This window comes from Phyllobates terribilis, unplaced genomic scaffold, assembly GCF_046119375.1.
Source record: "Phyllobates terribilis strain yellow unplaced genomic scaffold, ASM4611937v1 Scaffold_8__6_contigs__length_399053987, whole genome shotgun sequence".
Classification (NCBI taxonomy): domain Eukaryota; kingdom Metazoa; phylum Chordata; class Amphibia; order Anura; family Dendrobatidae; genus Phyllobates; species Phyllobates terribilis.
In genome coordinates, this window is record NW_027362768.1 from 279,133,890 (window position 1) to 279,278,068 (window position 144,179).

Below are 144,179 nucleotides of genomic sequence, written 5' to 3' on the forward strand. Positions count from 1 at the left end.
CTTACCATCACGCCCATTCCAGCTGAAGCCAATGTCTTCTGCAATAAAAGTAAAATAATAAAGCAACATCATCCTTACCTTTCCATGGTTCCCACGACAGCTTCAGCTCTGCTACATTGACATGACCGGCTGGATCTCAGCCGAAAGCTGCCATCCAGCTTGCCATGCCGCAGACACTGAGAAGCGCAGGCATGCTTGCGCTCCTCAGTGTCTGGCTGTGACGGCATCCAGATGAGCCGAGGTCATGTCCAATGAACTCGGCTCAGCTCATGCACGTCACTGACAGCGTGGGAAAATTCTCCTGCGCTCAGCTCTTCAGCAGGAGAATTCTCCCATGCTGGGATGGCATTGAGATGACAGGCTGGATGGCAGCTGAGCGCTGCCATCCAGCATGCCATCCTTCATAGACACTGCAGAGCGCAGGCATGCTTGCACTCTGCAGTGTCTCTGAAGGATGACAAGCTGGATGGCAGCGCTCAGCTGTGATCCAGCCTGTCATCTCAATGCCATCCCAGCGCGGGATAATTCCCCTGCTCAAGCGCTGAGCGCAGGAGAATTTTCCCACGCTGTCAGTGACGTGCATGAGGTGAGCTGAGTTCATTGGACATGACCTCGGCTCATCTTTATGCCGTCACAGCGAGACACTGAGGAGCGCAAGCATGCCTGCGCTTCTCAGTGTCTGTGGCATGGCAAGCTGGATGGCAGCTTTCGGCTGCGATCCAGCCTGTCATGTGAATGTAGCAGAGCTGGAGCCGTCGTGAGAACCATGGAAAGGTAAGGATGAGGTTGCTTTATTATTTTACTTTTATTGCAGGAGATCGTTGGCTTCAGCTGGAATGGGCGTGATGGTAAGTATGGTTTAATTTAGTACATTAAAGAATTGTGTGTTTATTTCAATTAAAGGACTTTATTCTGGGTGTTTGTGGTTTTTTTTTAACTATGACTATGGGGTTAGTAATGGGGGTGTCTTATAGACGCCTCTCCATTACTAACCTGGGCTTGATGTCAGCTGGCATTATAAGCTGACATCAACCCCAGCCCTATTACCCCACTGCCACCGCTACAGGGCAGTGGGAAGAGCGAGGCTAAGTGCCAGTATTGGCACATCCTATGGATGCGCCATTTCTGGGGCGGCTGACGGCTGGTGTTTCTAGCCTGGGAGGGGGCCAATATTCATGGCACCCTTCCTGGGCTATTAATATCAGCCCCCAGCTGTCTGCCTAGCCTTTGCTAGCTATTAAAATAGGGGGGACCCCACATCATTTTTTGGGGGGGTCCCCCATTTTAATAGCTAGTAAAGGCTAGGTATTCAGCTGGGGGCTGATATTAGTAGCCTGGGAAGCTCCGTGGGTATTACCCCCTTCCCAGGCATCAAACATCTGCCCCAGCCGTCTGCTTAACCTCCGCTAGAGACTAAAATTACGGGGAACCCCACGCCAATTTTTTTTTTTTATAAATCCTTTATTTTAACACTAAATGACAAGTACAGTAATCAACACTATCAGTGTACTTCTTATATATGTGACTGACATGTTTCTATCTATCTAATCTATGTGTGATGCTCTATTCTTTCTGTTGTAAATTGTCGGGTACAGATGCTGAATTGCCGGCCGGCTTTTTTAAAGAGACGGTGGATGAAAACACTATTATTTTTTTTAATAAATCCTTTAACACTAAATGACAAGTACAGTAAGCTGAGCGCTGCCACCCAGCTTGTCATCCTTCAGAGACACTGCAGAGCGCAGGCATTATGGGAACTTCCGATTCCGGTATTCGATATTGTAAAAGTATCGGAACTCAGTATTGGAACTCCGATACCACGAATATCGGTCGATACCCGATATTTCAGTATCGGAATGCTCAACACTAGTCCTGAGGTATCAGCAGTAAATTGCACCTAAGTACATATCATACTCACATTCAAATTAATGTGGTTTGTCTTACATTACGTTACTTACAGGACATATGAGAAGGAATAAAGACAATAAAATACCATGGCTCTGTGATGGAAAATCACATGTATGACAGTCTAGTGGCGTCCAACAACACTTTGCATGTACAGTATATCGGCACATTGTGACCGACTAGGAGTGCAGTATATATCTAGATATGAGACAATGGGTTATGGACCTGATGCATATGGCCATTTAGTAGTAATTAGGTTATATGGCAATGTGTCATCCAACACTGAAATCGTAGTGTTGTGTTGCAACATCGCGTCTAAGCAATTCCTATGGCGCCACATTGCGACCTCCTGCAACACAGAATCACAAATATTTTCAATTGCGCTGGATTTTTTGTCGCTGGTCGCAAGTCACCGTAGATCTCAGTGCAAGTTACATGCAACTGATGTGCGATTTGGCCATAATTTTCTTTACAGAAAATTAGTCACGCAACAGCAAGTCACAGACAAGTTGCACAGATGGTTTTGGTCTCGTGATTTTGCTGAGAATTTCTGTGGTACAACACATCGCGGTGTAGCCCTATGTAGTGCCGGCGTCCCTGCCCTCTGCTAGGCAGGGACGCTGCTCCCCTCACCGCTCTGCCCCGTGCCCGGCGTCCCTCTCCCGCTCTGCTGTCAGCGCGCGCTCCTTCCCGGCGTCCTCCTCCCTCTCTGCTCTCAGCGCGCGCTCCTTCCCGGCCCCTGTGCTTAGGGCGCGCGCGCTCCCCTCCTCTTAAAGGGGCCGCGCGCGCCGTCCTAAGGAGTCCCCGGCCAATGGCCGGAGGACTTCATCATATATAAGGCACCTCCTCCAAAATGGAGGTGCCCGAGCAATGTTGTTTGCACCTGTGTCTCACCTGTGCTTCAGCCCTCAGGTCCCGTTGCCAGTTACCTGCCAGTTACCTGTCAGATTCCTGCCTGATTACTTGCTACCTGTCTGCTAGTCTGAGGTCCGACGGTCTGCCTTACTACTCCTGTCAGTCTGTCTAAGGACCAGCCTGCCCGCTCACCTGGGAGCGCACCCCAGCTACCTGCCTGCTTGCCTGAGGTCCGACGGTCTGCCTTACTACTCCGGTCAGTCTGTCTATGGACCAGCTTGCCCGCTCACCTGGGAGCGCTTCTCCGTTACCTGCCTGCTTGCCAGCCCGGAGGCTCCGCTGTCACGTGCTGTGACCACCAGCTACTCCACACTCTTGCCCGCTCACCTGGGAGCGCTTCTCCGCTACCTGCCTGCTTGCCTGCCCGGAGGCTCCGCTGTCACGTGCTGTGACCACCAGCTACTCCAGACTCTTGCCCGCTCACCTGGGAGCGCTTCTCCGCTACCTGCCTGCTTGCCTGCCCGGAGGCTCCGCTGTCACGTGCTGTGACCACCAGCTATTCCTGAGACTCTTGCCCGCTCACCTGGGAGCGCTTCTCCGTTACCTGCCTGCTTGCCTACCTGGAGGCTCCGCCGTCACGTGCTGTGACCACCTGCTATTCCAGAGACTCTCGCTTGCTCACCTGGGAGCACACATTCTTCATCTGCCTTGCTAGCCTACCTGGAGGTTCAGCCATCACAGGTCGTACCTACCCCTTTATCCAGAGACTGCCCTGATCACTTGCCGTGTCCTCCTGCCCGTACACCCAGAGACTGTCCTGGTCACCTCCTGTGACTACCTGCCTGGTCGCCACCCGCTCCCTTACAAGGACCGCCCCCTTGTATTGTAGCCCAGAGGTTCCGCCTCCCAGACCCGTTACAGTTTGCTCGGGCCATGGAACCCGGTGGCACCCAAGCTCCCTCGCTCTCGGACCTCTGTCTTGAACTGTCCCGTCAGAGGTCCCAACAGGAGTCCATCCTGGGTCACCTGCGGAATGTCAATACTCGCCTGAACACTCTGTCTGATCCACCAACAACCTCCGCCAGTGCCATATCTTGCAATCCGGCACCTCCGCTGCTCACTAATACCATGGTATCCTACCCCGGACCCCGGCTTTCTGCACCTCCTCGCTTCGGAGGCGACTCCGTCCAGGCTCGGGGCTTCTTAAATCAGTGCACCCTGCACTTTGAACTTTTGTCCCACCAGTTTAACTCCGACCGGGCCAAAATTGCCTTCATCATGTCCCATCTCACCGGGGAGGCCCTGGCCTGGCTAAATCCTCTATGGGAGAGAGGAGACCCCCTGGTGTCCAACTTGCCTGCTTTTCTCACGGCTTTCCGGAAAGTCTTCGACGAACCCGGACGGAAGACCTCATCTGCATCATCGTTGCTACGCCTCCGTCAGGAGAGTCTCACCGTGGGCCAATATGCCATACGGTTCCGTACCCTTGCCTCGGAGCTGGCCTGGGATAACGACGCTCTGGTTTCCGTCTTCTGGGAGGGTCTGTCCGGCCGTATTAAAGATGAACTTGCCGGTCGGGACATTCCTACCACTCTCGATGACTTAATAACTCTTGCCACCCGGATTGACCTACGGTTCCAGGAGCGTGCCAGAGAGGTCACCCGTGAGAGGAGGTTACCACGTCTAGCTCCTACTTTTCAGAAACCCGTCACTCCTTCTGTCTCTAACCAGGTACACCCTCCTGAGCCTATGCAGGTCGACCAGACCAAGATGGTCAAGACCCGTCAGGACTTACGCCGTGCCGAGGGGACCTGCTTCTACTGTGGCAGTAAGGAGCACCGGATCCGTGCCTGCCCGGAGAGGTCGGGAAACGCCTGTGTCTAGGTTCGCTCAGAGAGGTCCACCTAGACAAGAATAAATCCTCTCCATCCCTGCTGTTGTCAGTTTCAATCGTCTACGGGGAGAACCGTTATTTCGAACTAGCCCAACTGGACTCTGGAGCAGCCGGGAATCTTATTTCACAGTCCCTGGTAGAGAAATACCGCATCCCCACCAAACCTCTGGCTGTACTCTTGTCTGTTGCTGCCGTGGATGGGGGGCTCTTACCACGCCCCATCCAACTCATCACCGAATCCATTACTCTGCAGGTGGGAATGCTGCATTCTGAAAGTATCTCCTTTCATGTTCTGCCTGGACTCTCTCACGCCCTCTTGCTAGGTCTGCCTTGGCTCCAGAAACATGCACCCGTGCTTGACTGGCAAACCGGAGAAGTCCTTCGCTGGGGACAAGACTGTCATAAGACCTGCCTGGTTCCCGTCCATCCCATCCGTCCCTCTCCTACCCCAGCTAATCTACCTGGACTTCCAATTCCTTATTGGTCTTATGCTGATGTCTTTAATAAAAAGGAGGCAGAGACATTACCCCCTCATAGACCATACGACTGTCCCATCGACCTGTTACCCGGTACTACTCCTCCCCGTGGGCGTATTTATCCTTTATCCGCTGCTGAGACCCGGTCGATGTCCGAATATATTGAGGAGAATCTGGCCAGGGGATTCATCCGGAAATCTACCTCCCCGGCGGGAGCAGGCTTCTTTTTCGTCAAAAAGAAGGACGGCTCTCTCCGTCCCTGTATAGACTATAGAGGCCTAAACCAGATCACGGTGAAGAATAAGTACCCCCTTCCGCTCATTCCAGAATTATTTGATCGTCTGAGGGGGGCTAGAATCTTCACCAAACTAGACCTCCGTGGGGCGTACAACCTGGTTCGTATCCGTCAAGGGGATGAATGGAAGACGGCATTCAACACCCGGGACGGCCACTATGAATACCTGGTAATGCCCTTTGGTCTCTGTAACGCTCCTGCCGTCTTTCAAGAGTTGGTCAATGACATCTTCCGGGACCTTCTCTACTCCTGCGTAGTGGTGTACCTGGACGACATCTTGGTCTTCTCTCCGGATCTCCAGACTCACCGGAGGGACGTTCGTCAGGTCCTGCTCAGGCTCAGGCAGAATCACCTCTTCGCTAAATACGAGAAGTGCCTCTTTGAGCAGACCTCGCTTCCGTTTTTGGGCTACATTATTTCTCAGACCGGCCTACGAATGGATCCAGAGAAACTGTCTGCCATCGAGAAATGGCCCCGACCGGAGGGGTTGAAGGCCATTCAGCGGTTCCTGGGCTTCGCCAACTACTACCGCCTCTTCATACCACACTTCTCTTCCCGGACTGCCCCAATTTCCGCGCTCACCCGTAAGGGTACTAATCCCAAAGAGTGGCCGCCCGAAGCAGAAGAAGCCTTTCTTTCCTTAAAACAGGCCTTCTCTTCCGCCCCGGTGCTGCATCGCCCGGACGGCAACAAGCAGTTCTTCCTGGAAGTGGACGCCTCCTCCTCTGGAGCTGGAGCGGTACTTACTCAAAAATCTTCTTCCGGGAGGATGGTAACTTGCGGCTTCTTCTCTAAACTCTTCTCCTCCTCTGAGCGCAATTATTCCATAGGAGATCGAGAGTTATTGGCCATCAAACTGGCATTGGAGGAGTGGCGTTACCTGCTTGAGGGGGCTCTTCACCCGGTAATAATTTACACTGACCACAAGAACTTGGCTTACCTCCAGCATGCCCAGAGACTTAACCCGCGCCAAGCCCGGTGGTCCTTGTTTTTTGCTCGTTTTGATTTTGTCCTTCATTTTCGCCCGGCTGACAAAAACGTCAAGGCGGACGCCTTGTCTCGATCCTTTCTGGTATCTGATCTCGAGGAAGATCCGAAACACATCATCGATCCCGCCAGAGTAATGCAGGTGGCTCCCGTGAGTCTATATCGTCTCCCTCCCGGAAAGACGTTCGTATCAGTACCTGATCGGGAGAAGATCCTTCACTGGGGTCACTCGTCTAAACTGGCTGGCCACGCTGGTCAGAAGAAGACCCTCCAGCTTATTTCCCGGCACTACTGGTGGCCTACCCTGCACAAGGATGTAATAGACTTTGTTTCTGCCTGTGTGTCCTGCGCCCGCAACAAGGTTCCGAGACATCTGCCAGCCGGTCGCCTCCTTCCGCTCCCAGTACCTGCTGCCCCCTGGCAGCATATTGCAATGGACTTCATAACTGACCTCCCACTCTCTGCCGGTTGTACGGTCATTTGGGTGGTCGCTGACCGCTTCTCCAAGATGGCTCATTTCGTTCCCCTGCCAGGCCTCCCGTCTGCACCCGAGCTAGCTAGAGACTTTATTCGTCACATCTTCCGTCTTCATGGCCTGCCCCTCCACATCGTGTCGGATCGTGGGGTACAGTTCACCTCACGCTTCTGGAGAGCCACTTGTAAACTACTAGACGTCACCCTGGACTTCTCTTCCGCTTACCACCCACAGTCCAATGGTCAAGTGGAGCGGATCAATCAGAACCTGACCAGTTACCTCCGGCACTTCGTTAATGCCCACCATTCTGACTGGGTGGATCTCCTACCATGGGCCGAGTTCTCTTACAATAATCACGAGAGCGAATCCTCCTCCAAATCCCCGTTTTTTGTAGTCTTTGGTCAGCATCCTCGGATTCCTTTTCCTGTCTCCACCTCGGTGGACAACCCGGCTGCGGAATCTCTCGTTAGCAAATTTTCCTCCATTTGGGAGAGTACCCGATCCGCACTCCTTCAGTCGTCCGAGCGGATGAAAAGACACGCTGACAAAAAACGCCTGGATCCTCCTCAATTTCGTCCAGGAGATAAGGTCTGGCTCTCATCTAAATATGTTCGACTCAAGATACCCTCTTACAAGTTAGGGCCTCGGTTCATCGGACCTCTGGAGGTCACCAGTCAGATCAACCCGGTGGCCTATAAATTGAAACTCCCGGCCAACTTACGGATCCCTAACTCTTTCCATGTATCTCTCCTCAAACCTGTGGTACTTAACTCTTTTTCCAAGTCTACAGGTACGCCTCCTGCTCCGGTTTCTGCTGAGGACGAGTTTGAGGTAGAGAACATTCTTGCCACCAAAAGGGTAAGAGGAAAGACCTTTTTTCTGGTAGATTGGAAGGGGTTTGGTCCTGAGGAGAGAACGTGGGAGCCCCGGGAGAACATCCATGCCCCTCTCATCCTAGCTAAATTTCTGTCTGGCCTAAAAAAGGGGGGGCCTAAAGGGGGGGGTACTGTAGTGCCGGCGTCCCTGCCCTCTGCTAGGCAGGGACGCTGCTCCCCTCACCGCTCTGCCCCGTGCCCGGCGTCCCTCTCCCGCTCTGCTGTCAGCGCGCGCTCCTTCCCGGCGTCCTCCTCCCGTTCTGCTCTCAGCGCGCGCTCCTTCCCGGCCCCTGTGCTTAGGGCGCGCGCGCGCGCTCCCCTCCTCTTAAAGGGGCCGCGCGCGCCGTCCTAAGGAGTCCCCGGCCAATGGCCGGAGGACTTCATATATAAGGCACCTCCTCCAAAATGGAGGTGCCCGAGCAATGTTGTTTGCACCTGTGTCTCACCTGTGCTTCAGCCCTCAGGTCCCGTTGCCAGTTACCTGCCAGTTACCTGTCAGATTCCTGCCTGATTACTTGCTACCTGTCTGCTAGTCTGAGGTCCGACGGTCTGCCTTACTACTCCTGTCAGTCTGTCTAAGGACCAGCCTGCCCGCTCACCTGGGAGCGCACCCCAGCTACCTGCCTGCTTGCCTGAGGTCCGACGGTCTGCCTTACTACTCCGGTCAGTCTGTCTATGGACCAGCTTGCCCGCTCACCTGGGAGCGCTTCTCCGTTACCTGCCTGCTTGCCAGCCCGGAGGCTCCGCTGTCACGTGCTGTGACCACCAGCTACTCCACACTCTTGCCCGCTCACCTGGGAGCGCTTCTCCGCTACCTGCCTGCTTGCCTGCCCGGAGGCTCCGCTGTCACGTGCTGTGACCACCAGCTACTCCAGACTCTTGCCCGCTCACCTGGGAGCGCTTCTCCGCTACCTGCCTGCTTGCCTGCCCGGAGGCTCCGCTGTCACGTGCTGTGACCACCAGCTATTCCTGAGACTCTTGCCCGCTCACCTGGGAGCGCTTCTCCGTTACCTGCCTGCTTGCCTACCTGAAGGCTCCGCCGTCACGTGCTGTGACCACCTGCTATTCCAGAGACTCTCGCTTGCTCACCTGGGAGCACACATTCTTCATCTGCCTTGCTAGCCTACCTGGAGGTTCAGCCATCACAGGTCGTACCTACCCCTTTATCCAGAGACTGCCCTGATCACTTGCCGTGTCCTCCTGCCCGTACACCCAGAGACTGTCCTGGTCACCTCCTGTGACTACCTGCCTGGTCGCCACCCGCTCCCTTACAAGGACCGCCCCCTTGTATTGTAGCCCAGAGGTTCCGCCTCCCAGACCCGTTACACCCTACATTTAGGCTGTGTGCACACGTGGTAGATTTGGTGTAAATTTGGTAGCAAAACCTGCTGCCAGCAAAGTGAATGAGGAACCTAAAGGGTTATGCACACGTTGAGTATTTTTGACTTGCAGATTTGGTGCTGAAAATAATCTGCAGCGTGTCAATTCTCCTTGCGTTTTTCACTCATTGAATACACTGAAAAAAAGCGGCAAAAACACAACATTTTCGAGGCTTCATTTTCCTGCCAAGAGATGCAGAACTGGTGCAGAAATTTCTGCACACAAAAAATCTTAGTTACTTACCAGTAATTTGATTTTACAGAGCCCATGACAGCACCATCTGAGAGGGGGTATCCGCCCACCAAGGACAGGAAACTTACTGAATAAAAAGGCGGTACCTCTCCTCTTCATCAGTTTTGTTTCAGAGCATGAGAGGGCCTCCGGACAGTATGTTAGTACACAACTACCACCAATAAAACATTTCTCACTATACACCCATATATAGTGCACACCACAAGTGATAAAAGGGAGGGAATATAAAGGGTGCTGTCATGGGTTGTGTAAAATTCCGTTACCGGTAAGTAACTAAGATTTTTTTCCCCTTCTCCCATCTCTCATGACAGCACCACCTGAGAGATTTATATAAAACAGACACTTTAGGGAGGGATCACCGCTTGTAACACCTTTCTCCGAAAGGACAGATCAGCAGATGAAGATAGATCAAGCTGGTAATGGTTATAGAAGGTAGAAGGAGATGACCATGTTGCTGCCTTACATACAGGTGCATCTCACTAAATTAGAATATCATCAAAAAGCTAATGGCGTCCTTGATCCATCTAGCTATAGTTCCCCTTGTAACTTTAAGCCCCTTTCTAGCTCCCTGGAAGGAGATAAATAAGGCATCACTTCTTCTCCAAGGCCTTGTTACCTCCAAATACTGAACCAAAACCCGTTTAACATCTAGAGTAAGAAGCTTCTGTTCCTCTAAATTTCTAAGGTTAGGATAGAATGAGGGGAGAATGATCTCTTGTGTTCTGTGGAATTTGGATGCCACCTTCGGGAGATAGGCCAGGTGTAGACTTAACATAACTCTATCCATAGTGACCTGTGTAAAAGGATGATTTACTGACAGTGCATGTACATTGGGTACAGAAAGTATTCAGACCCCTTTAAACTTTAAACGTTTCACTCTTTGTTTCATTGCAGCCATTTGGTAAATTCTAAAAAGTTCATTTTTTCTCATTAAAGTACACTCTGCACCCCATCTTGACTGGAAAAAAAACAGAAATGTAGAAATTTTTGCAAATTTATTAAAAAAGAAAAACGAAACTATCACATGGTCATAAGTATTCAGACCCTTTGCTCAGACACTCATATTTAAGTCACATGCTGTCCATTTCCTTGTTATACTCCTTGAGATGGTTCTACTCCTTCATTGGAGTCCAGCTGTGTTTAATTAAACTGATAGGACTTGATTTGGAAATGCACACACCTGTCTATATAAGACCTCACAGATCACAGTGCATGTCAGACTAAATGAGAATCATGAGCTCAAAAGGAACTGCCCAAGGAGCTCAGAGACAGAATTGTGGCAAGGCACAGATCTGGCCAAGGTTACAAAAGAATTTATGCTTACTCAAGATTCCTAAGAGCACAGTGGCCTCCATAATCTTTAAATGGAAGAAGTTTGGGACCACCAGAAGCCTTCCTAGACCTGGCCATCCAGCCAAACTGAGCAATCGTGGGAGAAGAGCCTTGGTGAGCGAGGTAAAGAAGAACCCCGAGATCACTGTGGCTGAGCTCCAGAGATGCAGTAGGGATTTGGGAGAAAATTCCACAAAGTCAACTATCACTGCAGCCCTCCACCAGTTGGGCCTTTATGGCAGAGTGGCTCGACGGAAGCCCCTCCTCAGTGCAAGACATATGAAAGCTTGCATAGAGTTTGCTCAAAAACACATGAAGGACTCCCAGACTATGAGAAATAAGATTCTCTGGTCTAATTAGACGAAGATAGAACTTTTTGGTGATAATTCTAAACGGTATGTATGGAGAAAACCAGGCACTGTTCATCACCTGCCCAATACAATCCCAACAGTGAAACATGGTGGTGGCAGCAACATGCTATGGGGGTGTTTTTCAGCTGCATGGCAGGACGACTGGTTGCAATTGAAGGAAACATGAATGCAGCCAAGTACAGAGATATCATGGATGAAAACCTCTTCCAGAGTGCTCTGGACCTCAGACTTGGCCGAAGGTTCACCTTCCAACAAGACAATAACCCTAAGCACACAGCTAAAATAGGAGTGGCTTCAGAACAAACCATTCTTGACTGGCTAAGCCAGAGCCCTGAAATAAACCCAATTGAGCATCTCTGGAGAGATCTGAAAATGGCTGACCACCAACGTTCACCATCCAACCTGACGGAACTGGAGAGGATCTGCAAGGAAGAATGGCAGAGGATCCCCAAATCTAGGTGTGAAAAACTTGTTGCATCATTCCCAAGAAAACTCATGACTGTACTAGCTCAAAAGGGGGCTTCTACTCAATACTGAGCAAAGGGTTTGAATACTTATGACCATGTGATATTTAGGTTTTTCTTTTTTAATAAATTTGCAAAACTTTCTACATTTCTGCTTTTTTTCAGTCAAGATGGGGTGCAGAATGTACTTTAATGAGAAAAAAACTGTTTAGAACTTACCAAATGGCTGCAATGAAACAAAGAGTGAAAAATTTAAAGGGGTCTGAATACTTTCCGTACCAACTATAAGTCACTAACCCTACGGGCTGATGTTAGCGCTATCAGTATGACTGCTTTCAAAGTGAGAGTTTTTTTCTGTCATGCTTTCTAAGGGTTCAAAGAGAGACTTAGTCAGGGCTTCTAGGACCAGGTTTAGATCCCAGGGAGGCATTCTTGGGGTAGCAATAGGTCTGGATCTAACGCATGCCTTTATAAGTGATGACCCATCTATCTGCTGCCAAATGATAGTTATATAGCGCTCCAAGAGCACCTTAAGGGTACTGGTAGCTAACCCCATATCTAAGCCCCTTTGAAGAAATTCCAGGATAGCTCTAATAGGAATTTTGCCCAAGTCCTACCATACTGTAGATCTTAGTAGTCACAGGCTTCCTGCTTTTGAGCAGAGTAGTGACTAGACCCGAGGAAAACCCTTCCTGGATTAGTAATGACCTTTCAAACTCCAGGCCCGACCTCTGAGGGTGAAAGACTGGACCCTGCTTGAGGAGTTCTGGAGCGTCTGGAAGGACCCATGGATCCGACGGGAACATCCTCTTTATCCAGGTGACCCATGGTCTCTTGGGCCATAATGGGGCGATTGGTATGACTCTCGCTTGTTCCGCTCGGATCTTCCTCAAGATTGTTGGAATCAACATTAGAGGGGGAAACGCATAGGCTAGGCGAAAGTTCCAGGGAATTTGTAGTGCATCCACTGAACAGGGTCTTTCCTTTGGATTTAAAGAACAGAAGACCCTTGTTTTCCAGTTCCGTTGGTTTGCAAAAAGGTCTATTTCTGGTTGACCCCATCGATCCACAATTTTCTGGAATACTGTTGGATTCAGCTCCCACTCCCCCTGTCTTGGTATTTTCCGACTCAGGAAATCGGCTCTTTCGTTTTCCTCGCCTCTTATATGCAGAGCCGAGAGCGTAAATTGATGTTGCTCTGCAAACCGTAGAATCTGCTCTGTTAGTAACATGAGAGGTCCAGATCTTGTGCCCCCGTGGTGATTGACATAGGCGACTGTTGTCCGGTTGTCTGACATAATTCAGATGTGTTGTCCTCGTAGTTGCGAACTGAACTCCATCACTGCATTTTTTACCGCCAACAGCGCCTTCATGTTGGAGGAGAGACCCTTCTCGCTGTCCGACCAGACTCCTTGTATTGCAAGATCTCGCAGATGTGCTCCTCAGCCATCTGCGCTTGCATCCGTCGTGATTATGTCCCTGATCTGGTACGACCAAGCAACTCCTTGTGGATTCAGCCACCATCTGATTGAGCTGATGACTGAACTGGAAAGTGGCATCTTTCCATCCAAGTGTCCCCTGAGCTGTTTCTCTGCTGCTAAGATCTCTTGCTGTAGGTGTCTGGAGTTTATCTGAGCCTACTGCAGTGCTGAGATATCATTGTACCTATAAGAGACATCGCTTTCCTTAGGGTCATGGATGGATTCCTGACCACTTCTGAGACCAGGATGGTAATTTTGACTTTCTTGTCCTACGGAAGTAGATAAGGCTGTCCCGCTGAGTCCAGCTTAAGCCCTAAAAAAGACTGAACCTTCTGAGGCTCCAGCTTTGACTTCTTATTTATTTTATTTTTATTTACTTTAATCACTTATATAGCGCCATTAATGCCACAGCGCTTTACAGACATTATGCAGTATCCATCCAAGACTGACCAAACTGGCTCTGATCCTTGTCAATGCAAGTTCGCAATGCTCCCTTGATCTGCCTACTACCAGAAAGTTGTCCAGGTAAGGTATAATTAGGGTATCCTGCTCTCTCAAATGTGCCGTGACCTCCAGAGTGATCTTCGTAAAAATCCTCGGAGCCATAAAGAGGCCAAAGGGCAGAGCTGTGAACTGAAAATGCTTTACATGTTTGTTGATATACACTGCTACCCTCAGATACTGCTGGTGTTCTGTATGGATTGGAACGTGGTAGTAGGCATCATTCAGGTCGAGGACACTCATATAACACCCCGGGAACAACACCTTTATGGCCCATCTTATAGATTCCATCTTGAAGGGTCTGTAGATTAGAGAGTTGTTTAGGCCCTTCAAGTTGATTATGGTTCTGAATGAGCCGTCCGGCTTCTTTATCAGAAACAGTGGGGAATAGAATCCTTTCCCCCGTTTTATTAATGGTGTCTCTACCAGAACCTTCTTTTCCACTAGGCCAAGAACCTCCTGCTCCAAGGCTGTCTGTTTTCTGGGACTCCTGGGGGCCAAGATTCTGAATGTCTGCCGGGGAATGGCTCCTAATTCCAGTCTCAGTCCTGTCTTTATAATCCCTAATATCCAGGCGCAGGATGTAATTTTCTCCGCCTTCCTCCTGCCTGGGAAGGCCTGTCACTTCGGAGTTTTTCTATTCTCGGAGGAAGGACCCCGAACATGAAGCCTCCACTCCTTGGCTTCTTGTCCTTCCATCTGCCCTGGTCTCTGGAAAATGTACCTCTGCTATACTTCCTTTTACGAAAGGACGTCTTGTACTGAGGCACTGACACACTAGGAGACCCATGCTTCTTATCTGCGGCCTTGTCTAGTATGTCATCCCGAGCCTTGCCAAAAAGAAACTCCCCTTCACACAGGACCAAAAAGAGTTTCAACTTAGACTGTACGTCACCTGCCCAGCTTTTGAGCCATAGAGCCCTGCGAGCTGCATTGGACAAATTTGCTGACCTGGCTGCCAGCCTTACTGAATCTGCTGACGCATCCGCGAGGAAGGCAGCCGCCCCCTGCATTAGCGGAAGACCGCCTAGGATTTTTTCTCTTGGAACATCCTTTTTAATCTGGTCTTCTAGCTGCTGCAACCAGACCATCACTGACCTGGCAGTGCAAGTGGCTGCGACTGCCGGTTTTAATGCTCCCGCTGAGGAACCCAGGTCTGCTTTAGGAAGGTCTCCGCTTATCAAGAGGATCCTTGAGAGCTGGGTGGGTTTGTTTTTAGAGGTTTTTGATACCGCCACGTCAATTTTGGGGGTTTTATCCCACTTGGCTGCATCCTCTTCCTCAAACGGGTATCTTCTTTTTGAACTTGATGGTAACTGCCCTTTCCTATCAGGCTTCTTCCATTCTCTGTCAATGAGTGACTTGATCCTTTCATTATCCGGAAATGTGCGCTTCTTCTTCTGATCCAGACCCCCGAACATGATGTCTTGAACAGTCCTAGGGGTCTTGGTATCAGCTATTACCATCGTTGTTCTGATGGCTTTAATCAGTTTGTCCATGTCTTCTGCTGCACATAACACATCTGCATCTCTGGGGGCTATGGGCATAAAAGGGGACAAACTTACGGTGTGGCCCGCATGCTCCCCTGACCTCAACCCCATTGAGAACCTCTGGAGCATCATCAAAAGGCGTGTCTATGATGGCGGGAGGCAGTTCACATCTAAGCAACAGCTCTGGGAGGGTATTCTGTCCTCATGAAAAACAATTAAAACAGAAACCATCCAAAACCTGACAAATTCAATGGACGAGAGAGTTCAGAAGCTCCTTTCGAACAAGGGGTCCTATGTGCAAATGTAACATCACCTAGAATAAAGTTTTGCGTTGAAAACTGTTTGATTTCAGTTTGTAATCACCTGCTAATGCTTATAATTTCAAAATGACCATTTTTTTGTTCTTTATTAAAATGAAAAGGTTGAAAACTCTGCTGTGCATAATAATTTGGAACATGCATTTTGAGTGCAGTTTGAGTTTTTTATTTTTTTAAAAAAATATACTGTTATCATAGGCAGTTTGTACAAAAACCTTTCAATTGTACTCTAATAGTTATTTGACTGGAAAATTACAATGACTGCAATTCATATAGGTAATTTAGGAAAATCTGAGAAAATATTATTTGCATAATAATCTGGAACACAGTGTAAATCCATGGCAAAACTAGGTGTTTCCTCTGATATAATTGTTTGGATACAACCTGGGCAAAGCTTCTTAGTGTAAGTGCTGGGAAGGTTAACCCTACACAGTGCACACACCCTGTTACTGCTCTTGGCGATAGACTTTTGGACTTCTCCTAGCAGAAAAGATATAGAAAAAAGGGACACATTTACTACGGTGAACTTCAGGCCCGGCGTCAGCACCCAGGCAAGTGCTGGGGCCCTGAGCAGGTGGGGGGGTCCACTCGGCGTCAAGCACCCCGGGCGCTATGGGACCTGTAAGTGGAGGAGAGCGGTGTCAGCGCCTGCCCCTTCCCTTCCCCCCGCTTGCTCAGGGCCTCGGCACAATACTTATCTCTCCCCGTGCCTCCGCAACAGGTCCTGTATCTTCCGCGGCTGCTGCACTGTGACGTCTCAGGTCAGAGGGCGTGATGACGTCTTTCCACCGCGCCCTCTGCTGAGCAGTCACAGCGCAGAGCGGGAAGACGGCGACACAGCTGAGGAGTCCAGAGCAGCGGCAGCAGGTGAGGAGAGGTATTCGATTTTTTTTTTTATGTATGGAGGCATGGGGCATTATATGGGGCAACTGCTTGGGGCATTATATGGGGGCCCAGGAGGCATGGGGCATTATATGGGGCACCTGTATGGGGCATTATATGGGGGCCCAGGAGGCATGGGGAACTATATTGCGGCACCTGCATGGGGCATTATATGGGGGCCCAGGAGGCATGGGGCATTAGATAAGGACCCAGAAGTCATGGGGCATTATATGGGTGCCCAGGAGATATGGGGCATTATATGGGGGCCCTGCCTGCATGGGGCATTATATGGGCACCAGTATTCTGCATGGAGCGTTATATGGGGGCCAGTATCCTGTATGGAGCATTATAAGGGGGCCATTATTCTGTATGGAGCGTTATATGGGGGCCAGTATTCTGTATGGAGCATTATATGGGGTCCATTATTCTGTATGGAGCAATATATGGGGCCCATAATACTGTATGAAGGACTATGTGGTGCCCATAATACTGTATGGAGGACTCTACTGTCCGGTCTGCACTGTACGCTGCGAGGATTCGCCGGTTTCTGAGCTTTTGTAGAATTTACAATAGATATCACTCATGTAATGTAAGAAGTGAAATCTTTGCATTATACTATACCTATATTTCTCTGCGGTATCCGTGCATCATGAATCGTGGTATTTGTTAAAAGTTTTCACAAAAACCTGGAGCCGGCCCTGGTGAACATGGAGATCACGCACCACTCTGCCGTTCAATCTAGGGTACCGGAGATGGAGGCTGGATCCGTTCCCATGATCGCTCCCGTCTGGAGGTGGTGGACTCTCGCCCTGCCCTGCTCCTCTGGCTGGTCTTGCTGGCGCTCGTCTGGCTGCCACTACTGCATCCTTGATGACGGCGCTGCTGTTGCTGCTCAGGCTGCTTTGGCGGCTGCTCAGGTGACTGAGGCTAGTCCATGGTGGAGAAGATTGCAGACACCGCCATCTTGCAGCCCTCCCTCTCTTAAATAGCTGAGGGATGCCATCCAACTCCAATCCGGCCCCTCCCGCAGAAATCCGGGCAGACACGGCTGCTTTATTGATTACTTTTTTTCTTTTACTAACACTTACTGCCGTGTTCAGGCTGCAGGGCGCGTCACTTCCTGAGCCATGCCCTGCATGTGAGCAGTCCCAGTGGCCAGGTATACCGGCACGCTACGCCAGCAGGGTGCGCCGGAACTCTCGACACACGCCCTGCATGTGCACAGCCCAGAAGTCCTGCTTGCCAGCGCGCTCAGCCATGGGGCACACCGCAGCACCCCACGTGTGTGCAGCCCCGGCAGCAGGCCTTGAGAGGTTCCCATGAAGGACAGGAAACCAAACTGATGCGGAGGAGAGGTACCGCCTTTTTATTCAGTAGGTTTCCTGTCGTTGGTGGGCGGATACCCTCTCTCAGGTGGTGCTGTCATGGGAGAAGGGGAAAATACTCAATGTGTGCTCATACCCTTACTGTTAGCACCTGGCATTCTCAGCCAGGTCATGAGGAAAACTGCCCAATGCATTCCCAGCCTAGGGTAGGGTCACTTTCACACAGCAAGATTTTAGTCAGTATTTGCCTAATTTCATACTGTACTGCTGTTTTTGTGGTCATCCGTGTAGTGGACAGGTGCAGGATCTGCCTACAGACTAGCCCATATGATTTACACACCTAGATAACGTAACATTGGTCCATTGCACATACATTTCCATGAAGCTCCATTGGTTAGTCAAAACCAAGAATGGATGCAAAACATGGAAGAGGTGCAAACTTTGCATTTTAATTTTTCTATATGTAGGCCCCGCTTTTGATTTTGGCTTAAAGAAGTTGTACAGTACTTTATTTTACCCCCAAATGTATGCCCCCGGGCCCCTAAGGATTTTTGCTAATACCTTACGTTGCTTTTTCTGCCTGAGAGCGGCGCTATCCTTGGTCAATAGCAGGCATCACGTGACCCCGCGCTGATATCACAACAAGTGAGGCGTGACTCAGCGCTGGGGTCCCCGCGGTGGCTGCTGGGTTATTCCCCGCATCACACCCTTCATCCAGCGCGCGCATTCCCAATGAATGGGGAGAGGCAGAGCGCGCGGTGGCTCCCGGGTATGACCGGGAGGGGGTAACCCGACCACAGCCTGGCATCCACCGTGGAACCAGGAAGACAGAGACCCCCGGCTGCTGCCAGCACTTGTTGACTTGTTGTGACATCAGCGGATGTCAGAGCCAGCAGCAGCCGGGGGTCACATGATGCCTGTGAGTGGTCAGTGATAGCGCCGCTCACAGGCAGTATCTGCAACATAAGCTAATTACAAAAATCCTTAGGGGCCCCGGGGAGATACATTGGGGGGTAATATAAAGTATTGGACAACCTCTTTAAAAGTACTGAGGCCAGATACGGACCAGAATATGCAGGTGTGAAAGTGGCTACAGCAGTACAATGACATTCGTTTTACATTTCGGTGTCAATTTTTATTTATACTAAAATAAAAACTGTCATGACTTTACTGTTATCTTAAATGCACTTGCAATATCTGTATTTTTTTCTTAAAAGGGGTGCTCCGAAATTATAAATCCTAAATATCTGTCTATTTAAGGTCATAATCTAATTTCTTTTCTAATATACTGCAATTAAAAATTCCCTACCGTTCTCTCACTGTGATGTCTTTTATTACTTCCTCTTTGATGATACTTCATTTGAGTATCCCAGCATGCACGGAAATTCTCAAATGAGTCAATAGGGGGCAGCATTCACTACTGCAACCTCTACCCCTACCCAGAAACAAGTAGCCACCAGTGACTTCTGTTTCAGGGGCTTGGCGTGACGTGTCTTTAGTAGGATCTTGTAACTGCAATATTCTTGATAATGCACAGTGGCAGTGCGCTCCCTCGCCGGCTCTGATCAGAAGTGACAAGCCAGCAAGAGAGAACACTGTCAAGTGAGCATTTTAAGAAGAGAAAGAGCGAGCAGAGACCAGCCCTGCCCTCACAAGAGACGTCAGCGATCAGGAAGGCGAGGAAGCGCAATGTCACTATTGCACAGTGAAAAGATCCTACTAAGCATATGTCAAAATTGACAACCAACACATGCTCAATATAGCATTTGAAGCTTTCTGCTAATTAGATTTCGGTGCACAGGGGCCAGTGTACTGTGTCTTCTCTGGTCCTTGAATGACCGGTTACTGCTGAAATTTTTAACCAGAGGCTGTTTTTTTTTTTTTTTTTTTCATCCTTGCTTCCAGAAGTTGGAATAAAAACAATCAATCTAGATTTTTTTTTTTTAACGACATTCACCATGCAGTATATTTGACACTTAAACTTTACTAGTCAATTCAATCACTGTAATACGCAATTTAGGTGTAAAAAGTGATTTTGTGCAAATAAAAAAAAAAGTTATCATTTTTGGGGGGTGTTTGCATATTTCGAGAGCCACAATTTTCTAGTTACAAAGCCGAGGGAGAACTTTTTTTTTTTTTATTTGCAGAATGAACTATAGCTCTTATTGGTACATGTGACTTTCTCATCACTTATTTTTGCAAGGTGAGCTGTACAGTTCTGTGACCGCTCTATCCCCGAGACATAGATCATGGTGGGGTAAATATAAATTCATGATGATGTACCTAAATCATTGCGTGTAGGGGTGGGGGGGGATAAAGAAGCCTGGCTAGATTCTAGACTGCAGGCTAAAATAAAAAATATTTAGTGGTTACTTATGAGCATTTTCAAAAAATCAAATAAAAATACGTCCTGCCGCTTCACAGCTGCACCCTGGAATGAAGTCTGCAAGATAACAGATAACAAAACAGCTGATTACTGCTTATCCCATATTGCCACGGGAGGGGTGCAGTAATTTTAAAGAAAATCCCTGTCGGCAGGGTTTTGCTACGTGAACTGAAGACAGCAGGAGATAGGGTCTGCAACACAGACTTCAACAATGTGTCACTTATTAGGATTTGTACTACTGTTTACTTACATTGAAGGTTCTTCACTAGTACATTATCAGTGCCCTGACTAGCTGCCTCCTGCCAAGTTGTCAGACTCCGCCCCCTGCTGATAAGCAGCTCACTGTCAATAGACAACATATATAGAGAAAGCTGTGAATCAGTGGTGTGGGCTGGGGCCGTTTTCTTTGAGCTCTGCTACATACTACATCTAAAAACTCTTGATTGTGTTGTAATTACTGCTCCTAATAAACTAAGGGGTACATCGTTGAACTCAGGGTCACTTTTCCTACATTATTCAGCGCTCAGATGAGGTAGCAAAAACCTGTAAAGTCCCAGGGACTTCCATTGCCATAACCACAGCTACAATTTCAGTAACTTATAAAAAGCATCACAATTCTGATTTTAGATTTGACTTATTTTGGACTTTTACAATCCTCATCTTCTTCTAACCAGTATAGTCCCATCATCATCCAAGCTGTCATTCACCTTTGATGTAAGGGAGAGTTATTCACCAGCTCAGACTTGTCAGGTGATGCCAAAGGCCACAGAAGGCCTTGATACATGAATATATGTAATCTCAGTGTATGCAGTAACACAAGGACACTCGCTATACAGCGATTTTATTCTGATACAGAAGGCTCTTTTTCCGAACAGTTACAAACAGTGCAATAATTTAATTATTATAAAAATAAAACAACAGGCAGCTACAAAGCAACAGTGTAACAGAGGTAAGTGCCGGCCAGGGAGGCATCACTGCTTGTAGGGCAATGATACCGGAGCGCACGGCTAGCACTGATGGCACCTATAGGCCGACCTACAGATAGAAGACTGGTAATGACAATGACATTGCTGAAAGTCCAGCCATGGTCCAAGGTATAACAGGACAACATTGATAAGTCACAAATACAGCTGGCGCTAAATAATAAAGTTTTAATCAAAGTAACAGTCCACCTGAATAAAAAGTTAAAACATGTGCAATATCTTAAATTTTTTTTTAACCATAAAAGTATTTACAAACATTTTCTGAAAAGACGCAGTCAGTTATTAAATGCTGTACTGTTTCATTGGTCTGGGATTAGAGAACCCATATTGGTCTCTTTACTGAAACGGCACCACTCTTGTCCTTTGGACATGTCTGGTATTGCAGCTCGATGCAAGTAAATAGAAATCAGCTACAATGTCTGACACAGCAAACGGAAAAGGTAAAAATGCAGATCCCTGTTTTCTAATCCCCGGAAACCCCTTTAAGGCTATGTGCCCACGTTGCATTTATGAAGCAGAAAATTTCTGCTGCATAAATGCAAGTCCTCTCCCGGAAAAACGCATGCGGAATTCCGCACGCGTTTATCGCGCATTTTTCGCGCGTTTATCACGCGTTTTTCACATGCGGAATTGCCTTGCGTTTTTTATGCATTGGACAAAGGCAATTCCGCTTGCGGAAACGCAAAATTAAATGACATGCTGCGGATTTTTGAACGCGGCATAAACGCTGCGGAAAAATCCGCAGCATGTGCATAGAAGTTGCGGAAACCCATTGGGGATCATGGGGTGCGGGTTACCAAGCATTTTACAAGCGTTTCCGCTGCGGAAATTCCGCATCAAAAACGCTTGTAAAACGCTACGTGGGCACACAGCCTTATGCAAAATTCTGGAATGGAATATGCATGCTTTTTGCAGCTACAGAAGCTGTGCTCACAGAGCAAATCTTCCATGTTTAGCCATAGCCGCGCCTTCACAGTGAGGAACGGTCCTACGCTTTGTGGCTGAACGACACGCAGCTTTTCATTATTCATTTGGCTCCATAACGTATCATTAAATTGGCCTCAACTTTTTCCATAGGCGGCTCTTGCTAGACAGCGATCAGCATAATTTGTTCTGGGACAGCTCTAGTTAAAAAGCAGAAAGTAACGTAAAATGACATGGCAGAAGCAGGCAAAGCCGCGGGGCCAAGGAGTCTGCATCCCAAGACGAGACCATGCTGATCTTTTACCATGCAGCTGATCTGGGACCATTGTTGGTGAAATGTACAGTAATTGCACACAGCCGGGTATATGCAATGTGCACATTTCCTTGTGGCCAAACCACTTGTGAAAGAAGTGGCTTGTATGGCTTCTTCTCAGCTACCAAGCTCCTATAAGGCAAATGGTTTAATATGCTGGAGGAGTATTGGCAATGTCCCTAAGGCTTCCTTCACATGTCCGTGTTTCCAGTAAGGGTGGCACCTGTTTTTTGTTCCGGATACCACACGTACCCATTATAACCTATGCTGTTATGCACATGGACATGTTTCTACACAGTCTGTGTAAAACACACGGAGATATGTACGTTTTTTTTCCAGTAACACGGATGACAAGGGCCAATACAAGACTATGGGTCTGTGAAAAACACGTATGGCACATAGGTTGCATCCATGTACTGTACGTGTTTAACACTGCAAAGCATCAGATAAGCTCTGTAACTTGTTTCCTTAACCATACCGGAAAAACACCCATGGTACACACGGATGACACACTGACTGAAAACACTGATGGCACCAGTACCGGTGTTTCACGTACGTGTTTAAATAGATATGTGAAGGCGGCCTTAGGCCAGTGGTCCCCAACTGTTCAGACCTTGAGAGCCACATTCGGCTTTGAGGGAGGGTCGTGAGCCACATCGAGCTTCTAACCCCCTCACAGATACGACACACAGAGCCCCCATTACTAGTATAATGACAGTCAAAGCTTTTCCACAGAAACCATACCAAGATCCAGAGGTTCCCACAATACCATCATTCAGTATTCTCCCATCAAGCATTCCCATCACACTGTCACATCAAGCTTCAAGCACCTCCTCTGACAGGTAGCATCATCCAGCTCCACCTCACCATACTTAAATCATCTCCAAAACCCCAAAGCCAGAATATGCATATCCAGATCTGCTCTTCTGTGCAGGGCTTCTCACAACAGTCACCATCTGGAGACCATCTCTTCATAGTTGTTTGCTAGACCTGGTGCTAATGCACCAAGCTGGCAGAGAGCCGTGAGCCACAGGTTGGGGACCCCTGCCTTAGACGGTATATTACCTGTTATTCATCTGGTGCCAACGTGCTTCTCAGTCTCTGTGTATAAGGGCTCTTGAAGACGTCTGTGAAACACGGTCCGAGTATGGACCGGCTACAGCTTTCCTGACCTGAGTGTGACAGCCTCATGGAAATATATGAAGCCATCACGCACCGGCGGCCAGTCTGTGCTCGGACTGTGTTTCATGGACGTCTTCATGAGCCCTAAGGGGGATCACAATCTTCTTTCTGCATCTAACTCAGGAATCCAACTGGCCTAAGCCAGTTTTGGGAGTACAGGAGAGAAACTCACGGGGACATGTGAACTTCAGATGTTAGGTCATAGAGGAATGTGGTAGTCCGCAACATTTCCCATAGGCTCTGCTGACACCTACCACTAGATTCACTGCTGACAACTACAAATAGATGTCAGCAAAGTCTATTGAATGAAGCAATACCTTGTGTGATGTAATTTTCATGAATCTGTATGAATGTTACTATATTTATAACTTTCTACACAAATCAAGGCTGACGAACAAAAATATACTCCCAATTATGAAGACATCACTAATCTGTGCATCAATGGAAACAATGATGGAAGTATGGTCCACAGATATTTTTGTAATTTCTGGAGATGGTAATTAGAGGGTTTGCCTGCTTTTTTACAACCCCTTTTTTGTGCATATGAAAACAAGCCCTTGCAAACAGTGACTCTCCCATTGGGAAATCAGCATGTGCATGTATTACTAGGGTGACCAACTGATTCAATAGTAGAAGTAATGAAGGCCGGTAGGACATACGTGAGTAAAGCTTCTTGTGTTCTATGTATACAATGTTCTGATACCAAAAAATAAAAGAATTGCTATTGGAACTTGGGAACATATTTGTGCAAATCATCAACATTTTCTGATAAAATTAAAGATTGGAATTATTCGCATCGGTAGTTCTATTTTTCTAAGCAAAAATATGAAGAAATATCCCAGAATATAAAAGTGATGTTCATTAAGCAGTGCCAACTCATTTTACTTGTTATAGTTTGTGAAGAAGCTATGACTACACGTCTGTTGCTTAGAGCTTCCATGCAGAGTATAAGCCTCATCTGCCAAATAATGACTCTGTGTAATTCCATCTGCTGGGCTTCCAAGTCATGCTGTATTAGGAGACTCCATTACTGTGCACTGTGAGAGTCAGCACAGTGTTGAATTATAGGGAGGCACGTCAAAAATGGATTGAAGTCATCTTCGCTTCCACTTGATCTACCTCTTGGCCCCATCTTCCTTCTCCCGAGTTTTGTCCTTTGGGCTCTTTGTTTTCGCGTCTTGTTTTGGAGATAGGAGCTTAAGGACTTTCATTGGTTTGAATTTTCCTTTCTTCTTCTTATAAGACTGTGTGTGAAAATCTGAAAAATTAAAGTAATAAAAAAAAATGAAAAGACTAAAAATAACTGCTATGCATACAAGGTGAATGTCCTGCCCTTAAAGAAGCCCTTTCACAAAATGTTTCTTGTTGAACTGGACACCGCATGTAATAGTGACTGAAAGCAAAATAAAACATTTTGTTTTGGGGGGGGGTTTTTTGCCTCTCTGTGGAAGATAAATTCGCAATCAAAGTATTTAGCACCAAATGAGTTAAAAAAAAAGTTAAGTCCAAGTGGATGTTATCAGAGTTTTCACTGGGGGCGTGTACTTCTTCCCCATGTATAACGTTGACCAATCATAAGCAGGCAACCACACACAAAAGAAAGAAGAACACGCCCCACAGCAGGTAAGAGCAGATTTCTCAGTGTGTGAGATGTCATGACAGCTCTGATCTCCTGGTCTAACCTTCTGCATAAGTCAGCGTGGGGGAGGGGCAGTACAGTTGTGTTTAGCTGTGTCACATTACAAACCCTTCTATCAGCTCTTCTCCTCTTATAACACTGTCAGCTTTGCTGTACTGTTTCTCACCCAGTCAGTATGTCTGAAGATGTGTCCGTAATCACACCTATATCTGTTGTGCTAAACTTGTAATCACTCTGCAATGAGATCAGAGCAGAGCCTCATTACTGCTCAAACAGGAGGAGCCCATAATAGGCAGGTTGCTCCTTGTGAGATGTAATAACAACCCTGATCTCAATGCAGGAGAAGTACAAGTTGCTTGACCACAGAATACATAAGGGCACGCTCACACGGCCGTTCTCATGCAAGAGAATCGGGCTGATTATGCAAATGACACTTGACTCAAACTCTGTCAGTGTGTGATCAGAGTGTCCGTTCAATATGCTCAGATTCTCTCGCATGTGAGAATCGCAGTACAAATGCTGAGGAGAGGGAGAAAGTAATTTCTCCATCTGCTCCACTATCAGACTGCACTCGGATGACACCCAAGTGCAGTCCGATATTTCACATGCACGTGTCTTTAGGCTGCTCTACATTATTACCCTGTGATCCATGCCCCCTTGTAACGACTATACAAATTAGCATTACACAAAAATGCCCATATCTCTACAGTCTTAGGATGGATTTTTTGAAAAAAACAAAATACTTAGAGAAGTGGGTATAAAATAAGTACAAAAAAATGGACACTTGATTCACCAAATAACAGATATTTTTAAGAGGAAAGTAGGACATGCTTACTTATTAATCACACCTTCTTCAATATAAACAGCTTCTTTCTCATGGAAATACACAAACCTTCCACGAGCTGCTTACCTTTCCTTTGGATCATTGCTTCTATTAACTTGTCCTCCTCTTCCTCCCTATAGAAAAATCACACCAACATCAATTTAACTGAATGACGCTGTGTCCCCATGTTTTCTACTGTTGCCATTAAATAAGAGTAAAATAGTTGCATCCAGGTGATTTACTAAAAAATATTTCCTACTAGAAAACTGTATTTTACATAAATAGAGTGGCATGTAAAAATTTGGGCACCCCTAGTCAAAATTACTGTTACAGTTAACCAAGTTGAAGATTAAATGATCTCTAAAAGACCTAAAGTTAAAGATGACACTTTTCCTTTGTATTATAGGTAAAAAAAATCTATATTGTCCTTTTTTACTTTTTAAAAATTACAAACGGAAAATGGGCCGATGCAAAAATTTGGGCACCCTTGGAGATGTGTGTGATCAGATAACTTTGACCAAGGTTTCAGACCTTAATTAGCCTGTTAAGGTTATGGCTTGTTCACTATCATTAGGAAAGGCCTGCTGATGCAAATTTCCCAGCTTTATAAATACACAGCTTCTTCTAACCTTGTGGCAAAAAACAGCAGCCATGGGCTCTTCTAAACAGCTGTCTAGAACTCTGAAAATGGTGGAGGCCCACAAAGCAGCAGAAGGCTATAAGAAGATAGCGAAGCTTTTTCAAGTTGCCCTCTCCTCAGTTCTAAATGTAATTAAGAAATGGCAGTTACAGGAATAGTGGAGGCCAAGATAAGGTCTGGAAGACTTAGCAAAATTTCAGTGAGAGCTACTCAAAGGACTGATAGAGGGGCAAATCAGAACCCCCGCTTGACTGCAAAAGACCTTCAGATAGATTTAGCAGACTTTGGAGTTGTGGTTCATTGTTCTACTGTTCAGAGACACCTGCACAAAATATGGCCTTCATGGAAGAGTCATCAGAACAAAACCTCTCCTGCGCCCTCACCATAAAATTCACCATCAGAAGTATGTAAAAGAACATCTAAACAAGCCTGATGCATTTTGGAAACAAGTCATGTCGACCGATGAGGTTAAAATACAACTCTTTGGCCAGAATGATCAAAGGTACAGTTGGTACGGAAAGTATATAGACCCCTTTAAATTTTTCACTCTCTTTCATTACAGCCATTTGGGAAATTCTAAAAAGTTCATTTTTTTTTTCTCATTAAAGTACACTCCACCCCATCTTGACTGAAAAAAAAAAAAAAAAGGTAGAAATTTTTACAAATTTATTAAAAAAGAGAAACTGAAATATTACATGATCATAAGTATTCAGGCCCTTTGCTCAGTATTGAGTAGAAGCACCCTTTTGAGCTAGTACAGCCATGAGTCTTCTTGGGAATGATGCAACACGTTTTTCACACCTGGATTTGGGGATCCTCTGCCATTCTTCCTTGCAGACTCTCTCCAGTTCAGTCAGGTTGGATGGTAAACGTTGGTGGACAGCCATTTTCAAGTCTCTCCAGAGATGCTCAATTGGGTTTAGGTCAGGGCTCTGACTGGGCCAGTCAAGAATGGTCACAGAGCTGTTCTGAAGCCACTCCTTTGTTACTTTAGCTGTGTGCTTAGGGTAATTGTATTGTTGGAAGGTGAACTTTCGGCCAAGTCTGAGGTCCAGAGCACTCTGGAAGAGGTTTTCATCCATGATATCTCTGTAATTGGCCGCATTCATAATTCCTTCAATTGCACCCAGTCATCCTGCCCCTGCAGCTGAAAAACACCCCCATAGCATGATGCTGCCACCACCATGTTTCACTGTTGGGATTGTATTGGGCAGGTGATGAGTAGTGCCTGGTTTTCTCAACACATACCGCTTAGAATTATCACCAAAAAGTTCTATCTTCGTCTCATCAGACCAGAGAATCTTATTTCTTATAGTCTGGGAGTCCATGTGTTTTTGAGCAAACTATGCGGGCTTTCATATGTCTTGCACTGAGGAGAGGCTTCCGTCGGGCCACTCTGCCATAAAGGCCCGACTGGTGGAGGGCTGCAGTGATAGTTGACTTTGTGGAACTTTCTCCCATCTCCCTACTGCATCTCTGTAGCTCAGCCACAATGATCTTGGGGTTCTTCTTTACCTCGCTCACCAAGGCTCTTCTCCCACGATTGCTCAGTTTGGCTGGACAGCCGGGTCTAGGAAGACTTCTGGTGGTCCCAAACTTCTTCCATTTAAGGATTATGGAGGCCACTGTGCTCTTAGGAACCTTGAGTAATGCAGAAATTATTTTGTAACCTTGGCCAGATCTGTGCCTTGCCACAATTCTGTCTCTGAGCTCCTTGGGCAGTTCCTTTGAGCTCATGATTCTCATTTGGTCTGACATGCACTGCGAGGTCTTATGTAGACAGGTGTGTGCCTTTCCAAATCAAGTCCTATCAGTTTAATTAAACACAGGTGGACTCCAATGAAGGAGTAGAACCATCTCAAGGAGGATCACAAGGAAATGGACAGCATGTGACTTAAATATGAGTGTCTGAGCAAAGGGTCTGAATACTTATGACCAGGTGATATTTCAGTTTTTCTTTAATAAATTTGCAAAAATTTCTACATTTCTGTTTTTTTTTCCAGTCAAGATGGGGTGCAGAGTGTACTTTAACCCCTTTCCGACCAAGTCAGTAATAGTAAGTAGCTGTGCCCTGGAACTTATGGACCAGCTAAGTACTATTACGCATAATGCGAACGTGCCTGCATACAAGCGGTACGGAGCGATCGCCACCGGGTGTCAGCTGATTGTCACAGCTGACACCTGGTGCTATGTGCAGGAAGCGGTCCCGCACCACTCCCAGCACATTAACCCCCGCAATGCTGCGATCGAAGTCGATCGCAGCATTGCAGGGGCAAGGGGGGAGGCAAGCGTCTGTACTCACCTCCTCTCCGGCCTCCAGCGATATCTGCGGCGGCTCCCGGATGATGTTGTCATGACGACCCGATGTCGTCATGACAACATCCGGGTCACCAGGAGGCAGGAAATTACTTTGGTCATGCGCAGTGCATGACCAAAGTAATGTCTCCCCTGTGTGCAGCGCGTACAGGCGGCATGGCATAGAGAGCTGCTGTTCTCCATGTTATACAGCCGATCAGGCTGCAAAAAGTGAAAGTCCCATAGTGGGACAATGTGTAAAACTAAACAAAAGGGTAGGAAAGTAAAGAAAAAAAAAATAATATATTGTACCCATAATATTTATTTATTATATATAAAAAAAAACAACATAAAAAGTACACATATTTGGTATCTGAATAGAAAGCTATCAAAAAATGTCACATGCCCGAAAATGGTACCAATAAAAATGTCAAATTGTCCGGCAAAAAAACAAGAAGTCACATAACTGTCGGCAAAAATATGTAAACATTATTGCTCTCAACATATGGTGATGCAAAAACTAGTCTTTGCAAAAAAAAAAGCATCTTTTAGTGTGTAACAGCTGTCATTCATAAAAACCCGTTATGGATCTGGTATTGCTGTAATTGCACCGACCCGAAGAATATAGTCGTCTAATCACTTACACCACACGAGGAACGGCATAAAAAATAAACTCTAAGGTTAGGGTTGTGCTAGGGTTAGAGTTGAATATGGGTTAGGATTGGGGTTGGGTTAAGGGTTAGTGTTGGGTTAAGTGTTAGTGTTGGGCTATGGTTGGGCTAGGGATGGGCTATGGTTAGGGTTAGGGATTTTTTCAAAAGTAAAGAAAAAAAAATGATGACGATATGGCGACTAGTGTTGAGTGCAAGTGCTCGCTACTTGAGTTTGCATCGGGTGCTCATTATGCACTGAGTATCGCGGGTGTTCGAGTGACATGCTCGAGTCTCTGCCCCATATGCTTCGCTGCCAAAAAAAACGTTGCTGGGATCGCCTAGAATGCACGAGCATTCCCCGCATGTTTTTTTTTTTTGGGTGTCTAACAACCGTGAAACTCACGGGGCGGCGACTCGAGCATGTCACTCGAGCACCCGTGATACATGGTGCATACCAGAGTACCCGATGCAAACTCAAGTAGCGAGCACTTGCCCTCAAGACTAGTGTTGAGCCACCCCCGTAGTGTTCGAGTTCGGTTCGTCGAACACCCGTGTGTTCGCCGAACTGTTCGTCGAACTGTTCGTCGAACACCGTTAAAACCAATGGCAGGCAAACAAAAACACATAGAAACACATAGAAAACACCTTCAAAGGTGTCCAAAAGCTGACAAACTGCTCAGAAGACATAACTAACACATGGAAAAGTGACAAGTACATATAGTCATGCGAAAATAAAAGAGGTGGAGGAGTAAAAGGAGGGGGAGACACAGATATAGGCATGTCATGCCCTTCTAAAATCCAAAAAGTGAGAAGCCGACACGGCCAGTCCGCTCCTGCCCGTGCCACCTCCGTGTCGCCGGGTTTGTGCCAGAGCCGCGGTGAACCCTGATGGCCAGCCCCCCTCTCCCAATACTGGTGCCTGTCCGCTGGTGGGTTGAGCGAGCCCCCCTGTGGTGGAGGCAGCTCTAAGCTTTTTAATTTAAATTGTCTCTCTAATTTGAATGAATACACTTTAAATCCTTTTACAAGGATCTATTGGAGGGCAAGTCTCATGCCAGCAGCCGCGTAATTCCAGCTCCAGTAGCGTCCACTAAAGCTGCTGCAGTTAAAAAGCTTTTATAAGGATCGAGCTCGGCTGTCCACCGCAAGGCATCCTACTGCCAGTCCCAGCCCCTATGCCTTGGGGTGCCTCCTGATGCTCTTCACTGAGTATCCCATGGTCCCGAAGCATTTCCTTTGAAAAAATTAAGTGTCTAAACTACAGGTGGTGTAGCTTGCTTAACAGCCGGGATAATCCGCTGACTAGCAGACACTGCTACTAGGCACAAAGTATTTCCTGGGCTAGATGCAGTTAAAAATTTGTAATTAGATACTCTCGTTGGATGCTGAGAAAGCATTCCATAGAGTCTCCTGGCATGCCATATATGATTCTCTTAAAAAGCTTGGGGTAGGGGTCTAGGGGACCCTTTTATAGCCAAAATCACGGCCCTGTATCACAATACGTCACCTAGGCTGAAGATAAATGGAACTGTAGCACCCTGAGGGCTCGGTTGCTACAGAGGTATTGCACCTCACCCAGAGGTGTGATATCTCACTCTCAGGTAAGGATGGAGTGTGGATCAGGACCCGACACCTGCATGCATTACACCACATTGCCGTGGGGCAGGGCGACCAATATGCCTCTGAGATGGGCACGACAGTCCCTGTCCCTGGCTGGAGTGGGGGGAGGGAACACTGAGGAAGGGGAACCCTGTAGTGCAGGAGCAGGGAGGAAGCAGTTCCTGGGTGCATTGAGAAGGGAGTATAAAAAGTGGGCACCATCTTAGTTCAGTGCAGAGAAGTCTGAGCAGAAGTGGCAGGGAGCAGGGGCTCTGCATGAGCTCTGCTCCGGAGGCGGGCCTAGTAACAGAGGCCCAGGCCTGGAAGAGGGAGAAGGAAGGAAGAGGAGCGGAGAAGGCTCCAGGAACGAGGAATGAAGGGATCCCAGGGGTGCGGACGGGCGAGTCGCCACCGCACGCCCGAATCCACCTGCGTGGAGGGGTCAGGCCAAAGGGGGAGACCGGTCCCCGAAACTAGTGGAGGCAGGAAACGACCCTCAGCTAGAAACCGGAGGCTGTGACATTTTATGTGGCGCAGCCCCTCGCTACACCCGCTAGGAAGGCACCACATAGGGTCAGGGAAACTGGCGCCAAGTTTACCAAGAGGAGGCCCGAGGCAGCCGGACAGAAGGGTTGGTAAGAAAGGCCAGACAAAGGACACACAAAGGGGGTCCTGTGAAGCGCTCCAAAGTTATCTGGGAGTTATCTGAGCCCCTCACCTGGTGAGCACAGTACGACGTGGGCAGCCGTTACCTGCAGACGTGGTCTGGATAATAAGAACTGTGAGTAAAGGCCCTGGACTGCATCACTGACTCCGTGTCGTTACTGCTGCTGCCCTGCACCATCACCCCCATCCTCCGCATACACTGCCCTGAGGCTATACTCCTCCCGTGGGGAGTTATGCTACGCTCTGCTGCACCCACAACACCAGCCTCAGCGGTCTGCCCTGCAGCGGCGGTTCACTCTGACCGCAATCCACGGGTGGCGTAGTCGGACATTTAAACATCAAAACCACATAAATAGTTCCGCCACTGGTTTGACCACCCTGAGCCACGGAACCGGGTCGCCGCCACGAAGACTACAACCACCAGCATCCACCAAAAAGGGTCCGGCTCCGGGTGTCCCAAGGCCCAGGGGGTGCATCAGAACATTTTCATCACCTTTCACAATCACCAATGGGACAAGGCAGGGATGTCCTCTGTCCCCTCTCTTATACATCCTAGTGACGGAGCACCTGCTCTCATCAATTCGCCATAACCCCAATATTAGGTGGATTGAGGTGGGAGGCACCGAGTACAAGTGCTCTCTATTTGCTGATGATGTCCTAGTATATATCACTCAATCACATATATCTATCCATGCTGTTATGGCTGAAATAGATCACTTTGTTACATGGTCAAATTTTAAAATCAATGCAGCGAAGTCTGAGGCCCTCGATGTCTCCCTCCCCAAATCCATATAGGATTCCATCCAGTCCAACTTTCCCTTTGCCTGGCCCTCACAGGGTATCAAATACTTAGGAATTCCTATTCATAGAGACCTCTCCCATCTATGTTATCTTAATTTTGGGCCCTTTATTGAACAACTCCATACAGACCACGGTTGGCAAGTTAGAACTGTAAGATTCACTACGTGAACCACTGGTGTTTTGTGCAAAAGCACATGTACACTGCGTTCCAAATTATTATGCAAAAAGTGTTTAGGAGTGATAAGGGAAGAATTTGTTTGTTTGACAGTTAAACTCATTGATGGTGATGTGTGTCAGGGCTCTTTATATCACTGTAAGCAATTGCAGACACCTGTGCTAATTAGTTTGGCAGGTGTGTCCAATGAAAGGCAAGACTACTTAAGAAGGCTGTCTCACATTATTAAGCAGCCTACATTTTCTGCCAAAATGGGAAAGAAAAAGGATTTGTCGGCTGCTGAGAAGCAACAAATTGTGGAGTGTTTAGGTCAAGGCATGACTACAATCAACATTGTGCGATGATCAGGATGAAGTGTCTTGGCAATCAAGAAGTATGTAGCTGATTCACAGTACACATGTGTGCGTGCTGATAAGGGCAAATTGAGGACTCTTTCCTACAGGCAATTACGTCAGGTTGAAAGAGCAGCGGCAAAAAAGCCTTGTCATAGCAGCAGACAAGTTTTTGAAGCTGCTTGTGCCTCCAACGTCCCCCGAACAACAAGATGCAGGGTCCTTCAGAGGTTTGCAGCTGTGCATACGCCATCCTGTCGACCTCCTCTATCCACTTCACACAAGCAGAAACGGCTCCAGTGGGCCAAACATTACATGAAGACTGATTTCAAAACTGTTTTGTTCACGGATGAGTGCCGTGCAGCGCTCGATGGTCCAGATGGATGGAGTGGAGGATGGCTGGTTGATGGACACCCCACGCAAACACGGCTACAGCGCCAACAAGGAGGAGGTGGAGTAATGTTTTGGGCTGGAATCATGGGGAGAGAGATTGTCGGCCCCTTTAGGATCCCTGAAGGCGCTAAAGATGAACTCCATAATGTATGTGGATTTTCTCAAACAGCACTTCCTGCCATGGTTCAAGAAGAAGAACCGTGTATTTCACAGCAAGATCATTTTTCTGCATGATAATGCACCATCTCATGCTGCACATAAAACATCTGCATCTCTGGCTGATATGGGCATAAAAGGGGACAAACTTATGGTGTGACCCCCATGCTCCCCTGACCTGTACCCCATTCAGAACCTTTGGAGCATCATTAAAAGGAGTGTCTATGATGGCGGGAGGCAGTTCACATCTAAGCAACAGCTCTGGGAGGGTATTCTGTCCTCATGCAAAACAATTGAAGCAGAAACCATCCAAAACCTGACAAATTCAATGGACGAGAGAGTTCAGAAGCTCCTTTCGAACAAGGGGTCCTATGTGAAAATGTAACATCACCTAGAATAAAGTTTTGAGTTGAAAACTGTTTGATTTCAGTTTCTAACAACCTGCTAATGCTTATAATTTCAAAAATGACCATTTTTTTGGTCTTTATTAAAATGAAAAGGTTGATCGAAAAGTTTGGGGGATCTAAGAGTGTGGCAACCCAGTAGTCATGATTACTTCGAATTCTGACAATATGAGGGTCATGCTGCAGGTAGTGCAGCAAGAAGGCACTTATGTGTCTTGCGCATCTCGGAGCCCCAAAATTATTTTCCGGGCTAGATGCAGCTAAAAATTATTATTAATTTTAAATCTGGTGAAGCTTTAGTATAGATGGCCTAATAGGATCAGTGCTGCACACTGCTACAAAGCCCAAATTATTTTCCAGCCAAGATACAGATAAACATGATTAGTAATTTGAAAGCTTAAAACGGTTGGTAGGGTGATTTTAACCAATCATCAAGCTTTTACTCTCCCCAGGATGACACAGGGGTAGAAAAGTCGTTTCGGATCCATGATTTGTTCATCTTTATGAACGTGAGTCTGTCTACATTATCAGTGGAGAGCCGCGTGCGCTTATCTGTCAGCACACCACCAGCAGCGCTGAACACACGTTCAGACAGAACGCTGGCTGCGGGGCATGACAAGATCTCCAAGGCGTAAGTGGCTAGCTCCGGCCATTTATCCAGATTGGAAACCCAAAAAGAGCAAGGGTCCAGTGACACAGTCGTGGCTTCAATGTTTACTTGGAGATACTCCTGTACCATCGTCTCTAGGCGTTGACTATGTGTCAGACTTCTTGTCTCCTGTGGCCTTGCAAAGGATGGGCTAAAAAAGTGGTGAAATGATTCCGCAAAATTGATGTTACCAGCAGATACTGTGGTTCTGTTACGGTTTGAGTGCTGAACACTTGACGGTCCCACGGTTGGCAAGTTGGAACTGTGAGATTCACTACGTGCACCACTGGTATTTTGTGGAAAAGCACAAGTAAGATTCTGCAACAGTCTCTGCTGATACTCCTGCATGCGTGCATCCCTTTCTATGGCAGGAATAATTTCTGCAAATTTACTTTTGTACCGGGGATCTAACAGTGTGGCAACCCAGTAGTCAGGATTATTTCTAATTCTCACAATTCGAGGGTCATGTTGCAGGTAGTCCAGCAAGAAGGCACTCATGTGTGTTGCGCATCCAGGAGCACCAAGTCCCTGTTGTGTTGGTGGCGAGGTAACAATCATGCTTCCTTCCTCTGTCCTCTCCCCCCAACCTCGCACAACAGAAATGTGATCAAGGTCTCCCTCATCTGATGAGTCTTCCATCAGTTCGTCCTCCACTTCTTCCTGGGCTCCTGCACCTTCCTCACTAGTTTGGCTGCTACCATGCGCCCTGGTAAAACCATCTCCCCCACCCTCACATGCCTGCCGCCTTGGTGCTGCCGACCGTCTGGACCTTGCAGATGTTAGCCCTTCCGCATACAACTCCTCCTCCTCTACTTCCTCCACCTCCTCTTGTGCCACCACCTGACTCCGAATTCTGTTTAACATGTGCTCCAGCATGTAAATCACCGGAATAGTCATGCTGATAATGGCATCGTCAGCACTAAACATCTTCGTCGCCATTTCAAAACTGTGCAGAAGGGTGCATAGGTCCCTGATCTGAGACCACTCCTCCAGCGTGATTTGCCCCACCTCTGAATCTCGTTGGCCCAGGCTATACGTCAGAACGTATTGCACCAGGGCTTGTCGGTGCTGCCACAGTCGCTGCAACATGTGCAGAGTTGAATTCCACCGGGTAGGCACATCGCATTTTAGCCGGTGAAGTGGCAGGCCCAACGACTTCTGTAGAGATGTAAGTCGCTGAGCTGCGGGATGCGAACGGCGGAAGTGAGCACACAGCGACCGTGCCCTCTGCAGAAGGCCATCTAGTGGGCTAAAAATTGCTGGACAACCAGGTTCAACACGTGAGCCATACAAGGCACGTGTGTGACATTGCCCCGGCGAAGGGCCGCACCCAGGTTTGCAGCATTGTCGCACACGGCCTTCCCTGGTTTCAGGTCCAGTGGAGACAACCATTCATGAAATTGGTTCTCCAGAGCTGACCACAACTCCTCAGCTGTGTGACTCACATTTCCCAGACATTTCAATGTAAAAAACGCCTGATGACGTTGAGCCCTACTGCCAGCATAGTAAGGAGGTGTGCAGGATCCCTTCTGCGCAGTTAGAAAGCTTGTGGCATGACCAGACAGGCTTTGGGTGCAGGTGGAAGACCGAGAGGAGGTTGAGGAGGCAGAAGCAGTGGAGGAACTTTGACATAAAGAGGATTGACGCACAACTCGTGGGGACGGCAAGACTTGGACAGCAGCCCCTTGTCCTGCTGTCACCATAGTTACCCAGTGCCCAGTCAGCGACATGTAACGCCCCTATCCATGCCTACTCGTCCAAGTGTCTGTGGTGAAATGCACCCTGTCACACACAGAGTTTCTCAAAGAAGCGGTGATGTTGTGTGCGACATGCTGGTGGAGCGCAGGCACACCTTTCTTTGAGAAGTAGTGCCGACTGGGCATCTGGTACTGGGGCACTGCGACGGACATAAGGTCTCGAAAATCCTCTGTGTCCACCAGGCGGAAAGGCAGCATTTCTGTAGCCAAGAGCTTGCAGATGGTGAAATTCAACCTCTTAGCTTTCTCATGGCTAGGAGGAAATGGTCTTTTACTTGTCCACATCTGAGGGACCGAGGGCTGGCTATTGTGCTTAGACGGGGTTGATAAGGGTGTCCCCGGCAAACTGCCGGTCTGTGAGGAAGATGCAGGCGGACATGTTAGGTTGCCTTGATCCAAAGGTGGTGCTATCGATGTCGGACAGCGCTCAACACCAGCTGGTGTTACCACCTCCAAAGAAAATGATGACCTGCCAATCACGCTGGCTGTTGCGGGTAAAGAGGTGGCAGGTCTGCGCCCCAAAACAGGTGTGACTGCTGTCCCCCCAGTCACAGAGGATGAAGAGGCCGCGGATGCACAAGATATGGCAGACGGTGGTTGGCCCGGCCGGCTAGGCCGCATTGTAGCACACTGAGCTTCCCACTGCAACTTATGCTTCATGTCCATGTGCCGGTTCATGCATGAAGTACTCAAACTATGTATTTTTTGGCCTCTACTTAGCTTTTGCTGACAAATGTTACAGATAACACGAGTTGGGTCATCTTTATCGATCTGAAAAAATGCCCAGGCTATGCAAGGCTTAGCACCCATGCGACCTGAAGAGCCACCACGACTTGTGGTGAGAGGCAGAGTTGTGTTTGAGGATGCAGTTGTTGACGTGCTTCCAGTACTACGTCTCTGTCCAGGAAGGCGCAACCTGACCTCGTCGTCACTAGCATCTTCCTCCACCTCCTCTGCTGACCTCATCTCTTGGCTGACTGTGGGTTGACAGTAAGTGGGATCTCCAACCTCATCATCATCACCCTGTGCGTTATCACACCCGTCGTCCTCAGAGCCAACCTGTTCCTGCCCTGACAAAAAACTAAAGTTGTCGCTCCAATCAGGTATTTGAGTCTCATCATCGTCTTCCTTATTGTCTCCACCAACAGGAGTTACAGTTTGGGAATGAGGGTCTACATTATGGTCAGAACCTTCTGCGTCTGGTCCTGGATCCGACTCATAAAGATTCTGGGCATCAGTGCAGATCATTTCCTCGTCTGGATTCACAGAAGCGCTGGAGTCGACCTCTGATTCCCAGGCTATAGTATGAGTAAACAGCTCTGCAGACTCAACCATCTGTTCTACCTCATACTCAGACGGGCAGCTGGAGATTTGGGAGCTGTGAGGAAGCAAGTGCGATTGGGGTGACACCTTTGAGGACTGGAGTATTTGTGATGTTGAAGTTGATGTGGAGGAGAGCCCAATTAAAGGAGCACTTGATATCCGTTGAAGCACCTGCTGTTTTTGTGCCTCATCTGGAATTTGTAGCGATTGGCGTGGCCGTAAGAAAGGGATCTTATCACATTGTCCGCTAAAAGAAGTAGACATTTTAGTTTGGCTGGAAGATGGTCTTTCTTCTGCAGATGTTACTGTTGCTTTAACACCTACCCCACGAACACAACCTTTTTTCCCCTTCCCAACACGCCTATTCCCCTTTCCACCAGCAGCAGGCCTTTTTCCACTCATTTTGGTGGTTAACTAATTCACAACTCTGGAGTTGTTTGCACAAAAAAACAATGGATGGGAACCGAGCAGAGCTGAGTGGCCAAACTGTGGTATTAGGCCAAAACTATTGGCTGGGTTAGATGCAGAAAAAAATTATATTCAATTTGCAACCTGATGGAGGTCTGTATAGATGGATTAATAGAACAAGTCCCACACACAGCTAGAAGCCCAATATTTTTTCAGAGGTAGATGCAGAAAAAAATATATTCAGTTTGCAACCTGATGGAGGTCTGTATAGATGGATTAATAGAACAAGTCCCACACACAGCTAGAAGCCCAATATTTTTTCAGAGGTAGATGCAGAAAAAAATATATTCAGTTTGCAACCTGATGGAGGTCTGTATAGATGGATTAATAGAACAAGTCCCACACACAGCTAGAAGCCCAATATTTTTTCAGAGGTAGATGCAGAAAAAAATATATTCAGTTTGCAACCTGATGGAGGTCTGTATAGATGGATTAATAGAACAAGTCCCACACACAGCTAGAAGCCCAATATTTTTTCAGAGGTAGATGCAGAAAAAAATATATTCAGTTTGCAACCTGATGGAGGTCTGTATAGATGGATTAATAGAACAAGTCCCACACACAGCTAGAAGCCCAATATTTTTTCAGAGGTAGATGCAGAAAAAAATATATTCAGTTTGCAACCTGATGGAGGTCTGTATAGATGGATTAATAGAACAAGTCCCACACACAGCTAGAAGCCCAATATTTTTTCAGAGCTAGATGCAGAAAAAAATATATTCAGTTTGCAACCTGATGGAGGTCTGTATAGATGGATTAATAGAACAAGTCCCACACACAGCTAGAAGCCCAATATTTTTTCAGAGGTAGATGCAGAAAAAAATATATTCAGTTTGCAACCTGATGGAGGTCAGTATAGATGGACTAATACAACAAGTCCCACACACAGCTAGAAGCCCAATATTTTTTCAGAGGTAGATGCAGAAAAAAATATATTCAGTTTGCAACCTGATGGAGGTCAGTATAGATGGACTAATACAACAAGTCCCACACACAGCTAGAAGCCCAATATTTTTTCAGAGGTAGATGCAGAAAAAAATATATTCAGTTTGCAACCTGATGGAGGTCTGTATAGATGGATTAATAGAACAAGTCCCACACACAGCTAGAAGCCCAATATTTTTTCAGAGGTAGATACAGAAAAAAATATATTCAGTTTGCAACCTGATGGAGGTCTGTATAGATGGATTAATAGAACAAGTCCCACACACAGCTAGAAGCCCAATATTTTTTCAGAGGTAGATGCAGAAAAAAATATATTCAGTTTGCAACCTGATGGAGGTCTGTATAGATGGATTAATAGAACAAGTCCCACACACAGCTAGAAGCCCAATATTTTTTCAGAGGTAGATGCAGAAACAAATATATTCAGTTTGCAACCTGATGGAGGTCTGTATAGATGGATTAATAGAACAAGTCCCACACACAGCTAGAAGCCCAATATTTTTTCAGAGGTAGATGCAGAAAAAAATATATTCAGTTTGCAACCTGATGGAGGTCTGTATAGATGGATTAATAGAACAAGTCCCACACACAGCTAGAAGCCCAATATTTTTTCAGAGGTAGATGCAGAAAAAAATATATTCAGTTTGCAACCTGATGGAGGTCTGTATAGATGGATTAATAGAACAAGTCCCACACACAGCTAGAAGCCCAATATTTTTTCAGAGGTAGATGCAGAAAAAAATATATTCAGTTTGCAACCTGATGGAGGTCTGTATAGATGGATTAATAGAACAAGTCCCACACACAGCTAGAAGCCCAATATTTTTTCAGAGGTAGATGCAGAAAAAAATATATTCAGTTTGCATTGCAACCTTATGGAGGTCTGTATAGATGGATTAATAGAACAAGTCCCACACACAGCTAGAAGCCCAATATTTTTTCAGAGCTAGATGCAGAAAAAAATTATATTCAATTTGCAACCTGATGGAGGTCAGTATAGATGGACTAATAGAATGATGCTATGCCCAAAAGATTTTACTTCACTAGGTGCAGTAAAAAAATTGGTATTCTATACACAGGTGGTATATCTTGCAACACAGATAGGCTACTCCACTGACTAACACACTCTGCAATAGGCCAAAAAGGATTAGCTTTGCTAGATTCAGCCAAATGCTGTGAAAAAAACTTGCACAGCACTGGCACAGACCTGCCTGGCAAAAACTGATAGGAACTGATGTAACCTAGTCCTGAAAAGGACTGCAATTACAATTAGTCTTTACTCCCACAATCTATCTATTTAAGAGCACAGACCTGCCTGATAAAAGTCGTAGGGAATGCTGTAACCTAGTCCTTAAAAGGACTGCAATCACAACTATTCCCTACTCCCAAGCTATCTGTAGATTTGTGCGAAAATTGGCTTGAAATTAACAAGGTATAGCGCACACAGCAACAGCGGTGCCGTCTAACACGCAGCTGCAGCAGTGAGAAAATGGTGGCGACGGGGAAAATGGCTTGGTCTTATAGGGCAAGGACATGTGACATACACTGCCAATGACACATGCCCTTGCTTGTGTGAAAAAAAGCGCTTCGCTCCGTGTGTGCGCTGCTGATAGGCTGACAGATTGCACCTCCCCACTGTAAATGCGGGAAAGAGAAAAAAAAAATGGAGATCTTCATTGTTCCTGCAGAGATCCATCCCCTGCCCCTCCCCCCACCCCGCTGTACACTCAAACTGCGTATTAACATTAATTTTCATCATTACTGAGAAAAAATCCAGTTATGATTTTGGTGCACGAACAGTTATCGAACATAACCTCGAACAGCCGAATTTTTCTCAAATTGTTCGTGTTCGCCGAACGGCTCGAACACCGCCCAAAACAGCTCGAATTTGAGATTGGCGAACAGTTCGAGTAGAACAACGCTCATCTCTACTCAAGACTAATGACAACTTATTCAATATGATGACCTAATGTTATCAAATTCTGTCGTACCTCTGGGTTCAATATGTACACTATAACCCTTGATAAAATCCTTGGGGGGGGGGGGGTCTAGTTTCCAAACTGGAGTCAATTGTGTGGGGTTTCCACTATTTTGGCACATCAGGGGCTCCCAAAATGCAACATGGCAACCGTTCTTTATTCCAGCCAATTTTGCGCTAAAAAAACACACACAGTGCTCCTTCCCTTCTGAACCCTAACGTGCACCCAAACAGTGTATTTTCCCCACATATGGGGTATTGGTGTACTCAGGAGAAATTGCACAACAGGTTTTAGGTTCCATTTTCTCCTCTTACCCTTGCGAAAATAAAAAATTTGGGGCTAAAAGATCATTTTTGTGGAAAAAGTTAGATTTTTTTATTTTCACGGCTCCATGTTCTAAACTTCTGTGAAGCATCTGGGGGTTAAGGGTGCTCACCACACATCTAGATAAGTTCCCTGAGGGGTCTAGTTTCCAAAATTGTGTCACTTGTGGGGGGTTTCCACTGTTTAGGCACATCAGGGGCTCTCCAAATGCAACATGGCGTCCGCTAATTATTCAAGCAAATTTTATATTCAAATGGCACTCCTTCCCTTCCGAGCCCTGCCGTGCTACAATATTTTTTCCCCATGTATCTGGTATCTGCGTGCTCAGGGGAAATTGCACAACAAATTTTGGGGTCCATTTTTTCCTGTTACCACTGCAAAAATAAAAAAATTGGGGTCTGAAGCAACATTTTTGTGAAAAAAGTTAAATGTTCATTTTTTTCTTCCCCATTCCAAAAATTCCAGTGAAACACCTGAAGGGTTCATAAACTTCTTGAATGTGGTTTTGAGCACCTTCAGGGGTGCAGTTTTTAGAATCGTGTCACTTTTGGGTATTTTCTGTCATAAGGGCCCCTCAAATGTGATGTGGTCCCTAAAAAATGGTTTTGAAAATTTTATTGTAAAAATGAGAAATCGCTGGTAAACTTTTAACCCTTATAGCTCCCTAATAAAAAAAAATTTTGGTTCCAAAATTGTGCTGATGTAAAGTAGACACATGGGAAAAGGAGATTTTTGTGTACTCACCGTAAAATCTCTTTCTCTTAGCCTCTAATTGGGGGACACAGGACCTTGGGTGTTATGCTGCTGTCCACTAGGAGGCGACACTATGCTTATCTGAAAAAGATTAAGCGTGGCTCCTCCTCTGCAGTATACACCCCCGGACGGCATCAGCCTACTCCAGTTTTGTGCAAAAGCAGTAGGAGGAACATAACATAGATAACATAACCATGCCTATAAGAAGGCAACTATGTAAGAACTCAAAGGAAAACCAATATGAGAACTCAACTTAACAGCCCGGAATGGGCAAAGGGTGGGTGTTGTGTCCCCCAATTAAAGATTTTACTGTGAGTACACAAAAATCTCCTTTACTCTGTCGCCTCATTGGGGGACACAGGACCTTGGGACGTCCCAAAGCAGTCCCTGGGTGGGAAGCAATGGACGAATATTGTGTAGACGGGTCCCTACAATTGGGGCACCGCCGCCTGCAGAACACGTCTGCCCAGGCTCGCATCTGCTGAGGACTGGGTATGAACGTTGTAGTGTTTTGTAAACGTGTGTAGGCTAGTCCAAGTGGCTGCCTTACACACTTGTTGTGCCGAAGCCTGGTGCCAAAGGGCCCAGGATGCCCCTACCGCACGTGTAGAATGTGCCGTAATACCTGCTGGAATAGGCGAATTTTTGAGGCGGTAGGCCTCTTGTATGGTGGATTTGATCCACCTGGCAAGGGTAGCTTTGGAAGCTGGTAGACCCTTGCGGCCACCTTCCAGAAGAAGGAAAAGAGAATCAGACTTCCGGAAGGGCCTGGTGCCAAAGGGCCCAGGATGCCCCTACCGCACGTGTAGAATGTGCCGTAATACCTGCTGGAATAGGCGAATTTTTGAGGCGGTAGGCCTCTTGTATGGTGGATTTGATCCACCTGGCAAGGGTAGCTTTGGAAGCTGGTAGACCCTTGCGGCCACCTTCCAGAAGAAGGAAAAGAGAATCAGACTTCCGGAAGGGCGTAGTCCTAGACACATAGATACGCAGTGCCCTGACAAGGTCAAGCGTATGCAAAGCCTTTTCCACTCTATGAACCGGAACCGGACAGAGGGATGGTAGTGAAATTTCTTCATTGAGATGAAAGCTGGATACAACCTTCGGAAGGAAGGATGGAACCGTACGAAGGACTACCTTGTCCTGGAAAAAAATCAGGAAAGGCTGCCTGCAGGAGAGTGCCGTGAGTTCAGACACCCTGCGTAGCGAGGTGATTGCCACGAGGAAAACCACTTTCTGGGATAGAAGACGGAGTGGGACTTCCCTAAGGGGTTCAAAGGGTGTTTCCTGTAATGCTGTCAGCACCAGGTTGCGGTCCCACGCTTCTAGAGGTCGTCTGTAGGGGGGAACCAATCGGGAAACCCCCTGGAGAAATGTTCTTACTTGCAGTTTATGAACAATGCATTTTTGAAAAAACACTGAAAGAGCTGACACCTGGCTCTTAAGGGAGGCCAGGGATAGTCTGGCTTCCAGACCCGATTGGAGAAAACCGAGTACCCTGGGTAGGGAATAAGGGAGTGGGGTCTGGTTACGAGATTCGCACCAGGTAAAGAAAGTTTTCCAGGTACGGTAGTAAATCTTGGCAGAGGTTGGTTTTCGTGCTCTTATCATGGTTTTAATGACGTCTGGCGAAAAACCTGTCTGGGTTAGAACCCAGGTCTCAATGGCCACGCCATCAAATTGAGGGCCTCTAAGTTCTGGTGGTAGAACGGGCCTTGTGACAGAAGATCCGGGCGGTCGGGAGGACGCCAGGGAACGTCTGTGCTGTGAGTCGTACGATGTCGAGGTACCATGTACGCCTGGGCCAGTCCGGTGTGATTAGGATGGTTGGAACTCCCTCCTGTTTGATCTTTCTCACCACTCTGGAAATCAGGGGGAGAGGTGGAAAAATGTACAGGAGCTGGAACTGGGTTCAGTCCTGAACCAGGGCGTCCGCTGCTAGAGCTCTCGGGTCGCGTGTTCTGGCCATGAAGTTGGAGACTTTGGCATTAATGTGAGTCGCCATTAGGTCCACGTCCGGAGTGCCCCAACGATGGCAGATCTGTTGGAAGATTTCGGGATGGAGAGCCCACTCTCCCGAGTCTATTCCTTGTCGGCTGATAAAGTTTGCTTCCCAGTTGTCTACACCCGGAATGTGGACCGCAGAGATAATGGAGCTCGTTTTCTCCGCCCAGTGAAGGATGCGTGTCACCTCTCGCATCGCTCTGGCACTGCGGGTTCCCCCTTGGTGATGGACATATGCCACGGCTGTGGCATTGTCCGATTGTACTCTGATGTACTCTCTGATGTGAGAGGCAGCCAGTAAGTGATGGAAGGCTCTCAACGCCAGGAGGATGGCACGAATCTCCAGGATGTTGATGGGCAAGGTTGCTTCCGCTGGGGACCACTTGCCCTGTGCTCTGTGGTATAGGTGTACTGCACCCCAACCTGTCAGGCTTGCGTCGGTGGTCAGGACCTTCCATTGACCTGGGAGAAAAGATTTCCCTTTTGTTAGAGAGGTCCGGTTGAGCCACCAGTGAAGGGACTTCCTGGTTGACGACGTCATCTGGAACTTCCCGTCGAGAGAAGAAGGGTTCCTGTCCCATGACTTGAGAATGTCTAGTTGGAGAGGTCTGAGGTGAAGCTGGGCAAATGGAACCGCTTCTATTGCCGCCACCATCCTGCCAAGGACTGTCAAGCCTGTCAAGCCCTGTGCTCTGTGGTACACCTATACCACAGAGCACAGGGCAAGTGGTCCCCAGCGGAAGCAACATTGCAAATCGGAGAGATCGAGGGGGTTTGCTGAGAAGGGTGCGAACTCCTAGACGGAGAGGCAGTGCCTCGTCTTTGGGGAGAAGCACTAGGCCCTTGGAGGTATTGAATAGCATTCCCAGGAATGTCAGAGACTGGTTTGGGGTTGGTGATGACTTTTGTAGGTTGACTAACCAACCCAGGCGACTCAGAGTGTCGATTGTGATTGAGACAATGAGCTCGCAGTCCTTGAAGGTAGAAGCCTTGACGAGAAGATCGTCCAGGTATGGAAAGACTACTATGCCTCTGGAGTGTAGAACGTGCATGGTAGCTGCCATGACTTTGGTAAACACTCTGGGAGCCGTGGCGATTCCGAACGGGAGAGCCACGAACTGGTAGTGGTCCTGGTCGATTGCGAACCTGAGAAATCTCTGATGGGCAGGTGCAATCGGTATATGCAGGTATGCATCTTGTATGTCTATGGAGGCGAGATATTCTCCTTTTTCCATGGATGCAATGATTGACCGGAGGGACTCCATACGGAAGTGACGTTCTCGTACATATTTGTTGAGTTGTTTTAGGTCTAGTATGGGGCGTACCCCTCCTCCTTTCTTGGGGACTACGAAAAGATTGGAGTAGAACCCCTGGAAGCGCTCGGCTGCGGGAACAGGTATTTTGTATCCTGAAGATACTAGTTCCCTGACCCACTTGTCTTCTGTAATAGGTAGCCAGACTTGATGAAAGAGTAAAAGTCGACCTCCTACAGGTGGAGTGTCTTCCTGAGTCCGTGAGTCATGATGAGGAGAAATTCTTAGATTTTCCTCCTTTTGATTTTGAGTGGCCTGGCTTTGACTGCCAGGATTTGTCCGACTTTTGTGTCGGCCTCGAGTCTTCCCTGCGTGTGAAGCTGCTGTTATTTTGTGGTGGCAGTGAAACGAACCAGCCGGAAGAGTTCCGAAAGGATAGGAAGCGAGCTTGGTTACGCTTGTTATAATTGCGCTTGGGTTTCAGTTGGGGAAGAGAGGTGCTCTTACCCCCTGTGGCATTGGATATCATCGTGTCCAAGCTTTCACCGAAAAGTCGACCGCTGAAGTATGGAAGGTGCGTGAGGGACTTCTTTGAGGCTGCGTCCGCTTTCCATTCACGCAGCCAAAGGATACGCCGAATTGTGATGGCGTGTGATATTGCGCCCGCTGCACCTCTTGCAGAATCCAGAGCTGCATGAAGCATGTAATCTGCCACAACTGCTATCTGAACTGCTTGGTCCGACAGTTCAGGGGCAGAAGCTTGGAGGCCAGTTTGTAGATTTTTTGCCCAAGCCAGTATGGCCTTGGCTGCCCAGACTGAAGCGAACGCGGGGGCTAGGGAGGCCCCTGTGGTTTCGCAAATTGAGCAAGCCATACTTTCTACCTGCCTGTCTGCTGCATCCCTAAGGGTTGAGCTATCTGGCAGTGAAAGAAGTGTCTGTGCTGCCAGTCTGGAGACTGGGGGGTCCACTGCTGGTGGGTCTGCCCATTCTTTGGTGGTTTCCTTTGGAAAGGGGTAACGGGCCTCCAGAAACTTGCGATTGTTAAGCTTCTTGTGAGGCTGTGAGAATTGTTTTGTGAGAATAAATTTAAATTCTGGATGATCCAAGAAAACCTTAGGTGGTTTCAGAGCTCCTTCAAATTAAATCTTATTTTGTGGTGCGTCCGGGATCGGATCAGAGATGTCCAGCACCCGATGTATGGACGAGATTATGTCCTCAACTAGCGCTGCATTGCTAGGTGGGATTGGAGTTAGGGATCCATCAGTTTCCTTGTCTGAGTCAGAATCGCAGACGCCTTCTGACTCCTGTGTATCACTAAGGTGTGTCCTAGGTGACCCAGAATGAGGGATTTCTCTGGACGGAGATTGGTGCGGAGAAATATCTCGTCTGTCCCTGGTAGGGGACTGTGTAGATGACCTGTGACTACGGTATCTCTCCCTAGACAGGGATGACCGTGTGCTATGGGATGACTCAGATGAGCGTGACCTACGGGTGCGCTTGTGTCCTGACCTTGACATGGATGTGCCTGGGTCAGTATGTGACTGAGTCCGGCTTTCCCTTTGTTGGGTAGCATTCATAGTCGAGGTATGGCTTTGCAGAGCCTGAAGCAATTTGGAGGTCATGTTATCTATGGACTGTGTCATAGATTGTGACATTTGAGTGACCCATTCCGGCGTAGGATTAGACACTGAAGGGTTGGTAGTGGCTACTTGAGACTCCGGCACAGTAGTCTGAGTACAATCCTTGCAATGCGGATATGTGCTGCCGCTGGGAAGAGCATTACTGCAGGCTGTACAGAAAGCGTAAAAGCAGTCCTGCCGGGTTTTCTTAGACTTTGAGCCCGGCATAGTGCACCTGGAGTGGCTATGCAAAAGGGCTAACTGTGCAGAGGAGGATACAGAGTAATAAAATTCACAGCTGAGGTAACTCAAGACTGTGAACTTTCCCCACCAATGTGCCCCTGTGAACAGCGCTGAAAGAGCCTGGTCCTGTGCCTCCCCGGAGACTTGGCTGGCCTGTATGCGTCCTGCAGCTTGATATGGCCGCCGTGGCTCTTCTCCTGCTTGCAGAGATGAAGGAGAAGGGGGGCGGAACGCTGCAAGGGTGACAGTTGCTATGGAGATGCGAGCCCTGCAGCCTAGATCCGCCCCCTGTCTGACACCGCAGTGAGAAAAATCGTCATCCGGGGGGGCGGGCCGGGAGCGGGAAATGGGCGGCGGCTTAAATTTATTTTCTATGCCCAAAAGGGCTCCAGACAAGCGCGGTAGTCCGGGGGGGGGGGGATCAGAACCGGACCCCCCCGGAATGAAAGGCAGAATGGCGGTGGGGACATAAGTGGAAGGAGGTCTCTGAAAAGAGTCCCCCTTAGGCGCTTAAAATGAAAAGCTGCCGCAGGTGCAGGGCCTGTGCCTGTGTGTGCCATGGCTGCCTGCACTCCCCCCGGCTCCTACAGGGTCCCGCAGTCAAGCTGGGGTTCCTGTATTGCTGCTGGTCCTCGGCTGCGGTGTGCTGGCTGGTGAGAGCTGCAGATGCTGCCGTCCAGGCCCTACCTGATGGTGTCTCAACCTAATACCCCCAGGGGGGATTAGGGAGGGTGCCGCTGTCACCTGTCAGGGGGCTTTGTCCTCGCCTCAACTTCGGACCAAGACCGAGGGAATTGGGGAAGGAGGGGGGTTCTCAACTTCGAGCCTGACCCGAGGGGCCGGAGAAGGAGCAGCATGGTGGCTACGCCATCTCAACTTCAACTGCCCGTAGTAGGGGGCAGCGGAAGGAGCCATGCCGGGGGTCTCTTAAGAGACCCTCTTTTCTTCATCTGTAATCCCATGCTGAAGCGAGGGACGAGTGAAGGTCTGAGGTGTGTCTCCTTGCGACACTAAGCAAAAACTGGAGTAGGCTGATGCCGTCCGGGGGTGTATACTGCGGAGGAGAAGCCACGCTTAATCTTTTTCAGATAAGCATAGTGTCGCCTCCTAGTGGACAGCAGCATAACACCCAAGGTCCTGTGTCCCCCAACGAGGCGACAGTAATGTTATTTATTAACTATTTTGTGAGATATATCTCTCTCATTTAAGGGCATAAAAATTCAAATTTTGAAAATTGCTAAATTTTCTACATTTTTGGCAAATTTTCGATTTTTTCACAAACAGAGTGACAATTTTAAAGTGGTCTGAATACTTTCCATACCTACTGTATGTGCGGAGAAAAAATGGCACAGAATTTCAAGAAAAGAACATTTCATCAACCAATAAGCATGGGGGTGGATATATCATGCTTTGGGGTTGTATTGCAGCCAATGGCATTGGGAACATTTCACGGGTAGAGGGAAGAATGGATTCAATTAAATTTCAATAATTTTTTTTTTTTTTTTTTTTAAATTTCAACAAATTCTTGATGCAAACATAACACCATCTGTAAAAAAAAAAGCTGAAGATGAAAAGAGGATGGCTTCTACAAATGGATAATGATCCTAAACACACGTCAAAATCCACAATAGACTACCTCAAAAGGCGCAAGCTGAAGGTTTCACAATGGTCCTCATAGTCCTCTGATCTGAACATCATTGAAAATCTGTGGCTAGACCTCAAAATAGCAGTGCATGCAAGATGACCAAGGAATCTCACAGAACTGGAAGAATTTTCCAAGGAAGAATAGATGAAAATCCCTCAAACAAGAATTGTAAGACTCTTCTTGTCTGGCTACAAAAAGCATTTACAAGCAGTGATACTTTCAAAAGGGAGTGCTACTAGGTACTAACCATGCAGGGTGCCCAAACTTTTGCATTGGCCCATTTTCCTTTTTGCAATTTTTAAAACTTAAAAAAAGCAATATATATATATATATATATATATTTGTTTTGCCTAAAATAGAAAGGACATATGTCATCTTTAACTTTAGGCCTTTTAGAGATCATTTCATCGTCAGCTTACTTAACTGTTCACAATAACAGTAATTTTGACTAGGGGTGCCCAAACTTTTACATGACACTGTAGTATAAGACAATGGAGGCAGTAAATATGAAACATTGATTCATACATAACCCTTCAATGTCTTATATGGGGGAACTATCTCTCCATAATAGGAAGTTCACCTTCTTGGGAAGAGATGTGTGAAACTTCCATATCCTGTTTTGATAAACAGTTTCGGAGACTGCCATGATCTAAACATTTAATGGCAGTATAATGATGTAAATTAAAAATGATCTAATTGTTTTTCACGTCCTAAATTACAGAGGAAGTCCAGATTGCTTACTACAGTTACCAGCAAGTAATGGCTTGTAATGATCTAACCAGCTGTCATCTGTTCAAGGCATTTACGAAGTAGTAAGTGCAATCTAATTATCCACTGCCCTAATATATCCAGCCAATCAAGGAAAACAGCAAGGCAGGAGGGTTCAAACGTATATCATTAAAAGGAATCTGTCGGCAGGTTTTTCATATGTAATCTCAAAGAAGCTTGATGTAGGGGCAGAAACACTGATTCCAGTGATGTGTGTTGTCATTTAAATAAAATCAGGACTAGCTTTCTCGTGCCATGTAATCCTTCTGTTCCTTGCAAACCCACCCCCACCACTGATTGGCCGCTTTCTGCCTATGCACAGTGCACACAGAAAGCTGCCAATCAGTGGCGTGGGCGGGGTTATACAGAGCTCAGCATTAGAGACCTACTAGATCTTCTGCAGATAAAGAGATTTTAGCAAAACAAGGGATACATCGCTGGAATCAGGGTCTCTGCTCCTACATCATGCTGCTCTCAGGTGGGATAGCAATAAATCTGGTGACAGATTCCATTTAAGCTTAGAAAAGAGTGTGCATCTAACATAATAAACTATACATAAAACACAACTATTCTATTCATTTTATTGTACTTATAATATGGGAGAATGAATGGCACAAAATGAGGCCATTTGTTAGCTTTTATCAACTTAATATTGGGGTTATGCCTTTCTGGGTCATCTGTGTAACCTACTACTTATTATAAGAAAAAATTAAGAGTGATGTTCACACTGGGGGCAAACTTGCAGTAAGTACATATTTATTTTGTTGGGGATGCACAAATCTAAGACAACTGTATATACAGAGCCTGTTAGGAGACATGGAAGAAGGACTACAACTCCCAGTGCCTCTATGTCATACTATAATATGGAGGTAGACTTCTCTATGGAAGAATAACTCTGGAATGGAACGTTCAATGGAATATATATTGTGATTTTTCTTTTGGCTTCAAATTAAAAAATCTTTAATGAAATCAAGGGATGCATATGCATTAAAGCTTTATACAACTCAATACAAGACTGATTTTCCCGTTGACGGTTTTGATAAATGAGGCACTAATTGCTCTTCCACATTTACAAGGATGGAAGGTTTCTAAGTGTTATTAAGGAAACAAAAATAATCTTCCTTTGTGAATAAGGAATTTTTCATATCTTTTGAATTGCATAGTGCTGTACTTTCATCTAGTTTGTAATATTAGGTCTTCACATTTTTTCTTATCTCCTAAGGTGGGACGTGGTTAACTAATTCATTTTCATGATCTTAAAAATACATTTTAACCTAAGACAAGAGGAAGAGGACTTTGTTTTGTAGGATAATAAATGGTACAATATGTTTTACACTATTCAATCTTCTGTGAAAATGTTATAGTGATTCACATACTTTATTATTAGTATTTTTTAATGAAATTCGATTGCACCAAATATCACCCTGCTGGGGATATAATGCTCTAAAACCCGACTTATGGAACTCACCTGGACATGTTCTACAATTCAAGCCTATTAGTATAGAAATATAGTTTGGGCTCTCCTCGACCCTATTTGCCTTATAAGTGACTTGTCTGGATTTGTTTTTATTGGCAGATAATGGATAGGATAATCGTGCCCCCTAACCGGCTTGGATTGGGTTATAGCTAAGCATGCTCATGGTTCTGAGTGTTCTCCCAATTCACTCGCACCCACACATTCCTCCTTGTTGTTCCTATGAATCCAATTTATGTAAAATGTAATATTTGTTTCCCTTTTTTTCTTTATTTCATACTGCCTCTCCTCTTTTACACATCAGTATGTTTGGGTTACCGTATTTATTTCTTGGTTTAAATTGTAGAAAAAAAAAATGAATACAAATTGTATAATAAAAAATATAAATGATGTTCAAGATTTAGTTCAGTACTTGATAGACCGATAAACACTCAGTCCATCTGTACCATTGAAATATAATTGAAGGACACAAAAAATCAAATTAATGAAACCATTATTTAAAGACTGAAGGACAATAGCATTCATACCTCTGCCGGTCCTCATCTAGGCACTTGACAATAGCATTTCTCTGCTCAATGAGGGTCACCAATTCCTGCATGAGAACCCGTTCCCTTTCCTTATCTTCATCCAACCAGTCCTTCTCTGTAGAGAGTAACCAGGGTCAAGTTTAGGCAATAATAATGCAGTTTTATAACATCCTGCGATTCTACTACTACATTATAAACAAGCTATGTATTTATAGGAATTTCAATAAAAGTAATTACAGGAATTCACAAACCACATATCAACTTTCCACATGCTTATGAATATTTCTCTTGTTAAAGAAGACCTTAAATTTATCCTCCGGGTATTGCAAAATAATGAATTTTTGTAATATACTTTACCTCCTTCTCTCCTAAAAATAATGCAGTAGTGCTCTGTTACATAGCAAGTTTATGCTTCTTTAAAAGCTTCTTTCAACTGCTGCTCAGTCAAGAGCCCTACTGTATTTACAAACAATCAGTAAGTGAATTTGCCTATCTAAGGGTATGTGCACACAATGCAGAAATGAAGCAGAAAATTTCTGCATCATTTCTGCATCTCCCTGGCAGAAAAAACGCATGCAGATTGTGCATGCGTTTTTCCTGCGGAATACATGTGGATTCACATGCGTTTCCACATGCGTTTCCGCATGTGGATTGACAAGCGCTTTCCAGGCGATTTTAGCATCACTTGGAAAGTGCTTGACAACTAGGTCACACTGTATAAATCCATGCAAACAGCATGGATTTATATAGTGTGACCCGAGAGAGTGGTAAAAATAAAAAATAAATGTATACTTTACCCTCTGATGGCCCACGCTGTCCCGCTCAATCCGTTCTCCCTCGCCGGCAACTTTGAATTGAAAGACCTGCCGACGTCAGCGTCACGTGACCCGTCACATGACTGACGTCAGCGCAGGTCCTTCACTGCAAAGTGCCGGGAACCAAGCAGGAGCGGTGCGCGGGCCGACAGAAGGTAATTATACATTTATTTTTTATTTTATTCTTGTTTTACAGCTTTTTAAATGGTACCTGGGTGTGGAGGAGACTCTCCTCTCCTCCACACCCGGGTACCATCCGCACATTAGAACGCGCCAATAGCGCAAGTACAAATGCAGTCTTGCGGAATTGGCGCGCTCTAATGCAAGTCAATGGCGGCGAAAACGCCGCATTTATGCAAAATTAATTGACATGCTGCGGATTTTTGAGCGCAGCGTTTACGCTGCGGAAAAATCCGCATCATGGGCACAGCACATGCGGATTTCAATTGGGGAACATTGCTGCCCTTCTACCATGCGTTTTTAATGCGTTTCCGCAACTGCAAAAACGCTGCGGAAACGCATTAAAAACGCATCGTGTGTACTCAGCCTAAGTCTCTCTGCTCTCCACTCCTACTCAAGACAGGGGGAATTTCACTACTCTGATTGTAAATAAAGTATGAATCTTGGCTGAGCATTTGAAAGAAGCCTCTAAAGGAACATGAAATAGTCAAATGAAACTGTAGTGCGTTATGGTGTTTGGTGGAGTTGATGCAAATCTGCACATCCAATTCCATCGGTCACAACATTTGTCTGTGGCCGCTGGAATGGGAGAGGGAAAACCGCCTTTTATCTGACGGTGTCCGCGGCTCTTCATTGTTGCAAAGTGACTTCTTGCCTGGTCAGCTAATCAAAAGAAGAGCCTCCAATACCACCAGGTAAGAGACGGTTCTCCCTCTCCCATTCAAATGGCCACAGACCACTGTTGTGGCAGATGGAGTGGGATGTGAGAATTGATTTGCACCAAGTCTAGTGTTTGGGATGAAAGAAAGCAAGATATAGTAAAGACGTATATAAAAAAACATATCTTTGCAATGTATGGAAGATAATTAAATTAATAAAAAAGTTTAGTTACTTTAAGGCAGTAGGTTCTGCTCCAGAGCAGCTATTCTTCTCTAATGATAATTAGATAGCTGTTGGCTAAACACTTGTCCATTGTAGGAAGAGGGGAGTGAGTGGCTGCAAGACATATTTGGCGGCATCCTAGCTCTCAAAGAACAAAGGATAGGGCGGTTAAAGGGGTTGTCCGGTCCAAATCAGTAAGTCTGCAGTCACTCGGTGTCACTGCAGACTTATGAATCCCTTGTGCACTGCGGGGATTCGGCAGTTTCTGAGCCGCGAATGGAGGGTATGTATGAGTTATACATACTGCCATCCAGTGGGTGCAGCCTCGCTTCCATCCATTTGTATGGAAAAGGCCGAACTCACTAGTTGGCCACGACTGCATACATACCCTCCGGTCCCAGCTTAGAAGCTGGCGAATCACCACAGCACACAGGGGGATTGATAAGTCTGCAGTCGCACCGAGTGACTGCAGACTTACTGATTTGGACGGGACAACCGCTTTAAAGTCCAGCTGCCTGATCCTTGCCTCCCTGACATCTGCTGTCAGGGGAGAGTTAGGAGACATTTATACACGTTAAGTGGTCATCCACAAATATCAGTGGGTGTGGATGATCTGAAAACAGTTTTGGTTCTATTTTGTAACCCAGAAGGTTAGACCTACTTGACCTATCAACAGGAGGAAATTGCACTAGCGTAAACAGAGGAGAAAAATTCATAGGATTCTGATTTAAAACTGAGGAAAGTAAACTAGTGAATTCAGCTAGGCACTCTTACCTGGTTTATTGAGAAGGCAACGAAGCTCATATTCAACATCAGCTTGACGCTGCTCTAGACTCTGCTGCTTCATACTGAGAAAGATAAAATTAAAATTGCCTTTAAGAGTTTTTCCAAGGCTTTTTTTTTTTTTTTACAGGATAATCAATTCTGATGGGCATAACTTAATTTTGAGTTTCAGGAAAGCCCATTGCTTCATAGAACTTTGGAAAATATATTGGAAATATTCCGCTTTCTCCATGTCCCATAAAGTAATGGGGGTAGGGGTTCCAAAATACACTCCGATTTCAGTAAACCTCTTAAACTACATAGGAATGAGGATTTAGACGTTGCCCTATATAATGGCTCAACACACAGCTACACCTCCAAAATACTCACGTGTACACGAGCTCGGATTCTCGGCGTACCAGTGTATGTTTCTCTTGGATGAGTTTGAACCAGTCCATCAACAAACTGTCCTCCTCTGACTCTGGAAAGAGAGAAAAAGAAATTACAAACTGTGAGCCATTTCATATCTTTTTCCTACTTTGTTTGCACACTTTGCCCCTGCTCACCATTCTCCAGCCTGCGAAGCCTTTGCTCGAGCTCTACCCCTCGATGCTCGAGTGCGTCTAGCCGGATCTCAATGGCCTCCATCTCCAGATGAATTTCATCTTCAGGAATGTAGTCATCAGCCTGAACCTGCAGGCCGGGAGGGGGTCGGTTTAGATACATTGCTCCCTATAGCTTTATGGAGAGAGAATATACTGTTCTTTGCCTCACCTTGCGTTTGATAAGGGGGAAGCCATGTCCAGGTGCAGGTGGACGAGCAGGTTTTGGACCCTTCTTACTTTTTCGGCTCGTGGGAGAGGTGATTGGAGAAGACTTTCTATTGAAAGGGTTCTCTTTGCATGATGCCTTGGGGAGAAAAAAGTCAGCAATGAGAAAATGATAGACTTAACAAGGCTCACCAGCTGCTTGGTGTGCATAAATGAGGCGTAATTCTTTTTATAGAGGTGTGTATTATGACAATATGTTCTCCACCCATGGTCTGTCATACTATTATTCATAACAAAGGTTTTCCAACTGTTACTATAGTGGAAGCAGATGTTACACCTATATATAACACTAACACACACACACACACAAACACTTGTTAAAAGGCATGTCCACTTTTACAACTAAATTGTATATTTCCATTGAATCCAAAATAAAAAGTTTAAAAGGGAACCTGTCACGTCCGATAACAATATTAACCTGCAGATACAGGGTTAATCTGCAGGATAACAATGTTAAGACCATGGCCCCACTATCAGTATTCGGTCAGTATTTTTTCTCAGGAGTGGGAGCCAAAACCATCTGAGGAACAATCAGAGAAAAGGTATAATAGAAACAAGTCACCAATTCTGCATTTATCACCCACTCCTGGTTTTGGCTCCCACTCATGAGAAAAAATACTGACAAAGTACTAATAGTGGGGCCGTGGCCTTATGAAGGTGTCTGGATGCAGTACATGAAGCACGATCCTGGGAGAAAATGAACTTTATTCCTCCGGGGAGCTGCTGGCTTTCAGTCATGCAAATGTGGCTGGAGCAATGACAGCACTGTGAGCGGTGACTGTAAGCACACACTGACATGTGGATTAACAGTCGGCTCTGCAGTGCATCAGTGCAAAGATGGGTTGTGTTTACAGCCACAGCTCACATGCCTGTAAGACTAAAAGCCGGCGGATTCTGGGAGGAAAAAAGTTCATATTTTCCTGGGAGCCGCACTATCAGCCAGGCACCTTCATAACGCTATTAACCTGCAGATTAATAGCAGGATCCAAGTTGACAGGTTCCCTTTAAGTAACAAAAATTTAGTGTCTCGAGCAGCTGTGCAGGTCTTTGCGTCTCCATGGTATCAGACTACAAATAAATCTTGTGTAGTCCGATCCTACAGTCCTACTCCCATCTGTCTTTTAGTAGTAGTAGAGAGATATAAGGCTCTTCTCACACTGTCAGCAGTGTACATTTCTGCTACTAGCCAGGAATGCTACCAGCATACAAGTTAAATGGATGCATAGGCCCCTATTCACCAGACAAGGGCCAAAAGAACGGTTTGTCCTATGTCTGGTCGAGGTTTCTGTTATATCAAAGAGTGAAGCAGCCTGTGCCCTTCTATAAAAAGGCATCCAGTAAAAAAACACACCCACGTCCTGCACAGTATACTTTTTTTGCATAGCTATAGTCCATAGATACCACCCAGTGGCATGCAACATGTACTTCTGAGGTCTCCATTAGAGAGTGAGAGGATGCATTGGAAATGGCTGCAGGATCAGTTTGTAGGTTATTTTTTTTTACCATAGATGCACATCAATATGCATAGTACTTATAGATGCAAAAAAAATGTAATATTTGCAACTAGACTTTTGCAGAGTTCCTTCATTTTCTATGGTATATGTATAGGCACAAGTGTACATGGATTTTAAGTAAATTTAATGTCAGACTCCAAACTGCACAATCTAGTAAAGTAAAAATGAAGAAACTAAAATATTTTGGTTCCAGAGCTGTAGTGAACATATATTATATACTGTAACTGTACCTTTGGTGGCTGTTTGGCTTCTGAAGACGGACTTGTATCTGGATCTGGGGGTTGAGGGGCTGGTCTGCTAGGACTAGCCCGGAGGCTATCGCAGGAGGAGTCTCTCTTTTCTGGGGAAAGGCTTTCCTGTACCTCACTAGTACTGGCTAGATCACCTAATGAGGAAAGGCTGGTGTTGGCTGATAAGTGACTTTGATCATGGCTATTTGTGGAATGGCTGAGGAAGTCTGTGCCCCCCTCATTTGGTGGTCCAGATGTAGTGGGAGAGTGAATAGTTGGTTCGGAGGAACTCTTAGGAACGCTTTCTGCCTCTTGATCTTTTGTGGAAGGTTCTGTAGGAAGGCTCTCTGTGCTTAAGGCTGGTGAAGGGCTGCCTGACGGAGGCTCTGAATGAGACAGACGGGATATGAGATGGCCAGAATGCTGAGCTGCAGACAGAGAATTAGTATACAGTCAACATGATGAAAACACATTTCCCAAATAATTAGAAGCAAGGATGGCTGTCAGTAAGAGGAGAACTACAGATGTTCTTACCTAAAGGAGAAGCATTGGGAGCTTTAGGTGCTAGCCTTTTTCGACTCTTTGGGCTGCTGGTTGGGGTAATTCCATACCATGGATGGCTTGGTTTTAAGTTATTTTCACTCTCCTCTTCTTCACCCTCTTCCTCAAACGGGTTATAGGGTTTGGCCTTAGAACTCTCATTGGCGTTATCTTCGGGTGATTTGCTGCTCTTTTCCAGATCATCCTGTTTGCGTACCGGTGGTGGAGGAGGTGGGGGAGCTCGTTTTTTAGGCTCAGATGCTGCCACCAAAGAGATCCAAGGTGGATCCTTATGTCGTTTTCCATCTTCCTCCCTAAAAGAGACAGACACCTAATGAGCAATGCAATATGTAAAACATGAAAAGTTTAGGTTAAGTGGATCTGCCACCAAATTTCGCTATGCAGACTGCATACATTAGAAGAAGCTGGTGTACTTACTTTGAAAAACCATGAAGGAATGATAGTACCGATTTTAAAATCTATATCAGAATGGCTGTATTATGCTTTATCAAAGTAAGTACACTATACTCATCAGGTGCAATAGATCTAAGTAATATAGTATTCAGATTGATTTGTGAAATTTGGTGACAGATCCACTTTAATTTTAAAAGACATTTATATATGATTTAGAGAGGACATGGAATGTATGGGTTGCTTATCCTCAGTTTCCTTGGACATAACATTTAACCCTTTATTAACCTACAGACATACAAAACAGACCCTGACTGACTGATCCGCTTTCCTCACAATGCACCACCACTCTTTATTGCGTCTAATAAAAGGATGCGATGCCCGGCCTCCGAAACTCCCATTAGGTCACTCTTTATGGTAAGAGTGGTGAACACCTTTGTCCTGATGAGTGACCTTGTATTTATTTATGGGCAACATTTCGAGTTAGTAGGCTTCCAAATCATAGTTGTGTACCTATCAGAAGATCTCGGTCTGCCTCTTGGTTTAGGAACTGGGGGAGTCGATATCTGCTGGTCACCTTCATTGGATAAAAAAAAAAAATATGTTAGATAAATTGTACTCATCAGAAACCTCGAAAAATTCTTTTGAATATTGGAGTCACCTTCAATCGAATAGTCAGCCTGCTATGCTCAAAGATGACGAAAATATGGATAGGCATTAAAACATAACATATACTCAATATTGGTGAAACACAGAGAGAACCTCTAGTAAACGTACAAACACAAAGACACTTCAGATGAATGGGCATATAGTATTACGCTCCCAAACTACCGTCTACAACAGTTACCCAATATTAGCACCAATGGTACCAAACAGATTATCTGGTCAGTGGGCCAAAGTCACAGAGGGCCTGCACCTCCAGTAAACCATGGGGTGTAGGTAACATGACAGCGTGGTCATCAAACAATAAAGTCAGGTCTTACCACTTCTGTACACAGATTGTGCCAAAACTTTGAATTTCAATAGGGCGGATAGTCCAATGATCGGCTTCTGTCCCTGGTATGTCTTTCTGAGGGACAAGAGGGGGTTAGCATACCCTATGGCCCTAACCCAAGTTACCCCTTGCTTGTGAAGGGGCCCCTGAATCTGGAACCTTGCATACTGCCCCTGAAATACATGCAGGATATTTTGCACACCAACAACCTACACAAAGAACAGGCAGGCAGGATTGTAGCACTTCCCAGAACCTTTTCACATGAACCTCAAGCCTTATGTCTCCTGATGAGCCCCACTTAATTTATTTTATTTTTTTGGGGAAGGGGGAGGGGGGGGGCAGTAACATACCATGTTGGGATGGCGCTTATATCTATTGCTGCATGTTAGGGACTTTTTTTTAATATGGCAAGGTTCCAGACTCAGGGGCCTTTTCACCAGGATGTGGTCATAGCGATTTGGTATAGGGTATATTAGCCTCCCACTGGAACAGGACCAGATCCCTGTACTATTTGGCCTATTGTATGTGGACAGAAGGTAGAAGACCTGGTCTTTTTTGTTTGATGATCACAATATCGTGATACCTCTGATATTGTACCAACACCCAATCCTCTACCCGCTACCATAGGCAATGGCCCGATTATTATTTTGGTCAACTGACCATTAGGTACCATTGGTGTTAACATGGGGTAACTGTTGTAGACAGTAATTTGGGAGTATATCGCTATATGCCATTCATGTGAAGCTTTTCTTGTGTTTGCATGCTTACTGGTAGAGACCTCTCGCGTTTTACCAAATATTTAGCTAGATTTGAGTCTAAATTGTGCATATATTAAAGGTCTCACTCGAGCAATAATGCCACTGAATCCAGGTAATAATATTTTCTAAAACCTACCATTGATAAGGCTTGTTGGCCTCGCAGGGCTCTGCCCAGCTGAAGATCGTGCCCGTGGCAGAGGTTGTGGCATTATATCACTTGTTCTTCTTGGTGCTGGCACAGGTCGGGAGTCCGATACAGAGTCCCCATCAAGTTCTTTCTGTGGCTTGTTGGGAAGAGGCGGCTTTGGTGGGGTGCGTGGCTTTGGTGAAGTCGAGACTTTGTTTTGTACAGACCCTCTTTCATCAGACTCTGAACTGCTGGTGCCTGGCCGTAGTCGGTAGTGATGGGTGCACACAAATGTGCCAGTCTCAGGACCAGGCTGGTATGAACCGGGCAGTAGAGTACCACAGCATTCCTTACACCTGATAATATATGTGAAAAGGAAACAAGGACCTTATTTCTGCTTTATCAAATAAACCTATGGATTGGACATAGGTAACAGGGCAAAGCATGTAAAACCACGTAGAAATGGTCAGAAGCCATGTTAGAAAAATCCCATATAGCAGCGTTATTATATGATAGAAGTGAAAATATATGAAATACAACCAGGAAAATATTTGGTCATTTTCTTGTACGAGAATAGAAGTAGGCACACTTGTGACAAAAGCTTTGTTTGTAGTAGGTAAACTCCGAGTATAATTGACCACAAATATGCAGGAGTGAATGAACCTCAGCAGAGCAAACATACACTCAAGGCAGCTGAAAGACACATTCACAAGTGCCAAGTACAAGTCCAATCACTGACCCCTTCATTAAAAGCAAAAGGTATTATACATCTCAAAACCTCCATCTCATACATTTCTGCATATAAACAGATTATTCTATAAATGTATGATAAATTCGGGGGCCACCAATTGGACCAGCATCTGTCTTGAGAACGGGCCCTGTAGTGTGCTGCTGTCAGTATAGATGTGGCATGCATGCTCGCCAATCTTCAGAACTCACCAGGAGAGCAGTGTGTGACCGGGCCCCGTTCTCCAGACAGATGCCGGTGCCACCGCTGTGACCTGCATCCTGTGGTTATGCCATGAATGGAGGAGATGCAACAACACCTCTAAACAATTACACTATGATAAAACAAAGGAGTAAAGGGAGTCTGTCACCCCCAAAGTGTATATTAAACCAGCTGTACAGCTATATAGGGGACTGTTCCAATGCCTGAAAAACATACTTTTGATTCAAATGAGAGGGCTTAGGGTAAACCCTTGGTGTGGCCAAAAGCTCAGTGCACAGTTATCACCCCCACACACACACACACCATTAATTTGTATTTTGGAGACTTCACACTCTTACGATTGACTGCACTTGTTTGTCCAGAACAATCTCTGCTTGAACACCGACCATGTGTCTTTGCGTGTGCATTGATATTGCATGGCCGCACGCAAACCGTGTCAATGCGGGTATGCACACAGTATGAGCGGGTGCATTCTCCTCCCTGGCTCCTCTCTGAAGCAGCTCGCTAGCTATACTTCTGGATGCATCGGTGTAGAGAGCAGGAGAACGCGCCTAAAAGGCACTGACAATGTGTGTGCAGTGTCAGTGTGCAAGCATGGGAGGTGTTTAGGCAGACAGAAGTGGAGAAAGTCCCCAAAGCACAAATTGATGCAGTGTAACGGTGCACTGAACCCCGCTCATTTACATTGAAAATATTTTTTTTCAGCAATGCACCTTTAAAATGAATAGTGTTAGTATATTTTTATGGGGGCTAAGTCCTCTATATCACTGTACAGTTTAATATGCATCCCAGGGGTAAGAAAAAAAAATATCTATCTATCCACACACACACACACTTCAGAATTATTAGGCAAATGAGTATTTTGATCACATGATACTTTTCATACATGTTGTCCTACTCCAAGCTGCATAGGCTTGAGAACCAACTACCAATTAAGTAAATCTGGTGATGTGCATCTCTGTAATGAGGAGGGGTGTTGACTAATGACATTAACACCCTATATAAGATGTGCTTAATTATTAGGCAACTTCCTTTCCTTTGGCAAAATGGGTCAGAAGAGAGGTTTGACGGGCTCTGAAAAGTCCAAAATTGTGAGATGTCTTGCAGAGGGAGGCAGCAGTCTTGAAATTTCCAAACTTTTGAAGCGTGATCACCGAACAATCAAGCGTTTCATGTCCAATAGCCAACAGGGTTGCAAAAAGTGTGTTGGCCAAAAAAGGCGCAAAATAACGGCCCATGAATTGAGGAAAATCAAGCGTGAAGCTGCCAAGATGCCGTTCGCCACCAGTTTTGCCATATTTCAGAGCTGCAATGTTACTGGAGTATCAAAAAGCACAAGGTGTGCGATACTCAGGGACATGGCCAAGGTAAGGAAGGCTGAAAAACGACCACCTTTGAACAAGAAACATAAGATAAAACGTCAAGAATGGGACAAGAAATATCTTAAGACTGATTTTTCAAAGGTTTTATGGACTGATGAAATGAGAGTGACTCTTGATGGGCCAGAGGCTGGATCAGTAAAGGGCAGAGAGCTCCACTCCGACTCAGACGCCAGTAAGGTGGAGGTGGGGTACAGGTATGGGCTGGTATCATCAAAGATGAACTTGTGGGACCTTTTCGGGTTGAGGATGGAGTGAAGCTCAACTCCCAGACCTACTGCCAGTTTCTGGAAGACAACTTCTTCAAGCAGTGGCACAGGAAGAAGTCGGTATCGTTCAAGAAAAACATGATTTTCATGAAGGACAATGCTCCATCACATGCATCCAACTACTCCACAGTGTGGCTGGCCAGTAAAGGTCTATAAGAAGAAAAAATAATGTAATGGCCCCCTTGTTCACCTGATCTGAACCCCATAGAGAACCTGTGGTCCATCATAAAATGTGAGATCTACAGGGAGGGAAAACAGTACACCTATCGGAACAGTGTCTGGGAGGCTGTGGTGGCTGCTGCACGCAATGTTGATCGAAAACAGATCAAGCAACTGACAGAATCTATGGATGGAAGGCTGTTGGGTGTCATCATAAAGAAAGGTGGCTATATTCATCACTAATTTTTTTGGTTTTTGCATGTCAGAAATGTTTATTTCTAAATTTTGTGCACTGATATTGGTTTACCTGGTGAAAATAAACAAGTGAGATGGGATTATATTTGGTTTTTATTAAGTTGCCTAATAATTCTGCACAGTAATAGTTACCTGCACAAACAGATATCCTCCTAAGATAGCCAAATCGAAAAAAAGCCCACTCCAACTTCCAAAAATATTAAGCTTGGATATTTATGAGTCTTTTGGGTTGATTGAGAACATAGTTGTTGATCAATAATAAAAATAATCCTCTAAAATACAACTTGCCTAATAATTCTGCACACAGTGTAAATGATTACAATGCTTGTGCTTAATGTGGGTAGAACTTGATGGCACTGAAAAGCTCAGTCCTGTGTTGAGGTTAATGCAAACAGCCTGCAGCATCATACATAATCATCCAAACACGCTGTGTGTAGATATCTCTGTACACAATACATAAAGGGTATTCTCATGTATCCCTGTTCTTTCACTCTAAATGGGTATATGGACACCATAGAGGCAGGGGCCCCTAACCGCTGGCTTTTATGAAACATAAAAAAATAAATAGCAGGATTGGCAGAGATCAATTTTATCAAATTGTGACTGTATTTTAGGCTTCAGAAAGGCCATTTGGCTGAAACGTTGCCCTATTTTTGTCTCCTCACTGCAGTAATGTTTTATATATTTTGGAATACAGATTGGATCTCTATGGTGCCTGGGATATCTTTGGGTCTGTTGCGGTTTTGGACCTGGTGGGAGGCCCTGCTGAGTAGCAAATACTCATCAATGGTGCATGGGAATTCTATACTGGACTTAGAGATCAATTCATGTCCAGTGACAGCAATAAGGAACGGCAAAAGTATGTTTCTGAGACTGACCTGAAGCACTGTCGGTGGTAAAGCTTTCCTTCTGCGAGGTACCGTTGCACAAGGTGGACATGTTGCTGGCATAAGGCACAGGTGCTGCTCGGAGCCACACGGGTGGCAGCACTGGTGGTATCCAGATTATCCTAGATCAGAAGCATATCCATTAGCATTGCTGACTTTGCAGCAGAATCCAACACTTTTTTTTCCTACTATGTTACTTGGCCTCTTTATTTTTGTTACCTGGGGAACTGTGTCTTGGCTATGGTGAGGTTCTGCTGGGGAAGTTTGTCTGAGCTGAGGGAGTCCTGCTGTAGAGAGAACAATCAATGAATTAGTGGGAACAACAATGTAACTTTCCCTCACCCCCATCATCACCACCTACATTGCCATCACCTGGGTTAGCGTTACGGAAATGGTTATAATACTGGGATACGTAGGTCATGATACTAAGCCTATCTGGCACTTTCATGGACACCATGTCTTCTGGATCGAGTAACGCTGGGATTCCCAACTCGCGTTCGGCCACATCAAAAGCCTGAAAAATAAAAAATGTGAACGCCAAAAGTGTGACAATGACAACCAAGGAAGACTGTAAAAAAAACAGTAATAAGTGATAAGATGACACACAACAAGATGAGAACTACTGAATATCAGGAGTAAAAGAAAGGACGGAACAAGAAATAGGAGATTCAGCAAAAACGAGTCAAACTTGAGCTTGTTTTTGTATAAACTTTGCCGCCACCACTGTTTTCCCAAGACAGTCATCCATACATGCGCAGCGCTGAGAACACCCTTACTTAAGGTATACAGGAAACATTAGGGAGGAAGCAGGACAGCGATGGGATAAGAGACATGACCTTACCATATCATAGTGTTATGTGCCTGCCTCTATTAACACACGACATTGCGTAAAACACAACTCCGATATCTGACAACCGAATTTTATTTTATATAAAATTTACATCACCCCACCAAAAAAAAAAAAACACTTTAGATTTTCAAAAGTAAAAAAATAAAATCTGTAATACTCAAACTTATGCTATAAAAGGTGTAGCTATGGTGCAAACACGAAAAATGCCCTGCCGTTTTGCATTTGGAGCTCCTGTACAGAGCTATGTATCTCCATGGTTACCGCCTGTAAACACTCAGGTGTAGTCTGACACTGGACTTCTGAGCTGCGCTCTCACCTGCTCCTCTGCTGTCACCCACGGCTCGCCTTCAGACTAGGCCCACAGCCTCATAGGTCCAGGCACATTTTACAGCAGGAGAGTTGTCCCGCTGTGTCACATTTTTGTGGAATATAATACAATGATTGTGACAATGGTAAACAATGGCGTGATTCATATTGGCACATGCCCTCCAACTTCCTTTAAATCGCAGTGCTAATATTTCCCTTCCAAGACAGAGAATAATTACTGCACACCCAAAATCGGGCTCTGTCGCCTCACACAAGCAGCTTTTGTTAAGGACTATAAATCTGCTGACAAACAGGAAAAAGCAGTTCAGTTTGTTCTTCAGATTAAATGTAAAGCCAAAATGGGCAGCGCACTACTAGTAATGACCTATTAATACATCACCCCCTAAACTACAACAACCCACTCCGCTCGATAACAATAAATGGTCAGCAGCATTGGGACACGTACACATTATACCTACAGGAGCTTTAACCCCTTTACAACCCAAGGTGGTTTGCACGTTAATGACCAGGCCAATTTTTACAATTCTGACCACTGCCACTTTATGAGGTAATTACTCTGGAACGCTTCAACGGATCCCCCTGATTCTGAGACTGTTTTTTCGTGACATATTGTACTTCATGACAGTGGTAAAATTTCTTCGATATCACTTGCGTTTATTTGTGAAAAAAAAACGGAAATTTGGTGAAAATTTAGCAATTTTCAAAATTTGAATTTTTATGCCCTTAAATCAGAGAGATATGTCACACAAAAGAGTTAATAAATAACATTTCCCACATGTCTACTTTACATCAGCACAATTTTAGAACCAACATTTTTTTTTATTGGGGAGCTATAAGGGTTAAAAGTTGACCAGCGATTTCTCATTTTTCCAACAAAATTTATAAAACCATTTTTTTTTAGGGACCACATCATATTTAAAGTCACTTTGAGGGGTCTTTATGACAGAAAATACCCAAAAGTGACACCATTCTAAAAACTGCACCCCTCAAGGTGCTCAAAACCACATTCCAGAACTTTATTAACCCTTCAGGTGCTTCACAGGAATTTTTGGAATGTGGAAGAAAAAAATTAACATTTAACTTTTTTCACAAAAATGTTACTTTAGACCCAATTTTTTTTATTTTCGCAGGGGTAACAGGAAAAAATGGACCCCAAAATGTGTTGTGCAATTTCTACTGAGTAAGCAGATACCCCATATGTGGGGGAAAACCACTGTTTGGGTGCACGGCAGGGCTCGGAAGGGAAGGAGCACTGTGTGACTTTTTGAACGCAAAATCGGCAGGAATCGAGAGCGGACGCCATGTCGCGTTCGGAGAGCCCCTGATGTGCCTAAATAGTTGAAACCCCCCACAAGTGACCCCAATTTGGAAACCACACCCCTTAATGATTTTATCAAGGGGTATAGTGAACATTTTGAACCCAGAGGTACGACACAGAATTTGATGACATTAGGTCATCATATTGAATAAGTTGTCATTAGTCTTGCGCGCAAGTGCTCGCTACTTGAGTTTGCATCGGGTACTCAGGTATGCACCATGTATCACGGGTGCTCGAGTGACATGCTCGAGTCCCCGCTCGCATGTTTCACGGTTATTAGACACCCAAAAAAAAACATGCGGGGATCGCTCGTGCATGGCAGGCAATCCCCGTGAGGTTTTTTGGCCACGAAGCATATGGGGCGGAGCACCCGATGCAAACTCAAGTAGCGAGCACTTGCGTTCAACACTAGTTGCCATATCGTTTTTTTTTTGTTTTTTTTTTTACTTTTGAAAAAAAAAAACCAACCCTAATCCCAACCCTAACCCCAACCCTAGCGTTTATTTTTTTACGCCGTTCCTAGTGACATTTTTTGATCGCTTTCTATTCCAGCTTTTGGGAGGCAGAATAAACTAAAACCAACAATTCAGGAATTGTTTTTTTTATTTTTTTATTCTACTCCTCGTGTGGTAAAATTGATAAGGCAGCTTTGTTCTTCGGGTCAGTACGTTTACAGCGGTACCACATTTATATAGTTTTTCTATGTTTTGGCGCTTTTACACAATAAAAGCTATTTTATAGAAAAAAATATTTTTTTGCATCGCTTTATTCTGAGAGCTATAACTTTTTGATTTTTCGGATGAGCTGTATGGAGGCTTGTTTTTTGCGGGACAAGATGACGTTTTCAGCGGTACCATTTTTATTTATATTAGTCTTTTTGATCGCGTGTTATTCCATTTTTTGTTTGGCGGTATGATAATAAAGCATTGTTTTTTGCTTCGTTTTTTATTAGTATTTTTTTACCGTGTTCACTGAAGGGGTTAACTAGTGGGACAGTTTTATAGGTCAGGTTGTTACGGACGTGGCGATATCAAATATGTGTACTTTTATTGTTTGTTTGTTTTTCTTCATAATAATATTTATTGATGGGTACATTATATTTTTATTTTTGGTGAATTATTTTTTTGTAAATATTTTTACAATTTTTTTTTTAATTTTTTTTTTCACTTTGAGAGTTTTTTTTAACTTTTTTACTTTGTTCCACTCTGGGACTTTCACTTTTTTTATTCTGATCGCCTGCATAGCATAGGGATGGAGCACCATACCTGTGCCATGCAGGCAGTCAGCGCTGCACAGTGAGACGATCGTTTGGTCATGTACTGCGCATGACCAAACGATCTTCCTGCTGTCTGGTGACCCGGATGTTGTCATGACGACATCAGGTCGTCATGGCAACACCCGGGAAGCCACGGCAGACAGCGCTGGAGGCAGGAAGAGGAGGGGAGTATTGCGATCACCTCCCCTTAGCCACCGCAATGCTGCGATCGACTTCTATCGTAGCATTGCGGGTTAATGTGCCGGGAGCCGCACCGCTCCTTGCACATTGTCACAGCTGACACCTGGGGCTATCAGCTGACACCCGGCGGCGATCGCGCCCGCACAGCCAAAATGTCTTGTACGCTGCTCTGTATTCCACTAGGTCGATTATCAAACCTCACACCACTCCAGCATCTGTAAAATCAAGACAGTTATCAGTTCCGAGTTGCAAATTGACACGTAACCTATAGAAACTTATATCATTACACATGTAACGTTTCAGCATCCTGTGATAAATAGAAGTGGGTCAGGGAAAATCTTTAATGAACGCCCCTCATAAGTCTCTATAGGTTACGTGCCAATTTGCAACTCAGAACTGATAACTGTCTTGATTTTACAGGTGCTGAAGTGGTGCGAGGTTTGATAATGGACCCATTGGAATACAGAGCAGTCATCAAGTTCCTTTACTTGAAAGGCCGCACTCCAAAGGAGACGTTCGATGAGATGAAAGAGGTTTATGGTGATGATTCCCCATCATATGATGTAGTCAAGAACTGGCATCGTCAACTGAAATGTGGTCGGACTTCGGTGCAAATAGCTTCAATTCCAGGGCGACCCCACTCTGCTATTGATGAACACACCATCCAGCAAGAGGAGGTCGTCATTTTGGAAAATCGACGCGTAACCATTCGCCACCTAGCCCAAAATGTCCAGATTAGTGTGGGGTCCATGGAAAAAGTCATTCAAGACCATCTTCACATGCATAAGGTATCTGTTCGCAGGGTTCCCCCGGCGGCACACACCTTTCTAGAAGCAGGAACGAGTTGAATGCTCTCAGGCTATATTGACGATGTGCCATGGAAACCAGGAGGACTTTTTCAACAGACTGATCACACAGGATGAAAACTGGGTCCATCACTATGATCCTGAGTCTAAAGTCCAGTTGAGGCAATGGAAGCATCATGACTCACCGCCTCCAAAGAAGGCAAGTGCCCAATCCTCGGTAGGCAAGGTCATGCTCAGTATTTTGGGACCAGCATGGAGTAGTATTGATGGATTTCCTAGCAAAGGGTACCATGATCACTGGGGCATACTATGCTTCGCTGCTGCGGAAATGGCGGGAGGCCATCAAAACCAAGAGATGTGACATGCTCACCAAAGGTGTCCGCATTCTGCAAGGCAATGCACCAGTTCACAACTCACATGTTGCCCAAATGGAAGCATGCTCCTGTGGCTTTGAAATCCTACCGCATCCCCCTTATTCACCTGACCTCGCACCATCGGACTTCCACCTCTTTCCAAAAACTAAGTTATTTTTGAAGGGCAAGCATTTTCCAGATCATGAGACTCTGATTTCCGAAGACACGAAATGGCTTTTGGATCAACCTGACGACTTCTACAAGCGAGGTGTTTACAGCTGCTTAAAGAGATGGGAGAAGTGTGTGTCCCTAGGTGGCACCAATGTAGAGAAGGACTAATAAATGTGCCAAGTTTCATTGCTCTCAGTCCACAGAAAGTGGGTCAGGGAAATCTTTAATGAACGCCCTCGTATAGCAGGTCACTAACGGGCTATATCAATGCAAGCAATAGAAAATCACATCATTACAAGACTAAACACAAAGTTTCTTATTCTACACATTAATCATAATTTAGTATTTTAAGGAGTGGAGTGATGCAACTAATGTGATGTTCGTCAGCATTTAACCCATTTGTTTTAGCATTTCTATTCTCTAAATATTAGAGACATGACATCGGGATTAGGTATGTGACACTATCCAGGATGCTTCACGTATTATGTTCATCTACTTCCTCTGCATGTTTAATTTCACTGAGAAACGATGACACATACGGTAAATTTATTACAAATCCCAGTACAGGCTAGTAAGGGTCATGTATCACGGAGATTATTTCTGCACTTTATTCCTAGCCCAGCACCTGAACATGGCCAATAGTTATGGTAATATACAGACGCCTCCAACTGCACTGCTGTTCTTTTATAAATCCCCCGCGTCTATTGCATACATGTGCCTTTTACATAAGGTTTCTTTCTTTGTACCAATTTGTGGAAGAGTAATTTCAATAGAAACCTTAACCTACGGGTCTGCAGGAACGCTGAGGTCATATATTCTTGGTAGCCCATGCTAGAGGAGTAAAAAAGAAAGTTTTTCCAAGTGCATGGTTTGTTGTGGAGACAGGTGACGGATGGGAAGATACATTTAGAAGGAATTTATCAAAGTTGGCGTTAAAAACCCCATTTTTTAAAGCACAACTCCAGCGTTTTTACTTTATTGCAGCGCTGAAGTGGTGCCACTAATCTAAGTTACCTGCCCCTATTATACTAACCAACTGCAGTCTTCCTCTGTTATCGGAGCCGCTCCAGTCGTCTTCTGCAGGTTGTGACCGGTCGGATCGCTCTAGTGTTTGTTGGGGAGCTGGAAGTCACTACTCAACAGGGCAGCACGGTGGCTCAGTGGTTAGTACTGCAGCCTTGCAGCGCTGGGGTCCTGGGTTCAAATTCCACCAAATACAACATCTGCAAGGAGTTTGCATGTTCTCCACGTGTTTGTGTGGGTTTCCTCCGGGTTCTCTGGTTTCCTCCTACGCTCTATAGACATACTGATAGGGAATGTAGATTGTGAGCCCCAATTGGGACAGTGTCCATAAGGTCTGTAAAGCACTGTGCAATTAATGGCGCTATATAAGCAAGTAAAATAAATAAATGTAAGACTATGAGAGACAGAACGAGGCCAGAACAAGGATAGACTTACACTGAGAGCTTGTAACTAGGGATGAGCGGACCGGTAAAAGTTCGGGTTCTGGTTCCCTACACAAACTTTTTCCAAAGTTCGGGTCGGGTACCAGAACAGCACCCAAACTTCAACTAGAACCCAAACCCCATTGAAAATAATAAGGATCAGAACTCTGGAGCTGAAAAAAAAATAAATAAATTCTCTCTCTCTCTCTCCTTACCCCGGAACACCAAACATAGCAATGGACTTCAGGGGAAAGTCGGTGTTCGGCGTTTAGCACCGGACAGTAACTGTCCAGTATGAATGCCGAAAGTACAAGTTTGGGTTCACTCATCTCTACTTGTGAATATTACCAATGACTTCTGGTCAGTCAGAAGTTGGGGGTCACAAGATGATGGCTTGAGACCGGAGTGACACAGGGAACAGCTGAAGACGGCAGATGCTGAGTATAATACTAGAGTCAGGGAACCTAGATTAATGGCACCCCTCCAGCGCTGAAATAAAATAAAAAGCTGATGTGGTGCGTTAAACACCAGCTTTGATAAATTCCTTCCCATCCATCACCTGTCTCCATCACAAAAGGTTTGCTTGGAATAACTTTTTAGTTAAGGTTTTTGCTCCTGTCTAGCATGGACTACGAAGAATACATGACAACAACGTTATTGCAGACCGGCTGGTGACGTCACTCTCTTGTTCAGATTTCTATTGAAATTGCTCTGTCAGAAGTTGCAGTCACAAGATGGCGGCGAGGGATCATTTCGGCGCCAGGAACAGATGAAGACAAGGGCTGGTGAGTTTTCATCTCCGTGTCTGCGTCGGGAGTGAGCGGGCACGTTACCGCAAGTACAGTACAGACCAAAAGTTTGGACACACCATCTCATTTAAAGATTTTTCTGTATTTTCATGACTATGAAAATTGTACATTCACACTGAAGGCATCAAAACTATGAATTAACACATGTGGAATTATATACTTAACAAAAAAGTGTGAAACAGCTGAAAATATGTCGTATATTCTAGGTTCTTCAAAGTAGCCACCTTTTGCTTTGATGACTGCTTTGCACAATCTTGGCATTCTCTTGATGAGCTTCAAGAGGTAGTCACCGGAAATGGTTTTCACTTCACAGGTGTGACCTGTCAGGTTTAATAAGTGGGATTTCTTGCCTTATAAATGGGGTTGGGACCATCAGTTGTGTTGTGCAGAAGTCAGGTGGATAAACAGCTGATAGTCCTACTCAATAGACTGTTCGAATTTGTATTATGGCAAGAAAAAAGCAGCAAAGTAAATAAAAAAGAGTGGCCATCATTACTTTAAGAAATGAAGGTCAGCCAGTCCGAAAAATTGGGCAAACTTTGAATGTGTCCCCAAGTGCAGTTGCAAAAACCATCAAGTGCTACAAAGAAACTGGCTCACATGAGGACCGCCCCAAGAAAGGAAGACCAAGAGTCACCTCTGCTTCTGAGGATAAATTTATCCGAGTCACCAGCCTCAGAAATCGTAGGTTAACAGCAGCTCAGATTAGAGACCAGGTCAATGGCACACAGAGTTCTAGCAGCAGACACATCTCTACAACAACTGTTAAGAGGAGACTTTGTGCAGCAGGCCTTCATGGTAAAATAGCTGCTAGGAAACTACTGCTATGGACAGGCATCAAGCAGAAGAGACTTGTTTGGGCTAAAGAACACAAGGAATGGACATTAGACCAGTGGAAATCTGTGCTTTGGTCTGATGAGTCCAAATTTGAGATCTAACCACCGTGTCTTTGGGCGACGCAGAAAAGGTGAACGGATGGACTCTACATGCCTGGTTCCCACCGTGGAGGAGGAGGTGTGATGGTGTGGGGGTGCTTTGCTGGTGACACTGTTGGGGATTTATTCAAAATTGAAGGCATACTGAACCAGCATGGCTACCACAGCATCTTGCAGCGGCATGCTATTCCATCCGGTTTGCGTTTAGTTGGACCATCATTTATTTTTCAACAGGACAATGACCCCAAACACACCTCCAGGCTGTGTAAGGGCTATTTGACCAAGAAGGAGAGTGATGGAATGCTACGCCAGATGACCTGGCCTCCACTGTCACCAGACCTGAACCCAATTGAGATGGTTTGGGGTGAGCTGGACCGCAGAGTGAAGGCAAAAGGGCCAACAAGTGCTAAGCATCTCTGGGAACTCCTTCAAGATTGTTGGAAGACCATTTCCGGTGACTACCTCTTGAAGCTCATCAAGAGAATGCCAAGAGAGTGCAAAGCAGTCATCAAAGCAAAAGGTGGCTACTTTGAAGAACCTAAAATATAAGACATATTTTCAGTTGTTTCACACTTTTTTGCTAAGTATATAATTCCACATGTGTTAATTCATAGTTTTGATGCCTTCAGTGTGAATGTACAATTTTCAAAGTCATGAAAATACAGAAAAATCTTTAAATGAGAAGGTGTGTCCAAACTTTTGGTCTGTACTGTATGCGATTTGCTGACTAAACGTGCCCAAACTCACGCAATACAAGTTAATCGCATACTTGTAGTCACATGACCGCCCTTCCAGCGCCACAGAATCCTGACAGTACACACTGTGCATAATCTGAGGATTCCCAAGTCTGCAGTCACAGAGTGACTGTAGACTTGAGCCCAAAGCCTGGATAACCCCTTCAAGGCTATCCCTTAAGACCTATGTTGCCTATTGGGATATCATGAGTATTTGGCAAACCGGGAAGCACAACTAATTCATTTTCTTTGCGCATGTAAGAAAGAAAAAAAAAAAGGACACAGACGAGTGCATTAAGCTTTTCTTATCCTTTATATGATATACAGTACAGACCAAAAGTTTGGACACACCTTCTCATTTAAAGATTTTTCTGTATTTTCATGACTATGAAAATTGTACATTCACACTGAAGGCATCAAAACTATGAATTAACACATGTGGAATTATATACTTAACAAAAAAGTGTGAAACAACTGAAAATATGTTGTATATTCTAGGTTCTTCAAAGTAGCCACCTTTTGCTTTAATGACTGCTTTGCACACTCTTGGCATTCTCTTGATGAGCTTCAAGAGGTAGTCACCGGAAATGGTCTTCCAACAATCTTGAAGGAGTTCCCAGAGATGCTTAGCACTTGTTGGCCCTTTTGCCTTCACTCTGCGGTCCAGCTCACCCCAAACCATTTCGATTGGGTTCAGGTCTGGTGACTGTGGAGGCCAGGTCATCTGGCGTAGCACCCCATCACTCTCCTTCTTGGTCAAATAGCCCTTACACAGCCTGGAGGTGTGTTTGGGGTCATTGTCCTGTTGAAAAATAAATTATGATCCAACTAAACGCAAACCGGATGGAATAGCATGGCGCTGCAAGATGCTGTGGTAGCCATGCTGGTTCAATATGCCTTCAATTTTGAATAAATCCCCTACAGTGTCAACAGCAAAGCACCCCCACATCATCACACCTCCTCCTCCATGCTTCACGGTGGGAACCAGGCATGTAGAGTCCATCCGGTCACCTTTTCTGCGTCGCACAAAGACACGGTGGTTGGAACCAAAGATCTCAAATTTGGACTCATCAGACCAAAGCACAGATTTCCACTGGTCTAATGTCCATTCCTTGTGTTCTTTAGCCCAAACTTGTCTCTTCTTCTTGTTGCCTGTCCTTAGCAGTGGTTTCCTAGCAGCTATTTTACCATGAAGGCCTGCTGCACAAAGTCTCCTCTTAACAGTTGTTGTAGAGATGTGTCTGCTGCTAGAACTCTGTGTGGCATTGACCTGGTCTCTAATCTGAGCTGCTGTTAACCTGCGATTTCTGAGGCTGGTGACTCGGATAAACTTATCCTCAGAAGCAGAGGTGACTCTTGGTCTTCATTTCCTGGGGCAGTCCTCATGTTAGCCAGTTTCTTTGTAGCGCTTGATGGTTTTTGCAACTGCACTTGGGGACACTTTCAAAGTTTGGCCAATTTTTCAGACTGACTGACCTTCATTTCTTAAAGTAATGATGGCCACTCGTTTTTCTTTGCTTAGCTGATGTTTTCTTGCCATAATACAAATTATAACAGTCTATTCAGTAGGACTATCAGCTGTGCATCCACCAGACTTTTGCACAACACAAGTGATGGTCCCAACCCCATTTATAAGGCAAGAAATCCCACTTATGAAACCTGACAGGGCACACCTGTGACGTGAAAACCATTTTCGGTGACTACCTCTTGAAGCTCATCAAGAGAATGCCAAGAGTGTGCAAAGCAGTCATCAAAGCAAAAGGTGGCTACTTTGAAGAACCTAGAATATAAGTCATATTTTCAGTTGTTTCACACTTTTTTTGTTAAGTATATAATTCCACATGTGTTAATTCATAGTTTTGATACTTTCAGTGTGAATGTACAATTTTCAAAGTCATGAAAATACAGAAAAATCTTTAAATGAGAAGGTGTGTCCAAACTTTTGGTCTGTACTGTAACTAGTGATGAGCGAGTATGTTCGGTTAACCCTTTCGGAGAGTACGCTCGGGCGAGTACCTTCAGCGTACTCTGTGATATGTTTGAATCACTCCCGTGTGCATGAGTTGCGACTGTTTTGACAGCTTTAATACATGTGAGTAATGCGAAAGAAACAGGCATTCCTCACATGTATTAAAGCTGTCAAACAGTCGCAAATCATGCACACGGGAGCGATTCAAACATAACACCGAGCAGCTGTAACTACTCGGTGCTCGGCCGAGCATACTCGGCGAAAGGGTTAATAAAACATACTCGCTCATCACTAGATATAACCATTGTGGGGATTCATTGTTTATAATGTAACAGGGAATACAAGCAGCACAAACAGAGTTACATCGTACAGCTAGGGAACACATACACATGATGTGACACACATGATCAGTGATGTGTCTTTTAGAATTACCAGTGCCAATCTATTTTGTAATTAAAGAAACTCAGCCACACCACTTGTGGTCCAGGATGCTGGATCATATTCACTGCAAGCGGTTTTTGGTACAATGATACGGTGTTGCCAGACCCCATTATGAGTGATCACTGAGAAATACCACATATACCCTGGCTCCACTACTAGATTTAGGACAGCCAGCACTATTAACACAGTGGTGTGTGGTTTCATTCTCTGCTCCTGAGATCATCCCTTTTTTGCTGATGTTTATACTTATGAATTATAAAGCTCACATGGTTGGCAATCGAACACAGAATCTGGACGCCATGTTTAAAGCAACACCACAAGCTGCATCAAGACAGAGAAATCTGTTTTGTACAAGAGAGTGGGACGTTTTCTGCACATTATGTATGGATTTCTGCAAGTCTCATTCATGCATGAGACAGTTGTATGTACGTATGTATATTTACAAATGACTATAAATGTGTGAACCTGCCCCAAAAACCATGCTAGTATTTTACCTGGGGACTGAGTTAGAGATCATTCAAAATTACAGATTGTATATACAGCAACTAATTCTGTTACACATCTCCATTTATAAGCAGGAACAATCAGATAATACAGAAGAAATGCAATAAAAGGCGGTCAAGCAGCATGGCAGATAAGAAAAAAAACAATTCCCCAATGTGAGGCTCAGATGTTATCAGTCCTATTCATCCCCCTACATTAAAAATCAAACAAACAAGGAACCCACCCTGCCTGATGTTTCTGTCCTAAAATAAAAAAAATAAAGATAAAAAATTGCAAAAGCTGGGGTCAGATATTAGCAATTAATAGCAGAAATATGAACCCACTACAAACCGCTCAGGAGCGGTGTCTTGTCACTCACTGAGCGCAGCTCTGGAGCCGCTCGCTGTAGCGGCTCATTCTCCCCGGCTCCAGCAGTCAGAGGATTACAGCAGGGGACATCTCCGGAACGGTGAGTATAAGGATTTTATTATTTTATTCTTATTTTTACACACGGACACTACGGGAGCAGACTACTACTATTCTCATCATTGTTCCTGCTGGTGCCGATCGCAGCGCCGGCAGGGAACAATGATGAGGGCAGCGTTCAGCACAGTGCTAACTGTACACTGATTCCCAGGCGCCGGTACGTGTCACACGGATGACACACGGATGTGGATGTGGACCGTGCATCCGCAAACTGACATGTCAGCGTGTGGAACACACAGGCACACGGTCTGTGGAAACACACTGACATGTGTGCAGATCCATAAATTTGAATGGGTCTACGCGTGTCAATGTCTCCAGTACATGTCTAAACTGTCACCACTCGTACCAGACACACTGACTTGTGAAAGAGCCCTAACGGGAAGAAAGAAAGAGAGAAAGAAACACGCAAGTCTGATAAAATGTAAATATAAAAACACTAAAACTAAATGGAGGGGGGTTTTTTGTGTGTTTTTTAAAGTTGCAAGAAAAAAAAAAAAACCTTTGTAAAGGAAGCCTTTAAAAGTTTATTCCCTTAAGATCTAGTTATCCCCTAAAAAGGTGATAGAAGATAGCTTGCAGATTGCTGAGGGTCCGATCACTGGGATCCCCAGATTAGGACTTTAGATTCGTGAGAACGAGGCTCTGCAGCCCCATCCTGAATGGAGGTGCACCTGCGCTTGGCTAGTCCCATAGACCGTGAATGAAGCGGAGGCCGTGCATGAACACCTCAGATCTATACAGGACGGGGGCCAGTACTCTGTTCTCAGGGTCCTAAATCCCCAACTTCGGATTGCTTGGGGTTGGGATTTGGCAAACTTATCTAATGTGCATGGAGTCATAATAGTAATCTTAGACCAGCTCCGTCCAAAAAAAAAAAAAAAAAGAAGAAAACAGCAGCTTAGTAAGTAAAACAGTTACCAATGTGCAGATTTTACTATACTTTGTGATTTATTACGACATATTACATATGGTAATTAGTATGATTACATTATAGGCGGAAATGCTTTTTAAATAGTGAAAATTATATGTGTAGATGTAAAAACACTGCAATGGTGGCTCTTCATGTGTACGGATCCATGAGACTATGGGTCCGTGTGCTGGCAGAGGAAAAGACTGACAGCACGAGGACGGGTCACACGGCATGTGTGACTGAAGCTGGAGGCCTCCTTTACATACACATTTGACAAAACCGATCTTCACTGCCCATAGCAACCAATCACAGTGCAGCTTTCATTTTACCACAGCAGTGTAAGACATGAAGGCCGAGCACTGAGCGCCACAGACCACGCATACAAATATACCCCAAATTATGTGGACTTTTCAAAATTTCCTATAGACTATACAACTTCTGGCTGCAGGGCTTCTGACCCATCTCGTTTTAAAAATAAATAAATCGATATTAAAAAAAAAAAAAAAAGGTTAAAGATGCCAACAAAAATATAATTATCAAAATGGTGCCTATCACTTGGTTTCCTGTTAAGATACGGTGTTGTGCGTATGAGTCGGGGTACATTGTAACCCCCCTTGAGAATGATTACAGCTTGTGTACATGGCCCCTGAATATGTTGGATGCATAGATATGGAAGAATACAAGCTACCAGTTAGCGGCCTACATTTATTGAGCGGTTTACAGTTTGAGACGTAAACAAAGTCCCAAAAAGTTGAAAATTAGGCAGAATTTCTGAACCATGCTCAGCAAAAGCTGAAAAAGTTAGTGTGAGGACCAGGAGGAGGCAGGTCCAGGGACTTATTAACTGGTTTATTAAGCTTTAAGACAGAAATTTTGAAGCAAATTTGGACATGTACATTTCAATTTCTGACAAAAAAAAATGAGGCAAACTTATTAAGAAGCGTGCGTCTTATTAAAATTCTGAGAAATGTACGCCAATTGCTATTTTTTAGACTGGCGTATAGCCGCCCCGCTGTATGTCTCCCGAGCTCTCTGCACAGAAGGAGCAGAGGAAGACGTCGTGCTGGCGGCCTCAGTCACTGACACTGCTGCCTTCCTCCATAACTCAGTTATCTGCTATTGCACGCTTTCAGGGGAAAAGACCGCGTGTAACATGTTTCACCATGTGTCTCTGGATTTTGGATTCTCTGCTCAGAAGAGGGAGTCAGATTTCATTTGTGATATCATGCACTTGGCAAATCCTGCCTTTGGATACAGGTCTCATGCAGGCACGCCCAAAAACCTGTCTTTCCAAGTGTGTATGAAACTGGAAGCAATTATATTATAGACTTTAACGAATAATTTTTCTGTCCCACAACAAAGAAAAGAAATCAGGAGTGCGCTGCTCCAGTCTCTGAACGGCTTAGACCAGCAACACTGGACTGGAGTGAAATGTACAGTCTCCTAGGCTGCTACCAGAGGGAGCTTTACCTCTGTAACACAGGGTGCAGCGCAGGGGGCTGAGGCTGCTCGGAGCCAACCTGCTTTACAAAATCGCTTGCTTATGGCAAGCAATCCTTGCCTAGGTATCCGGCCATGCTAACCCAGGATGCTATAACATGAAACTCCATTAAACATATAACTCCGTTTGAGACCGGAGAGCATTTTTAATAAGGGGTCAATTGGAAAGTTTATTTTTTACAAGCACATTGCAGTTTTACCCATTTATAAACCTGAGACAACCCCTTTATTTAATAACTAGATGGTGGCCCGATTCTAACGCATCGGGTATTCTAGAATAGGTATGGGGCCGACCGGGCGCAATCAGCAGAGCGGTATTTAAATTTGGCGCCAATAATGGTGATTGGTCAAGGCCGCAACTAATCAGCAGAGCGGTGTTTAAATTTGTCGCCAATAATGCTGGTTATTCGTGACCGGTAACCGCGACCAATCAGCAGAGCGTTGTTTAAATTTGGCGCCAATCTCACTGATTGGTCACCGCGACCAATCAGCAGAGCGGCGTTTAAATTTGCCGCCCATCTCGCTCATTGGTCACAGCGACCAATCAGCAGAGCGGCGTTTAAATTTGCCGCCCATCTCGCTCATTGGTCGCGGTGGCCAGCCGCGATTAATCAGCACAGTCCCACATGTTTCGCGGCTATTAGATAGCCAAACAAAAATGCGGGGATTGCCTGCCATAGACAGGCAAACCCTGCATGTTTTTTACTTTTTTTTCTTGAGTGTCTAACAGCTGCAAGACATGGGGGGAGCATGTCACTCGAGCACCTGCGATGCTCAGTGCATACCCGAGCACCCGATGCAAACTCAAGTAGCAAGCACTTGTTCTCAACACTAGTCGTCATATCGGCATCATTTTTTTTTTAACTTTTAAAAAAAAACTCAACCCTAACAGCCAAGAATTAAAAAAAAATATTTTGTTTATTTTAGAATTTTTATATGACTAAGGGGATGACAAAGGGGGATTTGATTAACTAATTATTGGCCTTTGATCACTGTGAGAGAGTCTACCACATTGATCTTAAGGAACCAATAAAAAAAATAAAAGAGAGGATCTGCTGTCGCCAGGTGCCGGCCAGCCGATCTTGGTGGGCACACTACGCATGCGCCCACCATTTTTTTTTTTTAAAAGAAGATGACGCGGAGGGCTGGGGAACTGAGCAGGAGGGCCCAGGGGGAGTTCGGGGGCATCATTTCTCTCTCCTCTGACATATACAGTATATCATGTCAGCAGAGAGAGAAATGATTGCAACAGCGGGCACGTTTTTTTTTAACTTAATCGCCGTTATTCATTGAATAACTGAGATCATGTGATTGCGGACTGGAAAATCTGGGGGCGCTATAGACTTTTCCCCGATCGCCGTTTTTAAAACGGCAATAAGGGAATAAGGCTCCTTAGCAGCCGCCGTTTTAATGTGTATTGGCGGTTGTTAAGGGGTTAAAAGGAAATAAATAAATAACACATGCGAGTCAGGGAGGAAGCCGGGGATACAAGATCCGTGTATTCCATGCATTCCTCTTTGTATACAGTCATGAGAAGAACTGAGTAAATCATCTTTAAATTCTATGGTTTTACCCATCAGGATAAAATAAAAAATACACCTGTAATTACTGTAGAAAAATACAACCTCAGTTGGCCAAACACCACTTGGCAAATTATAGCAAGTCATTTACCAAAATGCAAAAGCACTGTGTAAAAAATGAAGGAGGTTATCTACCACTTTAACATTGATGTCCAGCACAGCACAGCTACATCTACTGTATAGTGGCCACGGCCGGGTACTGCACATCTGCCTCCTATTGATTTGAGTAGAGGGCAGATGTGCAGTACCCGGCCGTGGCCACTATACTGTAGATGAAGCTGCAATGTAATTGGTCATTTCCAGCCACCTCTGACACCGAAAACAGCTGATCGCCAGAGGTGCAGGGTGTTGAACCCCCACCGATCGCACATTCATGACCTATGCCAAGGATAGGCCATCATTACTAAAGTAGTGGACAACCTCTTTAAGTACACCCAACAATAAAGGGAAAAAATCATTTTCTGTATGATTTTGTCAATCTCTCACATAGTTCTCGAGGGCTATTGGCCCACTCTTCTTTACATCGTTGGTTCAGTTCAGTTCAGCTCAAGTTTGTGGGCATTCGTTTATGCAGAGCTCTCTAAATGTTCTTGCGACAGGATTTCCATTGAGTTGAGGTCTGGATTTTGACACCTATTGCAGCAACTCAATTATTTTATTTTCCAGCTCTTCTCGTGTAGATTAGCTGTTGTGCTTGCATGACCCAGTTCTGGCCAAGCTTTCGCTTCTGGATAGATGGCCTCACATTTGACACTTTGGTATACAGAGGAGTTCATGGTTGACGCACTTTCGCCCCTCCACCACCATGCGACAGTTTCTTGTGAGGGCACTATCAGGGCTCTGGAGTCGGTGTCGTAGATTCGGAGCCCATTTTGGTGGAGTCGGAATCGGTATAAAATGCACCGACTCAAACTCCTAAAATATATAACAAATTGGGTACAGTAGTTCAATGGGCATTATGGCCAAACATCTCCACTTAGGTGGGTCCAAAGGACATAGACTTCTGGAGCAAACAGGTTTTTCAAAATATATCTGTGCTGACATGTTCTTATTAGAGATAAGCAACTTTCCTGGTAACCCTTTTAAACAAGTCATACTTGTTCAGTCTTTTCCTAATTGTACTTTCATGAACTTGAATATTTAACATGCTGAGGCCATTAGAGTCCGAGTTGTAGCTCTTGGGTTTCTGACCTTGGGGTGAATTTCCTGGAATGTCCACTTCTGTTAAGATTGTCAATTGTCTTGAATGTTTTCCACTTAAATCTTTCATACTGTAGAATGATGAACTCCAAATTGTTTGGAAATGGCCTTATAACTCTTCCCAGATTTATTTGCATCAAGAACAGCTTCTCTAAGCTTATTACTGATGTCTTTCCTCTTTGGCATTGTATAACATGTCTGAATCCTCCAGATGAGCACTCTGCCAAAACTTCTGCCACTATAAAGGTGGTTACACTTACTGATCACCAATTAATCAATTGGTTAGATGCACCAGATTGCTACTTACCCTCTCTTAATTCCTTCGCAAGTGGTGAGGGTGTACTTATTTTTCATATACTGCTTCTCCATTTTGGCCTAGATTTTGTTAAATAATGATATACTGTTATGTATTATGGATTGTTCATTGTAGATTGTAATTTTAAGACCTTCTAAAAGGACAAGTTAGTTATTTTTTTTATGTCCCGATACCTAAAACCATACAATTCAAAGATGGTGTACTTCGTTTTTATTATAACTGTAGATCCTGATATCAGTGCTCTAATTTCTCTACATGTTCATACTGAACTTCTGCTAGATGCTTTTTCCTTCTATTACTCTCTGACAAGCCGTACTATTCTCCGGGCAATGCCGGTGTATAGCATTCAAGATTGAACATTAGGATTTTTAAATTTGCATCAAGGAATATCCATAATATGTACTGTATAAACCTGTAGAAGTGTCATGGTAATGGGACATTTCAGATGCAAACATTTTATCACCTTTCTACAAGAAAGATAGATCAATAGGTGTACTACCAGTAGGCCACCACCAATCCTTGCAGTGTGCGACTCCTCTGTCCCTTCCCACCACGGGGCTTTTACAATGGAGAGGAGTTGTGTCACACGTTGGCTCAGCAAGTATACTGCCGCTCCATACATTTCGGTATATCTCTGAAAACAGCTGGGTGCGTGCTACAGGCTATAGACCTTTAACAAAAAGGCAGTTTAGCTTTGCTCATAAGCAGGGCAATAGTTTGGTGTGCATGAATTCAAGTGGATGGCCATATGTCTGCCATAAATTACTGTTAAAGCACCACTCCAGCGTTTTTTTTAGTGCACTGCTGGAGTGGTGCTGTAAATGTAAGTCACCTGCCCCAGTCTCACTCACCTGCTGCCGCCTTCATCCTTTTCCAGAATCACAGCGTCACTCCAGTCTGTCTCCGGCAAAAAGTGACTGCCAGCAGCGCCAGTGTTTCATGGAGCTGTGGAGGTCACTTTTCAATACAAGTCTATGAGAGCCTCGTTCTGGCCTCGTTCTCGCTCTCATAGACTTGCATTGAGAGCTTGTGATGTAGCTTCTGACTTCCGGCCTGACAGAAGTTACGGGTACAAGATGGCGCCGCGGGACAGGAGCAGCTTCGGCAAAAGGTGAAGCCGCCGGAAGGGAGCTTACATTTTAAGCGCCACTCCTGCACTCAAAAAAAAAAAATAAAAAAATCACATACTGTGCACTTTTCAATGAAACAGGAAAAAAAATCCTAATTCTAGTGTGAACAGAGCCCAGGTTACCTTTGCACATAAGTTGTTGTTGACACTTTTTTTTGTGTGGGGGGGGGGGGGGTATAAAAATTACGCATTTCTAGATAACAGATGGAAGTTATTTTCTATAGACAGAAGGCTATAACATATTCTTCAGCACATTTAAAAACGTTCTAAGGACATAAACTAGACATATATGTGCTAAAGGGAAAGGATTTCCCCCATATAAACCATTGAGAAGCACAAAAAAAAACAAAATTGTCAGAGGATGCAAAGCCATAGGTGACCTTGTGTCTGCCCCATTAAATACCTGCACAGAAGCACCATAACAGAAGATTAATGTGCGTGCAATAAATGTATCATCTCCATTACTATACAGAACCCCACTACAGCTTGTTTGGCTGACCTGAAAGCAGTCGCCTAGGAATATAAATTATTTTTACAATTACATAGACTGCTTAACAAAATTTGAAGGAAAAAAAAAATACACCGTTCCCCACGCAGCGGCCACTATGGCGCTCACATTGTAGAGTTTTATATAGCCATGGAGGGGTTATGTTATAGAACTTGGTTACATGAGTAGAATAACAGTCAAGAGATCGAACTCATGGAAATACATAAGAAGTAGCAGACATCAATCAGGACATCTTGACTCTATTGATTTATGTAATAAAAATTAAAAACGATGGTTACTTTTTAATGCAAGTAAAAAAAAAAGTAACAAGGTCACAAAGCAAAGCTAGGGAAAAGACAAGAACAGAACTGTGCCGTTCATAGTGCCCACGTGCCGGGATAATACACACCATTCATTCCCAACCAACCTCCATATCCAGCCCACAACTCACCAGTCGATTGTTCTCGAAGACTTTCTCTTTTGATAGAGAATCAAAGTCTCTGAGGAAGAAATGAGAGAAGAAATGAGTTATACACAACTGTCAGCAGGAGGATGAAATGGAGCTGTCGCCTGGTCACAGCATGTGGGCTCAATCTGCAGCCAAAACATCTTCAGACTAAAGATTTCACCTCTTACCCGACCACTCTTAAAAAGCAACATATTCCTATACAGATCAGGAGGAGCTCAGAGGATATGGACACCTTTGTACACAGGCCAAGTGCACAGCCATGGGCACAGACCAGTCATTAATGTGACCATGCTTTACACATCATGTTCTCCACAGCTGCAAATGAAGTGAGGCCAAGAACCATGATTTTTGGCAAGCTTAAAAATAATTTCACCCCACAAATGAGTTTTACTTGTTAGTCTGGTGACTTGCAGCCCATTTAGACAGGCTGATATCGTAATTGGGTAACGAACGTTCCTATGAATGCTAATTCCCAATTATTGACCAGTGTAAATGGGCTCTAACTTCTCTCTCTTACTACATCAAAGTTGATCTAAAGTTTGCTTTGATGTGGTCATAAACCAGTTTGCAAGAGCTGAGAAGCCTCCCCAGACGCCTGCACACCTTGAATTCAGCCTCATGAGCATTTCTATACGAGACTAAACTCGCTTCATGTTGGCAGCTCAGTAGCGGATAAGTACAATCAAAGAGCTTCTGAGAACTTCTGCACATATACACAAACACAAGTGTGTTGAGCGCGGCTGCGTTACTAAACTGGTTCTGGCCGGGTGTATGCATATTGCATACCTGACCGTCGTTCCCGATGCAGACACCAGCGAATTCTTGCCGTGCTACAGTGCGTGCACTGGGAGGATTCACAAGTCTGCGCAAACTTCTCATTCTATACTGGACAACCCCTTTAAGCTGTTACGGTAGATTTTGTACAAATTGTGGAGCCAGTTATACATATGTAACTAATAAAATATTTATTTATTAAAAATAAAAAATGTATTTATTTTACTCGCTTATATAGGGCCATTAATACACAGCACTTTACAGACATCATGGGCACTGTCCCCATTTTGGGCTCACAATCTAAATTCTTTATCAGTATGTCTTTGAAGTGTGGGAGGAAAACGGAGCACCCGGAGGAAACGCACACAAACACGGGGAGAACATACAAACTCCTTGCAGATGTTGTCCTTGGTGGGATTAGAACCCAGCACTGCAAAGAAACAGTGTTAACCACTGAGCCACTGTGCTGTCTGGTATATTCCCTAAGGCCTCCTTCACATGTCCATGTTTCCAGTAAGTGTGGTATCCATTTTTTTTTCACGGATACAACCAGGGCTGTGGAGTCAGAGTTGGTATAAAATGGACCGACTCCAACTCCTAAAATCTATAGTACATTGGGTACAGTAGTTCAATGCAGGATGTGCTGTAAATGTTTTCATAAGAATTTGGGAAAGTTATGAAATGTCCTATAAATGTCTGTTCTATTCCTGATCTAAGGATCTCTGCTTTTAGTTGAGATGAATCTGTGCTGCACTTTATGTACATGCTCAATAGTGAGGCCGTGAGATGAATCTGTGCTGCGCTTTATGTACATGCTCAGTAGTGAGGCTGTGAGATGAATCTGTGCTGCGCTTTATGTACATGCTCAATAGTGAGGCAGTGAGATGAATCTGTGCTGCACTTTATGTACATGCTCAGTAGTGAGGCCGTGAGATGAATATGTGCTGAGCTTTATGTACATGCTCAGTAGTGAGGCCGTGAGATGAATCTGTGCTGCGCTTTATGTACATGCTCAGTAGTGAGGCAGTGAGATGAATATGTGCTGCGCTTTATGTACACGCTCAGTAGTGAGGCTGTGAGATGAATCTGTGCTGCACTTTATGTACATGCTCAGTAGTGAGGCTGTGAGATGAATCTGTGCTGCGCTTTATGTACATGCTCAGTAGTGAGGCTGTGAGATGAATCTGTGCTGCACTTTATGTACATGCTCAGTAGTGAGGCTGTGAGATGAATCTGTGCTGCACTTTATGTACATGCTCAGTAGTGAGGCTGTGAGATGAATCTGTACTGCACTTTATGTACATGCTCAGTAGTGAGGCAGTGAGATGAATCTGTGCTGCACTTTATGTACACGCTCAGTAGTGAGGCTGTGAGATGAATATGTGCTGCACTTTATGTACATGCTCAGTAGTGAGGCTGTGAGATGAATCTGTGCTGCACTTTATGTACATGCTCAGTAGTGAGGCTGTGAGATGAATCTGTGCTGCACTTTATGTACATGCTCAGTAGTGAGGCAGTGAGATGAATCTGTACTGCACTTTATGTACATGCTCAGTAGTGAGGCAGTGAGATGAATCTGTGCTGCACTTTATGTACACGCTCAGTAGTGAGGCTGTGAGATGAATATGTGCTGCGCTTTATGTACATGCTCAGTAGTGAGGCTGTGAGATGAATCTGTGCTGCGCTTTATGTACATGCTCAGTAGTGAGGCCGTGAGATGAATATGTGCTGCGCTTTATGTACATGCTCAGTAGTGAGGCTGTGAGATGAATCTGTGCTGCGCTTTATGTACATGCTCAGTAGTGAGGCCGTGAGATGAATATGTGCTGCACTTTATGTACACGCTCAGTAGTGAGGCTGTGAGATGAATCTGTGCTGCACTTTATGTACACGCTCAGTAGTGAGGCAGTGAGATGAATCTGTGCTGCGCTTTATGTACATGCTCAGTAGTGAGGCCGTGAGATGAATCTGTGCTGCGCTTTATGTACATGCTCAGTAGTGAAATGAATCTGTGCTGCGCTTTATGTACATGCTCAGTAGTGAGGCTGTGAGATGAATATGTGCTGCGCTTTATGTACATGCTCAGTAGTGAGATGAATATGTGCTGCGCTTTATGTACATGCTCAGTAGTGAGGCCGTGAGATGAATCTGTGCTTCGCTTTATGTACATGCTCAGTAGTGAGGCTGTGAGATGAATCTGTGCTGCGCTTTATGTACATGCTCAGTAGTGAGGCTGTGAGATGAATCTGTGCTGCGCTTTATGTACATGCTCAATAGTGAGGCCGTGAGATGAATCTGTGCTTCGCTTTATGTACATGCTCAGTAGTGAGGCTGTGAGATGAATCTGTGCTGCGCTTTATGTACATGCTCAGTAGTGAGGCCGTGAGATGAATCTGTGCTGCGCTTTATGTACATGCTCAGTAGTGAGGCTGTGAGATGAATCTGTGCTGCACTTTATGTACACGCTCAGTAGTGAGGCAGTGAGATGAATCTGTGCTGCGCTTTATGTACATGCTCAGTAGTGAGGCAGTGAGATGAATATGTGCTGCGCTTTATGTACATGCTCAGTAGTGAGGCTGTGAGATGAATCTGTGCTGCGCTTTATGTACATGCTCAGTAGTGAAATGAATCTGTGCTGCGCTTTATGTACATGCTCAGTAGTGAGGCTGTGAGATGAATATGTGCTGCGCTTTATGTACATGCTCAATAGTGAGGCCGTGAGATGGATCTGTGCTGCGCTTTATGTACATGCTCAGTAGTGAGGCCGTGCTGTGGGGTCGGAGTCAAAGTTGGAGTCGGAAGTCAGGGAAATTGAGGAGTCGGAGGTTTGGCTTACCGACTCCACAGCCCTGGATACAACACATACCCATTGTAACCTATGGTGCTGTGCACATGCCTGATTTTACAGACGGTTTGTCCTTTGCATAACACATGAAAACATGTCCGTTGTTTCCGGCAGTTCCAATGACACGGGCCAATACAAGTGTATAGGTCCATGAAAAACACGTACAACGCACATACGGCAGCAGTGCATAATCCGCGTTCTGTCTGTGATTAATATTGCAAAAGACAGGAGAAGCTTTGTAGTTTGTGTGTTCATAAGCGAAAATCACAAAAGAAACACTGATGGTAAAAAAATAATAATTACAAATTGAGAAAACACTGATGAATATCGGTCTTGGTTTTTACGCACCAACGGACGTCTGAATGCGGCCTAAAGCACATGCTCCGCTCAGATCATTAATCTCCAGGCTACACAGGGTCACCTTTACTGTAAAATCGCTATTGTGCTGTAACTTTCCTGCAGGAAGCACTGATCATGCGGCCTAAACGTGATTTGAAGATTCTGAATATTTTATTGTTTCGTTATTTGTGTGTCTGATATTTTAGATTCAGTCTAGTTCAGTGTGATGAGCAATACCTGATCCACTGGTAATTCAGCAAAATCGGACATATAATTATGCACGATGAGCCAGAAACACATGAGTGTGACTCACAGGAGCGACTGAAGAACAATGAAAGCAGACTACAAAGTATAGATGGGCAGAAAATCACACCCGTACACAGACATCCCCGACTGATCCTCCTCGTACTGGGGGCAATTACTCGCCTCTCAGAAGGAATCATCCAACTTTCCCTAGGTGGCAAGTCTGAGTAGGCTGCCGATATACAGGAGGTTTTGGACTGCTGAAGGAGCACTTTCTGCCCACAGTTGGGGGTGACGGACACTGACTGACGGCAGAGATATGTAGAATAGGTGATCTGCCATCTGTAGTTTAAAAGTTGTTCATGCCAAATGACAGATCTAAATCTCATGAATGGAAACACAGACCAGGCCACGGATCACGGCAGAAATGGATCTACAATTCGGTATCCTAATAAGGTGGTATTCTTATCCTAGAAAGTCATGGCACACTGCTGGGACGTGCAATCATTTTATGAGCGGTGGGAGCCTGTCTTATGGGACACCCACTAATTGTGAGAATGAATGTGCTCAAGAACTTGTGCAGCAGTGCGTCCCCTCACAGCGTTGTCTCGGCCACCCACTATGCAGGAAGCTGGAGGGTGACCCCATTCAGCCCCACTGAAACGGCTGGAGGACCAGGGCGACTGTGCAGAAAAAGTGCAGAAAAGGACAGCGCTGCTGCCCCTTAATTCTCAGGATTGGTAGGGGCCCCCACTGAACATAAAGATGATGCTACATCCTAGCAACATGTAATCACTTTATAAGATGTCCAAAATGACAACCATCACAAATGAAGGACAGCATCACAAGTCCGACATTCCTAGTACAGATTGTGATGTCCGGATCAGCAGAAGCATATATGACCCTTTACTGGTCCGGACATCGCGCTCTGTACGCAGACTGCAAATGTTACAGGGTGAACATAAAAAGTGAAGGAGGTATAATAATGAATAAACTGGCTGCCATCTAGCTATCCCACAAACTACGAAGTGGCTGAGCAGACTCCGTACCAACCTGACAAAACTGAGATTTGGGCGCTTATGAAGCATTATTGGGGGTTTAATCATATTCAAACACTTTATTACAGTTACTACCCTATGACCATACAGGAGGCCATAGCCGCAGTGGGGGAGATCTATCAAGCCAAAGATAACAGAATTATTTAGCAATTACAGCAAGAAAAAAAGTGACAGATATCAGACACCAACGACTTCTACGATAAGTTTGGTCCCCATACACATTAGACATCGTCTGGGCCCGTCAATACCAACAGTCTAACATGTAAGGGGCCTGCTACAGAGGATATCGGGGGTATAAGGAACTGACAAGTGTGATTTCAGAAGATCCTTTTGTTCTCCAAGAGATTAGTTGCAGCCAGAGATGTCCGGCAGAAGCTCCTAATAGGGAGCATGGCAGTGCTCGGAGGAGTCAGTGCTCCTGTGTATTGGAGACTCGGAGAGAGCGGCCGGCAGAACCATCATTCCGCTGACAGCCATCTAGTGTAAGGGGTAGAAGGGAGGATTGTCCAGAAAACTGACTGCAGAAGAAACATCGGGGCTGAGCTGAGACCATCATCTGAATTATTTACCCCACAGTCTGACTCTGGGAATCAGTGTGCCATACCCCGTGATTAATGGGAGAATGAACCCGCAATCATATAATCAGATATGCTGAGACATGTCCCCAACGGTCACTCATCACCAATATTAATTTCTATGTGAGTACAGCCATAATCACGATATCACTATGGGAGTGCAGATGTGACTGCGATCTCTACCACCATCACTATGGGAGTACAGACTTGACTGTGATCACTTCTATGGGCGGTATTTCATCAGGTGGAGAGCGGGCTCTCGGGCTGGTCAAGGAGAGCCGCGTCAGGTGGAGCGCGGCCTCTCGGGACGCCCAGGTGGAGCCCGGTCAGGAACAGAGTGAGCTCTTGGGCAGTCCGCGTGGAGTGCGAGCTCTCGGGCAGCCCGCGTGGAGTGCGAGCTCTCGGGCAGCCCGCGTGGAGTGCGAGCTCTCGGGCAGCCCGCGTGGAGTGCGAGCTCTCGGGCAGCCCGCGTGGAGTGCGAGCTCTCGGGCAGCCCGCGTGGAGTGCGAGCTCTCGGGCAGCCCGCGTGGAGTGCGAGCTCTCGGGCAGCCCGCGTGGAGTGCGAGCTCTCGGGCAGCTCGGGTGGAGTGCGAGCTCTCGGGCCAGGCACGGCCGGTACTTACATTAGGTCGGGCCGGTGACGATGAATAAGAGCGCAGAAAGCCAGTCCATCCCGGAAAGAGGAGCTGAGGTCGGAGACGCGGACCCCGGGGTAGCCCTCGCACTGCCGGGCGCACCACTGCTGCAGGTTCTTGGAGGCAGACATCATCCTGATACCGGCGCGGGCAGGGGGTGAGGGGCTCTCGGGGTCACTGCAGGGTCACCAGGCGTCGCTAATGTCATGTACTGAGGAGGTCAGCACGGGGGCATGCGGACCACGATAAGGCCGGGCTCTCCCCTGGCTCCCGGTGTCCGGCAACCTCAGGATTGCACCCCAGGTCTTCCTTGCTAGTTTCCGGGCGGTGTCTACTGCACCGTCCCCGCCTCTCCTCGCTGCTCCGCCCCGAGGACAGACGGAGCGGTAGGGGGCGCTGTGGACACACACGTTACCGGGCGCTGAGCTGCTGTCTCGAGATACATGCAGCACCACCGTACCCGGCGCCATGCACACAGCGGGTCTGATACAGTACAGCGTGTATCCTACTGAACATCCAGCGCACCAATCACAGCACAGGATTCAATTTTCTGGTTTGTGGGTTGTGAAATGAGAGACGTGATCTGATTGGTTGCTGTGAGACCTCCTTGTCTGAGGCCCTGGAGAAAGTTATGAAAACTTGTGCTAAGGAAAAGAGGAGTTACCGATAGCAACCAACCAGTCACTTCTGGAGGTGGAGTCTGGTTCCTATGGTCAATTCAGCTTTTTCCCTAGCATTAGTCATGTACATAATTACCCATGAGCTGTCACAGACAGAAGAGGCCCCTGTGCAAGAACTGTATATGGTCCCTGTGCAAGAACTGTATATGGTCCCCGTGTAAGAACTGTATATGGTCCCAGTGCAAGAACTGTATATGGTCCCCGTGTAAGAACTGTATATGGTCCCCGTGCAAGAACTGTATATGGTCCCCGTGTAAGAACTGTATATGGTCCCCGTGTAAGAACTGTATATGGTCCCCGTGTAAGAACTGTATATGGTCCCCGTGTAAGAACTGTATATGGTCCCCGTGCAAGAACTGTATATGGTCCCCGTGTAAGAACTGTATATGGTCCCCGTGTAAGAACTGTATATGGTCCCAGTGCAAGAACTGTATATGGTCCCCGTGTAAGAACTGTATATGGTCCCCGTGCAAGAACTGTATATGGTCCCCGTGTAAGAACTGTATATGGTCCCCGTGTAAGAACTGTATATGGTCCCCGTGTAAGAACTGTATATGGTCCCCGTGCAAGAACTGTATATGGTCCCCGTGCAAGAACTGTATATGGTCCCCGTGTAAGAACTGTATATGGTCCCCGTGCAAGAACTGTATATGGTCCCCGTGTAAGAACTGTATATGGTCCCCGTGTAAGAACTGTATATGGTCCCCGTGTAAGAACTGTATATGGTCCCCGTGTAAGAACTGTATATGGTCCCTGTGCAAGAACTGTATATGGTCCCTGTGTAAGAACTGTATATGGTCCCCGTGTAAGAACTGTATATGGTCGCTGTGCAAGAACTGTATATGGTCCCTGTGCAAGAACTGTATATGGCCCCTGTGTAAGAACTGTATATGGTCCCCGTGTAAGAACTGTATATGGTCCCCGTGTAAGAACTGTATATGGTCCCCGTGTAAGAACTGTATATGGTCCCCGTGTAAGAACTGTATATGGTCTCTGTGTAAGAACTGTATATGGTACCGGTGTAAGAACTGTATATGGTCCCCGTGTAAGAACTGTATATGGTCCCTGTGTAAGAACTGTATAATGGTCCCCGTGTAAGAACTGTATATGGTCCCCATGTAAGAACTGTATATGGTCCCCGTGTAAGAACTGTATATGGTCCCTGTGCAAGAACTGTATATGGTCCCTGTGCAGTGCAACCGCTCATCATAATGCACAATTCCATGTTTTGTAGGTGGTAATGGCCTCCTTATCTCTTGGACCCCTGGTTGCACCCATGGTATGTCCGCCAGAAAACACGTCACCACTGCTCCAGAGTCTGGTGGCAATGCAGTGCCATGATGTTCTGTGCGGGCACACGCTGACGGCGTGGTATCAGTGGGGGTGGAAAAGCCGTCATGCTGTGGGACATTTGTGTCCCCCACTCAGGACAAGGTGATCGTGCGTCAGGCGGTCTACCGTCAGGAGCGGCGGGATTGTGCCGCCCTGACAGATGCTCCTCTCACCTCGTGGCAAATGCGGCCCTGTGTTATACCACCACCTCCGGCACTTGGCATTGTGATCTTCAGCTGCTGTAGAAACCCATTGTATGAAGCTCCCGGTGCAGAGTTCTTGTACTATTGTCACTCACACCCGGGTCCTGGAGCCTAAAGAGGCCTAAAAGGTTCCTTTGGTTCATATAAGAAGACTGATATTATTACAGATCAGTGATAGTCAGGGCTCTGTGGGAGATTTTGCATTGGGGCCCACAAACTTTAAACTACAACCCTGCTTCCATGGGCGGATTACATCTCTGTAATGAGCGAATCAGGAGGGAATAGGCAACATTTAGGATTTGTGCACATGACACCTTTTCCTGGCCTACAAGCCCAACAAGGTTTTCAAGCAGAAAGTTTCTGTTCACACATTGCGTTTTTGCTGTATTTTTTTATTCAAATTTCAAGCTGTGTTTTACAGTACTAGCAAAGTCTTCTGAGATTTCAGAAATCTCATGCACGCACTTTGTTTTTTTTTCCCCTGACTGATTTGGAAAACTGCTGCGTTTTTGCAAACTTCAGCACGTCCCTTCTTTCAGCATTTGGGTAAGTGCAAAAAATGCAGGTACCAGGTTTTGCTGCATTTTTAGTCAAAAAAAGCATGTACAGCATGATGTGAAACACATTTATTTTTGTGATTTTTCCCAAGTTTAAACCATAATGTCTTGGTGTTCTCACCTGAGATGGCAGTTAGGATTAGTACAGTTTAATTAAATTAGCGATGTGTAAACAAAGTAAACATTGGCCAACCAAGGTGTGAAATTGAACAATACCTGTGGCCAACCAAGGTGTGAAATTGAACAATATGTGACCTACTCAATGGCCAACCAAAGTGTGAAAATAAAGTGTCCTACAAACTCAATTCTCTGTCAGTGTCTTAGCTAAACTATTCCCGACCAATTGACCTCCCTCCACTGTTAAATTTATAATTGTATATTTTTTCATCAACTTTTTTGTTCATAATAGTCACTATTTTTTCAGACATAAAAATCTTTTTCCACCAAATATTTTGATCAAATTGCCCTTTTTCCAAAAATGGCTTTATGGTTTCACATATGTCTTGCATTGGTGACCCTTGTTCATGCTTTTGTGGTGAAAGTAAAGTTGAACTTTGGGATCCTGAAAAATACAGCAAAAAGCGTAGCAAAACCTGCTTTATGTAAGCTGCTTCTGCCAAGAGAGCAAGTTTTGCCTGCAGAAAAAAACGCAACGTGTGAACATAGCCAAGCAGCTTCAGGAGACAACAGTGTTTTTTTTCCTAAAGCATCTTTTTTTGTCATTTCTAGAGTGCCTTTTTGACGGCTAGTGGATTTTTATTTAACGCTTTTCCAGCATTCTTCAGGCTTTTTTTTTAAACTCTATTGACAATGAAGAAACCACTAGCAGTTTTTAAAATCCTAATAATGGCAAAACGCTCAAAAAGATGCCCGGGGATCCTGTGAGCTTTGCCATTGTATTGTAAAGTACAGAAAATGCCAGGATAACGGACACATTACTTCTTCTGTCTGTATGTCAATTTTTGGAATCCTGATGACGCGCCCCATGGGCCGTGGGGTACTCGGCAGCCGGGCTTCTGGCTGCTTGGGGGATATCACGGTAGCTGGCCCGGTCCGTGACCCATGGCGGTCAGTAAAAAAAATAGATTTATAGGGGATTTGGAAAGTTTGTGACGCCACCTGTGGAATGCGGCTAAGGGGAGCCGCCGCTGTGGAGCAGTCCTCTGAGCTGGTGATACGGCAGCAGGGATGGTGTAGCTCTCCACAGGTAGAGCTAGCTCCAGGGCAGCGTGGGGTGTAATGGATGGTGGTCCAGGGGAGAGACGGCAGGACGGTCCCGGAGGAAAGATGGACACTCACACAGGGGTAAGCTTCACTACCTTTACTGGTGGTGATGCAGGCACGGTCCAGGGTACTCCGGACGAAGGGCACACTTCTGGACTCTCCCCAGTGAGCGGGTATAGGGCCTCCTGATCCGTGGCTTTACTCTCTAAGCTTCTGGCCTGCCTGGAACTAGGCCTAGCTTGGTTACTGTCTCTTCTTGCACCTGCTGACCTGGTGGTAGGGCCTTCTCTTTGGAGATCACTCTACCTGGACGCTGGGGCCTCCGTGACTCCTAGCCCTGATACTGTAATCAGCATTTGGTGAACCTGGGACCTATAGTTCTCCAGGGGTTCCGGTGGTTCCTACTGGGTGTAAAGAGTCCCTCCTGTAGGCGCGGACCCGGTGTCCGGTATTTATATCGGGGTGAGCCTGGTATGCTCCTCTGCCCCCTCGCTACTTCTTCCTGCTCCTCTCACCTTCGGCCACACTCGGGGCCCTCACTAGGCCTTCACACGTGCTGTAGGCCTTGGCTTGCCTAAGCACAGCAGCCAGCGTGCTGCTCTCTGAGCGTCAGCACACTCTCTGCTCACTCTGAGCTGTGTTCCTCTCTCAACACTAAACACAAACTGAGCTGCCTGGCTCCACCTTCCCTTTACATATCCCTAATGGGCTCCCTCTGCTGGTCTGAGGTGGTAGGGTGGAGGTGTGTGAATGTGTGAGAGGTGTGTGAATGTGTGAGGGCCTCTTGTGGACAAGTCCATCTGTGACGCCTCTTAGCCTCCTGTAAGCCCCTTACCCTGGGAGATGGGGGACTCGGAGTCGGGTCCTGTGATGGAGAGATGGGGTGCAGCCGTGGCCCGGACCCACTCCGTGCCAAGGGCCGTCACATTAAAAGTAATGGGCTATCAGGGTTGAGTGGTATTTATCGACTACGCCACCTGTGGTGTCCGGTGATGCGCCACCAGCGCTGCTAGAAGTCCTCTGAGGCTGGATGTTGTGGCAACAGGCGATGGTATAACTCCCCACAGGCGGAGCTGGGCCTCAGGGCAGAGGTGCGGATGGAGGAGGTAGTAGTAGTGAGGAAGTTCTGGTCCTGTGCCGTGCGGTGTAATATTAAGAGTACGGAGGCCTTAGGGATAGTCTTCCACATCTTTACTCACGGTTTTGGTAAGCAGCGGCAAGGCTTCTCCCTGCTCCTCGCGGCGCTCTGTGGCCTCCAGAGACGAGGGCTCAGCGCACCCAGGATATTCAGGCACTTCGATCAGGACCATCTGAGTGTTCCTAAACTGTCCTTTTCAACCTCTCCTGTCCGTGTACGTGAAAAGGCTGGGTCTCCCTCTGGACTATGCACAGATATAGGGTAAGGCGGCAATTCCGTTCCGCCCGTCACCCGACGGGATCCACTGTAGCCTACCGGGCTTCTCTGACAGAGACGTAAAGTGGCAAAGTCAGATATTGGGGGCCGGTACCCCTCTTGCAGCAGGAGTCCCTCTGGCCAGGCCAGAATGGAGAGTACAGGTGGCGTACGCCGCTCCGTCCGTGCTCCCTGGGATCCTTTTGCTTGTGGAGCTGTCACTATAGCTCCCGACCTTCTTAAGCAAGGGAACTTGACCGGGGTAGAGACACTGTTAACTCATACCCGCTCCTCGTGTCAAGGTCAGAGCATGAGGACCATGCATCTTCAGCACACTGCAGGCTCCTACACAAGGCCGCTGCCAGCTGTGAAGATCACAATCAAAGAACTAAGGATCAAGAACGGAACCAAGAACCTTGTGCTCCAGGTGGCTGGCTATTATATATCAGATTATGTGTGTAAATTAAAACTGTGTTCTACCCTTCACCCACTACATGGTTCCCCTAACTTTTGGTTCCCCTCACTTGTGATCCTGCTGAGGCAGCACTATGGTGCATAATTGCCTCCCATAGGTCAGGAGTGTGTAGTGTTGAATGTAGATTCAGGGTCCTGACCAGTGCACCTTCCTTACCTGAGTGAGGAGACACTACACCTGCTGACAGGCTGCAGTATCCCCCCTTGTGGCGACCGAACCCTCAGGGGCGCCACACATCCATGCACCCTTCTGGGATCTGTGGCACCAGTGCGCAGCAGGGCGCCACATTCCCCCCTAGTAAAACTCAGTACTCCTGGACTGAAGCATTTTTCTCAAAACAGGTTAAACAATTAACCATAACATTTCCTCCCTTTATGGGAGGCACTTTTCTTAAACGTTACAGGTAACATTATAATACAATAACAATAATAATTACAATTATAATAACATTAAAGTTACAGCAAGTCCCATAACCTGGTGTCCATTTCACCGATGAAGGAGCATAAGAAACATGAGGGACCCGCCTGAAAACCCTCAACGTAGGCCCTGGGCATGGCTACAGGGCATAGGTGATCCAGGTGCTGGACCACGTCTTCTGCCACGCCAAACGGGTTTTTGTTCCGTGGTCACTTAAGGGGCACTCCAGGGAGTGCAACTATGTACATGGACAGTTTTTGGGCTGCTCACAGTCCTCAGCCTACGAGTCCTTGTACCCTTATGGGTAACTAAATAAACACATATTTTCAGTTTATATAATAATATGCAATACCCTACTGGCTAACTATTTACACTGCCAGTATTTTTCTATTTACTCCCTATACCTAACAGGGGTCTGGCCTTTTGTGCTACGCGATGACCTATGTAGTACTGGGATGCGTGTAGTGTGGATGCTTGCGCTACTTTCCGCTCTATGTGTTGGTGGACTGCAAGACTGCCTTAACCTCTCTACGGGACTGGCAAGTACACTGGTTACTGGGCCTACTGGCTCTGCTTCCACCGGTGATCCTTCTTCCGGGGATTCTTCCTGAGCAGGCTCTTCTGGGGCACTTACAGGTCTTGCTTGCAGTGGAGAGTCTTCTGGCTGTTGGTAGAAGTGCAGCACAGGTATTATTACCGCTTCATCCAGTTGAGGCCAATCTGCCGGGAAATCTCCTAAGACAGTATGGAGTACTTCTTCTTTAGGCTCCTCCGGTACGGTGAGAGGCACTTCCTCCTGGGGCTTCAGCAGACTTGGGCACAACTTCAGATGGTCTCTTCATACCGTTGCAGTTGTTCTTCCTTCGTCTTTTCTAATTAGACAGGTTTTCCTATTGTCGAATCTAGAGTTCAACACAGTGTAAGGTTCCCTTTCCCACTGGTCGTCAAGCTTGTGGCTTCTTCTCTTTCATTTCAGCACAACTTCTCCAGGTGTCAAGGGTTCGGCTGGTGCACTCTTGTTGTACTGTGCTTCCTGCTTATCTCTCACCCTATTTAGACTGTCTTCGACACAGGCTTGTACTCTCTTGTACTGCTCCTGTCGGATCATATCCCAGTCTTCAGTGGACATATCTGCTTCTGGCTCTACCTCTCCAAGCTCCAGGTCCATGGGCAACTTTCCGGGTCTTGCTCTCATGAGGTATGCTGGAGTACAATTGGTGGAACTCACAGGTATGTGGTTGTACAGATCTACCAGGTCAGGTAGTTTGTCTGGCCACTGGTTTCTTTCTTCGAGAGGTAAGGTCTTCAACAGGTCGATGACTATGTTATTCATCTTTTCACATAACCCATTGCTTTGGGGGTGGTACGGTGTAGTCCAGATCTTCTTACACCCGTACAGATGGCAAAACTCTTTGAACAGCTCGGCTTCAAAGGCAGGGCCTTGATCCGTCAGCACCTTATTCGGGTATCCATGGGGCCTGCAGAAGTATGCTTGAAACGTCCTTGCTGCAGTTTCTGCCGTCAGATCCTTGACGGGGGCTACCACCAGGAACCGGGAGTAGTGATCCACCATGGTCAGGGCATAGGAGTATCCTGACCTGCTGGATGACAGCTTGACGTGATCCAGGGCAATGATCTCCAGGGGCTGGGTGGTCTTGATGGACTGCAAGGGTGCTTTCTGGCTGCTGTAGTATTTTCTTCTGAGGCTACAGGGTCCACAATCCCGGCACCACCTCGCTATGGAACTCCGCATTCCAACCCAATAAAACCGACACTTCAGGATGGTTTCCAGCTTCTTCCAGCCAAAGTGCCCTGCTTGATCGTGGTAGCCCTCCAACACCATCTGGATGTCTGTCCTGGGCACTACGATCTGCCATACCATCTCATGGGTCCTGGGGTTGACATACCTTCGGCACAACTTCTCTCTATAGACGAACAGCCGGCTTCTCTCATTCCACAGTTGCTTGGCTTGTGGAGAAGCATCCTTCTCCAGGGAGGAACCTTCCTGGGTTATCAGTTCCTTCCAACTGTGATGAGGTAAAGGGTTTAGTGTCTTACCATGATACCTCCTGGAGGTGCGCTGCTCGTGTACCATCCCATTTCTGTGGAAGGCAGGTAGCTCAATCTCCTCCAGGTCATCCACTTCTTCTTCAGTGTCCGACTGGTGAGGCATTCTGGATAGGGCATCGGCGTTGGCGTTCTTGTGGCCTGCCCTGTACTTGATGGTGAACTGATAGTTTGACAGCCGGGCCATCCAACGTTGCTCCATGGCTCCCAACTTGGCTGTTTCTAGATGTGTCAGGGGGTTGTTGTCAGTGTAAGCCGTGAACTTACTGGAGGCCAGGTAGTGCTTGAAACGCTCAGTGATGGCCCAGACCAAGGCCAGGAGCTCCAACTTGAAGAAGCTGTAGTTTTCTGGGTTCCTCTCGGTCGGATGAAGCTTTCTGTTAGCATAGGCGATCACCTTCTCTTTGTCATACTGCTTCTGACTCAACAAAGCTCCTAATCCCTCGTTGCTGGCATCAGTATACAGCAGGAAAGGTTGGCTGTAGTCAGGGTAGGCCAATATTTCTTTGCCGGTCAGGATCTCCTTCATCACTGCGAAGGACTCAGCCTGCTCTTTACCCCACTGGAAGGGGGGGGGTTTGCCTCTGTTGGACTGTCCTACCAGGAGATCTTGCAAAGGCGCTGCCTTCTTGATGTAGTCCTTTACAAATCTCCGGTAGTACCCGACCAGTCCCAGGAACTGACGTACCTCCTTGAGATTCTTCGGCTCCGACCATTTCTGGATGGCAGTGACCTTCGCCTGGTCTGGTGCTACTCCTTCTGGACTGATGATGTGCCCCAGGTACTGAACCTTCTGTTTGAGCAGATGGCACTTGGAAGGCTTCAATTTCATCCCATACTGGGACAACGGCTCAAATACCTCCGCCAGGTGCTTCAAATGGTCCTCATTGGAGTACACTATCACGTCATCCAGGTATAGCAGCACGGTCTCGAAGTTACTGTGTCCCAAACAGCACTCCATCAATCTCTGGAACGTTCCAGGGGCGTTGCAGAGTCCGAACGGCATACTGTTGAACTCGCAGAGTCCCATCGGGGTAGTGAAGGCCGTCTTCTCCCGGTCCTCCTCAGCAACTGCTACTTGCCAGTACCCACTAGTGAGGTCAAGGGTAGAGAAGTAATTTGCAGACTTTAATGCAGCCAGGGATTCCTCTATACGGGGCAAAGGGTATGCATCTTTATGTGTTATGCGATTTACCTGTCTGTAATCTACACACATTCTCATGCTTCCATCCTTTTTCCTGACCAGGACCAGGGGAGCTGCCCAGGGGCTACAGCTATCTCTTATTACCCCTGCCTTCCTCATGTCATGCAACTTTTCCTTCGCTTTCTGGTAGTGTTTGCTGGGTTTATGGGCCTGTAACGTTGTTTGATGGGTGGATGGTCACCTGTGGGTATATGGTGTTGTACCCCTTTAATCCTCCCAAAATCAAGTGGGTGTTTGCTGAATACCTGCTCGTATTCCTGGACCACCCTGTATACACCTTGTTTTTGATGGCCAAGAGTGGCGTCAGTCCCAACATGGAGCTGTTGACACCAATCCTCCACCTGAGCTTCGGAGTCATTGTCCTCCACTGTATCTGGTGGGGTTAAGGACTCCACTGTGTGTATGGCATTGTTATCCACTGTGTACAACCTGGCAACAGTGGCGTATCTTGGTAATTTAACTTCATCCTCCGCACAATTTAGGAGTCGTACGGGTACCCTCCCATTGTGTACATCAACCACCCCTCTGGCAGTTAAGAGTGTAGGTCTGTGCTCCGAACTAATGGGCTCTACTACCACCTGGTAGTTCTGTCCTCTTAGACCTATTGCTGCTCTACACCAAATCAGCATTTCACTCATCGGGGGAATCACAATGGGTATCGGGTCTGTCACCCGTACATTTCCAATTTCACCACCTGATAGCTTTACCTGTTGCTGGTACATAAGGGCTCGGATCTCTTTCTGGAGCACCCTCCTCTGCCCTGGCTTGGCAGTGTCAGCCATCTGTTGAAGCAAGAATAACACTTCTCCCAAACAGTTACCAACAACATTAGTACCAACTATCATGTACAAGTCTGTATCATCAGGATTAGTCTCTACTACAATTAGTCCCTGGTCCTTCAGTTCCACTCTTCCCACCTTTACTGCCACATCCTTAACCCCGACTAGGTTAAGGGGAAGGCCATTGGAGGCATACACGGAAAGGTTTGGAGCTGGCGGGTGCAGGTTTCTGGACACAGTGGTAGAACCTCATCCGGAGATCCGTCTCAGTGCAGTTTTCAAACACAGTTTGCAGTCTTTTAAAGATGATGGATACTGATTCCTGGTCTGCGGCTGGCCAGGTTTCAACTTCCCGCTCTGCGGCACCAGTCAATTGTCCTAACACAACAACGGCTCTCTGCTTGCCAGTCATAGAATACATGTCTAGCACACCGCATATTTTTCTCTTGAATCCGGACAGAGTGTCTGGTTTGCCATTATACTGGGGGAGCCACTTCGCTTCAGGGATATACGACAGGGCCATGGGTATCAACGGGGTCATGACCCCTGCTGGTGAAACGGCCGCTCCGGTCTGTGCAGCGCCGGGCGCAGGTTGGGCATCAGGAGCGTTAACCGGTGCTCCGGCGGCTTGCTGGTCGTCGGCCATGGTTGCGCCCCCCTAGTGAACCGGAGCCTACCTTCTTCACTTTCTTTATCGGGTAGGCCGCAGCTCCGCGGGCGACGGTCTTCTTCCAGGACCTTGCGTCGCTCGCTTCTGACGTCAGAGCGTCCTCTGAGCTCCTTCCAGGACCTGACGCTTCCTGGTTCGACGTCAGGGGCGGGGAGTGTCCTGGACTTCGCGCTCTTCCAGCGGTTACACCTCTCCGATGCCCGCGGTTACGCCCCTCTTCTTCCCGCGCGGCGACAGGAAGATGGCGGACAATGGCGGGAAATCTCGGGAATGGCGGGAAACCTTCACCACAGTGAGTAACACAGTCTTTTAAGGTGCACAGTACCCTGTGGCAACGGGCACTGAATCCTGTTTGTGACGCCAAGGCTGACTCGCCCCCTGGGCCGTGGGGTACTTGGCAGCCGGGCCTCTGGCTGCTTGGGGGATATCACGGTAGCTGGCCCGGTCCGTGACCAAGGGCGGTCAGTAAAATGGGGGATAGATTTATAGGGGATTTGGAAAGTTCGTGACGCCACCTGTGGAATGCGGCTAAGGGGAGCCGCCGCTGCGGAGCAGTCCTCTGGAGCTGGTGATACGGCAGTAGGGATGGTATGGCTCTCCACAGGTAGAGCTAGCTCCAGGGCAGCGTGGGGTGTAATGGATGGTGGTGCAGCGGAGAGACGGCAGGACGGTCCCGGAGGAAAGACGGACACTCACACAGGGGTAAGCTTCAGTACCTTTACTGGTGGTGATGCAGGCACGGTCCAGGGTACTCCGGACGAAGGGCACACTTCTGGACTCTCCCCAGTGAGCGGGTATAGGGCCTCCTGATCTAGGGCTTTACTCTCTAAGCTTCTGGCCTGCCTGGAACTAGGCCTAGCTTGGTTACTGTCTCTCCTTGCACCTGCTGACCTGGTGGTAGGGCCTTCTCTTTGGAGATCACTCTCCCTGGACGCTGGGGCCTCCGTGACTCTTAGCCCTGATACTGTAATCAGCATTTGGTGAACCTGGGACCTGTAGTTCTCCAGGGGTTCCGGTGGTTCCTATTGGGTGTAAAGAGTCCCTCCTGTAGTCGCCGACCCGGTGTCCGGTATCTATATGGGGGTGAGCCTGGTATGCTCCTCTGCCCCCTCGCTACTTCTTAATTCTCCTCTCACCTTCGGCCACACTTGGGGCCCTCACTAGGCCTTCACACGTGCTGTAGGCCTTGGCTTGCCTAAGCACAGCAGCCAGCGTGCTGCTCTCGTCACTGCTCTCTGAGCGTCAGCACGCTCTCTGCTCACTCTGAGCTGTGTTCCTCTCTCAACACTAAACACAAACTGAGCTGCCTGGCTCCACCCTCCCTTTATATATCCCTAACGGGCTCCCTCTGCTGGTCTGACGTGGTAGGGTGGAGGTGTGTGAATGTGTGAGGGCCTCTTGTGGAGAAGTCCGTCCATGCACCTTTCTGGGATCTGTGGCACCAGTGCGCAGCAGGGCGCCACACTGAAATGGTAAAAAAATCCACCTGATAAAAATCTTAGAGGAGCACATGCAGCAGCACTCAGCCGCCATGCTTTGTGGGTTTGTATTATCTACCGCTTTGTGGTCGAGCTTTTTCTATTCCTGGACGCTTCCACTTTACAATAATAGCACTTGCAGGGCATTTAATGTCACAAAACTGACTTGTGGTAAAGGTGGCATCTTATGACAGTGTCATGTTTAAAGTCGCAGAGCTCTTCAATGCCACACATACGACTACTACCAATTTATCTATGGAGGTTACATGGCTGAAACACCCAAACTCAACAGTCAGGAGTGGTATTTACATGCTTTTGGTATATCGTATCTGCTAGTTATATTCTCCATGGCAGTGGCTGAGATACCATCGGTGCAACCTGCCCAGCCCCACAGGGTCGCAGAGGAATTATGCATTTTGATGACCTATCAGACTGTTCTTGCACAGGGGCCCTCATCTGTCTGTGTCCGTTCCTGCTCCAAGGCTTACCATAATTTTCTGCTGAGGCCTCACCAGCCAGACCATAATATGGACATTATTCATGCTAAATGTGAGATTCTGAACTTTTCACTGTGCCTCTAAAGTAGTTTTCTAACACATATGGTGTATTGGCATACTCAGGTGAAATTGCGTAACACCTTTGGGTGTAAGTAACATTTTAGTGGAAAAATGTCAAGCCAGGTATGAGTGCAACACAGAGGGGAAAGGGAGCCCAGACACTAGGGAAAGGGGGAAGACGTGACCTCCTAATCTGGACTAGCGTTACCCTTTCTCCCCCTAACGTCCCTACACAGCATCCGCAGCTGTCACCAATCACGTGCCTCACCCTACTATCCCTGGCGTAAGGCTATAGCTGTGAGTGGAAGGAGATGAGCACTAGTCAACCTCCGCTAGCACTCTAAAGACAAAAGGGGAAGACAACACAGGGGAATAACAACTTAGCTTTTAGAAGAACTCCAACAGGGCACACGGCCTCAAGACTCCAGAGAGAGTGATGCTGCTTCAGCCAAGTTCCAAGTAGAAATGAGAATAACCGGCGACACCCACCTAGACACACCTGGTATATATACACCCAGACTAATGGGAGGTAGTCGCTGGGTCCTAAACACAGCCTCTTATCTACGCAGCTGCCTGCATTGCCAAACGTGGAGATCTCCTGCAAACCACTATACGGCGAATGTCTGTCACCTCTGACACACCCATGACAAAAACATAGTAATTTTCCATTGACTCAGCCCAATGTTATACAATTTTGTGAATCGCCTAAGGGTTAAAAATGCCCAATATACCCCAAGATCAATTCCTGGTGTAGTTTCCAAAATGAGGTCACTTGTGTGGGTTTCTTCTGTTCTGGCATGTCAGGGGCCAGGGCCGGCTCCAGATTTTTGTGGGCCCTGGGCGAAAGAGTCTCAGTGGGCCCCTGTAACACATACCACGATTCATGATGCACAGATACGGCGGAGAAATATAGGTATATAGCACAGGGCCGCCCTGCCACCTCATCCTTCACATATGCAGACATGCACACACGTACAGTATGCAGACATGCACACACACATACAATACACAGACATGCACACACGTACAATACGCAGACATGCACATGTACAGTATGTAGACATGCACACACATACAATACTCAGACATGCACACACGCATACAATACGCAGACATGCCCACACGTACAGTATGCAGATCTGCACACACATACAATACGTAGACATGCACACACATATACAGTACGAAGACATATGCACACTCACACAGTATGCAGACATGCACACAGTATGCCGACAGTACGCAGACATGCCAACACACATACAGTATGCAGACAAGCGCATACATACAGTACGCAGACATGCACACACATACAATACGCAGACATGCACGCACACGCAGACATATGCACAGAGACTACGCAGACATGCACACGCATACAGTACGCAGACATGCACACGCATACAGTATGAAGACATGCGCAAACATACAGAACGCAGACATGCGCACAAACGCATACAAGCACACACAATACGCAGATACGTACATATACATATTTGAAGACAAATTCACAAAAATACATAAATATATACAGTCGTACACAGATATACACATCATGCATGCACACACACACATTAGAAATATTTTTAACATGGGGAAGCCGGCAACAAGCCCTCACTCCCTTACTCCCGGCTTATACCCCATCCAGCTCCTCTGCCATATGGCTGTGGAGGCCGCATTGCTTGATTGCTGTCACTTAAACAGACATAGCCGCGCTTGGTGCACTGTGCGGCTATGTCTGCTAGTAATGATGCGGCCGGGTCGCCACTGAACCTTTAATTTTGCTTGTGTGTCAGGCCAGCTGCATCATTACTAGCAGACCCAGCCACATAGTGCACTGTACATGTTTGTTTAAGTGACGGCTCAAGCAGCGCCAAAGAAACAGGTTCCCCTGCACAGCTGCTGGTGGAGCAGCCCGGGTCCCCTAGTGTGCCCTGGTGCTGACGCCGGCCCTGTCAGGGGCTCTTCAAATGGGATATGGCATCTGCAATCTATTCCTGCCAAAATTGCACTCCAGAATTCAATTGGTGTTCCTTCCCTTCCAAGCCTTGCCGTGCGCCCAAACAGTAGTTTTCCACCACATATAGAGTATCAGTGTACTCTGGAGACATTGCTCAACAAATTATATGGTTCACTTTCTTCTGTTCACCTTGTGAAAATTAAAAATTTGGAGCTGAAGCAACATTTTTGCGGGAAAAACATGTTTTTTCATTTTCACTGCTCAACGTTATAAAATTCTGTGACGCACATGTGGGTTTAAGGTGCTCACCACACCTTTAGATAAATTCCTTGAGGGGTGTAGTTTCCAAAATGGGGTCAGTTGTGGGAGGATTCCACTGTTTAGGCACATCAGGGGCTCTGCAGACACGACATAGTGTCCTCTATCGATTCCAGCCAATTTTGCGTTCCAAAAGTCAAATGGTGTTCCTTCTCTTCCGGGCCCTGCCGTGCGTCCAAACAGATATCAGCATACTCAGGAAAAATTGCACAACAAATTTTGGGGTCCATATTCTCCTGTTACCCTTGTGAAAATGCAAAATTTGAGGCTTCCACATTGTTTTAATTCCTGTGAAGCACCTGAAGGGTTAATAAACTTCTAGAATGTGGTAGTGAGAACTTTGAGGGGTGCAGATTTTAAAATGGTGTTACTTTTGGTTATTTTCTGTTACATAGGCTCCTCAAAGTCACTTCAAAATTAGAAATTGCTGATCAACTTTTAACCATTCTAACTTCCTAACAACAAAATAATATGTTTAAAAAATGATGCTGATGTAAAGTAGACATGTGGTAAATGTTATTGATTAACTATTTTGTGTGATATAACTACCTGGTTTAAGTGCATAAAAATTAAAATCCAAAATTCCGATATTTTCTCAAATAAACACAAAAAATATCAACCTAAATCTACCATTAACATAAAGTACAATGTGTCACAAAAAAAAATCTCAGAATCACTGGGATATGTTGAAGCATTATTAACACATAAAGTAATGCTGGTCAGAATTGTAAAATTTGGCGTGGTTTTGAAGGTGAAAACCGGCTCGGGGATGAAGGGGTTAAAGATCCTATATGTCAGAAAACCCTCAAAAGTGATACCATTTTAAATACTATATTTTCAAAACCGCATTCAGGAAGTTTGTTAACCCCAAAAAAAAATTTAAAGAGTCACATTCTTTCAACTACAATTTTTTGTTTTAGGCTCAATTTTTTTTTGTATTTTCACAAGCTGTAATGAGAGAGAATGCACTGAAAAATGTGTTAACCAATTTCTTCTGAACATGCTTATATTCCATATGTAGAGGGGGGCTCTTTGGTATTACTCTGTGTATAGGGGCATTTATGGGTATTATACTGTGTGAGGAATACTGTTGGGCTATAATAGATTGTGGAGGGCATCATACAGTTTATATGGTGCTTTGGGGACATCATACTATGTAAAAGGCACCTATGGGGACAGCATTCTGTGTACAGGGGAGCAGTGGGGCCATCTTACTGTGTTTAGGGTAGCTGTGGGAACATCATACTGCATATACGAAAGCTGCAAGCCTATGATACTGTGTATAGGACAGCTGTGAGGGCCATCATAATGTATAGAAGTGAGCTATACATGGGGGAGACTCACTATACATGGGGGGATTCAGGAAATTATTACTGTACACGGGGAGACTCATGGGACATTATTCTTGTACATGAAGGAACTGGGGACATAATAAAATGTTGTATGGGCACTTAAGGGGAATGTGTCACCTCCTGAGAGATACCAGACCTCTATTAAGGGCATACAGGTTATAAAAATGTAAATCTATACATACCAGTATGGCCCGTAGTAGAGGTTTGATTGCAGAGAAATGTGTTTTTATAAACTCCGCTTTGCACAGGCTTGGCGTCTCCCGGACGCCAAGAAATCCCTGCCTATGTGCTTATTATTCCCCAAAATCTCTGCCTATATGCTTAGTTACCATATCCCCCCCCCCTCCTCTGCACGTCACAGGGCCCCAGTGACGTGCACTGTGCTCGCTGACTTCCCGGGCATGCACAAAGCGTCGCTCACATAGAGCGCGCTTTGCATCATCCCGGCCCGTCTCTCTAGTGCACTGCGCCGGAAATCTATTGCGCAGGCGCTGGGAAGAGACAGTGACTCCCCGGCGCTTGCGCAATAGAACCCTGCAGCGCAGTGCACAGAGAGAAGGGCCGGGAGGAAGCAAAGAGCGCTCTATGTGAGCGGCACATGCCTGGGAAGTCAGGGGGCACAGTGCACGTCATAGGGCAGGGGAGGGGGGGAATATGGTAACTAAGCATATAGGCGGGGATTTGGGGGAATAATAAACAGCTAGGCGGGGATTTCTTGGCGTCCGTGGGACGCCAAGCCTGTTCAGAACGGAGTTTATAAAAACACTTTTCTCTGCAATCAAACTCTACTATGAGCCATACAGGTATGTATGGACGCTGACTTACTCACAACCCAGGCCACCCTGTCATGTCTTCGGCTCCGCGTCCCAGCCTCAAAGCACACGCACTCTCGGTCTCTTGAAGAGACAACGTGCATAATCCTATGTGTCCCCAGCCAATAGCTGGCAGGCACTTACAGAGAATGAAGTATTTCTCCCAGAAAATTATTGCAATTGCACATGTTTTGTCATACAAATATTTATTTCCTTTGCGTGTATTGAAACAACACAAAAAAAAGAGAAAAAAAGGCAAATTGAACATAATTTCACACAAAAATGGGCTGGACAAAATTGTTGCCACCTTTCCAAAATTGTGAGTAAACCACTTTGTTTCAAGCATATGATATTCATTAAAACTCACCTGTGGCAAGTAACAGGCGTGGGCAATATGAAAATCACACCTCAGACCAGATAAAAAGGGGACAAGTTGACTCAATCTTTGCATTTTATGTCTGTGTGTGCCACACTAAGCATGGAGAACAGAAAGAGGAGAAGAGCACTGTCTGAGGATTTAAGAACCAAAATTGTTGACAAATATAAACAATCTAAAGGTTAAAAGTCCATCTCCAGAGATCTTGATGTTCCTTTGTCAATGGCACCCAACATAATCAAGAAGTTTACAACTCATGGCACTGTATCTAATCTCCCTGGATGTGGACGGCAGAAAAAAATTGATGAAAGGTTGCAACATAGGATAGTCCTGATGGTGGATAAGCAGCCTCAATCAAGTTCCAAAGAAATTCAAGCTGTCCTGCAGGCTCAGGGCACATCAGTGTCAGTGCGAACTATCCGTCGATATTTGAAAGAAATGAAACACTATGATGGAAGACCCCACTGCTGACACAGAGACATAAAAAAGCTAGTCTGCAGTTTTCTAAAATGTACATGAGTAAGCCAAAACTCTTCTGGGAAAGGTTCTTGTGGACAGATGAGACCAAGATAAAGCTTTTTGGTAAAGCAAATCATTCTACTGTTTACTGAAAACAAAATAAGGCGAACAAAGAAAAGAACACAGTACCTACAGTCAAATATGGTGGAGGGTCAATGATGTTTTGGAGTTGTCTTGCTCCCTCTGACACTGGGTGCCTTGACTGTTTTAAAGGCATCATGACATCTGAAGATTACCAAAGGATTTTGGGTCGCAATGTAGTGCCCAGTGTCTGAAAGCTGACTTTGCATTCTAGGTCATGGGTCTTCCAGCCGGGCAATGACCCCAAACATACTCCAAAAAGCCCCCAGGAAAGGATAGAAACAAAGCGCTGGAAAGTTCTGAAGTGGCCAGCAATGAGTCCGGATCTAAATCCCATTGAACATCTGTGGAGAGATATTAAAATTGCTGTTGGGAGAAGGCACCCTTCCAATATGAGAGACCCGAAACAGTTTGCAAAAAGAGTGGTCCAAAATTCCATTTGAGAGGAGTAAAAAGCTTGTTGATGGTTATAGGAAGCTATTGTTTTCAGTTATTCCAAAGGATGTGAAGCCAGATACTAGGTTGAGGATGTCAACAATTTTGTCTGGCCCATTTTGGGGGTTTAGTGTGAAATGATGCCCAATTTGCCTTTTTCTCAGTTTTTTTGTGTCGTTCCAGTGCATAAAAAGGAAATAAACATGTTTATAATAAAACATATGTAATTGCAATAACTTTCTGGGAGAAATACTTCATTCTCTGGAACAATTTCAAGGGTACCAACACTTTTGGCCATGATTGTAGTATTTAAGACACCTCCACCTGTAGGGAGGTGCCTGAGCAATAATAGAGTTTTGGCAGTCTGCTAGCTGCAAATCATGTTGTCAAGTCCCTGAACCTGCATCTGTTCTAGTACCTGTTCTAGTCTTATCTGTATGTATTTCGAACCAGAAACCGCACCTGTGGCACCTGAACCTAAAACCGCTTTGGCAGTACCTGAACCCGGAACTGCTCTGGCAGTACATGAACCTGAAACCGCATCTGCGGTACTTGAGCCTGAAACTGCTCCAGTGGTACCTGAACCAATACCTGTGCTTACTACCCTGTCTTCTGAATTAGCACTACTATCCGTTCCACCAGTATCCGGTCCCACCTTGGACTTTGAGTCTGTGTCTACTGTCCTGACTCTTGGGGTCAGCTGCCACGATACCGGATCTGGTCTGGAGTAGCAGGTGGTCGTCTAGTTACACCCCTCCATGCTCTCCCAGGTCCGTGGCGCAGTTGGTCCACGATCCACGTGACCTACCAGCTCCCTGCACTTAAATACATGCTGCTAGCCAATCAGAAGCCAGCAGCTGACATCGGTGTGTCCACGGCTGGAGGCACATGACAGTGACGTCATGCGCCATGGCAGGGATGCCAGATTCAACTGCCAGCTGTAGAAGAGGACCCCATGCAGCGTGGGGGAAGGTGAGTGGTATCTTTTTTTAATGTATTGGATAAAAGAACAGGGCACATTATACCAGGATGGGGCACAGTGTACCAGGAAATGGATCACGATGGGGCACAGTATACCAAAAAATGAATCACGATGGGGCACATTATAGCAGGATGGAGCATAGTATACCACGATAGGGTGCAGTATACGACGAAATGAGGCACATTATGTCAGGATGGGGCACAGTATACCAGGAAATGGGACATATTATACCCGGATGGGGCACATTATCCCGGGAAGGGGACCAGGAGGAGACACCTACTAGGATGGGGTTCATTATACCAGGAAGGAGACCAGAATGGGGGACATTGCACCACCATGGGTGACATTATCTTAGAAAGGAGACCAAGATGGGGCACATTATATCAGGAAGAGGACCAGGATGGGGAACATTATACCAGGAAGGAAACCAGGATGAGGCACATTATACAAGGATGGAGACATTATGCCGGATTGGAGACATTATACCTGGATGGGGGACATTATATCTGAAAGCACACAAGAATGGGGGACATTATACCAAGAAGGGGACCAGGATGGGGGACATAATAGCAAGAAGGAGGCCATGTTGGGAGACATTATCTCAAGAATGGGCCAGTATAAAGGACTAGCTATTGAATCCGTTCTACGCCCGGGTGGCGAGCATTTTTATTGGTATATGGTCTCCCATGCTGGTATGTGCCGCCTCCCATCCTGGTATTTGTGCTGCCCCCATCCTGTCCCCCCATCCTATCCTGGTATGCATGGCACCCCTTATCCCTATCCTGGTATGCATGGCACCCCTTATCCCTATCCTGGTATGCATGGCACCTGTCATCCCTATCCTGGTATGCATGACACCCCTCATTCCCATCCTGGTATGCATGGCACCCCTCACCCCCAATCCTGGTATGCATAGCACCCCTCACGCCCAATCCTGGTATGCATGGCACCCCTCACCCCCAAGCCTGGTATGCATGGCACCCCTCACCCCCAATCCTGGTATGCATGGCACCCCTAATCCCAATCCTGGCATGCATGGCGCCTCTCATCCTGGTATGCATGGCTCCCTCATACCCAATCCTGGCATGCATAGCCCCCTCAGCCTTATCCTGGTATGCATGGGACCCTCACCCCCATCCTGGTGTGCATGGTACCCTATCCCTCATCCCTATCCTGGTATGTATGGTACCTCTCATCCTGGTATGGATGGTACATGGTACCCCTCATCCCTATCCTGGTATGCATGGCACCCCATCCCTCATCCTGGTATGCATGGCCCCTCATCCGAATCCTGGTATGCATGGCACCCCCACATCCCTATCCTGGTATGCATGGTACCCCTCATCCCTATCCTGGTATGCATGTCACGCCTCATCCCCAATCCTGGTATGCATGGCCCCCTCATCCCTATCCTGGTATGCATGGTACCCCTCATCCCTATCCTGGTATGCATGGCACCTCTCATCCCCAATCCTGGTATGCATCCCCCCCTCATCCCCAATCCTGGTATGCATGGCACCCCTCATCCCCAATCCTGATATGCTTGGCACCCCTCATCCCCAATCCTGGTATGCATGGCTCCCCTCATCCCCAGTCCTGGTATGCATGGCATCCCTCACCCCCCAATCCTGGTATGTATAGCACCCCTCATCCCCAATCCTGGTATGCATGGCCCCCCTCATTCTGGTATGCATGGCACCCCTCATCCTCCAATCCTGGTATGCATGGTCCCCTCACCCCCCAATCCTGGTATGTGTGGCCCCCTCATCCCCCAATCCTGGTATGTGTGGCCACCTCACCCCCCAATCCTGGTATGTATGGCACCCCTCATCCCTTTCACGCTGCACACATACCAAAAAAAAACACATACTCACCTTTCTTCCCTGTGCTCCAGCGCTGCTGTGTCCTTTTCTGTCGGAGGCTGGGGGAGGAGTGCGGCGCCGCAGTACGCACGTGCCCATACCACGCTGTCCGGCGCCATTTTGCTGAAGACACTTCAAATGTGTCTTCAGTAAAATGGCGCCGGATAGCGCTATGCACTTGCGCTGATTCCGAATCCTTCACCCCTGCCTCGGTCCTCCCGGTCAGGTAAGTATGGCGCCGGAGATCACAATATGTGTTCAGTGTCTTCGCAAACCGTGATCTTCGGTGCCATACACAGACCTATGCGCTTGCGCTGATTCCGAAGACTTCACTCCTGCAACGCTCCTCCCGGTCAGGTAAGTATGGCGCTGGAGATCACAATATGTGTTCAGTGTCTTCGCATACCGTGATCTCCGGCGCCATACACTCCTCTTACCTGTAACTGCTCCATGCGTTCTGTCTGCAGCCAGACTGTGCAGGCGTGTCGCGCTTGCGCAGTCTATAAAGGCTTCAGACAGAGGAACGCTTGTATTGTTATATTATAGATGTTATTACCGGAAGAGGCGTCACTTATTATTTATCATTCTCTCTACACTGTGTTCCAAATTATTATGCAAATAATATTTTCTCAGATTTTCCCAAATTACCTATATGAATTGCAGTCTTTGTAATTTTCCAGTCAAATAACTATTAGAGTACAATTGAAAGGTTTTTGTACAAACTGCCTATGATAACAGTATATTTTTAAAAAAATAAACTCAAACTGCACTCAAAATGCATGTTCCAAATTATTATGCACAGCAGAGTTTTCAACCTTTTCATTTTAATAAAGAACAAAAAAATGGTCATTTTTTAAATTATAAGCATTAGCAGGTTATTACAAACTGAAATCAAACAGTTTTCAACTCAAAACTTTATTCTAGGTGATGTTACATTTGCACATAGGACCCCTTGTTCGAAAGGAGCTTCTGAACTCTCTCGTCCATTGAATTTGTCAGGTTTTGGATGGTTTCTGCTTTAATTGTTTTGCATGAGGACAGAATACCCTCCCAGAGCTGTTGCTTAGATGTGAACTGCCTCCCGCCATCATAGACACTCCTTTTGATGATGCTCCAGAGGTTCTCAATGGGGTTGAGGTCAGGGGAGCATGGGTGCCACACCATAAGTTTGTCCCCTTTTATGCCCATAGCAGCCAGAGATGCAGATGTGTTATGTGCAGCATGAGATGGGGCATTATCATGCATGAAAATGATCTTGCTGCGGAATGCACGGTTCTTCTTCTTGAACCATGGAAGGAAGTGCTGTTTGAGAAACTCAACATACGTTATGGAGTTCATCTTTACCCCTTCAGGGATCCTAAAAGGGCCGACAATCTCTCTCCCCATGATTCCAGCCCAAAACATTACTCCACCTCCTCCTTGTTAGCGCCGTAGCCGTGTTTGCATGGGGTGTCCATCAACCAGCCATCCTCCACTCCATACATCTGGACCATTGAGATCATTTCATGCATGATAATGCCCCGTCTCATGCTGCACAAAACACATCTGCATCTCTGGCTGCTATGGGCATAAAAGGGGACAAACTTATGGTGTGGCACCCATGCTCCCCTGACCTCAACCCCATTGAGAACCTCTGGAGCATCATGAAAAGGAGTGTCTATGATGGTGGGAGGCAGTTCACATCTAAGCAACAGTTCTGGAAGGGTATTCTGTCCTCATGCAAAACAATTAAAGCAGAAACCATCCAAAACCTGACAAATTCAATGGACGAGAGAGTTCAGAAGCTCCTTTCGAACAAGGGGTCCTATGTGCAAATGTAACATCACCTAGAATAAAGTTTTGAGTTGAAAACTGTTTGATTTCAGTTTGTAATAACCTGCTAATGCTTATAATTTCAAAAATGACCATTTTTTTGTTCTTTATTAAAATGAAAAGGTTGAAAACTCTGCTGTGCATAATAATTTGGAACATGCATTTTGAGTGCAGTTTGAGGGTTTTTTTTTTTTTTTAAATATACTGTTATCATAGGCAGTTTGTACAAAAACCTTTCAATTGTACTCTAATAGTTATTTGACTGGAAAATTACAAAGACTGCAATTCATATAGGTAATTTGGGAAAATCTGAGAAAATATTATTTGCATAATAATTTGGAACACAGTTTAGTTATGTATGGTGCTCTCTGTTATTACATAGTGTTCTCCGTTGTTATGTACAGTGCTGTCTCATTATTACATAGTGTTACAGTGGCTTTTAAAAGTATTCACCACCCTTGGCATTTTTTGTGTTTTGCTACCTCGTAATCTGGAATTTCACTGTTTTTTTTAGAGTTGACATCAATTCATGTAAAGAACATGCCTACAACTGTGAACATTTGGTTTTCTTTTTATTATGAAGCAACAATTTAAACACACTTTTTTGTTAGAAAAAGGTTGAGCCCACCAAAATGGTAAAGGATCATATATTAACTGAATGCATACATAGCTAGAGTGCTGAAGTATTTGTCCCCAAGCAAAAAGGGTCTATATAGCACAGATAACATTTACACTGTAACAAACACACTTGCCAGCGCCCCTGCATGATTACACTTCTCCCTCCATATAGGGACACCGGCATACTCACTGCCCTGGCAGCCCTGTGTGGTCCCCAGCGTGCTCAATGCTTCCTTGTGTTGTGCACGCTTCCCTGCTCTTAAAGGGCCAGCGCACACCTGCTAAAATGCCCCCAGCCAATAGCTGGGAGGCATTTTGTATAAAAGGCACCCTCCCCTCTAAGGAGGTGCCCAAGCAACATTGTATCATTAGTGTGTAGAGGAACTAGTGAGTTGTGACGTCCCCTGGTCCTTGTGTGGCCTGTGTCCAGAATCTGAAGTCCCGAGTCCCTGTGTGGCCAGTCTTGAAGCCGTAGTCCCTGGTCCTTGTGTGGCCAGTTCTGAACCATGAAGCCGCCCTGGTGGTACCTGAATCTATATCCGAGACCCGTGTGTCTGAACATGTGCTTATACGTGTACTCCTTGTATCCGGACTGCTAAAACCAGTCTCTGAATCAGCCCTGTCTGGGAGTCCATGTCAGTAACCGTTCTGCAGAGAATCCTGCACCTAGTAGTCTGAACGGAGCCTGAGTCCGTATCAGTGTAACTGGGGACTGCCTAGGAGTGGTACCTGGTAGCTACTTGCAGCTCAAGCCTGACTCTACCATCAGGATCTCTAGTGAACCCCAGGTAGCCGCATAGCTACGCACCTTCAAAGATAAACCTGGCCCTGTGGCACAGTGGGTCCACGAACCACGTGCGCCACCTGTGTGCATGACATGTGCATTTCACCTTAAACCACTCCAGTGTTGCTTTAGCAGTATGTTTTGGGTCATTGTTTGAAGGTGAACCTCTGTCACAGTCTAAAATCACTGACAGACTGAAACAGATTTTGCTCAAAAATATCCCTATATTTCGCTCCATCCATCTTCCCCTCGATTCGGGGCCATTTTCCCTTTCCATGCTGCCGAAAAACATCCCCACAGCATGATGCTACCACTACCATGTTTCACTATGGGGATGGTGTTCTTGGGGTGATGAACTGTTGGTTTGGCACCAAACATAGTTTTTACCTTGGTAGCCAAAAAGTTAAATTTTGGTCTCATCTGACCACAGCACTAGTGATGAGCGAGCATGCTCATTACAGCTCGGTTCTCGTCCAAGCATCTCACTGCTCGAGATGCTCGGCGGGAGCTCGGGTCCTCTCCCTGAATGTTTGGCGCTCTTTACAGAGCCAATAAACATGCAGGGATTGCCTGCCACTCACTGTAATGCCGCAGCCATGTTGGTTGTGGCATTACAGTGATTGCCTAGCCGCACAGCGTCATCAGGTGTATATCAGACCTGGTGCCGCCATGCTCGTCACAGTTACTCCAGAATCAGACAGTGTAGGGAGAGCTGCTGCTGAGCTAGGGAGAGATTTGCTTGTTCATTAGGTAGTGTAGGTAGAACAGAAGTATATTACACATATCCATCTTAACAAACAGTCCTTCTGAGGACTAATCCATCTGCAGAGATATCAGGCAGGCAGTGTATATAGGCAGGCAGTGTATATAGGCAGGCAGGCAGTGTATATAGCAGACTGCAGTGCATATAGCACAAGAGGCTCCATTACAGTTCTGTCTGCTGCTGCTGTTAGGCATTTCTAGATAAAAGTCCAGGTCTCAGGGGCCAGGAATAATTTTTTTTTAGATCTTAATCCTCATTATTTGCTTAAAAAGCAATCCAGAGAACACCGTTTTTCTGCGCCATTTGCTTTTTGGCACTGCAGAATACAGCCAGGCCCTTTCCATATTACAGCGCTAAAAATCCAGCTATTTAAAACTGTGGTTTGTTCGTCACATGGATCACATATAATTGCGCTGAAAATATTGCCATTTCTGGCCTCCATTGAAATTTTGTTTCAGTGTGTCAGTGAAGCTATTGACACCAGTTTGCTGTTAAAAATAGTTACCAACAGGCCAGCTATTTAATACTGTGTTTTCTCCGTCACACGGCTCACATATACGTTTTCAGAAAATACTGCCATTTCTGGCCTCCATTAAAAATTTGTTTGTGTGTCAGCGAAGTTTTTCATACCAGTTTGCCGTTCAAAATAGTTACCTACAGGCCAGGTATTTAAAACTGTGGTTTGTCCATCACACGGATCACATATAACTTCGCTCCACATTCAGCCATTTGTAGTTAGAGTGGAAGATACTGTCCTCCATTTAAAATGGGCAAGGCACGTGGCAAGGGACGGGGAACTGGACATGATGGTAATGGTGCATGCAGAGGCCGAGGCCGTGGGCAAGCTGAAATTGTGCCACAACAAATGAGTTTGATACCTGACTTTCATCACACATCAAAATCAGAAGGACTTCCAGACACCGAGTATTTGATTAGTAAATATCATAAACCAAGAAAAACCATCTTGCAGCATCATTTGAGCTTATGGCAGAATAGTAACTCTCTTGCCTCACAGAGTGGGCATTCTGAGTACAAATCCCTGGTGCAGAAAAAATAAACTTTTTTTTTTTAAATTATGCTGGCTAGCACACAAACTTCACTGATGCTTGGCTTTGATATCTGACTTTTCTCACACATCAGAATAAGAATCACAATTACTTTTAGACCCCCTGAGTATTATCATGGTTAATCTCATAAGCAAAGAAAAACCTGTAGCGATGCTTAACTTTTTATTATTAATTATTATTAGTAGTAGTAGTAGTAGTAGTAGTAGTAGTACTATTATTATTATTACTATTATTATCCTTTCAAACCAAAACTACGTGACACAGATGCCTTATCATTAAACTATAGGTTCATTATTTGATTATTTAGGTAGTGATGTATAATAATAATTACATAGCAAAAGTAAATTGGGAGTTTGCAGCCAGTTCTTGGGTGGATGGAAAGAAAAATTGACAATAAAGAAATTTTCTCATTAGACCCCTTTAAGAAATTATGCAAATGTACAGTCACTTGGAAATAGATATGTAGTAAATTAGTGCCTCCCAATTTACTTTGGCTATGTAATTTACCATGCAAATAGACAGCGTGTCTGAAACTCTTAACATATCAGGATGACAGATGTCAGATATTAAAAGTAAAACACCCCTGTAGTTTGTGTGCTAAAAAGGCATAATTTTAACCGGTTCCCGACCGCCCACTGTAGATAAACGTCGGCGCTTGCCGGGCTCTGTGCAGCGCCGACGTTTAAAAACGGTGGGTGGTCTCGCAGTGCTCAGGACCCCCAGGGTCCTGCAAGCACTGCGATTCCGGTGCAGAGCGTTAGCTCTGACAGGGTGCATCATCGGGACCTGATTAGATCAGGTCCCAGTGATGTTAACCCTTTGCTGTCTTCTATATGCTGATTGCGGCTTATAGGAGACAGCAAGAGGAGAGGGGGTCGTCTTACTTACCTCCGAAGACCTCCGTTTCGTTTGAGGACCTGGGGTTGCTATGGCAGCTGGAGGTCACATGACCACCTCCAGCTCTGCCATATATGGTGTCCTTCCTGTCTGGCTTCAGCCTGTATGTAGCTGATTCCAGACAGGAGACTGAAACAGTCAGTGAAGATCTCATGTAATGTAATATATGTCTATTACATTACATGAGATCAGTGATCAGTGATCAGAAAAATAAAAATTAATGTCCCATACAGGGACTAAGTAAAAATGTAAAAAAAAGTAAAAAAAAAGTTTTTAAACTATTAAAAAAAAAAAATCACAAAATAAATAAAAATAAATAAATAAAATAATAAACCAATAAATCCGCATATTATTACAAAACCAAAAAAAGTACACATATTTGGTATCGCCGCGTCCGAAACAACCCGAGCTATAAAACTGTCACACTAATTAACTTCTTCTGTGCACACCGTAATAAAAATAAATAAAAAACGGAGCAAAAAAATATGCTTTTTCATCATATCGCCAAACAAAAAGTGGAAAAAAAATGCGATCAAAAAGCAGAATAGAAATAAAAATGGTACCACTGAAAACTTCATCTTGTTCCGCAAAAAAAAGCCGCCATACAGCTCCATCAGCCGAAAAATAAAAAAGTTATAGCGCTCAGAATAAAGCAATGCAAAAAAAATATTTTTTTTTCTATAAAATTGTTTTATTGTGTAAAAGCGCCAAAACATAAAAAAAATACAGTAAGTGTAGTATCGCTGTAAACGTACTGACCCGAAGAATAACGCTGCCTGATCACTTTTACCACACGCAGAACGGCATAAAAAAAAACCTCAAAAAACAATTCCTGAAGTGTTTGTTTTTGTTAACTTTACCTCCCAAAAAACGGAATAGAAAGCGATCAAAAAATGTCACGTACCCAAAAATGGTTCCAATAAAAATGTCAACTCGTCCCGCAAAAAACAAGCCGTCACATGACTCTATCGGCCGAAATATGGAAAAATTATAGCTCTCAAAATATGGTCATGCAAAAACTAGATTTTGCAAAAAAAGCGTATTTTAGTGTGTGACAGCTGCCAAACATAAAAACCCGATATAAATCTGGTATCTCTGTAATCGCACCGACCCAAAGAATAAAGTAATCTAATCAGTTATATCACACTAGGAACGGCATAAAAAATAAATAAAACAAATATTATTCACCTGCTACTGATTTGTTTATTATGTCTCCCAAAGATCCCAGTAAGGCTCTGCCCACATTTATCCTGCGCTCTGCGCTGAGCACTTACACCAGAGTTTCCGTGTAAATCTCTGAAATACGTGATTCAGCCAGAACCCATGATGGAAGATTTCCTGTAATGAGGCAGATATAGGCCACTGTGGACGCCGTCTAGCCTGGGATCCCACGGTGTCATTTGTTTTAGGCGTGCATAAAAGTGCAGTTGGCCACAGTTTTGTGCACTTCTGAAAAAAAGGACACCACTAAACAGAGGCCAGACGGAGTCCAGAGTAACTCTGCTGCCTCGTTATAGTGAATGGATCCTGGAGGGGTTTCATCTGAATTACATCACTTGGAAATTTAGATGGAAACCCCGATGTAAGTGCTCAGCCTAGAGCGCCGGATAAATGTTACGTAAAATGTTCCCAATAAAAGCTTCAACTCAGTCCTCAAAAAAAGCTAGTCCCCACTCAGGTCCATCATCTGTTAAAAACATAAGGGACTTCCAAGTTACTGGTAGCAGAAAGGCTCTGGAAAAGCAAAATGGTCCTTGCCCCCCAAAAGAAATTCAGAAAATTTTGTGCTCCCAAATCCAAATGCCTATTCTACAATAATTTGTTCTCCAATTGTCAAATAGCACTCCGTCCCCCCCAGATCTCGCCGTATGGCTGAGCGGTACGATACAGCCACATATGGGGTATTGCCACTTTTAGAAGAAATTGAGTGACACATTTCGGCACCATTTTTACCCATTGCCCTGTGTGAAAATGTAAAATCTGAGGGTAAAACATTTTTTTGTGGTAAAAATATAATTATGCTTTTTTCACTGCCCAATGGTATAAATTTAAAAATTAAAAAATGCTCACTACTTCCCTAGATGAATTCCTTGAGAGGTGTAGTTTACAAAATGGGGTCACTTGTGGGGGTTTCTGCTGTTTTGGCATGTCAGCGACTCTTCAAATGTGACATGGTGTCTGCTGCCTATCCCAGCCAACATTTCTTTCTCTTCCGAACCCTGCCGTACACCAAAGCAGTGGTTTTCCCCCACATATGGGGTATCGGTGTACTCAGGAGAAATTGTACAACAAATTTCATGGTGCAATTTATCCTGTTACCCTTATGATAATGCAAAATTAGGGAATGAAAAACATTTTTTATGGGAAAAATGTGAAAATTTTATTTTTACGGCTCAATATTATAAACTTCTGTGAAGCAGCTGGGGGTGCAAGGTGCTCACCACACATCTAGATAAGTTCCCTAAGGGGTATAGTTTCCAAAATGGTGGCACTTGTGGGGGGTTACCACTGTTTAGGCACATTAGGGGCTCCCCAAATGTGACATGGCGTCCGCTAATTATTCAAACAAATTTTACATTCAAAAAGTCAAATGGCACTCCTTCCCTTTCAAACCCTGCCATGTGCCCAAACAGTAATTTGCCTCCACATATGGGGTATCGGCGTGTTCAGGAGAAATTGCACAACAAATTTCATGGTGCAATTTATCCTGTTACCCTTATGATAATACAAAATTAGGGAATGAAAAACATTTTTTGAGGGAAAAATGTGAAAATTTTATTTTTACGGCTCAATATTATAAACTTCTGTGAAGCAGCTGGGGGTGCAAGGTGCTCACCACACATCTAGATAAGTTCCCTAAGGGGTCTAGTTTCCAAAATGGTGGCACTTGTGGGGGGTTTCCACTGTTTAGGCACATTAGGGGCTCCCCAAATGTGACATGGCGTCCGCTAATTATTCAAACAAATTTTACATTCAAAAAGTCAAATGGCGCTCCTTCCCTTTCAAACCCTGCCATGTGCCCAAACAGTAATTTGCCTCTAAATATGGGGTATCAGCGTGTTCAGGAGAAATTGCATGACAAATTTCATGGTGCAATTTATCCTATTACCCTTATGATAATGCAAAATTAAGGGATGAAAAACAGTTTTGTGGGAAAAATGTGAAAATTTTATTTTTACAGCTCAATATTATAAACTTCTGTGAAGCACCTTGGGGTTCAAGGTGCTCACCACACATCTAGATAAGTTCCCTAAGGGGTCTAGTTTCCAAAATGGTGTCACTTGTGGGGGGTTTCCACTGTTTAGGCACATCAGGAGCTCTCCAAACGCAACATAGCGTCTGCTAATTATTCAGACAAATTTTACATTCAAAAAGTCTAATGGCGCTCCTTCCCTTCCGAACCCTGCCGTGCGCCCAAACAGTGGTTTTCCCTCACATATGGGGTATCAGCACGCTCAAGAGAAATTGCACAAAAAAATTTGGGGTCCATTTTTTCATGTTACCCCTGTAAAAATAAAAAAAATTGGATCTAAAGTAACATTTTTGTGAAAAAAGTTAAATGTTAATTTTTTTCTTCCACATTCCAAAATTCCTGTGAAGCACCTGAAGGGTTAATAAAGTTCTTGAATGTGGTTTTGAGCACCTTGAGGGGTGCAGTTTTTAGAATGGTGTCACTTTTGGGTATTTTCTGTCATAAAGACCCCTCAAAGTGACTTCAAATATGATGTGGTCCCTAAAAAAATGTTTTTGTAAATTTTGTTGGAAAAATGAGAAATCGCTGGTCAACTTTTAACCCTTATAGCTCCCTAACAAAAAAAAATTTTGGTTCCAAAATTGTGCTGATGTAAAGTAGACATGTGGGAAATGTTATTTATTAACTATTTTGTGTGACATATCTCTCTGATTTAAGGGTATGAAAATTCAAAGTTTGAAAATTGCAAAATTTTCAAAATTTTCGCCAAATTTCCGATTTTTTTACAAATAAACACAAGTTATATCGAAGAAATTTTACCACTATCATGAAGTACAATATGTCACGAAAAAACAATCTCAGAATCAGGGGAATACGTTGAAGCGTTCCAGAGTAATTACTTCATAAACTGGCAGTGGTCAGAATTGAAAAAATTGGCCCGGTCACGAAGGCAAAAACAGGCTCTGGCGCGAAGTGGTTAAAAAAATAATAATAATAATATTTGTATTGGGATTTGAACTGTGACACTGTAGTTTCAGAGGCTGGTGCCTTACCATTGAACTATCCAGTCAAGTGACACTGACTGGGAGCTTTTCTTATCTTATGAGATCAACCATGAAAATACTCAGGGTGACTAAAAGTCATTGTGATTCTGATTCTGATGTTTGAAGAAAGTCACACATCAGACTCACATCAAAATCAAACATCATTTGAATTTGGCTTGCTTGCAGTCTGTGCATAAGTCTCAATGAGTTTAAATCAGGTTTGCACTGAAAATCATATAATCAAATAGAACTGCTAGGTTTCTTCAACTGAGTTAATAGTTCAGTGTTTAGTGCACTGGCTTTAGGGCACAGAATCTTGGGTTCAAGTCCCATCAGCGAACAGTAACTCTTTTTATTATTATTATTACAGTTGTAAAAGTCACTTGTTAGAATCACTTGTCAGGATCACGTGTCAAAATCACGTGTCAGAATCACGTGTCAGACAGGGTATTTAGCCTCAAACTGACATCATTCTGATGTTTGATTTTGATATCTGATCATGTCCTAAAATGGAAACTGTACTAGTGGCTTCTCTTTGGAGGCCACTCACTACTTTATATATGGTTATCAAAAATAAAATATGACGTCTGCAAAAATAATAAAAAGGATGTTTCAGGTAAAACACTGTCGGCATTTAAATGTACCTTTAGGAATAACGGAATCTCTTGCCTTCTCCTCCACTTTTGGCTGGGGTTTAGAGGGTTAATGGGAGACATAGAACCAATCTTCTTCTGTTTGGCGTCCAAACCATCAGACATTTATGACGTGTAATATTGATATTACATTAATGTCAGTAATATTCAAGTAAATTCAAAAGGACATTAATCAATTTAGAATTTGTATTTATCTTTTTAATTAAGAATTATATGGAAGGATGAAGAGATGTTCTTGTAGGAGCCTTTGGCTTTTGCAGATGTTTTTTGCTAGCCAGACCGCCACAGTTAGATGATACAAGTCCTTCCATACAGGTACAGCATTGATGGTGGATATGCTGTACTTTCTTCAGGGCTCTAGATGTGAGGGTTTTCTGCCCTTGAGGTGTTTCTGGTGCCCTAGTGACAGTGGGCAAAAATGCTGCTTTGTCTAACAGCGCGAGCAGCCCTGGATAATCCATGTCGGCAGGATGATATCAACCGACGGAAGATTGAACCTATGAGAAAAGATGTAAAACTAATGTAAGCAATGTGACTCCATATTGGAGGACACTACTTTGGTGTCACTGTGATATGACAGTAGAGAAATATTCTCCATACAGAGGTGCGGGATCATTGTCAGTTATCATACATGTGAGAATTCCACCACTGACAGATGACTTCTTCTCACTGACATCATACAACATGGAGATTATCGTCACACTTACCTCGCCTACTTTCCCCCTCTTCCACTTTATCTGTTTTTTTGCTGCTTTCTCAGATTTAGTGCAGATTTCTTTCTCTCCTGTACTGGAGGTTCTGATCAAAAAGTCAGAAAAAATATTGATTATAAACTCCTAAAAAATTAGCTTTATATCTTTCTAGATTTATGCAAACTGGTTAATATGCACTTCTAGCTTTTCTGTGTGCAGCCATGGGGTGTCTCCCAAAGGAACGATGTCGCTTTATTAACTTGACATTATTTGCAGCAAGCCAAAGTGTTATTATATAATCAGTTGGATAAAGCTTCAGTGTAACTTTAAAGAGGTCCCATCACCAGATCAAAAGTGTCCAGGATTCATTCTTACTTTATTCCCCCTGCTCACTTGAGTATTCTGTTTTTGGTTTTGTTAAAATCCCCCTTACTGTTCCAGAGATAGGGGCATTTTTATTTAGTGTTAATTTTTAGGGTCTTTACCTTGGGGTCGTGGCTCACAGTATAATACTGCAGAGAATCCTGAAGACATGCCCCCAGATAATCCTGTGAGCACCGCCCCCTTGGAAAAGACGGTAAAAATTAGAACTAAATAAAAAGGCCAATAACTTTGGAACCCTATGGTGGATTTTCACAGAATATGGAAAACTAAGTAATTTCCTGTGCCTTCGTGTGCAGATTCACATTACACTTTTGTATTATAGGTGATAATAGAATGGCCTATAAACCTGTACGTACCTGACAATGAGGGCGATGATCACTCGCTGTTTTTAGCAGTGAAACACTGATTGTCACCATCATCAGTTTTGGAAGGGGGAGATTCTTTCTGCCTGTTTGGTAGAAGAAAGTAAAGTAAATTACAAGTAAAACCAATACAAAAGAGAAAAACACCTGTCTGTTAGGCCAATTAGGACATCATGAAGGGGATACCCTGCTCAGGACCCCATTCTAGCAGCAAGAATGGAGTCTAACTAGTAGTATTGGCCTATAATGAGCTGGAAATGAATGGGTGGTCGCAATGATCAGCTGATATTGCTGTGTTATCACAAGCCAGATCCACAGAAATCAGTTATCACGGGGTGGTGGTGGGTGCTGGATTTAGATTTGTGTTACTCGTGTCTGAACATATATCAGAAATAAATCTCATAATAATAGTAATAACAATAATAATAATCTTCTCACATGTCTGAGTGTTTTTCGCTGTTTTCTGGGGAACACACTGGAAGTGACATGAGCTCTTCATTGGTCATGATCTTGGTATTGGTTGTATATAGCTAAAACACATAAATAAATATAAAATTGATGTATTTGTAAACTTTTTTTTGTAATTAAAGGTTTTATACATTTTATTGACCACATATTTACTTCAGAAAACCTTTGTGAAGATGATACAAAGTTCTTGATTTCTGGCCAGTCATTGTCCTCACTTGTGTCCCCATCATCTGAATTCCTAAATTTGTAATCCCTAGAGCGAGCTGTGAAATGCAAGAGTTATCAGAGATTATTAGTATAAAACCCAGTCAGACAGTCACCATGTTATCACTAATAATGATGGGAACTGATTGTCACATAACATGAAAGAAAAGACACACAGCCATTTTCTGCAGATGACGTCTCATTCTACTTACTGTTAAAGTAGCGGGTGTCCTCATCTGACTTTACATCAGGAACGAACAGAGGCTTCTGATTTAGAAGGTTGTTAAAGTCTAAGGCATGCAGAAATGGATGAATTTTGATCTCATGTGTCCCTACTGTAAAGGGAAGACAAGAAAGAAATCAATATAGTCATTGTCAGAGAAACTACTCTGTATCTTTTCAGTTTATATTAATCTGAACTGAAGATTTAACAGAGCTGACATAAAGAAAATGTACTAGACATCATAGCACGAAGAATGGGGAATGGACAAGTTGGTAGAGTAGAGAACCTCAGTGCTGATCCTCATGGACACGATCATTTGTCTGGTCACAGAGGTGTAATAACTCTTTAATAATACCATTATAATATTACCTGTCCCAAGTCTTTGCTCTGGATTTTTTTCTGAGCAGCTGAGTGATAATGCCTCGAGCATTGGGTGGAGGAAAGTAATTACATCTCCAAGTTATTTCATCTGTTATATAAAAAGCAAATATTACAGGAAATAAAACCTCTTCATTTATTTTCATTAAAAAATGTCCTTAACAAAGCTAGAAACTAAACCAAAGAACCAATCAAACCAAATAACAGCGACATGACAAGCAGTCAGATTATTTTACTTACCACTGAGGATACTGCGTAAAATCTCCCTTTCGGAAGCCCTATAAAATGGTGTATATCCAAAGAGAAATTCATATAGGATGATGCCTACTGACCACCAGTCAACAGGCCTTCCATAGCCTTTCTTTAGGATAACTTCTGGGGCCATGTAACTAGACGTGCCAGCAGTCTGGAAAACAACAGAAGAATGAGATGATGATCAATAAATAAGATAAATAACATCAGTGGAAACTTGATGAGAAATGATCAGAGAAGGAGAAAGAGATGAGATATGTAAAGTAGAAGATCCTGTAAGTAAAGCTGACCTCTTTATCACGGAACTCCTTGGTGATGTCCTTAGTTGGAGCTTTGTAGATTTTTGATGTTGGTCTCATCAGGCCGAGTTTTGAAACCCCAAAATCAGTCACTTTAATATGTCCTGTTGATGTTATCAGGAGGCTATAAAAGAAAAGATGGTGTCAGCCCCAAGTAATAACCCATAGACTGTATAACAAACTCTAACTTTCATCCCCTTTATTATACCTCAAGGGTCACTTACTTTTCAGGCTTCAGGTCTCTATGCACCACACCATAGCTGTGCAGATATTCCACAGCAAGGACTGTTTCTGCAATGTACAGACGGGCCAAGGTGATAGGTAAAGGACCCCTGTGCTGTAGAAGATTGCCACAGTCTCCTCCTACAGGAAAAAGCAAATATGACAGGTGAGGGTCTGTTACAGAGTAAATTACACATGATGAGTGTGAATGTGAAACAAGCGGAGATATTAGGAAAAGGATGGCATATATAGAGATATACTGTGTAATGTAGAGCGTATACTGCAGAGGAACCCTGTACATAGAGACAGAGCCAGGCCTCATCTACAAGCCTCTAATTTATTTCTCTGTGAAAGTTCTCATCTATAAAAATTGTTCAAAGAGAAATCTTCCTTTTATTCATAGCAGATATTGCTGTCATGCTCAGTGAGGACACACAAGGCATTTAGTAACATTATTAACTGTCCATGTGAACATGTTCAGGTTATATATAAGGTGCTAGGGATTTAGCAGATGTGGGCTGGATATAGATACAATGGATGTGTCCTACCTGGTGCATACTCCATGACCATACACAGATGAAGTTTAGTAGGAAAGGAGCAGAACATGGAGGCCACAAAGGGACAATCAGCGAATGTAGAGATGTCCCTCTCCTGAAAGGCCCATTTAAGGGTCTTTGTCTTTTTCAGGTTCTGCTTGTCCATTTTCTTCATAGCACATATCTTGTTTGTGTCTGTATGGCGAACTAAGTGGACGGATCTAGAAAGGAAGAAAATCCATGATTTATTTTGAATTCTTACGAGCAGTTTGTCTATAGACTTCATCAAGTGATCTCCTGTACTAATGGTTAATACTAGATGTGTGGTCATCACTAGAAGTCCATGTCTAGAAAATAACACTCCATAATGATCACCTATGGAAAGTCCTCATCCATGTCACATCCTAACTGACCTGAAGAGAAACAATTAGATGTGGACAGTGATGTGGAACCATAATTTCTCTATGGTAGCAATTGCACGGGCAGGACGTAGAGACATAGGCATCACCATAAGGAGCCCCGAGAAATAAATATTATACCAAAGTAAAGCTCACCCAAATCCTCCACAGCTGATCAGTTTGATAGGATTAAAGTCGTCCTTACAAGGATTTCCCCCCGGGTTCAATGCTCTGATTAAGGCCTAAAAAGGAATAAGAAATGACATTAAGACATAGAAACTGCAGGAGGATAAAAGCTCCAGATGCAGGAACATCTCCAGTCTATATTATGTCCCCCCTGATTACACTGCAGCCAATGTAGAGGACGTGATACAAACCGGACCCTTCACAGACACTATTATATTATAAGGGGATATTTCCCATACATATAAATCATTGTACTGCAGGGGAGGATAAGGGACATCACACAGTGAAGACAGAATAATACAGCCATTGTCACACATAATAGGTCTGATCTACATAAGAGCAGAGATATCCCATTGTCATATGGGGTATAATATGGGATGTGGAATTGACACCCGTCATCTGATGATATACAGACGTCCCATGATACTTACACTGGCAGATTCCTGGATGATCTCTGGTGTCTCAGATAGTCCACCATCAGTATTTGCCGGCACAGTTATTCCTAAAACAATGAAGAGACGTCATGTATTAGTCTATATCACCACTTATATAACACATCCATATAATAAAGAAATGACAAGACCCCTGTACATGGAATATACTAGATATATTCTGCACACGGTATATATTTATGGCATATCTACATACTGTACTAGGAATGTGCCATTGCTCAGGATCTGACCGAATTCTCAGCAATTACATGATTGGGGACCAATGAGCCTCTTTGTACATTTGTGACCTGAGAAGATCCCAAAGGAGAGAAGCCGAATTACATGACCCCCTCCATTATAGTCTATCGGGGGTTCATGAGCCATCGGCAGCCTCATACAGTGGATGAAGAGTAAATCTCCATGTTCTCTGCCGTTCTCTATAACTTGATATTTGTATGTAGAATATCAGATGACCGGCTTACCTTCCATCAGATCAGGGTTCGGCCCAGGCTGACTGATATCAGGGTCAGCAATATTTCCGTTTTGCCCCTCTTTGGAGTCGCCTTCGGATGTTTCCTGATGGATATAAAATATACAATTGATATAACATTTCACAAATACTTCATTACAATAGACAGGAAGGACTAAACATTGGATTTCCTGGATAATTTCAGTATTGGACGGACTGTACACGGCCGCTCCCTCCAGTAAATCCACATTAATATATAAGGGACTTGTATCTACAACTGTTCTCTAATATCTTCTATCAGGACTGCAGCATTTATAAGAAGGAAGATTGTGATGATCGAGAGAGACAGAAGCGGAAATACTAACTCCACACCGCAGAGTACAGACTGTCCTCACAGATGATGGAGCCGCAGAGACAGGCTGTCATAAAATGTCCTGTGTCTGCCTGGAGCGGACAGGGAGGCCTCTACCACCATGAATCTGAGCTTCTGCTATATGACTGGTGATCTGGAGAAGATCAGACAACAAGGACATGAGATATAGAAGACGATGGCTCCTTACCAGGCGCTCCAGGGAGTAGGCCGGATACTCCAGTACAAGCAGGACATTCTGGGCCAGTTGTTTAATAAAGGCCAATTCTCCACTTTTGGATTTTTCTTCAGCCTATAAAGATGAGAATAAACAAGAAAGGAAAATCATGAGAGAAAGTGCAGAATGGAGGAGGCCATTTATAACACCGAGTTACTCCTGATATCAGCACTACAAATACTGCATGACACCTGACGAGGGATCCGGTCGCTGGTAAACCTATAAAGGGAACCTGTCATGTAAATAACACTATTAACCTGCAGATATGGGGTTAATCTGTAGGTTAATAACATTCTGACAATGTGCGGCCATATTAGAGCCGGCTGTCAGTCAGTGCCGGGAGAAGCTACAGCCGCCAATCACTATGCAGAGAATGGTGACTGAAAGCATGCCGCCACCACCGATATGACTGAAAGAGTGAGGCTGCCGAGAGGAATACAGTTTATTTCGGTGCGGCAGCCATATAGTGTTAGAATGCCATTAACTTACAGATTATTGAGCAGGTTAATAGCGTTATTTCACATGACAGGTTCCCTTTAAATCACCACATCCTCCCTCCATACCCAGTGCATGTAAGTAAGACACATGATTGCTTGCGACTTGTGTAAATTTTATTAATTTTAAAATTCAAAACATGGTTTGCCTGCAACAATGGCGACCCTCTCAATTATATAAATATATCACTAATACGGTAGACCAGATGAAAACCAACATGTAATTAAGACTGAGACCCTAGTCGCACCGCAATGGCACAAGGAGTAAGGTATTAATATCCCACATTAGTACCCCTATCCTCGCAGGACATAGCGCCCAATAGTTATATTGTGATGTAACCAAAGTCACTATTCCCCCAACAGTAACCTCCGTCCAAAGGACATCACATTTACGAAGCCCCTGACCAGAACTATCTGCTGCCGCTGTGACAATTCATTGAAAATCATATCTATCCAAAACCACTACTTATTAAGTACCGTTGTTTAAATCCTCCTTCCTTTCCTCCTTATATCTTCTTATATATGTATAAGGGGTTGGTTGGATGTTGGAAATAGACAGTATCTGCCCAACCTTCATCCTCACATGTGGAGGGGGCTCAGGAGCTGAGCTCCCTAAACACGCGGCACACACTATCTATACTAAATAACCAGCATCTGTCTCTAACTGCCGCAGCCAACGCCAAGTTCTGCCCACGGCTGTTAACCATTTAAATGGCTCTGTCAAGCTATGACAGCTGCATTTAAATAGAACGTGCATCGGTCCCTACGTGTACCGGCTTTCATTGGCCCTTCACGATGCTATCATGGAGGACCAATGGGTTACTATGACAGCCAGGGGTCTGCTAAAGACCCTCGTCGTTGTAATCTTGTTTTTTCTGTGAAACTCAGCCATAGGCTGAACTCCATAAGAGACTGAGATTTTCACTTTATACTGCAATACTAATACTGTATATATCACAGGTTTAAGTCCCCTGAAGGGACTGAAAAGTATAGAAAAAAAGTTTAAAAAAAATATATAAAAATTCGAATCACCCCCATTTTCCCCTATTAAAAACAAAGGAAAATAAATAAAGAAACATATTTGGTATTGCTGCATTTGTAAGTGTCCAGTCTATTAAAATAAGAAATTAATGATCCCAATCAATAAGTGCCGAAAAGAGAAAAAAAAATTAACATTAAAATTTTTGGGGTCCCTACAGTAAAAATATGTAATAAAAAGCATTCAAAGTATCGTAAAGACACAAAATTTACAACAATAAAAACATCAGTTCATAGCGCAAGAAACAAGCCTTCACTTGGACCCATCAACAGAAAAAATAAAAATGTTACGGGTCTCGGAATATAGTGACACAAAGCAAAAAAAAAAAATGTTTTCACAATATTATGAACTTTTTTCCATCACTTAAATAGAAAAATATCAATGCATATTTGGTATTGCTTTAATCTCCTTAATCGGACTGACATGGAAAATAATTTTTCCAGGTCATTTTTACTGCATAACTGTAACATACCTGGCGGCGTCTTTGCATAGTGGTCCATCTCCCACTGTGCAAGAGCGCGCACTTGAGAATGTCTCTCTGGCTTCCCTCCATGCTGTCTGTTTGTGTCTGTTTCTGCTGCTTAAGGGTGGCGCCCGATCACTTCCTGCTTTTTGTACCTGCTGTGGGTCACACCCCTTGTGCGTCCTCAGCCTATTGCTGTCTGTCACCTGGTATTTAACCCAGCTGCTCCAATCAATCCCTGCCTGAGCATCTTGCCCTGTCAGTTGGCTTTTGTCTCTGACATGCCAGGTCCTGTCTATGTTACCTGTCTTGCAGTATCTGTTCCCATGTCTGTACTGTGTCCTATCTGTGTACCCTAACCTGCAGTCTGTACACGTTCCTTGCCTCTTGTCTGCCTATCCTGGAGGCTGTATTTCCAGGCCCGTCTGAACACGCTCCTAGCCTGTTCCTCCCGCCTTCTAGGGGCCGATTACCTAGACCTGCTCCTGTATCTTGTCTGTCCTGTCTGAACACGCTCCTTGCCTGTTCGTCCCGCCTCTCTGGGGGCCGTATTCCCAGACCCGCTCCTGTATTCCGCTGCAGTGTCGTTCTCCTCCGTACACTCCGTTCCAGTCTGAACTCTCTCCTATCTTTTACCTGTTTTTTCTCTATGTCCGTTCCTTTCCTTTTTCTGCAGAGTCTGAACTCGTACCTAACTCCTGCTTGTTGTCTCTGTACTCCCGTTTGTGAGTTTGTGGTCCACTCGCTACTTCTCTGCAAGTACCCTGTGGGTATCTGGCTCTGCCTTTCCCTTCCTGTCTGTTCCGTGTGAACAGAGCCCTGTCCTCCCTGCTCTGCCTTGCTCTCCGCTCCAGGCGGCCTCATCCTGCTCTGCTCTTGCTCACTGCTCCAGGCGGTCTTGTCCTGCTCTGCTCTTTCTCACTGCTCCAGGCGGTCTCGTTCTGCTCTCTCCCTTTACCTCACTGCTCCGGCAGTCTCGCTCAGCTCCCTCTTTCTCACTGCTCCGGCAGTCTCGTTCTGCTCTCTCCTTCTTTCTCACTGCTCCGGCAGTCTCGTTCTGCTCTCTCCTTCTTTCTCACTGCTCCGGCAGTCTCGTTCTGCTCTCTCCTTCTTTCTCACTGCTCCGGCAGTCTCGTTCTGCTCTCTCCTTCTTTCTCACTGCTCCGGCAGTCTCGTTCTGCTCTCTCCTTCTTTCTCACTGCTCCGGCAGTCTCGCTCTGCTCCTTCTTTCTCACTGCTCCGGCAGCCTCGTTCTGCTCTCTGACCCTTTGCTCGCTGCTCCGGCAGTCCTGCTCTGCTCTGACCCTTTGCTCGCTGCTCCGGCAGTCCTGCTCTGCTCTGACCCTTTGCTCGCTGCTCCGGCAGTCCTGCTCTGCTCTGACCCTTTGCTCGCTGCTCCGGCAGTCCTACTCTGCTCTGACCCTTTGCTCGCTGCTCCGGTAGCCTCGCCCTGCTCCCTCTTGCTCGCTGCTCCGGCAGTCTCGCCCTGCTCCCTCTAGATTGCTGCTCCGGTAGTTTGCTCTGACCCTTTGCTCGCTGCTCCGGCAGTCTCGCTCTGTTTCCTCTTGCTCACTGCTCCGGCAGTCCTACCCTGCTCTTACCCTTTGCTCGCTGCTCCGGCAGTCTCGCTCTGCTCAGACCCTTTGCTCGCTGCTCCGGCAGCCTCGCTCTGCTCTGACTCTTTGCTCCGCTCCTGGCGGCCTCGTCTTGCTCTAAACCTGCTGTGTTTGTATACCGCTTCTACGGTTCTGTTCCAGAAGTCCCAGTCTGTACTGGGTTCTATCCTCTCTGTGCTCCAACCTGTTGTACCTGCCAGTACCTCCCCGTCTGCATACCAGTGTGCTAGCCTAAACCTTCCAGTTCCTGTATTCCCCGGTGTGGGCCAACAGCCGTGTCCGGAGTCTGACCTGGAGTAGACCCTGGTACCTCTGCTCGGTTCCTCCCTGGTGCACTGGCGTCGTATGCCGTCGTGCGATCTTGGTCGGATCGGGCAGACACTTAGTTACGCCCCTCCAAGCACTCTCCGGTACGGTACAGTGGAATCACTACAATCACACGCACACGCCGCTCAGCACGGGCGTGTGCATTACAGCATGCTCAGGCCATGGTTCCCGTTGAGCCCCACGGCCTTCGCTCTCTGAGATGTTTTCCAGCGAATACGTGCATTAAAAATAAATAAATACATTTTTTTTTTCCTTAGCTGAGTACCAGGCGAATTACGCACCCGTCCAGATGGATCTATCAGCTCTTGTTCCTGCGGATCCGCCACATTACTATGGGGATCCAAGACAGAGTCGTGCATTTGTGGAGCAATGCATGCTACACTTCAAGTTCTACCCTCTATGTTTTCCCACAGATCGGGTTAAGGTGGGATTCATGATGTCTTACCTAGCGGGTGATGCCTTGAATTGGATCATCCCCCTATGGGACGCACAGGATCCTATCGTCCTAGACATAATGGCCTTCCTGGTGGCCTTTCTAATGGTCTTCGATGATCCTAACCCGGAGGCTCCTGCTGAAGCTTCACTTCCCAGTATCCCGGAGCAGCCCCGATGGGTAATGTGTGTGGGTAGCGCAATAGTCCTCCAGCCCAATGAGACTACTGCCCACCCAGAATCCTCACAGGGTGACTACACTCTCCGGAATACTTCTCCCAACCTCAAGAGGCAGTCCAGACGTGCTAGACGTAGAGGCAAGCCGTCACGCCAGGGTCTGTCCTCCCTGAGACCTCCTGACCCCAACCTTGAAGTCCCTACTGAAGCTTCATCTCCCTGTATCCCGGAAAAGCCCCAACGGGTAATGTGCGTGGGTAGTGCACCAGTTCTCCTGCCCGAAGAGACTGCTGCCCATCCAGAATCCACACCGGAGGACCCCCTGTTGCCTCCTGAATCCCCCGGGATACCACTTGATGACAATTGGAGAGAGACTTCCCTATACTCTGCACCTGATACCTCGCCCGCTTCGTCCAGTGAGTCCGACCTGGTGTTCTCCGAAGCAGAGCTTACCCCCGAGTCTCTACACCCCTCCGATCAGGCGGAGGATCTCCAGTTGTCTCCTGAACCCTTCGGGGTGCTACCTGGTAGCGAATGGACAGAGACTTTCCTATACTCGGTACCTGATACCTTGGCTGCTTCATCCAGTGAGTCCGACCTAGTGTACTCCGAAGCAGAGGTTACCCATGAGTCTCTTCACCCCTCCGACCTGGCGGAGGACCTCCAGTTGTCTCCTGAGCCCTTCGGGGTGCTACCTGGTAGCGAAAGGACAGAGACTCTCCTATACTCTGTACCTGATACCTTGCTCGCTTCGTCCAGTGAGTCCAACCTAGTGTACTCCGAAGCAGAGGTTACTCCCGAGTCTCTACACCCCTCCGATCAGGCGGAGGACCTCCAGTTGTCTCCAGAACCCTTCGGGGTGCCACCTGGTGGTGAATGGACAGAGACTTTCCTATACTCGGCACCCGATACCTCGCCTGCTTCGTCCAGTGTGTCCGACCTAGTGTACTCTGAAGCAGATATTTTCCCCGAGCCTCTGCACTCTTCTGACCCAGCGGAGGTCCTTCAGTTGTTTCCTGAATCCTCCGGGGTACCACCAGATAACAAAGAGACAGTGACTTTTTCTCACCCTGTACCTGATAACCCGTCTATTTCTTCCTGTGAGTTTGACAAGATGTACCTCGAAGCAGAGATTACCCCCAAGTCTCTGCTCCCCTCCAACCCGGTGGAGGACTTCCAGTTGTCTCCTGTACCCTCTGGGGTGCCACCTGAAAATATGTGGAGAGAGACTTCCTTGTGTGCTGTTCCTGGTACTCCACCCGTTTCGTCTGTTGCTGAGGAAGGCTGGATAGGAGGTAGCATCCTAGCTAACCAGATGAGACCAGTTTTTCCTGTGGACAGTGGAAGTGATCTCCTTGAAGTGAAGGATTGGCCCTCGAATTCCCTGCGGAAGATTCTGGCAGGCCTGAAGAAGAGGGGGTGTAAGGGGGGGGGTACTGTAACATACCTGGCGGCGTCTTTGCATAGTGGTCCATCTCCCACTGTGCAAGAGTGCGCACTTGAGAATGTCTCTCTGGCTTCCCTCCATGCTGTCTGTTTGTGTCTGTTTCTGCTGCTTAAGGGCGGCGCCCGATCACTTCCTGCTTTTTGTACCTGCTGTGGGTCACACCCCTTGTGCGTCCTCAGCCTATTGCTGTCTGTCACCTGGTATTTAACCCAGCTGCTCCAATCAATCCCTGCCTGAGCATCTTGCCCTGTCAGTTGGCTTTTGTCTCTGACATGCCAGGTCCTGTCTGTTACCTGTCTTGCAGTATCTGTTCCCATGTCTGTACTGTGTCCTATCTGTGTACCCTAACCTGCAGTCTGTACACGTTCCTTGCCTCTTGTCTGCCTATCCTGGAGGCTGTATTTCCAGGCCCGTCTGAACACGCTCCTAGCCTGTTCCTCCCGCCTTCTAGGGGCCAATTACCTAGACCTGCTCCTGTATCTTGTCTGTCCTGTCTGAACACGCTCCTTGCCTGTTCGTCCCGCCTCTCTGGGGGCCGTATTCCCAGTCCCGCTCCTGTATTCCGCTGCAGTGTCGGTCTCCTCCGTACACTCAGTTCCAGTCTGAACTCTCTCCTATCTTTTACCTGTTTTTTCTCTATGTCCGTTCCTTTCCTTTTTCTGCAGAGTCTGAACTCGTACCTAACTCCTGCTTGTTGTCTCTGTACTCCCGTTTGTGGTCCACTCGCTACTTCTCTGCAAGTACCCTGTGGGTATCTGGCTCTGCCTTTCCCTTCCTGTCTGTTCCGTGTGAACAGAGCCCTGTCCTCCCTGCTCTGCCTTGCTCTCCGCTCCAGGCGGCCTCGTCCTGCTCTGCTCTAGCTCACCGCTCCAGGCGGCCTCGTCCTGCTCTGCTCTTGCTCACTGGTCCAGGCGGTCTCGTCCTGCTCTGCTCTTGCTCACCGCTCCAGGCGGTCTCGTCCTGCTCTGCTCTTGCTCACCGCTCCAGGCGGTCTCATCCTGCTCTGCTCTTTCTCACTGCTCCGGCAGTCTCGTTCTGCTCTCTCCCTTTACCTCACTGCTCCGGCAATCTCACTCAGCTCCCTCTTTCTCACTGCTCCGGCAGTCTCGTTCTGCTCTCTCCTTCTTTCTCACTGCTCCGGCAGTCTCGTTCTGCTCTCTCCTTCTTTCTCACTGCTCCAGCAGTCTCGCTCTGCTCCTTCTTTCTCACTGCTCCGGCAGCCTCGTTCTGCTCTCTGCCCTCTTGCTCGCTGCTCTGGCAGTCTGCTCTGCTCTGACCCTTTGCTCGCTGCTCCGGCAGTCCTGCTCTGCTCTGACCCTTTGCTCGCTGCTCCGGCAGTCCTACTCTGCTCTGACCCTTTGCTCGCTGCTCCGGCAGCCTCGCCCTGCTCCCTCTTGCTCGCTGCTCCGGCAGTCTCGCCCTGCTCCCTCTAGATTGCTGCTCCGGTAGTTTGCTCTGACCCTTTGCTCGCTGCTCCGGCAGTCTCGCTCTGTTTCCTCTTGCTCACTGCTCCGGCAGTCCTACCCTGCTCTTACCCTTTGCTCGCTGCTCCGGCAGTCTCGCTCTGCTCAGACCCTTTGCTCGCTGCTCCGGCAGCCTCGCTCTGCTCTGACTCTTTGCTCCGCTCCTGGCGGCCTCGTCTTGCTCTAAACCTGCTGTGTTTGTATACCGCTTCTGCGGTTCTGTTCCAGAAGTCCCAGTCTGTACTGGGTTCTATCCTCTCTGTGCTCCAACCTGTTGTACCTGCCAGTACCTCCCCGTCTGCATACCAGTGTGCCAGCCTAAACCTTCCAGTTCCTGTATTCCCCGGTGTGGGCCAACAGCCGTGTCCGGAGTCTGACCTGGAGTAGACCCTGGTACCTCTGCTCGGTTCCTCCCTGGTGCACTGGCGTCGTATGCCGTCGTGCGATCTTGGTCGGATCGGGCAGACACTTAGTTACGCCCCTCCAAGCACTCTCCGGTACGGTACAGTGGAATCACTACAATCACACGCACACGCCGCTCAGCACGGGCGTGTGCATTACAGCATGCTCAGGCCATGGTTCCCGTTGAGCCCCACGGCCTTCGCTCTCTGAGATGTTTTCCAGCGAATACGTGCATTAAAAATAAATAAATACATTTTTTTTTTCCTTAGCTGAGTACCAGGCGAATTACGCACCCGTCCAGATGGATCTATCAGCTCTCGTTCCTGCGGATCCGCCACATTACTATGGGGATCCAAGACAGAGTCGTGCATTTGTGGAGCAATGCATGCTACACTTCAAGTTCTACCCTCTATGTTTTCCCACAGATCGGGTTAAGGTGGGATTTATGATGTCTTACCTAGCGGGTGATGCCTTGAATTGGATCATCCCCCTATGGGACGCACAGGATCCTATCGTCCTAGACATAATGGCCTTCCTGGTGGCCTTTCTAATGGTCTTCGATGATCCTAACCCGGAGGCTCCTGCTGAAGCTTCACTTCCCAGTATCCCGGAGCAGCCCCGATGGGTAATGTGTGTGGGTAGCGCAATAGTCCTCCAGCCCAATGAGACTACTGCCCACCCAGAATCCTCACAGGGTGACTACACTCTCCGGAATACTTCTCCCAACCTCAAGAGGCAGTCCAGACGTGCTAGACGTAGAGGCAAGCCGTCACGCCAGGGTCTGTCCTCCCTGAGACCTCCTGACCCCAACCTTGAAGTCCCTACTGAAGCTTCATCTCCCTGTATCCCGGAAAAGCCCCAACGGGTAATGTGCGTGGGTAGTGCACCAGTTCTCCTGCCCGAAGAGACTGCTGCCCATCCAGAATCCACACCGGACGACCCCCTGTTGCCTCCTGAATCCCCTGGGATACCACTTGATGACAATTGGAGAGAGACTTCCCTATACTCTGCACCTGATACCTCGCCCGCTTCGTCCAGTGAGTCCGACCTGGTGTTCTCCGAAGCAGAGCTTACCCCCGAGTCTCTACACCCCTCCGATCAGGCGGAGGATCTCCAGTTGTCTCCTGAACCCTTCGGGGTGCTACCTGGTAGCGAATGGACAGAGACTTTCCTATACTCGGTACCTGATACCTTGGCTGCTTCATCCAGTGAGTCCGACCTAGTGTACTCCGAAGCAGAGGTTACCCATGAGTCTCTTCACCCCTCCGACCTGGCGGAGGACCTCCAGTTGTCTCCTGAGCCCTTCGGGGTGCTACCTGGTAGCGAAAGGACAGAGACTCTCCTATACTCTGTACCTGATACCTTGCTCGCTTCGTCCAGTGAGTCCAACCTAGTGTACTCCGAAGCAGAGGTTACTCCCGAGTCTCTACACCCCTCCGATCAGGCGGAGGACCTCCAGTTGTCTCCAGAACCCTTCGGGGTGCCACCTGGTGGTGAATGGACAGAGACTTTCCTATACTCGGCACCCGATACCTCGCCTGCTTCGTCCAGTGTGTCCGACCTAGTGTACTCTGAAGCAGATATTTTCCCCGAGCCTCTGCACTCTTCTGACCCAGCGGAGGTCCTTCAGTTGTTTCCTGAATCCTCCGGGGTACCACCAGATAACAAAGAGACAGTGACTTTTTCTCACCCTGTACCTGATAACCCGTCTATTTCTTCCTGTGAGTTTGACAAGATGTACCTCGAAGCAGAGATTACCCCCAAGTCTCTGCTCCCCTCCAACCCGGTGGAGGACTTCCAGTTGTCTCCTGTACCCTCTGGGGTGCCACCTGAAAATATGTGGAGAGAGACTTCCTTGTGTGCTGTTCCTGGTACTCCACCCGTTTCGTCTGTTGCTGAGGAAGGCTGGATAGGAGGTAGCATCCTAGCTAACCAGATGAGACCAGTTTTTCCTGTGGACAGTGGAAGTGATCTCCTTGAAGTGAAGGATTGGCCCTCGAATTCCCTGCGGAAGATTCTGGCAGGCCTGAAGAAGAGGGGGCGTAAGGGGGGGGGTACTGTAACATACCTGGCGGCGTCTTTGCATAGTGGTCCATCTCCCACTGTGCAAGAGTGCGCACTTGAGAATGTCTCTCTGGCTTCCCTCCATGCTGTCTGTTTGTGTCTGTTTCTGCTGCTTAAGGGCGGCGCCCGATCACTTCCTGCTTTTTGTACCTGCTGTGGGTCACACCCCTTGTGCGTCCTCAGCCTATTGCTGTCTGTCACCTGGTATTTAACCCAGCTGCTCCAATCAATCCCTGCCTGAGCATCTTGCCCTGTCAGTTGGCTTTTGTCTCTGACATGCCAGGTCCTGTCTGTTACCTGTCTTGCAGTATCTGTTCCCATGTCTGTACTGTGTCCTATCTGTGTACCCTAACCTGCAGTCTGTACACGTTCCTTGCCTCTTGTCTGCCTATCCTGGAGGCTGTATTTCCAGGCCCGTCTGAACACGCTCCTAGCCTGTTCCTCCCGCCTTCTAGGGGCCGATTACCTAGACCTGCTCCTGTATCTTGTCTGTCCTGTCTGAACACGCTCCTTGCCTGTTCGTCCCGCCTCTCTGGGGGCCGTATTCCCAGTCCCGCTCCTGTATTCCGCTGCAGTGTCGGTCTCCTCCGTACACTCAGTTCCAGTCTGAACTCTCTCCTATCTTTTACCTGTTTTTTCTCTATGTCCGTTCCTTTCCTTTTTCTGCAGAGTCTGAACTCGTACCTAACTCCTGCTTGTTGTCTCTGTACTCCCGTTTGTGGTCCACTCGCTACTTCTCTGCAAGTACCCTGTGGGTATCTGGCTCTGCCTTTCCCTTCCTGTCTGTTCCGTGTGAACAGAGCCCTGTCCTCCCTGCTCTGCCTTGCTCTCCGCTCCAGGCGGCCTCGTCCTGCTCTGCTCTAGCTCACCGCTCCAGGCGGCCTCATCCTGCTCTGCTCTTGCTCACTGCTCCAGGCGGTCTCGTCCTGCTCTGCTCTTGCTCACCGCTCCAGGCGGTCTCGTCCTGCTCTGCTCTTGCTCACCGCTCCAGGCGGTCTCGTCCTGCTCTGCTCTTGCTCACCGCTCCAGGCGGTCTCATCCTGCTCTGCTCTTTCTCACTGCTCCGGCAGTCTCGTTCTGCTCTCTCCCTTTACCTCACTGCTCCGGCAATCTCACTCAGCTCCCTCTTTCTCACTGCTCCGGCAGTCTCGTTCTGCTCTCTCCTTCTTTCTCACTGCTCCGGCAGTCTCGTTCTGCTCTCTCCTTCTTTCTCACTGCTCCAGCAGTCTCGCTCTGCTCCTTCTTTCTCACTGCTCCGGCAGCCTCGTTCTGCTCTCTGCCCTCTTGCTCGCTGCTCCGGCAGTCTGCTCTGACCCTTTGCTCGCTGCTCCGGCAGTCCTGCTCTGCTCTGACCCTTTGCTCGCTGCTCCGGCAGTCCTGCTCTGCTCTGACCCTTTGCTCGCTGCTCCGGCAGTCCTACTCTGCTCTGACCCTTTGCTCGCTGCTCCGGCAGCCTCGCCCTGCTCCCTCTTGCTCGCTGCTCCGGCAGTCTCGCCCTGCTCCCTCTAGATTGCTGCTCCGGTAGTTTGCTCTGACCCTTTGCTCGCTGCTCCGGCAGTCTCGCTCTGTTTCCTCTTGCTCACTGCTCCGGCAGTCCTACCCTGCTCTTACCCTTTGCTCGCTGCTCCGGCAGTCTCGCTCTGCTCAGACCCTTTGCTCGCTGCTCCGGCAGCCTCGCTCTGCTCTGACTCTTTGCTCCGCTCCTGGCGGCCTCGTCTTGCTCTAAACCTGCTGTGTTTGTATACCGCTTCTGCGGTTCTGTTCCAGAAGTCCCAGTCTGTACTGGGTTCTATCCTCTCTGTGCTCCAACCTGTTGTACCTGCCAGTACCTCCCCGTCTGCATACCAGTGTGCCAGCCTAAACCTTCCAGTTCCTGTATTCCCCGGTGTGGGCCAACAGCCGTGTCCGGAGTCTGACCTGAAGTAGACCCTGGTACCTCTGCTCGGTTCCTCCCTGGTGCACTGGCATCGTATGCCGTCGTGCGATCTTGGTCGGATCGGGCAGACACTTAGTTACGCCCCTCCAGGCACTCTCCGGTACGGTACAGTGGAATCACTACAATCACACGCACACGCCGCTCAGCCCGGGCGTGTGCATTACAATAACAAACACCCTAAAAACAAAAACAAAAAACTACAGTGGAATTGCATTTTTGTTACCATTTCATCTTTGTATATTGTATGGTAAAAAGAATGGAGCCATTGAAAGCTACAACTCTTCTCTCAAAAAAACAAGGTCTCAAATGTAGCATCGGCGTCTCTGCCCCGTTCTAGGCAGAGACGCCGTCCCTCTCACCTCCCCGCTCCTGGCGCGGCGTCCTCCAGCGCTTCTCTCCCCGCTGCCTCCGGCACGCGCTCCTTCCCCGGCAGTGTGCTTAGGGCGCGCGCGCGCTCCCCTTCTCTTAAAGGGACCGCGCGCGCCGTCCTAAGGAGTCCCCGGCCAATTGCCGGAGGACCTCCCATATAAAAGGCACCTCCTCCAAAATGGAGGTGCCCGAGCAATGTTGTAGCACTGTTCACTACTCTGCTTCAGCCCTCAGGTCCCGTTGCCAGTTACCTGCCAGATACCTGCCAGATTCCTGCCAGTCTGCTGTCTAATTCCTGCCTGATATCCTGCTACCTGCCTGCTAGCCTGAGGTCCGACGGTCTGCCTTCCAACTCCTGTCAGTCTGTCTAAGGACCAGCTTGCCCGCTCACCTGGGAGCGCTCATCTGCTGCCTGTCTGCTAGCCTACCAGGAGGCTCTGCCGTCACGTGCTGTGACCACCCGCCTGTCCAGAGACTCCTGCCCGCTCACCTGGGAGCGCTCATCTGCTACCTGTCTGTTGGTCTTCCTGGAGGCTCCGCCGTCACATGCTGTGACCACCCGATTATCCAGAGACTCTCGCCTGCTCACCTGGGAGCTCACGTCTATCATCTGCCGCCACAGGTCGTACCAATCCTTTACCCAGAGACTGCCCCGGTCACTTGCCGTGACCTCCTGCCCGTTCATCCAGAGACTGCCCCGGTCACTTGCCGTGACCTCCTGCCCGTTCATCCAGAGACTGCCCCGGTCACTTGCCGTGACCTCCTGCCCGTTCATCCAGAGACTGCCCCGGTCACTTGCCGTGACCTCCTGCCCGTTCACCCAGAGACTGCCCCGGTCACTTGCCGTGACCTCCCGCCCGTTCATCCAGAGACTGCCCCGGTCACTTGCCGTGGCTTCCTGTCCGTTCATTCGGAGACTGTCCCAGTCACCTGCTGTGACTGACTGCCCGTCTACCCTGGTCGCCACCCGCTCCCTTACAAGGACCGCCCCCTTGTATAGTAGCTCAGAGGTTCCGCCTCCCAGACCCGTTACAGTTTGCTCGGGCCATGGAACCCGGTGGCACCCAAGCTCCCTCGCTCTCGGACCTGTGTCATGAACTGTCCCGTCAGAGGTCCCAACAGGAGTCCATCCTGGGTCACCTGCGGAATGTCAATTCTCGCCTGGACACTCTGACTGCTCTGCCTGCAACCACCGCCAGTGCCATGACTCGCAATCCGGCAGCTCCACTGCCCACTAATAACATGGTATCCTACCCCGGACCCCGGCTTTCTGCACCTCCTCGTTTCGGAGGCGACTCCGCCCAGGCTCGGGGCTTCATAAATCAGTGCACCCTGCACTTTGAACTCCTGTCTCACCAGTTTACCTCCGACCGGGCCAAAATTGCCTTCATCATGTCCCATCTCACCGGAGAGGCCCTGGCCTGGCTAAATCCTCTATGGGAGAGAGGAGACCCCCTGGTGTCCGACTTACCTGCCTTTCTCACAGCTTTCCGGAAAGTCTTCGACGAACCCGGACGGAAGACCTCATCCGCATCATCTCTGCTACGCCTCCGTCAGGGAAGTCTCACCGTGGGCCAATATGCCATACGGTTCCGTACCCTTGCCTCGGAGCTGGCCTGGGATAATGACGCTCTGGTTTCCGTCTTCTGGGAGGGTCTGTCTGGCCGTATTAAAGATGAACTTGCCGGTCGGGACATTCCTACCACTCTCGATGACCTAATAACTCTTGCCACCCGGATTGACCTGCGGTTCCAGGAGCGTGCCAAAGAGGTCACCCGTGAGAGGAGGTTTCCACGTCTAGCTCCTACTTTTCAGAAACCCGTCACTCCCTCCGTCTCTCCTCAGCTACACTCTCCTGAGCCTATGCAGGTCGACCAGACCAAGATGTTCGGTTCTCGCCAAGAATCTCGCCGAGCCGAGGGAAGCTGTTTCTATTGTGGCAGTATGAAGCACTTCATCCGTTCCTGCCCGGAAAAGCCGGGAAACGCCAGTGTCTAGGACCACTCGGAGAGGTCGTCCTAGACAAAAGTAAGCCCTCTCCGTCTCTGACCTTACCGGTCTCTATTGCTTGGGGAGAAAACCGTCTCTTTGAACTCGCCCATCTGGATTCTGGAGCTGCTGGAAACCTCATCTCCCAGTCTCTGGTAGAGAGATACCATATTCCCACCAAGTCCCTGGCTGAACCATTGTCAGTCGCCTCCGTGGATGGAAGACTTCTCTCGGAGACCATCCTGCTTGTCACCGAACCCATAACCCTGCAGGTGGGAATGCTGCACTCTGAGGAGATCTCATTCCATGTGCTGTCCGGACTTTCTCACTCCCTGTTGCTAGGTCTACCTTGGCTCCAGACACATGAACCCGTATTGAACTGGCGGTCCGGTGAAGTACTCCGATGGGGTCCTGACTGCCATAGGACCTGCCTGGTCCCGGTCCGTCCACTTCGCTCTCAGCCTACTCCAACTAACTTACCTGGTCTCCCGGCTCCCTACTGGCCCTATGCAGACGTCTTCGGTAAGAAGGAAGCTGAGACGTTGCCACCCCATAGGCCATACGATTGCCCGATCGACCTGGTACCTGGCACCACTCCTCCCCGTGGGTGTATCTACCCGTTGTCTGCAGCCGAGACCCGAGCCATGTCTGAGTACATTGAAGAGAATCTGGCTAGGGGATTTATCCGAAAATCTACCTCCCCGGCTGGAGCCGGATTCTTCTTTGTCAAAAAGAAAGACGGCTCGCTACGTCCCTGTATTGACTACAGAGGACTCAATCTCATCACGGTAAAAAACAAATATCCCCTGCCACTCATCTCCGAATTGTTTGACCGTCTCAAGGGCGCCAGGATCTTCTCCAAGCTGGATCTACGAGGAGCGTATAATCTGGTCCGTATCCGTCAAGGAGACGAGTGGAAGACGGCATTCAATACCCGGGACGGTCACTACGAGTACCTTGTGATGCCCTTCGGTCTCTGTAATGCTCCCGCGGTCTTTCAGGAACTAGTCAACGACATCTTCCGTGACCTCCTGTACTCCTGCGTAGTGGTATACCTGGACGATATCTT

At 46.3% G+C, this 144,179-nt stretch overlaps 1 protein-coding gene across 3 annotated transcripts; it reads right to left on the bottom strand.

Moving 5' to 3' along the window:
- Positions 1-20,783: 20,783 nt before the first annotated feature.
- MICALL1 (MICAL like 1) lies at positions 20,784-90,729 on the bottom strand. Of its 3 annotated transcripts, XR_012247775.1 has the most exons (17): positions 90,227-90,729; positions 83,752-83,800; positions 63,968-64,109; positions 63,815-63,882; positions 63,587-63,717; positions 59,707-60,053; positions 58,332-58,395; positions 57,402-57,721; positions 56,868-57,295; positions 55,068-55,202; positions 54,860-54,986; positions 54,684-54,774; positions 54,306-54,379; positions 51,655-51,769; positions 42,111-42,258; positions 25,895-25,941; positions 24,520-24,603 (listed from the first exon to the last, which is right to left on the bottom strand). XR_012247775.1 is itself a non-coding variant. In XM_073644297.1 (16 exons), the coding sequence occupies exons 1-16, from the start codon at positions 90,370-90,372 to the stop codon at positions 24,461-24,463; spliced, it is 2,424 nt and encodes an 807-aa protein (XP_073500398.1). In that variant the 5' UTR covers positions 90,373-90,722; the 3' UTR covers positions 20,784-24,460. The 3 variants fall into 3 exon arrangements, 2 of the variants coding, with proteins under 2 accessions (XP_073500398.1, XP_073500396.1); XM_073644297.1 differs by lacking the exon at positions 42,111-42,258 and having other exon boundaries at positions 20,784-24,603; positions 63,815-63,879; positions 90,227-90,722; XM_073644295.1 differs by lacking the exon at positions 42,111-42,258 and having other exon boundaries at positions 20,784-24,603; positions 90,227-90,722.
- Positions 90,730-144,179: the final 53,450 nt, after the last annotated feature.

Coding starts and splice junctions, on each gene's coding strand:
- MICALL1 (XM_073644295.1), bottom strand. CDS start 90,372: ATGATGTCTGCCTCCAAGAACCTGCAGCAGTGGTGCGCCCGGCAGTGC. Junction 60,054..63,586: donor TACCACCGACAGTGCTTCAG/GTCAGTCTCAGA, acceptor ATATATTATCAG/GTGTAAGGAATGCTGTGGTA. Junction 58,396..59,706: donor GCCAACAAGCCTTATCAATG/GTAGGTTTTAGA, acceptor TATCCAATGAAG/GTGACCAGCAGATATCGACT.